Consider the following 113,987-nt stretch of genomic DNA (forward strand, 5'->3'; position numbering starts at 1 on the left):
TCCCCACCCCTATCTTATTTTTCTCTACCTAATCTTTAAAAACCTTCTTTTTTTGCATTTTAATTTTTTTGACCACACCATGCAGCATGCAGGAAGATCCTCAACCATGGATTGAACCCCAGACCCCTGCATCAGAAGTGCAGAGTCCTAACCACTGGACCGCCAGGGAAGTCCCTCCTACCCCAGCTTTTAAGTCTGTCTTAATCTATTAGCATCTCTCCTTCTTAACAGTTTATCTGCTAAATAACCTGTAGTTTCCCACCTTTGGGATTTGCTGATTGTATACTCAGAGTGCAGGTCAATATAGAAAAGTATTCAAGATTATACTTCAGAGATCCATAGTAAGACTGAATTTTATTGAATGTTTCCATATTTATGATACAAAAAATAAAGCTATAGCTTTATTTTATAAATATGAACATTCATATTTTTATGCAGTTGCTTAACAAGTAATAATGGAATACTCCAAGTCAGTTCCAAGTCAGGCCTCTCAGAAAATAACACATGTAAGGCTAGAAGTCAAACATGTCTGTGAAAGCACATGAGACCCATAAGCGATGATTAGTTCATGACTTGCAGACAGTAGAATGTAATGGTTTTGGACAGACTGAGATGTCATCTTAGTGTGTATGCTAAAAGAACAAACAACTTGAATGTAGGGTTTTACATCCCAGAAAATAGAATAATACAGTCATCCTCCTTTCTATCAGAAATTTGCAAATAGGTAGCTCTTTATAGATAAAACTCAAAGCAATGAATACACACCCTTCTTCATACCACCTGCTGGCCCCAAATTCTGCCCTAGCAGTTAATGAATCAATCCTTTTCCTAAGATTGTCTCCCAACCATTCTACTACAGATACTGCAGTTAAGGACTTGAAGACTGTGATTTACTGGTTTTAAATTAAAAATTTTTTAATTTGATTTAAATCACAAAAAATATACCAGTGTTGCAAAAAGAAAGGGGAGAAAAGAAAGACAACTTGAATTTGACTATTTTTACTTAGAGACTTTTCCCTTTCAAATGAAATCCATTTATTATACTCCTTAGATAGCATTTCCAAAGTTTTCTCACAGCATATAATCTTTAATATATTGCACAGGGTTCTTGTTATATATTGAAGCATGAGGAAAGGTTTTTGCTATTTAAAAATTTTTTTTAAATGTAAATGTACACATTTCATTCTCCAGTTTCATTTGTAATAGAAAAAGGAGTGTATAGGCACCTTAACAATGCAAATAAAAGTATTAATAAATTTAGGAAGCTCCTTTATAATTGATTGAGAGATTATCAAGAGAAATAATCTATTCAATTTAGTATTTATTATTTTTTTAAGCTCTGATTGTTACATTGAAGATTCAATAACTTTGAGGTTTTGATGCCCACTGCTAATCTCTTGGACAATAACACAGTAGATAATTTCTACATGGAATCTCTGTATAGGCTTTTTAAAAACAATAAATTAAGGCCCTATTATCCAAACAGACCACCTCCCTATCTATTATGTTTTTTCACCTTCTTGTTTATAGCTTAGACAGTTTGAAGAGATTTAACCGTGTTGCTAGGCAACTAGCTCCTGAAGCATAACGTATTTCCTTCAGCATCCCAGCCCATTCTTTTTTATCATCTTCATACCTGATGGAGAAAAAGAAAGTAATAAGTTGTTTTAAAGTAGACAATTCTATAGATCTCCTGGTGTTAAATATTTCTCTGAGAAAACCCTATTTGATCTTACCCAGAGGAGGATGCACCTGACTCATAGACTAACACTTGAATTCCTCCAAAAATGTGCATTCTTTGAGCATATACCCAAATTATTGCCATGGTATTTAATCTGGATGCTTGGGCAGTTAAACCTCTGGGAATGAAAGACTGTCCAGTGATGATGAGTAACAGGCAATTAATCCTTCACCTTTGGACTGCTAAAGATGGCTGGTCTGCATGAGTCCAGGCCAGCAAAGAATAAGAACTGGGAAGAGCAGAGACAATTAAGACACCTTGATTCTGATTTCAGCTGTTCCCATACATCAGCGTGATGCATGGCACTGGACACTAGGGGTCACTCTGTAAGAAACCATTGTTCTTCCCCTTTACTGTCCTGTGTGAGTACTGTTCTTAGACTTTGCACTTGACCTTAGGTAAGAACTGGTCACCCTCTGAATATTCAGGGTCATGAAGACACAGACAACTTGAGTCCCTTTGAGACCTGTGTGCTTCTCCTTTGCCTGGTGCCTGGTGCCTGAAACACCATCTCTGCATGAGAAATTCCTCAACACTGCCTTCTCTCTGAACCTTTCTTGCCTTCCTGAATCAGAGTTTGTTTTGTCTTCATTTCTCACGGTGTTCTTTGTATGGTATCCATTGATAACAATTAACCATTCTATTTTAATGTTTTTACATTTATGTCCTCAACAAACTCAAAGTTACATGTATTTTATTGACTTTAGTATCTTCCCTTCTCCAGAAGCTATCAATACTTGGCACATAGGAAATACCCCCAAATCATTCTATGATGAGTGAATGAGATTTAAAATAATTTAAAAATTAGCTGATGCCTATGTTAGGGTCAAGAATCACTGCCTCTTGTTTTCCAAACAAGAATTATTATCCCTGTTTTTCAAAAACCCTAACCTTTCCAGCCCTCCATTATTTCATCCCTTTTTTCTGCCGCTTCCAGTGTTTACCCATCTCGCCCTCTTGCTAAGTCTTTCCTCCCTAGGAATCTCCAGTTTCTTTATCTTTTCCCCTCTTTTTTTGAAGGGAAAATGATAATAGTTAACTTCCTTTTATAGCCACTTTCTCTTGCCCTCTACACAGCTAGTTACTGTTACAATAACATAGGGAAATGATGTCTGATGCACAAAATAATTGTTTTGTTAAGCTGCCAGCCTTTGAGCCTTCCAGTTCACCAGCTGGGACTAAGGCATGTACTGGTTCAGGTATAGAACAAATATCCGTTTTTCTCTCTTAGGCTCAGTGGTATGCTGCCATTGATCACTTCTCCAAAGCTGTACTTATAAATTTAAATCTGCAAGCAAATCTAAAGCATAAATTTGGCAGTTTCTGGATGAGTATAGCCAAAGCCATGGTTTTTCCAGTAGTCATGTATGTGAGAGTTGGGCCATAAAGAAGGCTCAGCACCGAAAACTTGATGCTTTTGAACTGTGGTATTGGAGAAGACTCTTGAGAGTCCCTTGGACTGCAAGGTGATCAAACCAGTCAACCCTAAAGGAAATCAAGCCTGAATATTCATTGGAAGGACTGATGGCTGAAGCTGAGGCTCCAATATTTTTACCACCTGATGACTCATTCAAAAAGACCCTGATGTTGGGAAATGGGAGGAGGAGAAAAGGATGGCAGAGGATGAGATGGTTAGTTAGCACAACCAACTCAATGGACATGAATTTGAGCAAACTCTAGAAGATAGTGATGGACAGGGAAGCCTGGAGTGTTGCAGTCAATGGAGTCACAAAGAGTTGGACGTGACTTAGAGACTAAACAACCACAAAGATATTGTGAACTCATGCTCACCTCAGGCACCTGAGATCTACCTCCTATAAACTCAGATCAGCAACCATGATGCCTAGGCTGAAGACCACACATGTGGGGACCTGATATTGACCAGACATCTACATACTGTATGCCCTGCCTCAACTATGTTACCATGTGACTCTCTTTTATGATACAAGTTACACTTCTGCTCCCAAGACTTCTGGATACACTGATTTCTATATGCTATTCACTGCATTAGAAACTATGGTAAAATACACACACACACACCTTCTTTATAAATACATTCATTTTAAGTTTAACTGTAAAACAGTTCAACTGAGTAACAACTGTAAGTGTCATACTTGGGAGACCTGCCCAGCACCTATCTTAGAGGTCAAGTGGATTGCTACTTTTCACTTCTCTTTTAAAAAGCTTTTATAACTGAACACTCTGAAAATTGGAAACATATTTAAATTAGATTCAAGATAGAATTAATGAATCATGGAAAACTCAAGAGGCTATATGTTTCTTCAGAGCCCTGTTCTCTTAGAAAATAAAGTACCCTGTGGGAGGAAGGTAAGTGGTTTAGAAGCCTTTACTCTACGGGATGCCTAGAGCATTCATTACACTTTTAAAACTGGAAGGGAGCTTAAAGGATAAGTTGTCCAACTCTTAATTACTGATTAAGATATAGGCACCAGTAAGTTCTTTTCCAGGCTCACAGCTAATTAGAAGCAGTAGTTGATTAAGTAAGTGGCAATGTGAAAAAGTTCAATAGGTTCAAAGAGTGTTTACCACCAAAAAGTAGTGTACATTTTGGGAAAGTCTGGCTTCCTATGTACTTCAAAACTGTTTTGTCTTACTTAATATTTAGTTCAGAAAATTGGAGTGAACAAAACTTACTTCCATATGTCATTAACTTCAGTAGGTGCAAATTCTTTAGATTCCAGCTGAATCATGGCAAAACCACCGATGGCATACAGGGATCCAGCCAAGCTGACCAAACTGATGGAACTTCTTTCTTGGGGAAATTCAGTCATTACTTCCCACCTGGGAATCATTGAAGATATAGTTAATGTAAAACTTGAAACAAATGCCAAATGTATTTACTGAATAACTATAAAAAATTAATAATGAAAAAATTTGAGTAGCACAGGCACCCAAAATTAGAAGATTAAATTTGCTACTGGAAAACATCTAAATATTCCTTTATTTGAAAGATCTAACCAGATGAGATTTTAAGGCCCTCAATGTATCAATCCAAAAATACTTCACCTTCAGCAGTGGTTATCAAACTGTGTGCCATAAACAGTGGAGTGGCACAGTGGGGGGCAATTTTGGGTTCCTAGGCCCTACTGTGTTGGGTTTCATTTGAATGCTAATACAAATTTTAAAAATCTTTGAGCTCCACAGTGTCTCAAGAAATCTCCAAACCCTTTTTAATAAAGCATGTGATAAGGATAGTTTCAGGCTCCCCAAGTTACACTAGTGGTAAAGAATCTGCCTGCCAATGCAGGAGACACAAGAGACACGAGTTCTATCCCTGGGTCAGGAAGAGTCCCTGGAGGAGGAGATGGCAACCCATCGCAGTCTTCCCTGGAAAATTCGATGGACAGAGGAGCTGGGTCACAAAGAGTTGGACACAACTGAGCACATATGAGGACAGTTAACAAACTAGGGTTGGAAATTTTCTTTTTAATAATTTATCCTTCATCCTTTTAAATAAAGGATTTATGGGAACTTTTTAATGTTAATGGCTGTATGAAATAGGACCACTAAAGAAAAAATCAATCAAGTTAGTTGGAAGTATCAAGAGTCTAGAATGAGTTAGTCATTTTGGTAGCTCTCTTCCAGTACTCTGGCATTAAAAGTGGACCTCATAGTTTTTCTCGAAATACATCATCTGTTTAACTATAAAAAATATATATGTACATTGTAGAAAATCTGGAAAAACAAGTTATAGAAGAAAACAACTATCACCCATGATCCTATCCTTCAAATATAATCATAAGCAAAACTTTGCTATATTTGTCATTTAAAAATGCATATAAATTTAAATATCCATCTATACATATGTACAAAACTAATAATATATAGAATATTTACAGTTTTGTGTGCTGCTGCTTTAACTTCTTATGAGTTACCCATATTATATAGTCTTACCCATATTATAGTTTGGGTATACTGCCCAAACTGCCACTCCATATAATAGTTTACCCATATTATATAGTCTTCAAAAACATGATTTTTAATGATCATAAAAGTCCAATTCGATAAAACTTCCTTGTAATTTTCAGATTAACTAGTCTATTTTGAACTGTGGTGTAGGAGAAGACTCTTGAGAGTCCCTTGGACCACAAGGAGATCCAACCAGTCCATCCTAAAGGAGATCAGTCCTGAATGTTCACAGGAAGGACTGATGTTGAAGCTGAAACTCCAATACTTTGGCCACTTGATGCGAAGAGCTGACTCATTGGAAAAGACCCTGATGCTGGCAAAGATTGAAGGTGTGGGGAGAAGGAGATGACAGAAGATGAGATGGTTGGATGGCATCACCAACTCAATGGACATAGCTTAAGTAGACTTCGGGAGTTGGTGATGGACAGGGAGGCCTGGAATGCTGCAGTCCATATGGTCACAAAGAGCCGGATGTGACTGAGCGACTGAACTGAACTGAACGTCTATTTTGTAATCAGGCATACTTGGTTCCTTAAAAAAAGTAATAATAGTGTTGTAATTTTTTCTTTATTGCTAAACTAGGAGCATAAAAACTATATACTCATCTAGATATATGAGCTCAAAAACTTGTAAAGGACTAGTTCTATATAAAGAATATCTGTCATGTATCTTCACATGAACTTTAAGCCAATACAATCTTAAAAGTGAAAAAAAGAGAAAATTATAAAGAACACAAAAGAATCAAACATCTGAAGCATTCGTCCTTCACAAATATCACAAACTAAGTGGAGGTCTTTTAATCCTTAAAGAAACTACACATTTCAAATCAAATAACCTTATAGAGAGATGTATATCCACTATTGTGTATATAATTATTCAGAAGTATTACCTTTGCAAGGCTAAATTCACAAAATTAATAAGTGAGGGCAAATTGATTACTCCAACATTAACTTGAGGGTCATGTATTCCAAATTACAAACACACATAATGCATCAAAATGTTAGGTGTTTCATACCCGTAACACCAAAAGAAACACAGACGAAGATCTTCCTCTTCAGTCCTTGCCTCCCTGCCCTCCTCTCCCCTTGTCCAGATTAGAAACTGATAACAGCTTACTTATTGGTGTTGAGGTCAAAAGCTTCAACCGAAGCTGAAAGACCATCTTCAGTGACACCTCCAGCAATCACAATTTTGCCTTTATGGACTGCCACTCCAAACATGGAACGAGGAATTTTCATTGGAGCCAGATCTTTCCAATCTCCTTTTTTGGGGTTGTAGAGAAACACTCTGTTTGTACACTTTCTGTAAACAAAACACAACAAAAGGGTCCTTTAAGAATTTTCCTTTTTTGAAAGAAACAACTTCACTAATCACTTAGCTTTGGTTCTCATTTGAAATATGTAATATAGTGAGGATCAGAAAAATTCTTAATCTGAACATATATCACCAAGCAAAGGACAATAATAAATATGAGAACCAAAACTATTTTATAACAATTATACTACGGGAAGGTAGCATCCTTTACTTTTGGCAAATGCGTAGAGGCCCAGGGAGCATAGATTTTAATCCTACCTGCTACTAAGTTAAGTGGAAAACATGAATAGAGTTACCAAAATTCATAAATTCTTTATTGTGCCTCTGTTACAAAAATGTTTATTCATTATCTGAATATCCTAAGAATGAATCAGTTAACTTAAAAACTACTTAGGTGTGAATGTACCTATTTTCAATGTAACTGTAATTTGATGATTCATTACATTTTAGTCTATCACTAATATACCAATGCATTTTAATCAATCTGGGACTAAAGATTGGACAACTAGTCACCTGAGCTGATGAGTAACGAGAACAATTTTCCATGCTAAATGCTACCAGAAAAACCTGGACCCATCTGAATTATCTTTCTTAGGTTCTTATGATTCCATAATTTACTGATGGGAGTTTGAATTTCAAGTAACAATTAACTGGATATATCTGGTAAAGCCAAACAAAACAAAACTTCAACTTTTTGTGAGGACATTTTTTTCACTAGTTTTATAAAAGACCAGATTTTTGGAGTAGAAGCATTTCCTGTAATATATGACTATGAGTATTATCTTAAAACTCCATAAGAACACAATCCAAATCATGTTCTTCAAATTCAGTGGCAAAAACTAGTATAATTCAGTGCTTGCTTTTAGATAATGACTCATTTCAAAGTTCTTGACTCTGGCATTTGTCAAGCAATGTTGTCTTGGTTAATCATATTCTCAAGATGAATATATTCTTACTGACAAGACCATATGCTTCTTACTGACATATCAATTTCCTAGTTACTAATACTACTTGAAGGAAACAATTTAAATTATTTGGCAGGGTCACTATGTTTCCAAAGTCAAAACACTGCTTAACACAGATTTTCCATTCCATTTACTGAGGAAAAATGCCCCAAATAAGATTTAGCACTGAGTGTGTTTATAATATGGCCTTCCTTTAAATGTTTATTTAATGGGAATATCTGGCGTTAAGGAGGATATCAAGATTTCAGAATATGTTATCATTGAATATAGATTATATAAAAACTCATTGCTTTTTAAAATCACATATTCTATAATATGTCATTTTAACTGAGTAATAACCATTAATTATTAACTCCAGAATATAGAGTTCTTTAATTCTAGCACATTTCCATATTTTACTCTCCTTTCCTGCTTTGTCCTTAAACTCTTTCTTTTTTGCCACCTTGTTTATTTTTTAATTAAAGACTAACTACTTTACACAATTTTGTTGTTTTCTGCCAAATACCAACAAAAATCAGCCATAGGTACACCCAGGTCCCCTTCCTCCCGGACCTCCTTCCCATCTCCCTCCCCATCTCACCCTTCTAGATTGTCACAGAACCCCTGTTTGAGTTCCCTGAGTCATACAGCAAATTCTCGTTGACTATCTATTTTACATACGGTATTGTAAGTTTCCACGTTACTCTCTCCATACATCTCACTCTCTTCCTCCTCCCCTCCCCACCGTGTCCATAGGTCTGTTCTCTATGTCTGTTTCTCCATTGCTGCCCTACAAAACTTAGAGCCTATTATACAGAGTGAAGTAAGTCAGAAAGAAAAACATAAATATCGTATTCTGACGCATGTATACGGAATCTAGAAAGATGGTACTGATGAATTTATTTGCAGGGCAGCAATGGAAAAACAGACGTAGAGAATAGTCCTTAAATTCTTAATTCTGGCTTCCTTTCCAGGACTGGACAACTCTTAACCTGGGCAAGTGATACAAACCAAATTAGGCAGAGTTTTCAGAGGCAGGAAATTTGTTATCATTATTGAAATCGAAAATCATCATTTTACCAAACAGGCTACTGGCTTAACCGACTTCTGGAGCACTCTGATCTCACCTCTTCCATAAGATCTCTTTCCTAATTACCTATCCCTTGAGAAGTACCTAAAAATCAAGTTATATGAATCTTCATCCTTTTTTTCTCCTAAGAGACTGGGTGCTACTGAGTATTCCAGGTAGATTTCTTCTGTTTGATCAGTGCCTGTTTGTGACCAGTTGTTAAATATTTTGAATATCATGTGTCTAGGAATAAATATGTGCAATATTGCTGAAGAAAGAGCTGCCTGCTTTTCAGTCACCATGTTTTTCAGTTTCAAACTCAACTATCTAAATTCTCTCTTATGAATGTAAAGTACAAAATCCATTTTTTTTATACACTATTGTTTTAGTAGTTATATTTTAAATGCTACATTAAAGAGATATGCTTAATTTTTATCTATCAATACTATAAAAAGTCCACTGGTTTTAATGTAGTAAAATATAATTATAAATTAGCCAAATAAAAGACTTGATCATGCTCCTAAATGCTGCTTTTCCATTGTAAGAATGCTTATGATGGAGCTATTATGCTCATTCCTAGCAATATATTGGGCATATACAAACTGACTTCAGCAGTTTAGTAATTTTGTACAGTTTTCCTTCATAAGTCATTATTGATATCCTCCAATAACATTTCAAAAATTTATTTTTAAATTTTACTTCCAAAATGTTATGGGTGAGAACCAAGTATCATTCCAGTATAAACAGAAAGGAACTCTTGTAATAAAAATCACCTGGATATAAACCATAAGATTTTAGGGTACTTACTTATCATCCGTCTTTCCTCCAAGACAATATATCATCCCCTTATGTGAAATCACACTATGGCCATAGACTTTGATAGGAAGCTTTTTAACTTCATTCCATTTGGCTGCCCTAAAATCAGAAGATGATAGAATTTATATGCTTTCAGTCAATTTCAGGTTCTAAAATTATGATTTTGTTATAGACACTCATACACCTGAATGCTTAGGAAATGAAAATGTCATGCCAACTTACACAGGATCATAGCATAATACTGTATCCAGAGAAGCCTCTGTTTGAAGGTCTTTGCCTGCAACTACATAGATTTTGTCATCTATCTCTCCCAGACCGAAGAGACACCTAGCTGAAGGCAGAGGTGGGAGTCCAACCCACTCAGATGCTACATTATCAAGCTGAAAGAAAAAAAATATGTGAGGAATTGTGAAGCTTGTTATAGGTGTACCAAAAAATATGCTATACTTTGTTGTTTAAAATTGATTGAGATAGTAGAAGATCTCGTAAGTTTAAAACTATAATTCAGAAAGGATCATATTTTACCTTTGAATTACCAGGAAAAATGAGAAAATCTACACGGCCTACCAAAATAGCTAAAAATACTCAAACCTGGAGAACTTGGGAAAAGGAAAGCGAGAATAAAATAGAGTCACCAGAGGTTAGTTAGAACTGTGAGATTTCTTGTCAAGCTTTCTTCACACATTACCTTGTTCAGGTTTGAACAAGGAGTCAATACTTCGAGGACATTGGGGAAAGAGACTGTCACTCTGGGGAGGGTCACAGTATGTGAGTGACCCCCCGCAAGCTATATTTAACATGCTCCAAGCTGGCGCCCAGGACAGCTGGACCTGTCGGTCAGTTCACAGACAACTGGGACGTGAGATATTATCTTTTTTCTTTTTTTTCTTTTTTTATCTTCTTTTCTTTTTTTCTTTCCTTAAACATTTTTAAGTTCTCCATGCTTCACTTTATTACTTCAGATACAGGCAGTTGTTACAGCCTATAACCTCCCAGGTTTTGGTGGGAGTCATTTAAAATGCTCTTTTCCTTCCCTCTCACTCTCTCTCTCTTTATGATTTAAATTAGAAAGGAATTCTGCTTGTTTTTGCTATTGCCAATTCTGCGAGCCTAAGACAGCCTCCAAGAGCCCGTGCTCTGGGATACATGATTGATTCTGATATGGCTGGCATCAGCTTTAGCACTTACTATTGGTAATTTTAAGATTTTCCACTTTGCATTTTAGGACACCAAGGCATAAGAAAGCTGCTTTCTAAGGGAGTGCAGTCAGAGATTTGTTGTTCTCTCTAGTGCTATTTCTGCGTAGCAGAAGAAAAAGGAAAAAACCCCAGAATAACTGGATACCAAGAATAGATGCAGATATTCAAGTCTATGGTATATCCAGATGGTGATCACTAATGTATTCATTTTTGGGAAAAAAAAATCCTTTGTCAAGAAACCAGTAGGTAGTATAGAAGCAATAATAATGACAATTATCGACTTTTTAGGATTCCCTGGTGGCTCACTGGCAAAGAATCCATCTGCCAATGTAGGAGACACGGGTTCAATTCCTAGTCGGGAAGATCCCTTGGAGAAGGAAATGGCAACCCATTCCAATATTCTTGCCTGAGAAATCCCATGGACAGAGGAGCCTGGTGGGATACAGTTCATGGGGTCACAAAAGAGTCGGACATGACTGAGTGCCTAAACAACAACAAAGGAATTTTTACTTTGTGATAGGCTTCATACTAGGTGCTTTATACAGGTAATTAATTTAGTCCTCTCATTTGTTATCTCTGATTTAGAGACGAGAAAACAGGCACAGTAAGGTTAAACAATTTGCCCAAGCTCACAGAGCTTTTAAGTGATACTCGATGCAAATTATATAAATTCATAGGTTTTTTTCTTCTTTTTTTTAAATGGGAGCAGCAGCCATCATAATCCCAAATCAGAGGGTTTACTGCCCACACTACCCAATACTGTCTACCTTCCCATACTACCCCCAATAGGGCACTTCCTACAGTAGACTGCCTGCCAGGTGTTTTTACAGATGAGCTGTCAAGCTATTTAACCTCTCTGGCTTCAGTTTCCTCATCCCTAAAATTAGAGTTTGGACTCAGAATACTTAAGATGTGGCGCTGTTCAAAGATTTGATGAAACTGTTAATTCTATGGGAAAAAACCCTATCTAGGTAAAAAAAATTACCGTAATCTAATTCTAGTGTACAATCAAAGGTCATATGAATCCTGACTTAATACATTTTAAACAGAGGTGACAAAGCAGAAAATACAAAACCTGACATTCTCACACATTTTCTTGTGCGTCATAATCCTCTCTCACAGTCAGGTGTTTTTATCCTGGCTCACTATTTTATCCTTGTTTCACTATTTGTGCCTTTTAAAGGAGCAAGGCATAGGAAATGATAGGGAGTTGACCTTTTTAACTTTGAATAACTGTTTTTGTAGCTATAAGGAACATCAATCATGCTTCCTGAACCAGAAACGTGAGGCTTTGTCAATAAAAGCAAGGGTAGCAATAGGATAAAAGGGACTAAAGATAAAGCTAGAAGTGTTCTTTGGATCTATGATTTCCAGGTTATTTGTTTGTATTTTGATGTCATTTTTACTTCCTAGATATATTATTGTCTTTTCAATTGAATTTATCCTTTCTGAAATTTATCTGAATTTAAAACAAGCCCTTAGGAAGTTTTCTGGCCCATATTCAAATACTTATGATTACAGCTTCTATTGTTATTTTTATATTTCATAGTTAACATCCTTTAATGGAATCTGGAAAATTAAGAAGCATGATTGACATGTATTATTCCATTTTTTTGAGATTAGTAGAAGCTGATTAAAGAGTGTGTTTTATAAACGCACAGTATGTCACACAATTTGAAAGCGCTCTGTGATTGCGGTGTGACATTCTATACTTACTTATCTTTGGCCTTTCAAACTACAGGCCATGAGTAGCCATGATCTAAACAAACCCTTTTGAACTATCTGTAAGCTACAAAGTACTGGTATTGGTATTAAAGATAAAGTCACTGATTCCTTCATAAACTGGTAAAGTATAATGTGTTGGTAACATGAAACTAATTCCTTTCAAACAAACTACAGAGAGTTTGTTTAGGAGGATCTCTCTTCTTGGAAACTTTTATGGTTTCATAAAACAGATTAAGGTGCAATAATGTCTAAGTACAACTCTGATCCAAATAAATTTGATCATTTATCATAAATAAAAATTTCTAAACACAATTAATCGATTCAAACTAGTGACGTTTGTATAGAGAGTATTTCCTCAAAGGTAATCCAAAGCATGTAAAATACTTATACAAGTTCTTTTCACTTTCAATAAAATTGTATTTTAGGCAGTAACCATAAATAAGAGATGAAATGCTACCTCTATGAATTTCAAATCAAGCAAACTTGGAAAAAGGTAGAAAATCTGATCAATTATAACTTTTTGTAATGTGTAGAGTACTTTGATTTTGGAAAATACCTATTTTTCAGAAAGAGGATACAAGATTAAATTTGGTTTTTACTAAAATACTGGACTTTAAAGGATTACAGTCACAATCAACTATAAACATGACATTTTAGGTAAGAGCATAAAGAAAATCATGAGCCATCACTTATACATGAATTAGAACCTTTCTTCATGAAAATGTTTATTAAATATTAACAAGCAGTTAACTGATCTAAGTATTTGTCAGTACTCTAATGAAAATGCAAGGGACTGGAATAGGATGTCAAGTATTGATAGTATACAATACAAGCAGCCTAAGTAATTTACAAGTCATCTAACTAGATGGTGACTAACATCCTTTCCTTTATGTCTCTACATATGTGAGAATAGCCTTTCTTACCTGGAAGAAGTAGGACTGTAGAGGTTGATCTTTATTTTCTTCATCCACATACAATCCTCCTACCACATACACCTGATTTTGTTGGGTAACGATGCTGGAATGATTTCTGGGGATCTGCTCAGCCAGCGCAGTAAGGTAGCATTCATTTTCCGTGGGATCATAAGCCACAGCAGCTGTGTCATTAACCAAGAGGATGAGGTCCTTGACAAACATTCCATGCCTGGGAATATCATTCAGGTAACCAGGAAGTAAATCTTCATCACCAACATCACCATTCACCTCACCAGCCCCGGCCTTCTCTGTGTTTTTGCTAGGTTCTGGGAGTTTGCCTGCAAAGGCGTCTTTGAGAACTTTGATTTTTTTCTGGAGTTCTGGGTTGCTTTTAATTATATCATCTTTTTCAACATGATCTTTAAAATATTTTTCTGTCATAAGGCGAAAACGAATACAATCAAACACTTCGCTAAGGTTTTTAACCCTATTTTCTTTGTCTGTTCGCACCCATTTCATCACTGCCTCAAATACTGCTTCTTCCTTTTCTACATTTAGGCTGTCATTAGAAATGACTGAGATCAGCTCCTGCGGAGACAGTTGCATGAAGTCCTCTTCCTTACAAATCTGTACAAAGCGATCAGACACAAATTCACGGGCAGAGATGGCAAGTCTCGGGCAGTCAAGAAGAAGTCCTAATCTTAGAATAGCTAGACAGTTACCAGGAGCAAGTCTTTTCTGAAGATAAGAAACGCAGACAGTGAACACGGAGGGGATCTGAAAGCGGCTGGCCAATGCAAAAATATCTTGCACGTTTCCATCGTTGAGATCAATACTGGCAGAGTATAGGTACTTAATGATTAAATCCAGTACAGCAGGATCCACATTTTCTAGTACTACCTCCTTTTTTTTCGCCTCATCAATTTCAGATAAAAAATACTCACGGAAGTAAGGACTACAAGCTGACAAAATCAATCTGTGGCAAGGAAGACTTTTGTCACCTGCTTTTAGGGTGCAATCGATGAATTTTTTCTCATCCAGGAGATCTTTTAGACCATCCTGAAGAAGGGTGGATTGGTAAAGCCGCAGTTCCTCTGCGAGTTCCCGCTGGGAATCCATTTTGTGAGTAACCTGGGTAAGGAAGGGGACACTAAGGCCTTAGCTCCTCACAGCACACAGGTCTAGCAGTAAAAAGGCAGATCAGTGTGCTCTGCCCAGCTTGAAGCCTTTGCAATTTAATCCCACCAGCTAAATATAGATACCAATGCTAACAACGGGAATGTAGGAGAGCTAGTTTGGAAGAAGAGTTGCTCTTGCAGCTGTCAGAGATTGAAAGGAACAACTGGAACTTTTAATCACTAAGGAAACAGCTAAGAAACGAGATTTAAATGAACTGGAAAGCTTTTAAATACATAAAGCATTAGAAGATAGGCTAATAAAGGATACCAAAGAAAATGTTCATTTAACTAACAGAAAACTGAATCATAAAAATGAGTCAGTCCGCTAAAACTGATCTAGTGGCAAGCTACTTGGCTATCTGAATTAATGATGCAAAGGTCAAGAATATGAGGTGAGTTCATTTGAATACTCATAAGCAAGATCCTCTTTCCAATAACTGTTATAAATGTTTATTTTCTACTTAAAACAGCAGGATATATAATATTCTTTGAGGAGTAGGAAACTTAAAGACCACTACTTAGGTAGATATTTTTTGGAAAAAACCTTTAAAATAATAATACCCTCTCCCCATCATGACTAAATTAAATGGAAAGAAACTGTTAACTTTCTAAGACATCCTAAATTATCGTTATTCTTAAGTGGAAAAACTACAATCAGTATTGAATTAAATTATGAAATTACTCATTCACACTCTGCCTTGCTCTAAAAGGATTTGATGTGGCAAACAAAAGTAATAAAACCAGGAAAAAAAGTTAAAAGTTGACACTAGGGAAAGAAAAATCCCACAACATATACAGTATGATTAATAAAGATATTCTGTGGTTTTAAGTGTTGATCTTTCATTAAATAAAAATTTAAAAAATAGAACAGATGTAACCCTATTAGAACAATGTAGTCAACAGAATGTAGCAAAATCAGGACAAAGTGCTACATCCCTGGTATTATTTGAAAAACAGGCTTTATACATGAAAAAAAAAAAGAATATACAATTAGAATATAATTTAAGCTGTTGACTATAATAGAACACACCATATTAAATTTGGGATGCAGAAAGCATGACTTGAAAAAAACTGATCCTTTGTTTATATACAAATAGCATAATATACTTCTTCATGAAATATTTTATTATAAAACTATGTTATCACATTATAAAAAACTCAGTGGGGCTGTAAATATACTGTACTTTCAAAGATTGGTATTCTTAAACATGCTCAAAAGAACATAAGCTCCATAAACACAGGGATTTGGGCAGGTTTGTTTTATTCAATGCTATAGCTACACGACCTCATGAGTGCTCCATAAATATTTGTCGAAGGAATGAATGAATGTCCTTAGATCAGGGAAATATGTATTTTTAAATTTCAAGGTCTTCTCCATCCACGAGTAAAGGTTTTTTCCTCTTATTTTACATCACGGTGAAGTCAATGGTACTGTCAGCTGCTAAAACAACAGCTGAGAGAAGAGTTCGTTGACTCTTTTTCCATTTATAGATGCCACTAAAGGTTTTAACACACTAGAAAAAATAACAGCTGCTCTCTTGTTTAAACAATAAATGACTCATTTCTCTCTACACATAACACCTAACATTTGAAAAGATTAATGAGTCAGATACAAGCACCATGATATGACATTTGAGATTATTACTTACTAATCAGCAACTTTATAGTCTGTTTTGCTTGAAAAACTATTGAAATAATATTCTGAGCTGCATTTTGTGACCTGTATACATTTTTCAAGCACACTTTCCCCGTAATATATGTTATTATAACTCCATCCCTTATAATTCCTTTCCTATTTAAATACAGAACCAATTAATAGCTTTTGTTCATTGATTTTTATTAAACTCAGGCTAGCACTTGATTATTACATGTCTATGGTTGTGCATTGGAGAAGGCAATGGCACCCCACTCCAGTTATCTTGCCTGGAAAATCCCATGAACGGAGGAGCCTGGCGGGCTGCAGTCCATGGGGTCACTGAGTCGGACACGACTGAGCGACTCCACTTTCACTTTTCACTTTCATGCCCTGGAGAAGGAAATGGCACCCCACTCCAGTACTCTTGCCTGGAGAATCCCAGGGATGGGGGAGCCTGGTGGGCTGCCGTCTATGGGGTCGCACAGAGTCGGACATGACTGACGCGACTTAGCAGCAGCAGCATGGTTGTGCATACAGCTGCATTATCTTAAATGATTTTACACACTCACTTTTTTCACTCTAGAGAAACAGGGCTCCTTTGTTTAATTTTAATGTTTTGACAAAAGTTCCTTACAACGTTTCTTTATACTGAAGCAATAGCAAAAAAAAAAAAAAGTGATGCCAGAGAAGTCACCAAATCTTACCTGACCAAGAAATCAGAAAATATTGAATTTTTGAACACTTCAAAGAAGTTTCAATGAATACAAAGAGAAAGTTGATAAATGAACTATTTATTTACAAACTATTTAAAGTTATTTCCTTGTAAATGTATTCTTGCCAAAATGATATTGAAATTATTTACAAAACAGTGCCCAAAACTTCACAGAGGGAATTGATTTCCTTCAAAGTTAGCTATAATTTCTGGTTTCTACATAAATGATTACCTAAAAATGGTAAGCTTAAGGTTTGTAATTTATATTAGAGTTGGCTTACATTTAGAGCTATGTGATAAATATATTTAAACCAGAATTTTATAATTAAGAAAGCAGTATTTGATTATTCCATAAGAAGAGTCTCATACTTTAAAATAATGTTTTCAGAACATTTAATGGTGCTGCATAAACTCTTTATTAAGCTCAATATAATATAGTCTTTTAATATCCACAGACTAATAATTTATAAGTACTAGGTACAAAATAAACATATTTACAACAAACCAGATACATTTTGATTACAATTTCAAATATAGTTTTTTAGAAGACTGGCAGTAAAATCTTAGATATATGAGTTTTTCCTTAATCATTAAAAAACTCTCTTAAAAACTTTTTCTGTAAATGTAAAAACTATTCCATGCCTTATAGTAGGCGACTAGTATCTTTAATCTTGAGATATCTTTAAATAGAAAATTCAGCTCAACTCAAGATCAACTCATTACTTCCCATAGTCCCTGTAGGGTGAATCCATCCTTCAATTTCTCTATTGCAAGCCCCAGTTCTTCTGAAAACACAGGTTCACGATCTTGTTGCTTTTTGGGAGATAAGAGGATGAGATGGGAATAGAGAAGGTGAGCAAGGAAGAGGAAAAAAACAAAAAATAGGTTTCACATAAGTGTGTGAATACTGAACTCTGGAATAAAGAAAGTTTTTTCATACACTACAGGTAAAATATCCTTACCTTGTTGCCATCAGCAAAATAAGCCTATAAGACAAAGAAAATTATATTTCACATACTTGACACATAATAGGTTAAGAGGTTAAGGAACAGGTAGTTAACTTACAGAAAAATTCTGAAATTAACTGTATTTTATATTGTTACTATGTTTCTAATGGTTTTCTCACCTATCTTTACAAAGCTGGTAGCAGAATTCACTTTTGTCAATATTAATGTCTTCAAGAGTTATGCTAAATTTAAGTGCTAAAACTGTGCTTTGTAATTGGTGTATAGTTAGCATTGTTAACTTGAAAGTAGATAAAAGAATGACTTAGCAGATATAAAATTTTACCCCTACTCTTGGTTTAAAAGAAGATGCTGGCAAAACAAAACAAAGCAATAAATGCCTCAATGTGTCAGCAAATGCACACACTGAGGTTGTAATAGTTTATAATTAACTATCTTATACTTAGCTTAACATTTTTCATTCCCAGAGTGGTATTCTAGTCAGATTCATAGACCACAGTATATAGAAAGCATTATTATTATTTTGGCTATTAATTAAGTAATACAGATTTGCAAACAAGAAATTTTACTGTTCAAACAAATCCATTTTAAGATAATACACCTATAAAATTAAAAGGAGGGAGGTCTTTCTGATCAAGATTACTTATGGTAAGTGTAGATTTTAAATTAAATAACTATATTTAACATATTCTGTTATCTTAAAGTATGAAAAAACTTTTCACATATCTGAAATCCTCTGAATAAGTATGTCCTCAAATTATTTCCCAGTTTGGTAATTTAAAAGTATTTTCTCACACAAAAAATTCCCTACCTTGGAAAAAAAAATTATTCTCCAACTCATGTTTAAAACACTCTAGAAAGTCTCAAGCTTTATGATATTTTACACACTTAAACCATTATTTGATGGAACATGACTCAGATTAAAAAAAAAAAAACACAAGAAATTTAGTGATGCTCCTTCATAATGCTCACCACAAAAGCATCCGTGTGATCATCAGAGTCTATCTCTACATCGTCTTGAATTTGTTTGACTGTCAGAGCTTCAAGGGGCTGTGGCTGAAAATCAGTAGATGTTAAAAAGAATCAGTAGATGTTAAACTGTATCAATAAGACCATATTAAACAAATAAATAATTTTAGTAGAATGTGCTATAAGAATTGTAAATACAAAAGGATATCACAATTACCAACTACTCAAGTCTTACAAAACTCACTGCATAATTTATCTTCTATTAAAACTTACATGAATAATAAAATGAGTCAGTTAAATCTAAGCTTTTAAATCTGAAGTTAATATCATCAAGAGTTAAAATGAAAAATTTACACGAACTTGATATGATACTTAGAAATATTCATAAAGAAAAAAACTCTCATTGGGTTTTATCTGATTTTCTGATAGTTAAAAACTCTCTGGTAGTTTAAAAACCTAACTTGTATAATAGCCTATTTTAAAATTTCCTCGAAATAGTCATTGAATAGAATTTGTGAAAAAAGAAATTCATGAAAAAAAAAGAACTAAGATTTGTATGGAATATTCTAAAGGTAAAGCAAAATACATATAGTGCTGATATCTATTAATTCATTTTTCAAATGAGGTACTATGCTGGCTACCTCCTCTGTCCATGAGATTCTCCACGCAAGAATATTGGAGTGGGTTGCCATGCCCTCCTCCAGGGGATCTTCCCGACCCAGGGATTGAACCCACATCTTTTACATCTCCTGCATTGGCAGGCGCGTTCTTTACCACTAGCACCATCTGGGAACCCCCATGCTGGTACCACCAAAGGTATAAAGTTTTCACCCTTACCACAGAAGGTGTATAATATAGTTTGAGTGGAGTGAAGGATAAAATAAAATTATAAATAACTAAATATCAGGTTGAACCATAAGAAATTTCCATTTTAATTTTAAAAAATGGTCAAATATTAATAATATCATATGGTTCAACCTACAGAAAATAGCTGTAACAAATGCAGTATCTATTGTAATAGAAGAGTTTGGTGACAGCACAACTTCTGGTTTGTGCATGCCAGAAACTTTCATGAAGAAAAGGCTGGCATGCGACTGAGGGCTTTTAGGACAAGGATGATTTTCACAGATAGGATTAGGGGAAAGGGTATTCCTGGCAGAGGGGATCAGCGTCAGCAAAGGTGAGAAACCACAGGATCTGGCTGAAGATGAATAATACAATATGGTCAGATCATGAGAGTCCCACAAGGCAGAGGAGCTAAGCAGGAATATTGTACTGAACAATGGCAAGGAGTATCACTCACACTGTGGTTGTGCAGATAAGGTGGGGAAGGTAGACTGAAGTCTACTGAAATTTTTAAATACCAGCTCAGACAATGTGGACTATTTATGAGTAATTTGTGGGGGAGAGTTGATGTAGGAGTGTACTGCTGACAAGAGATTGACCTGATTCCCTAGTCCGAGAACAGCTGGTATTTCAACCATGTTTAGAACTGTGTGACTGTGTACAAGTAATTTAACCTATCTAAGCCTCGGTGTCCTTAACTGTGAGACAGAGATTATAATAATGATGATGATACGTTCATAGTGTTTTTGGCAGGATTAAATGAGATGAGGCATATAAAATTCTTAGAGCAGTGAACAACAAAGAGTAGGCATTCAACACAGTCATTCAACAATTATGACAATTCACTTAGAGTCTATTATGTGCTACTTTTGATTGCTGGAGACAGAGTGGTTAAAGAAAATAGACAAAAATCCCTGACTTCATGAACATTATTTATAATGGAGGAGATTGAGGAGTGTTACCAAAAATAAAGCAAGCAAGCGAGAGAGCAAATAAACAAGCAAAATAAGGGATAAAAAAGTGACAGGGGTTGTTGTTGTAGACGGATAGTCAGGGAAGACCTCCCTAAACAGGTGTCTTTGGAGTAAGGACTTACATGTAGTGACAAAGCGAGTTACTATGGCTAACTATTATTACACACTGAAGGCCAAAAAAGGGGAAAAAGGAGAAATGAAAGGTAGCAAGAGAATGGGTAGCAGTGTCTCCCAGGTGCTGGCCCCTTTATGGACACAATCAATAACTTTGTGAAAGAGATTATATTTATTTTATAATGTGAAAACTGAAACTCATATCTGCCTAGAATCACAAATAAATGGTGAAATTAGGATTGAAGTCAGAATTGTCAGGTTCCAAGGACCATGCTTGTTCTACAACCTTATTCTACAATCAAAAGTAGCAAAGGAAACTGCAGTTTGAATGGAAAGAAAGGGATAGGAACAGGAGAGAGGATGGTGTAATTGGCTGAATGTTTAAAATGAGATAATGGGAAAAATAAACAACGGTAAATCCCAGGGTTTTGAGCACATCTGACTTTGACAATAAGGTAGTAAATAAATTAAACAGATAAATTGGTAGGATTTTGATTTTGAGAAAAAATGACAAGATTTTAGGCATGCCAAGTTTGAGATACTCAACCATGTCCTACTGTATCTTACTGATTTGGAAAGTTATTGATTAAATTACTAAGATAAAATTTTAAAGGAGAAATTCAATTCATGCTATTTGGAATGCTCATCTATGTGAAAATATTCAATAATACTTGGAACCATGATAAGCTGAGAGAGTATGCCAAGGTCAGAAAGATCTGGGAGTCAACTACATAAGTACCAGCTGAAGAAACTGGAGGAGCAAGTGATACTGCCGAGGAATATACAGAGGCAGCAGAGCGAAAGGGAGAATGCTGAAAGCCATGCAGGTTGGGAAGAAAGCAGAAAGGATGGTTAAGGAGATAGAATACCTAAGAGTGTACAGTATTGTGTCAACAACCCAAAGACAAATTTCATTTGGAAGGGGAAGGGGATATATATGGAATTTGACAGGGAGAGAAAAAAGAAGCACAACGAAGTTGAAGTCAGAGGGTATGAGTTAGAACTTAGCTGCCCAATCCGACTTTTTGATCTTCCCTGGCCACCTGCTGTGGTCCAAGAGCAGGAGAAGAGACAGATAATATATGTGATATATGATATAGCTCGATATGCACAGTAGTGTTTGGGACACTGATGAAAGAGTGGGTGGACACCAGCAATAGACCAGACAGTGAGGGCCTCAGCAAAAGAACAGACAGCAAGGGAGCCTGTGACAGAGCGTCCCTGGCAAGGGTACTGCTGTCAGAGCAGATGGTGAGGAGTCTCTAATGGAGTGGCTAGGAGGACACCAGCAAACCACCAGATGACGAGGGGCCCACGTGCAGAGGCTGAAGAGTAAAGCCAAAAGACAGCTGATGGACCTGGAGAGCAGTGACTGGGGCAGAAACTAGAAGTCGTGAGGAAGACAAAGAGCAGACAGGCAAGCGTGATATTCAGAGTATTTCATAACTGACTTGGAAGAGGCTCTGATAAACATCAACTGACACAGGCCATACTGATGGAGCAGTCTCCTGCAGTTACTATATTGTGGGTCACTAGAGGAAGAAAATAATGTCTGTGAGGCCTGTAAGGTTTGACCAAATGCTAATGGGTGGCTGAAGTAGAATAAAAATCAAGTTGTCAGAGTGAGAGATTTAAGTCTCTCTACATCAGAAGAGCCTTGCATATGGGGACATCTTTGGATAGACTGCTACACAGATGGGCAGGAATGAATGGTAAAGCAACCAGGGAGAAGACAGGTGGTAGGCACAAATAAGAGTCAGCCATACTGACTAAGCAGAGTCTGTATATTCATCATTTTAAACATGGTTTAAAATTAAATTGTGGATAAAGCTAATTGAAGTTTATAGATTATGTAAAGACAATTCAGAAAATTCTATACATCACACATGAACAAAATACCTTTTCTTCCATCTCATAATCTACTCCAAATATAGGATCGGCAGAATAGACTTTGTGAAGTGAGTTGATCTCCTTAACTGATTCTTGTAGTTTTTCCACAGGATCTATTTTAAAGCCAAGAACATATCCTCCACTCTACAGGAAAAAATAATGAAAAAAACAGAAAACAAGCCTGAGGAATCATATTTACAACATACGATAAACTACAGTTCTAATTGTTCTTATTTCAGAACACAATATGTAAGCTGATTTTTTAAATTAAATTTTTTATTATAAAAACTTGCAGCATACACAAAAATAGAAGAGTATGATAACTGTCCATGTAGCTATCATCCAGCTTCAACAAGTAACAACATATGGCCAACTCTGTTCCATCTTTAACTTCCCCATCCCCCAAATCTCCTCCCCTTACCCACTCAAAATTATTTTGAAGTATCCAGATATCACATAAATTCATCTGTAAATATCAAAGGTAATATTTCAAGATTAAAAAAATACACTACTGTAGATTATGAAAGTCAATGGAATTAAGGTTTTCCTGAGCTCAACCTTGGAAATGAATAGACTACATATAAAAAGAAAAAAGGGAATGGCATACCTGTTGTTGGAGAAAAAGTGTTAAAAAAATTAAGTACCCATATGGTTGAGAGCAATTTGCTCTGGGGTGAGAGTATATGTTTTTGGGCTCAAATCCTGGTTTCACAACAAACTTACTAGCTGTGTGATGTTGGGAGATTTACTTTCCTTATCTTTCTAAGCTTTTTTTTTTTTTGGCCATGCCATGAGGCTTGCAGGATCTTAGTTCCCTGATTGAACCCAGGTCGTGGCAGTATAAGAGTGCTGACTCTTAACCACTGAACTGCTAGGGAATTCCCATTTAAGCTTTAATTTTCTAACCATCAAATGGTTATCATGTTGTTGTGAACATAGTAAACACTCAATAAATGGCAGCTACCAATCTATAGGCCAGGGGAAAGGAGTAGACATTCCTGTTTAAATTTAGAATTTGGAAGAGAAACACCTCTTTCAAAAAATTTATAAGAATAAATTACGCCTGGCATAATGGGGCACAGCAGTTTCTAACTAGATACAGTATAACCTGTGTTTGATAGTATAAAATCTCAAATAGGATGTGTGTATCTGCGTATACCTGTGCTGCTCAGTGTTGTGAATCAGTCAGACCTAGAAGCAAAAGCTAGCTCTACCACTTACTACTTATGAGACCATGGACAAGGTTCCTAACTTCTCCGAGCCTCAGTTTCCTTGACTGTAAAATGGGGAAAAATAGGTAACTGTATCATAGGGTTGTATAAAGACTGAGATAATGTCATGAGCATAATCATAATTAATATGTCTGCCCAAAAGAGAAACATAAGCAGGATTCTTTCCATGGGAACAATTAGTATATGACTTCAAATTCTTCATATAACCTCCTGTTACAGCTAATATTCTTCTTGGATATAAATTGGTTACTATATAAATAAAACTAAAAATATAGACTGTCATACAGTTTTTTAAATCTATTAAAGATTAATAAAAATATAAAATATCTTACCTGCTGAGAGCTTTCTATGACAAGAGCTAAACCAAATTTTGAATCTCTAATCTTTATTGATCGCTAGATGTAAAATGAAAAAGAAAAAAAACATGTTTGTTTTTATCTGTCAGTAGTGATGTTTTAACAGAAGTTTTCCAACTTTTACACAGTAACTACTTTTCATAGTTTGAAAAACAGAATTCTTCCCTTTTCTTTTTCCTCACACTCCCATGGAGATCAAGTAAATAAAAATTCTCATACTGGAAACAGGCAACAAATTTGTAAGGTAATACAAAGACAATGCCTCTGAAATATACACAAAATTCTGACTTAAATGTTCCCTGCTTCAGGGAGTCCACAACTTCTCTGAATATTTTAAACCAAAGACCAACAATCTTTTAGTTATGGAGAGCCAGTGTCTTTGGTGGCTCCTAAGGCTAGGTTAGTTTTTAAAAGCCACATGTGCCTTCTGTTTCTTACATCATAGATTGCTAAATTCTGAAAGAACCCCCATTCCATTTACTGAAGAAAAAAAAAAAAGAAAGCATGGGTATTCATCACTGGGCATCAAGGAAGCCTGGGATAGGTCAAATGGAATGAACTCAACTGGTAAGTGTGACAAGAGGATGAAACTTGGCTAGCAGATAAGCAGTGACATCAGTGACCTGGAAGAAGGGTAGAGGGATAGAAGCATAATGACATGCAGGACCTGTAGAATGTGACACAAAATGTACTCACTGGTAGGGTTAGAGAGAACCATGGAGAATCTAACATTATGAGCAGCAGACCAAAGGCCCTAGAAGGACAGTATTTGTGGTAGGTGATGGTGTATCATACACCCAGCAAGATGGGTATTGTAAGGTGAGAAAGAAAAAAAGAGAGAGACAGACAGACTAAATGGTAATTGTAATGAAAACCTGGCCTTCCATTTAGATTACTTCATACCCTGCTAGGAGTATACAGTCCTGGTTAAGAACCGTAGAACACTGGCATCCTGGTTGTGAATAGCTAATCTAACCAGGTGACTGAGGTTGACAGAGGCTGTCAAGAAAGAAACTGGCAACAAGATATGTATATATACATACTAGGAGTGGGAAAACCACAGCTTTGACTAGATGGACCTTTGTTGGCAAAGTAACATCTCTGCTTTTTAATATGCTATCTAGGTTGGTCATAGCATAAAGAAAGCTCAGCACTGAAGAATTGACACTTTTGAACTGTGGTGCTGGAGAATACTCTTGAGAGTCTCTCGGACTGCAAGGAGATCCAACCAGTTAATCCTAAAAGAAATCAGTCCTGAATATTTATTGGAAGGACTGATGCTGAAGCTGAAACTCCAATACTTTAGCCACTTGATGCGAAGAACTGACTCAATAGAAAAGACCCTGATGCTGGGAAAGACTGAAGGCGGGAGGAGAAGGGGATGACAGAGGATGAGATGGTTGGATGGCATCACCAACTCGATGCACATGAGTTTGAGTAAGCTCCGGGAGTTGGTGATGGACAGGAAAGCCTGGCGTGCTGGGGTCCATGGGGTTGCAAAAGAGTCGGACACAACTGAGCAACTGAACTAATAGGCATGGAGTCAGGACAATGGCTGAGGCACAGAGCTGAAGTTAGAAAATGATTGCTCCAGTGACAGACTGGCAGTATCAGATTGCAAGTTGTTTAGGCCAGGCTGAATTCATTCCAGAGTCCATGTTTGGCAACTGTATTCTTAAAAAACAAAAAGTACACTACTTGAAGAACAGAAAGCACAAGGTTGTTTACTACTCAGTAATTAATTTTTCAGCATAATAGAAGCTGAGCAAGCTATAGCATATGTAAATACAATATAAAACAGCAATGAACTATACTAACATCAATTATATCAAATGCCTGTGTAGACTCTCACATTTTCCTAGCTATGATATAAATTCTTATATTTCTTTAGATGACCAGAAATAATTTTCTTCCTATCAGATTCTATGATTTTTTTGTTTAATGTATTGCTTTTCTCCACCAGACTGAAAGCTCCTTAAAGGCAGAAACTGCGTACTGGTTCATGACTTTCATTACCGAGCACAGGGTAGGTGCTCACTATTTGGCAAATCAATGATCAGATATTTTAAAGTAATTCAGATATCAAACAATTTAGCAAAAGATAGGCTTGGGAATATTTTGCAAATAATTATCTTTCTCACAGGTCAAGAAATCTTTTTTAAAAATAAAATTTTCCAGGTATCACATACATTGCGTCTAATACTCAATAAATATTTATTAATGAAACTGTTTAGTCTTAAGACTACTTATATTCTACAATAAGGGTGATCATCATAGGATAACCTCACAGGATTTTTATTAACTATTTTTATGTTTCATCTAATTTGCACTAGGATCTGATGAGCAGTTTTTTAAATACATAAAATGAAATTCTTCAGCTTATTGGAGTTTACGATTTGTTTCACTGAATTACACACTTACCATTAAAGCAGTGCAGGGTAAAAAGAATCACTTTTATCTACTCCCAAAACAAACTGGTCTCAGATGTAGTTAGTTCTTATTCTAAATTCTAACAGCTTTAATTTAAGCTAAGATCATTATCAATAAAAGCCATCTTGATTCCTTTCACCAAACCTGTGGTATGAATCCAGCTTATACTACAGGCTGTATCTGAATACAATAAAAACACTTCATTCACAGAATCAATGAATCCATTCTGGCTTTAAAAGGGTTTGAACAGAAAGTAGCAAGCTATAAAGTGTGTGAATCAGTGAGCCATGCCAAAGAACCACTATATATTGGGTTGGCCAAAAAGGTTGTTCAAGTTTTTCCATAAGCTGCCCTGGAAAGTGCTTTGAATAAAATCTAAGAAAAATCACCTTAATCTGTGTGACAATTATTTAAAATTAAAAATTTATTGAGGTATGCTTAATTTACAAGGTTGTGCCAATTTCAGGTACACAGCAAAGTGAATCTGCCATACAAATACATACATCCACTCTTCTCCAGATTGCCTTCCCAAATAGACCATTACAGAGTACTGAGTAGAGTTCTCTGTACTATACAGAAGATCCTTATTTATTTTATATACATTGGGGGATTCCCTGATAGCTCAGTTGGTAAAAGAATCCCCCAATGTATATAAAATAAATAAGGATCTTCTGCAATGCAAGAGACCCCAGTTCAATTCCTGGGTTGGGAAGATCTGCTGGAGAAGGAATAGGCTACTCACTCCAATATTCTTGGGGTTCCTTTGTGGCTCAGCTGGTAAAGAATCCACCTGCAATGTGGGGGACCTGGGTTCGATCCCTGGGTTGGGAAGATCACCTGGAGAAGGGCAAAGCTACCCACTCCAGTATTCTGGCCTGGAGAATTTCATGGACTATATAGTCAATGGGGTCACAGAGTTGGACACGACTGAGCGACTTTCATTTCACTTCATTTCATATACATTAGTGTGTATCTGTCAATCCCAATTTTCCAATTTATCCTTCCCCCTTTACCTTCCAATAACCATAAGTTTATCTTCTGCATCTGTGCTATTTAAATTTTTAGAATCCAGTATGTGTGCATGCATGCTCAGTTGCTAAGTCATGTCCAACTCTTTTACAACCCTGTGGACTATAGTCCACTAGGCTCCTCTGTCTATGGGATTTTCCAGGCAAGAATACTGGAGTGGGTAGCCATTTCCTTCTCCAGGGGATCTTCCCGACCTAGGGGTTGAACCTGCGCCTCCTGCATTGGCGGGTGGATTCTTTACCACTGAGCCACCTGGGAAGCCCAAAATCATACTGGATTTTTCTCTTAATGAAAAGAGAAATGTAAGCTGATAATGGTGCTGTTTCCCTTGACTGTAAATACAATTGAGTCTTTTCTGATTATCAACATTTAAAAAGTATGCTCTCAGCTAAACTGCTGTCACTTAAAAAGGAGAAGAAAGAACTCATCTAATCCCCAAAGTCCTATTAACTGTTGAATAGAAATTATTTATTCTATATTAAAATAAGGTTATCAAAATGCATGCACTTACAATTTGCAGATATGGTATGCTGACGTTAAAACTGTCATTCATATTTGCATGCCACACAATTCTCACATTGGTAATAAAAAAGGTTCCTAAATTTCCCTGTAAAGGAGAGTGATCAGAGGGACATCAGTGATCATGTCTGAATACTCACTCTTTATTTTCTAAACATGAGAATAATTCTGATTATCACAGCAGCATAAAATACCAGAATTGAGCATTATGAGGAGTTACTCATATGTGGAGCTGTTTATATACTATAGCATATTTATTATAGTCCACAACTAGAACTTTTCAAGTAAGCAAAGTTTATTCACAATTTAAGCTTATGATTCCATGTTTAGCAAGAGCTCTTCAATCACAATATTTTACCACAGTGGTTATCAGTCGAAACTAGGCTGTAACATCCATGAAGGCTGGAAACTATTCTTAGTAACAATTTTTTTCTAGAAATTGATTTGTTTCTTATTACAACTGTTAGTTGCTTATATGTTTCATCTGGTTAGAATTTCAAGAGGAAATGAAAAGTTACAATAATGGATGTAGGAGTCACCAAGTGAGTTAACATGTTTAATTCCATAAAGACTGGATTAAAAGGCTTCCATGACAGTCCACCCTATGACTCTCCTCAATTAGCCTAAGTTATCATGCTGTGGAGGGTAGTGCAGTAAGAGAGGAAGAGCGAGACTGTGGGATAAACTAGATGTGGAAGTCACCTAAGTCTTTAGGGCCCGAGTTTTTCATCTGTAAGTGAATAATAAGAGACTGGACTAGATGATCCTCTAAGGTCCATTTAAGCTCTAAAGTTTACATAAAACCAGTGTTACTAAAAAGAGTATAAGAATATGAAAATCAGAGTATTATTTATATCAAGAGCTATAATGCTAATATTAAGAGTTAAATAAATATACAAACCCAATCATAAATAGAAAAATGATTACCAAAGACAGCACTGCCCCAAAAGGTTTGTTAGTTCTTTGCATGATACCTGATCACTGGATAAATTCCATACTCCACTGATTTTATTATATACATTTTCTTGTGGTAATAATCTTAGTTGCTTATTTTGAATTAGAGCACTTCTCAATTTAAAATCACGATACATTTTAGAAGTTTCATATGCTCTATAAAAAAAGAATAAAAGATTAATTCAAACTGAAAATGTGTTTTTTTTAGATTATGTCTACTTATCTACAAAAACACACAGTTGTACATCACTCAAACAGCTATTAAGGTAAGTTAAAACATTTTTTTTTGTTAATAAGTTTTGGTGATTATAGTCTTTTGTACTATATTTGTTTGTCATTTCAGTGTAGTATTTACAAATTTTATCTCAGTAACCTAAATTTGAGATGTCTAATTTTAATATATACAGTATGGCACAAATGAGAAGAAGCAAATTTTTTCTTTAAGTTGAAAAACAATGCTTGTAAAAATAGACATGAATATTAATTTTTCTATCAAAAAGCTTCCCTTCATTTCTCTGTTTTAGGTAAAAGCACAATTATTCTCTTAACATAAATAGAAGTACAATTACTTTTCCACTGAAACCTGAAAACTTATGCTCACATCTACCTATATACAGAAAATTAGAATGAATCTGTACCAACTCCAAAAGGAACTCTAAGACAGAGTATGTATCTGTGTGTGTTTGCATAATAAATTCCTAGACTTTTTCTTTCTGTGTTTCTCTACTGATAAATAATAAAAACAGAAGACAATTCTGATTAACTTTTGGTTAATTCTAATTTTAACTCCACAAAAATACAGGCTAATTTACCCTTTTATTAAAGCTAAAGTGTTTTCTTGGCCTGAACAACTTTAGAAGTCATTTATATAAATTATAATATGTATTGTTAAACTAGTGATTTTTACTTTAATCTTCTAATATATGAATTATGAAAGAGCAGAATTTTAGCATTTACCCATAAATCTTAATTTCCTTTAGGACTGTAATCATCAATATTTAACCAGTGGAAAAAATGGAAATTATTTATCTATAAATTGTTTTGGGGGAACACCCAACATTTTTATACTATTAAGAAAAAGGAGCTTCCTGGTTTCCTTCATACTCCATTTCATATTACTTCTCTAAGTGAAATAAAGAGATATGAATCAAGTATGTGCTTAAGAGAACTAAAAAAAACATGCTTTTGCACAAAAACTTATATATGCATGTTCATAGAAGCATTATTCCTAATAGCTAAGAAGTGGAAACAACCCAAATGTCTATCAGCTAATGAGTGGATAAACAAAATATGTGTCCATATCATGGAATCTTATTCAGCTATAAAAAGGAAAGATGTACTGATATATGACACAACAGGTAGCATGTCTGAAAACATAAGTGAAAGAAGTCAGACATAAAATGTCACTATATTATGTGATTCCATTTATATGAAATGCTCAGAATAGGCAAATCCATAGAGAGAGAAAATAAACCAGTGGTTACCAAGAGCCATAGGGAGGAGGGAATGGGGAGTGACTATTATGAGGGTTTCTTTTTGGGGTATTGAAAATATTCTGGAATTGAGTAGTAGTGAATATACTAACACTACCAAATTGTAAACTTTAAAATGGTAAATTTTATGTTATGTGAATTATATCTCCAAGAAAATCAAACTATTATATAGATTAAAAAATCATCAACAAAATTTTAAGACATAACTAGGAAACTAATAAATTTGCAATACACATAACAGTAAAATTAAGAAATTTACAACAGAAAACATAGCTAAAGAGTATGAAAAATTTCAGCATCACTAGTAATAAAAGGAATTCAAATTAAAACAACAGTATATATATATCATATATATATATATACACATACATACTATATATCTGCATGTAAAAAAGATCTTGTGTGTGTGTACTTTTTTTCTCCTGGCCTGGCATCTTAGCCAAACTTTTAAGAAAACCACACTAATTAGGGCTGGTTTAAAAAAAAAAAAAAAAGAGCTGAGGTAGTAAAGAAGAGAATAAGCTAAACAAAATTCTTTAGAGAAATCAGCCAATCATGCCTTCTACTGTTAGAAAAAAAATCTTAATTCTTTAATTGAATTATTCAACTTGGTTATCTACCAAGTTGAATGAATTCTCTGTTTCATTTTTTAACTATCTTGGTAGCTAATTTAACAGACTCTTCAGCAGTTTTATGTGTTTTATAAATAACTTCAAAGTGAAAGTGAAAGTTGCTCAGTAGTGTCTGACTCTTTGCGACCCCATAGACTTTACAGTCCATGGAATTCTCCTGGCCAGAATACTGGAGTGGGTAACCTGTTCCTTTCTCCAGGGGAACTTCCCAACCCAGGGATCAAACCCAGGTCTCCCACATTGCAGGCAGATTCTTTACCAGCTGAGCCACCAGGAAATACCTTCAAAGTGTTTATTAAACAGTAATGCAACATGTTCTATGTATCTTCGGGAAGTCTTCAACAGACCTTGGAGGAAGGCAGCACCACATGTCAAAATTTTATCTTCTAAACATTTATATCATAAAATTACCTTAACAATATTCAATAATCTATCAAGTATTACCATACCTGTGTACTGCAATCACAGAAGTATAAAGTCTAGGACTTCCAGGAACCAAATTCGTAAATATAAACTCAAAACGAGTACTGTTACATTTTGTTAGTACATAAAGAGCTTCAGTTTGGCCTCGTAATTTCTGTAAGGACAAATTTTAAGAGCAATTTCTCATTTACGGTGAAAACAAACATCAACCTCAGATATCTACTCTTTCCTCACTATATATATTTCAATAAGATTTTTCCAACTTACAGAATTAGCAGTCCTTGTTGTAATATTCAATATGCAGTTGTATCCAATAGCTAAAATTCAAAAGTAAAGAATTTAAAGAACATGATATAATGAACTAAGGGAAAAAAACATATATATACAGAACTCTGAGCTTAAAAACTCAAATATATATAAAAATACAACTTTAAAAAATTTTAAGAAATATCTACAAATTTAAGTTAAATAATTAAAAGAAATATAAAGTTAATTCTGCCTCTTTTGAACAAACAAAAATAAAGTATAGCTGGATAATCTATAATAGTTTAAAAAACAAGTGAAACAACATTTAGCACAATGAAAGGTTGTACTTTTTATTAGAATTTAGATCTCCCTTGAAACAGGTTATAGAAAATTTCAAAGTAAAGGAAAAAACAAAACCAAAAATCAATATAAAAGCATTAATCTTATAAACATCCAAGAGACAAAACGGACGGATTGAAAAAACATTTCTTTTGCATCATCATGCAGTCCATGGTTAGTCTAGGATTTCTTAAGTTTTTATCAATCAAAACTTTTCACATATTTCATGGTATAGCTTTTTTTTTTTAGTTTCAAGAGCCACTGTGCAAGCTGATGTGACAAATTACTTTTTCTTGCATGCTTTCTAACAAAGATACTTACAAAGATTGACTCTGGGTAATGCCAAAGAGTGCCAGACAATTCTTAAATTTGTTACTAAGAGTCTACCTAAAAGCAAACAAACAGAACATCAGATTACCTTACCTAAGGACCCACTTTTGCAGTACCAAATGAGATGGACATGAAACTTCTGGCCCAGCATTAACAGCAACACTTGTAGATGTTTTTCACACATTTATTAATTGAAAATATTGATTGAGCATATAGATTCTAGGTAAGGTATACAATGTGTGATTTAGAATCCCAGAGAAACAAAATCTGACAGTTAACAGTAAAAATACAGGTGTTCACTGCCAACAGCTTGGTTTGACTCAACTGATAAAGGAGAAAACTTTGTACTTTTTGGTTTTTTCTCAATAGAAGCTGTTCCGGGAGTCCTAGCAGGTCATATGCGTCTAACTGAGTACATGTGAGAGACAGTATAATTACTAAGCCATTCAGTGAAATTACATTTCTCAAAGAACTCTCATATACACATGAATCCCTGCCATATGAGTGCTCTCTTAGCGGTTCTCATTTAAATAAGCCGTATTTTTTTTTTTTTGGCTATGAGCAAATTTTTTCCTCATATGAAGTTATAGCTAGGCTAAAGTCTGTTAAAGGCTTATGCTTTTCACCCTTGGCCTCAAACTGATGTTCTTACACTGAAATATGTACAAAGTTAGACAAGCTTCATTTCTCAAAGTATATCCTATAGAACAGTAGTCCCTATAGATGCCCCAAGGCAAAAAAAAAAAATCAAGTAAATTTATGCAAGGTAAACTATATGTCTTAGAAATATATAATACTATTATTTGTGTGTATGCTATGCTGCTTCCATCATGTCCGACTCTTTGCAACCCTATGGACTATAGCCCACCAGGCTCCTCTGTCCATTGGATTCTCTAGGCAAGAATACTGGAGTGGGTTGCCATGCCCTCCTCCAGGGGATCTTCCCAACTGACGGATTGAACCCACACCTCTTAGGTCTCCTGCACTGGCAGGCAGGTTCATCACAACAGAGGATGCAATGTTTGGATGTCATCACCAACTCAATAGACATGAGTCTGAGCAAACTCCGGGAGATAGTGAAGGACAGGTAAGTCTGCCATGCTGCAGTCCATGGGGTCGAAAAGAGTCTGATATGACTTAGTGCCTGAACAACAACTTTGTTTACCACAGCATTTCTTTTTTTTTCTTTTTTTTTTTTTTTACCACAGCATTTCTTCACCAAATTATAACCATGGAATTCTTTTGATGAGTAATCTATAGCCATGACATACTCCTTCCTCCATGAAAAAACCCCTAGAATATCTAAAATCAGAGGAACTAAGCCTGTGTGAATACCAGAGTGAGACTCAATAGGAGATTCTAAAAACAAAGGAAGGCATTTCAAGGGAAACTGTGGAGCATTACATGATATGTTTGACAAATAAGTCACCCAGCATGGCTAGAGTGTAAAGTTCCCACAAGACCACAGAAGACTGGTCTTCTGGACTGCATCCATCAGCTGGGGTCAAACAGAAATGAGATGGATCACTTAAATTAGGTTAACTGAGGTTTGTTTACAGAAGGACTTATTACAATAGTATCAGGAATCATAAGTGACATATAATGCTGTTTCATATCTTATTCTCCAGCTAACATAACATTTTTAATTTAAACCAGAAACATAAAATACATTAGAAATATACTCACCTCTATCCCCATTATTTCCTTTGGTATCTTCAACTGAATCTAAACAATCAATAAGGACTTCTCCAGGTCTTGTTTTCATTTGTCTAAAATAAATATAAAAGCTTTAATATTTTAGCTACAACACCCGCTTACAATCATGGGAGAGAAAAGACATCTGTATATAAAAGAGACAAAAGTATAAGTGATACAGTACCAAATGTTCAGCCATTTGAAAATAAGGTTTGCAAGAACTTGAAGAACCTGGCGATCAAGTGGGGCCTGGAGTGACCAGGGACATGCAGAGAAGCCAGAACTAAAGAGAAAGGATTTAGAGAAATAAGAGAGAGAGAAGAGAATCCATGCTTAAAGACCTTAGAAGTAAGAAATGATAAGAGAATGTGGGGAGACTGGCCTGGCTGGGGAAGAAGGTACATGTTGAGAGAGAATGAAAAATATAATAGGATAAGTGAGAACAAACCAGATTATGGAGAACTAGAATGCCAGTCAGACAGATATGGGTTTTATCTGGTGTACAGTGGAGAAGCCCCAGAGGTTTCTGTATAGAGCAAAGAAGTCATGCAGTTATAGAAGGAATAGATTAAAGCAAAGCAACATTAGGACTTGGTAAAAAAAAATCAGATAAAGGAGACGAAAGAAAATAAAGAATGAAGAATAGGTTGCTGACTGACAGAACGCAATCTAGAGTGTCCATAAAAAAGAAAAAGAAAAAAAGAAAAACCCAGCAGAATATGTGGTGGAGCTTTCTAACACATTCTCAATAAAGCTAACTCAATTATCTATTGGAAATACAGACATGATCATATCACTTTCCTGCTTCAAAGCCAAGTTATCCCAATGCCTAGAAGAAGGAAGTCCAAAATCCTCAACTGAATATTTCATAATCTGGCTAATTTACCTTTCTATTTGCATCTCTTCCCTCTACTTGCCAGATCCTGCCTTCTAGCCAATGAGATTTATACCTGTAAGACTCTGTATCTAATTTTTTTTTCCTTCCTTTTTTCTGGAATACTCTCCTCCTGTCTCCTCTAGCAAGGCCCTGCTCATTCATCAGGGCTCAATTCAGATATTACTTTTTTTTTTGAGGCCTTCCCTAGGAAGAATGGACTTTTTTGTTTCTATGGTCTTCCAGCTTTTTGTTCATTTTTTTCAATGATGGTATTTACCACATTTTTAATAGTTGTCTGTATGTATCCCTGCACTAGAATGGTGGGGTGGGGTGGTGTCATTTCCTACTACTTTGTTATCTTTATTTATTTTTTAAATTTTTTGCATCTCTGACCATGGGATTCTCCAGGCAAGAATACTGGAGTGGGTTGCCATTTCTGCCTCCAGGGGTTCTTCCCCACCCAGGGATCCAACCTGCTTCTCTTACATCTGCATTGGCAGGCGAGTTCTTTACCACTAGCGCCACCAGGGAAGCCCCAGTTATCAGCACAGTAACCAGCACATAACCAAGGATTTGATAAATGCTTAATAAACTGACATTGTTCATGAAATGGACCTTTGCTTGATTAAGAACTTTCCAGGGATAATAGAAAAAGTCAAAGAATGTGTGCAACATATTACTGTCACGTAACTATAAATTCCCTTCTCTCACAACTGTCTTAAATGATCCAAGACTATCTTAGTAATAGATATCTAGCCACAACTAAGTCTGGGAAATTAATATTTCATTTTTTCCACCGAAGAAAATTCTGTTCATAATAAAGAATCACGAGAAGTGGCTAAAAAGCAGCAAACCATTCCTAAGAACCTTAGCTTTACTATTTTTCAACACTTAATACTCAATGTTGGATGGCATCACCGACGCAATGGACATGAGTTCGAGTAGGCTGCGGGAGTTGGTGATGGACAGGGAAGCCTGGCGTGCTGCAGTCCATGGGGTCGCAGAGTCAGACACGACTGAGCGACTAATCTGAATATCCAATGGGCATTTTTTTTTTTCCTGGACTGCTGGCAGGAAGTTTCTAACTATTCTTTAAAAGGTAAAATTTCCTAAAACAGGATTTCTGTTTGAGAGACTTCAAAAGGAGGTTCCTTCTTACTGTTGGTGATTTAGATGAACAACCTTACCACGGGAATAAAGTTTGCATGCTTGGGTATTCTAGAAAATGCTTACTCCCACTTCCTTCGGAGACTCAAGCTTTAGAATGAAGTCATTTTTCTAAGGGCCCACAATGTATGTCCTTATTCTAGACCTAGTTTCAGAATCCTCGTTTCCTGAGTCGCTGCCCCAGGTTCCTTCCACCATACGAAACTGGCACGGCAAGTTCACTGGGGTGTACTAGATGCCCAGGCCCTCGGCGGTCCCGGCTGTGTTTGGGCTCAGCTTCCTGACAGATTCCCCAGGCCAAGACAGGGCCTGGGACCTTAAGGGACCGAAACGGCGTACAACCTAGACGAGCCCCTGCTGTGGCGCCTCGAGAAGGCCGCAGGGCCCCGGCCAGTCTGGGGTTTCTTGAGGCGAGCGCAGCAGCGCCAACCTCCTCCCACCCTCGCGAGGCCCGAGAGCCGCGGGGTCGTAGACTCCGCCCGCGGGTCGGGAAATCGCGCTGCGACGCCTCCTACAGGCTCCAGGGCCCTGGGGAATCTTGGCGACTCACTGTGAGGACACGTCGAAGCGGACATCCCGGTCCTCCCAAAGCGCGTCCAGCACCGACATGGTGACCTCAGCGGAGGAGGCCGGGCGGCGTCCCGCCGGCTCCAAGGCAACCAGTCTCCTCTGTCACGACGTCTACGGAGGGTGCCGAGGCCCAAACCTCATCGAGGTAACGTCGCTCTTTCCCGGCCCTGTCGGATTTAAGGATTTGAGGCACCAGGCAGGATTCAGCGGCTCAAAGAAGCCGAGCTGGCCCCTGCCCAGGAGCGGGTGCTTGACTTCTGAGTGACCTTCCTCGCCTCCTTAAAGCTCTTCGCAACCGCTCTTTCCATTTCTCTACCCTGTCAAAAAATTCAGACTTAAGAAATTTCCCTGGCCGTCTGCTGGTTAAGACTTTGCTCTTCCAGTACTGAGGGCCCCGAGTTTGATCCCTGATCAGAGAACTATTAATAAGACGTTGGAAGCTACAGCCTGTGGCCAAAAAAACAAAAACATTTTTTTTTTTTTACTCACCTGTAAACACGTGGTACATTTAATGAAAAAGCAAGGATAATGTAGAAAGTCTGAGAGCCCTGGAAGATTATTCCCAGATCTTAAAACTTAGCAATAAAACCCCAACATTTGCACAGATAGATGTCAGAATTGTTATATGCCAGTCCTTCATTTATACCTTCCCTCTACCCCCCTGTTGAAGTGGAATGTCTCTGTTCTCCTCTGACTGTCCCACCATTGTATGATGGGAGTCTTGGGAGCACTAGTGTCTTTAGTTTCACAGGTCACCAAGGGGAATTGTGCTTCAAGGAAATGTACTTAATGGCCTATAGCCAGGAGCTTCATTTGTTGTTGTTGTCGTTCAGTCGCTAAGTCGTGTCTGTTTCTTTGTGACCCCATGGACTGCAGCACTCCAGGCTTCACTGTCCTTCATTATCTCCCTTAGTTTGCTCAAACTTATGTCCATTGAGTCAGTGATGCCATCCAACCATCTCATCCTCTGTCGTCCCCTTCTTCTCCTGCCTTCAATCTTTCCCAGCATCAGGGTCTTTTCCAATGAGTTAGTTCTTCACGTCAGGTGGCCAAAGTATTGGAGCTTCAGCTTCAGCATCAGTCCTTCCTGTGTATATTCAGGAGCTTCATTTGCTCAGATGTAAATGATTTAGATGACGAGATCCTGGATTTTGAACTGATACTGTAATGTGATGAGAGAGAAACCTTGGGAAGGAGAGAACATTTTTTTGTTGTTGTTGTCTTTTGTTTTCCTTTGGGAGAGGCATGAATTGTTGAGGGCCATAGGCATAATCCCAGGTGGCCTCTAAGATTCCACTCCTGGTGTGCATACCTTATGTAATCCCTCCCCATTGAGTGTGGAAGAACCTATGAATATGAAAGGATATCAGTTCTATGGTTAGACTATGTGGTGTAGCAAAGGTGAAAGAGTTTGCAGATGCAATTAATGCCCTTTGAATTAGGAAAAAGGGAGACTATCCTTGGTGGGCCTGAACTTATCAGGTGAGCCCTGAAACTAGATTTTCTTGCTGGCTTTAATGAAATAGTCTCCAAGTTGTGAGAAATCTACATAGCTAGAAACTGAGGACAACCTTTAAGAGCTAAGAGCCAGCAAGAAAACGGTAACTCCTGTCATCCACCCACAAGGAACTGATTCTGCCAAGGAACCCGAATAAGCCCAGAAGAGGTCCCCAAACCTCAGATGAGATCACATCCCTGCTGACATCTTGATTTCAGGTAAGGCCCTGAGAAAGAACTCTGCCAAGACTCTTGACCCACAGAAAACACTGTGAAACATTAAGTTTGTATTGTTTTAAACATCTAAGGTGGTGACAGTCTATTACAGCACAATTAAATTAATACTGACATCTCAGTAGGACCTTTGAAATGAAAGTTGAAATGACTATTTTTTGGTCCTTTTAACTGGACCTTCAGATGCTTACTCCTTCGAAGGAAAGTTATGACTAAACTAGACAGCATATTAAAAAGCAGAGACATTACTTTGCCAACAAAGGTCCGTCTAGTCAAGGCTGTGGTTTTTCCAGTGGTCATGTATGGATGTGAGAGTTGGACTATAAAGAAAGCTGAGCACTGAAGAATTGATGCTTTTGAACTTTGGTGTTGGAGAAGACTCTTGAGAGGTCCTTGGACTGCAAGGAGATCCAACCAGTCTCTCCTAAAGGAGATCAGTCCTGGGTGTTCATTGGAAGGACTGATGTTGAAGCTGAAACTCCAATACTTTGGCCACCTGATGTGAAGAGCTGACTCATTGGAAAAGACCCTGATGCTGGGAAAGATTGAGGGCAGGAGGAGAAGGGGACGACAGAGGATGAGATGGTTGGATGGCATCATGGACTTGATGGACATGGGTTTGGGTGGACTCCAGGAGTTGATGATGGACAGGGAGGCCTAGTGTGCTGTGGTTCATGAGGTTGCAAAGAGTTGGACACGACTGAGCGACTGAACTGAACTGAACTGGACCTTCATATTGTTTCCCAGACTCTTTTTTTCTCCTGCCTTCATAAATAAAGTTTTTTTGTATGTGTTTTTACTTTTTAAATCAATTTTATTGAGATATGATTTACATATAATAAAATGTACCCATTTTAAGTGTACTCTTTGATGAATTTTGACAAGTGTATGCATCCATGTAACCACTTCCATTATGAAACTACAGACCATTTCTATCACCCTGAAAAGTTTTTTCATGCCCCTTTGAAGTCAACTTCAAGTCCTGGAAACAAGTTGTTTGTTTTCTATCACAGCAGAATTTTTTTTTCATTATTTTTGTTTTGGTTTAAAAATAGATATAGATATAGGTAGATATAGATATTAACTTCTTATTGGTTATATCTCTGAAAATATTTTCTCCCATTTCATAGGTTGTTTTTTGTTTTTTTTGATGGTTTCCTTTACTGTGCATGAGCTTTTAAGTCTAATTAGGTCCCATTTGTTTATTTTTGGTTTAGGAGACAGATTCACAAAAATATTACTATGATTTATGTCAATCAGTGTACTGTCTTTTTCTCTAGAAGTTTTTATTGTTTCTGGTCTTATATTTAGGTCTTTAATCCATTTTGAGTTTATTTTTGTATATGGTGTTAGAGAACATTTTAATTTCATTCTTTTACATGCAGCTGTCCAGTTTTCCCAGTACTACTTATTAAAGAGACTTCTGTTTCTCCATTGTATAGTCTTGCCTTCTTTGTTGTAGATTAATTGGCCATAGTGTGAGTTTACTTCTGGCCTCTCTATTCTGTTCCATTGATCTATGTGTCTGTTTTTATGATAGTACCATACTCTTTTGATAACTGTAGCTTTGTAGTATAGTCTGAGGTCAGGGAGTGTGATTTTTCCAGCTCTGTTGTTCTTTCTCAAGATTGTTTTGGCTATTCAGTGTCTTTCATGTTTCCATACAAATTTTAAAATTATTTGTCTAGTTCTGTATAAAATGTCATTGTTATTTTGATATGGATTGCATCGAATCTGTAGATTGCCTTGGGTAGTATCTAGCACCATTTGTTGGACTACTCTTGCCTCCCTGCTCCTTTTAAAAATACCTATTAATTCTTAACCTAGAAGCAAAATTAAGGCCTTAGGGTGGAAATGTGTAACATTAGAGCCTTGTGAAACAATGAATAGTCTGGATAGCAAAGGAGAACAGAAGAGTCAGAACAAGAATAAAAAACTAGTTGTTACCCTTATGTCGTTGAGTCATCTCTTTTCCCTACTCCACCCGTCTCCTTTTAAAAATGATTGCCTTTATTAATGTTTAAAGTTCATAGGTAATAAAACGAAATTTTCCTCTAAGGCAGGGATACCCAGCCTTCAAGATCTAATGTCTGATGATCTGAGGTAGAACTGAAGTAACAGTGATAGAGATAAAGTACACAATAAATGCAATGTGGTTGAATCATCCTAAAACCTTCCCCCACTCCTGATCCATGGAAAAATTATCTTCCACAAAACTGGTCCCTGGTGCCAAAAAGGTTGGGGACCACTGCTCTAAGGTGTCAGCTTTCATCTTCATTGAGTGTCTACAGTATTTTGGATGCCCCAAGATGTTGTCTTTTCTTTTGTAAAGAAAAGACACAACTTATTAGGAAGATATTCACTAAGCCAAAATATATTTGATAATCTTAAGATTGAAAAAATCTTAAAATCTAGATTTTACATAGCATAAAAATATGCTTCAGTGCAAACATTTTACTCTTTGTTCAGTTAGATAGAAATCGATGTTATTGAAATATATTCCTATCTTGAAACAAAATTATTGCACTTAGCAACAACTTTCCAAGTACAACTACTAGAAAATTGATCTTAAGCAAAAAGCCTTTAAGGAGAGGAATAATTATATTTGTCCTATTCCAAGTGTTTGATCTATTCCTTAACTCTGACTTATTCCTTAACTTCTTTGTGAAGACAGTTATTAGATACATGTCACAAGTTCCTGAGCAGTATTTATTATAATTTACTTTAAAATATAGAGGAGCTATGAGAGTTTTAATGTTACTATATAACATTTTATTTTAAAATATTTAATCTGTATACTGAAATGTTGAATTTATGGACTCTTTTGTTCTTTTGTTGAGCAAGGATTTTCTTACTATAAAGAAGTTATGGAGTCCAATTCAGATTTCAAGCTTATGCAAAATAAAGTGAAACATTATGGCTTATATACAAGATGTTCTGTAGGATGTTTTCCTAGGCATAATAAAGAATGCATTATTAAATGATGTTTTCTTCTGTCACTGAAAAGGTTAACACTGCTCATGTAACTGAATGAAACACAAAAATTCTCAATTTGTGACTAGACTCATGAGCAATTAATCTATGCCATTAGGAATAGTATGCTATCCTCAAAAAAGTTCATTTTCTTAATGTATCACATCCAAAATATATGCATTCTTGCTCGATTGGATTGAGTTGATGTTTTGTATATGAGTTTGGCAGCAGATTATGCAAAGTAGGTGAATCCCAGTTTTGATGGGGACAGCAAAGGGTGGTGGGGCGTGAGAGGAAGGCTATGTACCCATCACCTCATGTCTTCCTACTAAGATGCCTAGATGTCTTTGTAATAGCTTTGGCCCCTGTGTTTTGATGGTAGTCATGGGAGGAATCAGGTCACTTTTCTTCTCAAGGACAACAGCTCCGCTGGTCTCCAGTCTGGTCAAATTAGAAACAAACCGACGACTCCTAAGTGAATCACTCTGGTTGCATTTACCTTACTTCAGTGTCTCTTCCCTAATCTTTAAAAGACTTCAGTATCATTATTGCTATAAAGCCAGATTACCCCAGAACTCTAATGTTATATTGCGTTATTTGCCAATGGTCAGGAATTCTGAACTATTGAATTCTTGATTCCAAATATGTGTTCACGCTTTTTTTTTTTCTTTCATGCTTTTCTTTATGCTGTTCTCTGCCTGGATAGACCCACCTCCCTAATCTAAAATTCATGTATATATTACTTCAAACCTCCACTAAAAAATGTGCAAGCTTTTGCGTATTGACTATCATTGACAAAATGATTGACAGGTCTGTGACAATAACCGTACCAACAATAAGTCAGTCATTTATATGCATATTATATTATCATAATATCCATTACACTCATCACATTGTATGGCCTTGATCTAAGTTGATCTACATCATGGCTCCTGTGTATCTTCTGTATAAAAAAGGACAAAGAAAATGTAATTATTTATATTTCATTATTAGTCATTTTTATAAAACATTTTACAAACAATTTAAACTCATACCTGCAAAGTAAATCTACTATGGTGCCCAAAATTATTTTAATAGTGTGCCATTAATAGTACATAGTAACACATTTAGAAGATTATTATTTTGTTTTACAGTATGATTTATATACTCAAATTGAGGTTTAGTGCTCAATGGGCTGACAAAATTGCAACTCCTCACAGCATTAAACATAAACATTATGAATGGAATGGATTTAATCATTATTGTTCTTTCATGCAAATCCAAAATACAAAAACAATCTGATGATGTTGAACTATTTACAGAACATTAACCACTGGGTTAAATTTTAAAGATTAAAGAGGTAATAGAAAGAAGAAAAAAGTTATTGTCTATCTCTTAGAATTTCTATTATCTACTGATTGTAACATAACTAGTAAAGCTTAGAAAATCCATTTTAAAAGCTATAATATTATCTGTACTAATAAAAAAGCAAATAGTACTAAAAATATTTTCCAGAGGCTGTCAGGTTATACACTTTTAGAATGCTCATAATGTGAGGGCAGGAGGAAAATGAGGGAGAGAAGAGGTTAGGCCTGGAGGTAGGCTAAAGTGGAAATGGCAATTTTAGTATAGGCTAAAGTGGAAATGGCAATTTTAGTATAATGGCAGAAGGTCATTTGAATGGCGTGGACATCTAACTCTGGATTTTAAGTTATCTGTAGAATTATGAAGTGAACACCATTCATCTCCAAAAACTTTAAGGAAAAGCTATTAAAACACAAAGCCTTTGTGGGAATGTTTTCTCCTCTGTAGAAATCAGAAAGCGGTGCTAAATTTCATGGTTCAGAACAGGGACAGGGAGTTGTGCAGATACAACAATGCATAATCTGAACCCCAGTTCAGGGAAAGCCAAAACTTGGAGCTGTTGGTAACTGTGAGAAGATATCTCTCTGGGATATCAGACATCTTGGGTACATGGTTGGATATTGCAGAAAATCTGGAATAATGTTTTAGCCAGTCTTATCTCAATGTTATAGGCAAGGTGATACAGCTGACATCTGAGATTCACATAGATTAATACCTATTTTCATATAAGAGTATAATGATATCTTGGAGATTCAGTGAAGAGGTAGAATGTTCTTTCCCCTTATAGTTATTCTCATAGGTTTCATATTCTAGCTACAGTGATTCTCTGGTCTGTAAGACGTTTGCTTGTTTTTTTACCTTACTTGGCTGCCCCACATGGCTTGTAGGGTCTCAGTTCCATGACCAGGGATTGAATCTGGGCCATGGCAGTAAAAGTGCCACGTCCTAACCACTAGACCACCAGGGAACTCCCCTGGTCTGTAAGGCATGTATTCTCTTATTCACATACTTGCTGCTTGCATCAGCTGGGGATGGGCAAAGATTAGGACTTGGACTCCTTGCGTGTGCCCTGGGAGTTCCTATTTATCTTTTCCAATAGCATTTGCCATATAACACTATCTTGCATTCAGTGCAGTATTATTCTTCAGTTAATTAACATATTTATTCAGCTTTGTGAAAAAAGATAGCCAAAAATTCTATCTATATGACATTAGAGGGAAACATAAATTCACACTTGACCATCTTGACATCGAGAGACTTTGGTGTTATATAATCACATGTAACAGTGTGTCATTTATAGTTGACTTTTCTTTCATTTGACATTATTTAGATCTTAGATACTTCAACATCTGATGTATATCAATGCCTCATCCTGGATTTGCCAAAAGAGGCCTGTGGAGTAGTTTAGACATAGGCACTTGCCACCTAACTAAGCTTTAATATCCCTGGTAGAAAAGACATTAAAATTTATACTTGTGAAATGAACATTCAGATATAAAAGTACCATTAAAGTGTGTTGGTGAGAGTCAGGGGTTTTGAAAATAAGTGAAAGTAAAGAATGACTAATCATGAAAGCTTTTCAAAAAAATCCTTTATGAGAGAATTTCTTCATACTTAGGGGGGAACAGGAGACAATAGAGTAAAAAGTTGCAAACTCCTCCCCAGAACTCACACTCTCTCTTTGCGAACACTTCTATTTTTTTTAATTAGTAAAAATGGCAAAAATGATTGCTGCAAAATCATAAAACAATACAGAAAGGTATAGAGTAGAGTAAAAGTACTCCTTCATCTGCCCCCTTTCTTCCAATAGCACTTTTTGTCCCCAAAGTAACCATTGTTAATAGTTTGGTCTATTTCCTCCCAAAACTCTTTCTATATATTCCTGAATATTCTTACACACATACATATCCCTAAACTGAGGCAAGTATATAGATAAAGAGAAGGGGTCATACTGCATCTATTGTTCTGTGTGTAGGTATCAAATCAGAGGGAATATAGATATCAACCTGACTTATTACTGATAATATCAACCTTGATCACTAGTTAAGGTGGTGTCTGCCCCAGATTTCTCCACAGCAAAGTTACGATTTTTCCATGCTCTCTTCTTTGGAAGTGAGTTGCTAAGTCCAGCCCACACTTAAGGGAAAGAGAAGTAAGGTGCATATCCTGGAAGAAAGTGTTGTTAGTTGCTCAGTCGTGTCTGACTCTTTGTGATCCCATGGACTGTAGCCTGCCAAGCTTCTCTGTCCATGGAATTCTCCAGGCAAGAATACTCAAGTGGGTTGCCATTTCATTCTTCAGAGGATCTTCCCAACCCAGGGATTGAACCTTGGTCTCCCACATTGCAGGCAGATTCTTTACTGACTGAGCCACCCAGGAAGCTCCTATCCTGGAAGAGGAAGTATCTAAATATATTATTTGGAATTCTGTAAGAAAGATTTCCCTTCTCTGCCATTTATTTGTTTAGTCAATAATTTATATGTGTCAATATGGACACATGGACATTTAATTTATTCTTTGGAGTATAACTCAATCCTGTAGAGATTTATTTTCTTGCTCAAATTCACATGCATTTAAATTCATTCACTGTCTCACTCACTCTCTCTCACTCTCTCCAAAGATATATTTAAAAGAGGAGAAGTCATAATAGGATTCTATTTATGGTTTTAGCTCCTTACTCATTCCTTTCTCAGTGAGTCACTGGTTTTTAATGTCTGCCTTCTAATGGAGTGAGAGTCAGGTGGATGATGAGCTGTGTATGAGGCTACAATCTAAGCTGAGTGGAGATAGCTTAGTGAGGGAGGGATTGGAGCTCTGTGTTCCTTACGAGCTCACACCAAACACTTACCATGGACGATATTAGTGACTTTTGGACCCTTCAGCACTGTCCATTCCTAATCAAAAGTCAGAAATAACCAGGTTCCCAGAATAAACTGGGATTAGTTTATAAAAACTTCCTCTCTCAAGGACTGGACTCAAATAACCAGCGAGTTATATGTTATTACTGGTTTGGATGAAATTGAAAAATTGACTAAAAAGGAATCTACAAGTTTTGGCAAAAATTACCATAGCTTTCTTTAATTAGATTAATTATAATGTTTATTTTAAAAGCATTTTTAAAAAAGGCAAATTCAACTCAGGGCATGTTTGATTTTTAGATGACCATGGGATTGTAAATTTTTTTTGAGCTATAAATGTACATCTTTATCTCAGGTAAGAAAAGACCTTATTGGGCCTTGCTTGGTGGTCTAGTGGTTAAAAACTCAAGACTTGGGAGCTAAGATCCTTCATGCCATGCATAGTGCAGCCAAAAAAAGAAGAAAAGAAAAAGCCTTATCAGTGTCTCATGTTTTCAAGTGAAACATTTTCACTGCATTTCAAAACTATGTGTGTGTGCATGCTCAGCCATGTCTGACTCTTTGCAGCTCTGTGGACTGTAGCCTGTCAGGCTCCTCTGTCCATGGGATTTCCCAGGCAAGAAGACTGGAATGGGTTGCCATTTCTTCCTCCAGGGGATCTTCCCAACTCAGGGGTCAAACCTGCATCTCCTGCCTCATCTCCTATATTGGCAGTATATATACATACTTGTGTGTATATATATATATAAAAGTATAGTTGATTTACAGTGTTGTGTTAGTTGGGCTTCCCTTGTGGCTCAGCTGGTAAAGAATCCACCTGCAATGCAGGAGACCTGGGTTCGATCCGTGCCTTGGGAAGTTCCCCTGGAGAATGGAAAGGCTACCCACTCCAATATTCTGGCCTGGAGAATTCCATGGACTGTAAAGTCCATGGGGTCACAAAGAGTCAGACACGACTGAGCAACTTTCACTTTCATAGTTGATTTACAGTGTTGTGTTAGTTTTAGGTATACAGCTCATTGATTCAATTTTTGAGATTCTTTTCCATTATAGGTTATTGTAAGATATTTAGTATAGTTTCTTGTGCTACACAGTACATCCTTGTTGATTATCTTTTCAAAACTGTATTTTAATTGAATCCATTTTGGGAAATGCATTTCAGACAACTATTAAATTCATAATAGGCAGCTTTAAATGTAGTAACCACAGCAGCTGTTATTTCATCATGCCGTTGAGCAATGTTTATTTATTTATTTATTTTTGGCTGTGCTGAATCTTCACCACTGCGTGTGGGCTTTCTCCAGTTGTGGTGATGGGGGGCTACTCATTGTTACCGTAAGGGGGCTTCTCATTGTGGTGGCTTCTCTTGTTGTGGCTCTCGGGCGCTGGAGCACAGGCTCAGTAGTCGTGGCAGAGGGGCTTAGTTATTCCACAGCATGTGGGATCCTCCCTAGCCAGGGATTGAACCCAAGTCTCCTGCTGTGTTCTAAGTTTATCGTCAACCTCTTTCTTCAAATTATCTCTGGACTTGGATAACTATCAGGTTCCTTTCAGTTGAGATTATAAGAAAGTTAACAGTCACTATTTCATGCCCACTTAGGAGACCTGCCTTGAAGGTTTGAGTTGGGATCGTCTAGCGTAATACATGGATCATGGGGTGTGTAGAAAATGAAAATTCACTTGGTCATGGAGGGATCTCTGAGAAAATCTGAAAAATTGTTCCACAACAGCTGAAACTAAGGCAGGACTAGAGATTGTGTGACTGCCAACTGAGCATTGGCTCTCAAACTCGGCTATCTATAACTCTGGAGTCTTTAAAATTCCTAAGATCCAAGCTGCACCCTGGACAAATGGAGTGAGACTCTCTGGGGACACAGCTCAGGCATCAGTGGTTTTTAAAGCTCCTTATGTGATTCTGTTGTATAACCAAAGTTGGGAATTCCTGCAACAGAGGGATGCCCTAGGTAGTTACAGAATAGCTGGGTACTTGGATAATAATGAAACAGAGGGTTCAAATGCATAGTCACAGTGGCGGGCGTTCGAAATTGTAGTCCATTGGTAAAATGAGCTTCTATTTAAATGATCAATCCCGAACAGCAGCACTAATGTTAGAAACAGCAGGGATTTATTTACTTATCACTATTAATTCTCCAGAATGATCCCGTGGAGGCAAGCAGGCAATTATACAGATAAAGAGATAATACATTTTACTAAGAAAACTTAAAATTCAAGTTTCAGATGTTGTCTGGCATGTGAACAGGGTGGCACCGCCAATGTGTTCACTGTACCAGGCCAGGACCGACTGAGATTCCACATCCTGCAGCACTACCAGATCAGCTCAGGCTACAGGCCTCCTCAGCCACCTTTAAAACTTGCAAGAATAGAGGGTAAGCATGATCAAGGTCAAGGACTTTAAATCCAGGCAAATCTGGATTCTAATAACAGTTAATACTTATATAGGGTTTTCCATATGCCAGACACTGTACTAAGTGCTTTAGGTATTAACTTATTTGAATCTTACAATCTCTCTAGAAAGTAGGTATTAGCATCCTTTCCTTGCAGAGGTGACCTGAAGCACAGAGAGGTTGAGGAACTTGTCTGGAGTCTTACAGGTAGTGTGTTACAGAATTCAGGATTTGAACCCAGAAAGGATGGCTCTTGATTGTGTACTTTTATCTGTTACTCAACACTTCTGCATACCAGGGGGGCAACCAGCCTTGGGTATGTTATTGAGTCTCACTGTTTCCTTTTAATAATACTTATGTTACAGGATTGTTGGGAGGGAAACAGCTGGTACAATGCTTGGCACAGTTTTCTTTCTGTTGATGTTGTTCTCCACTGCCAGGCAGGTTATTGTCAGCTCCTTCTACCCTGTGGGCCTGGGTGGAGGACTTGTATGTTTAGTTAATGATTGGCAGGGCTTTGCAGTTAATTTTTCTTGTCTCTACTTCAGAATATAAGATAATAGATACTAGTATTGTACCCAAACAAATTCCACATTCTCGCAGACCACACTTACGGAGTAATGATTTCATTTTTGCGCCTTGTTTTATGTTCATGGATATGTTTCAGTGTCTCCTAGTTTAAAGTCTATGGGAACTTGAATCGAATTTGTATTCTACTGTTGTGTGAATCATGGTGCTTTTCAGGTCTACTTTTTTTTCAGGTCTCCTTTTACTTTTCTGTGTATTCATTCTATTGATTTTTGAGAGTTTGATATTAAAACTCCAACTAAAAATCTTAATTTCTCTGCTTAAAAAATCATTGTAATATATAGTGAAACTATATGTAACTTTGTTCTGTATTTTCCAAGTCTCTTGTAAATGTGTTATCATACTTTCATAATTAAAAAAATAAAAAATAAAGGGAAAAAAAAAGAACTAATGATTTCAGAAGATGATTAATTTCAGCCACTTTTGTCCTGAGTAAAATCAGCTTTACTACAACTTGGCTGTACTGTTTAGCTAAGTTAAGAAATCCACCATCCTCCCCGCCCCTGCCAAGGGAGTCATTATGTATTGGGCACTACTTTTTAAACACTTTTCTGGAAGCAGAAATCCAAAAATCCAGTCTTGATAGTTGAAGTGGAAACGAAAGAATTGCTTTCCTTTGCCATTTAAAAAGTTTGCATGTTATGGCTCAATTTACATGAAATTTCCAGAGTAAGGGAATCCACAGAGACAGAAAGTAGAGTGAGGATGGGGAGTGACTGCTAGTGGGCGTGGGTTTCTTTTTGATATGACAACAATGTTCTGAAATTAGATAGTGATAATGATGGCACAATTCTCTGAACATACAGAAAAAAAAACTGACTTGTACAATTTAAATGAGTGAATTTCACAGCATGTAAGTATCTTAAAAATGCTGTTATAAAACAGAATCGTTCATGTGAATGTTGTTGGCTTTGTCTCATATGCCTTCAGTGGTGCTGAGAAGGAGGAAGGCACCAGCTAGATGGATGTTTTACAGATGACTGCTGCTCACCTTAGCAGTGCTTCAGAATGTAGGATTTTGATGACAGTTTTCAGGTTAAGTAACTGAGAGGCTATTTGGGGTGACCAAGTTCTCCGCAGGGATTCTAAGCCAAATTCCTAATCTGTTGCTATCCTAAGCGAGGCCTAATTATCCAGAGCTATGATGAGAGTGATCAGGTATGTCCAAAGCTCTTGGCATATTGTGATTTGCGTGGTACCTATCACATGGTCATTAAATCTGTGATAAATGAGTAAATGAGTGATGGAGGTTCCCTAAAAGCTGGCTTAAAACTCAACATTCAAAAAACGAAGATCATGGCATCCGGGGAAACAATGGAAACAGTGACAGAGTTTATTTTCTTGGGCTCCAAAATCACTGCAGATGGTGACTGCAGCCATGAAATTAAAAGACGCTTGCTCCTTGGAAGAAAAGCTATGACCAACTTAGACAGCATATTAAAAAGCAGAGACATTACTTTGCCGACAAAGGTCCGTCTAGTCAAAGCTATGGTTTTTCCAGTAGTTATTTGTGGATGTGAGAATTGGACTATAAAGAAAGGTGAGTGCCAAAGAATTGATGCTTTTGAACTGTGGTGTTGGAGATGGCTCTTGAGTCCCTCGGACTGCAAGGAGATCAAACCTGTCAATACTAAATGATATCAGTCCTGAATATTCACTGGAAGGACTGATGCTGAAGCTGAAGCTCCAGTACTTTGGCCATCTGATGTGAAGAACTGAGTCATTGGAAAAGACCCTGATGCTGGGAAAGATTGAAGGCGGGAGGAGAAGGGGATGACAGAGGATGAGATGGTTGGATGGCATCACCGACTCGATAGACATGAATTGGAGTAAACTCTGAGAGTCGATGATGGATGGGGAAGCCTGGCGTGCTTCAGTCCATGAGGTTGAAAAGAGTTGGACACGACCGAGCGACTAAACTGAACTGATGGATCCTCTGGGCTGCAGTAAAGTCTCTGAATACAAATATTCTTTTGTTTTTTTAACACCTGGGACAACTGCAGTGTGCTCTGAAATACATTGATACAGTATTTAGAACATTCATACACAATGAATTATATTAATATACTTACTTTTTGAAAGACTTCAGGATACAAAAATAATGCCCTCTCCCTCTCTCTCCTCAATACTTAGGTATTACTTAGTCTTAAAATTTTTTTTTAATTGAAGTATGGTTGATTTAAAATGTTGTGTTACAATGGTTGTGTTTCAGGTGTACAGCAAAGTGATTCAGCTATACATATACATACAGATATATATGTATGTATATATAAACACACAGATATATATGTATGTATATGTATATATACACACACACACACATATACAGTCTTTTTCAGATTCTTTTCCATTATAGGTTATAATAAGGTATAGAATATAGTTCCATGTGCTATACAATAGGACCTTGTTGTTTATTTATTTTTATATATAGTTGTGTATATCTGTTAATCCCAAGCCCTTAATTTATCCCTTCCCTCCTTTCCCTTTGGTACTCATATGTTTTTTGAGTCTGTGGGTCTTTTTATGCTTTGTAACTAAGTTCATCTGTATTTTTTAGATTCCACATATAAATAATATTGTATGATTAAGAGGAGGTGAGGGTGTGGGTGGATGGGTTGTGGGGGAATGAGTCTATTTAAGCTATTCCTTAGAATAATAGTGACACCCAGTGGTGAATTCTTGTAATAGGCTATAGTAAACAGTGGATGGGTGTGGATTCCCTACTTGCCTACTTGAAGGCAGAAAGTACTATCAACCAAATTAATCAGACTTCAAATTAAATGAGAATGTACTGAGTGCCTCCTATGTACAGGAACTATGCCAGTGCCTTCATAGATATTGTTTCTTTCTAGTATTCATCCAGATGACCAGATGCTAAACTAATTTTATATATATCTATGTCTCACTGTGGGGTTTCCTAGCTGGCTCAGTGGTAAAGAATCTGCCTGCCAATACTAGAGATGTGAGTTTGATCCCTGGGTTGAGAAGATCCCCTGGTGAAGGAAATGGCAACCCACTCCAGTATTCTTGCCTGGGAAATACCATGGACAGAGGAGCCTGGTGAGCTATTGCCCATGGGGTGGCAAAAGAGTTGGATACAATTTAGCAATCCAGAACTCCTAAAATTGTATGGAAAATATGTGTATATGTGTTTCTAGGGAAATGGACTCTTAGCTTTAGTAATATACTCCCGTGGGTTCCTTGCTCCCATAACACTTGACATTGCTACCTTACAGGATGTCTCTAACAATGTCATTATGATATATTTGAACTAGCTCCATCAATCTCTTTTTCTTGCTAAGCTGCCATTTCTTCCAGCAAACCATGCTCACCCTAGGCTTAAAAGCAAACTTAAAAAAAACTTCAAAGAAAAAGGGAAAGAGAGGCAGAAAGAAAAAAGGCAAGAAGAATAAGGCTAGATAGCAGCACAACAGTGTAGAGTGAAAAGAGCATTGGAATCTGTCAGTTTCAAATCCATCACTTCTGCCCATTTGAGCTTAGTCAAGTTAGTTATTCTTTGAGTCTTAATTTCTTCATCCGCGAAATGGAGATAATAATGTCAGAGAATTATTCTAAGAATCAATAGATGGTGACAAGTTTTTAGATACAATTAAATGTATAATCCATGAGAGAAAAAGTGATAAAATGAACTTTATTAAAATTTAAAACTTCTGTTGTGCAAAAGAGACTAAGATAATGGAAAGACTCTGGTGGTCCAGAGGTTAGGACTCAGCACTTTCACGGCCATGGCCCTAAGTTTTTATCCCCATTTGGGGAACTAAGATCCTGCAAGCTGCATGGAGTGGTCAAAAAACAAAGAGCCACAGACTGAGAGAAAATATTTGCCAAACAGATATCTAATAAAGGATTTGTATTCAAAATATATAGAGAATCCACTGAGAAAACTTAAGCTTTTGAATTTGAAAGTGATAATCTATTATACATACATTTTTATTTATAACACATATTTTTCTGATTATAAAATAGTGCAATCAGCATAGAAAACATAAAAATGAGTGAAAAGGATAAAGAAAAAAAGTTAGTGTATCCCATACCTAGCAATAACAATTGTTAACATTTTGATGTTTTTCTTTCTTTTTTTGCTAAGCATTCATGAATATATTCATATGGTATCATTAGTTAACTGATGTTTAAAGTTATCCTGTTTGTTCCACCTGTGGGCAGGCGGGGGGTCTGGATTTCTACTGAGAGAAGGAGGAGTGCTTTTCCAATACAGAGGTATAGAGTGTCCAGTCCTGGTCTATTGGGTTACATCAGCTGAGCCCTGGAGCTGCATCCGGGTCAGGGTTGAGAAGGAGAAGGCAGATGTTCTCCTCAGGTATGTGCTTGCTGCCTCTTCTGTCTCTGAACAGATCCAGTCTGTGTTTGAGTGTGCATGTGTGAACATGCACACACAGGGAAAGAAAGAAGGCAGAGAGGCCAGGGCTGACCCTGAGTGCTTGCACTGCTGGCTACACACGGGCCAGGATGGTTTTAGGAAGCCCCTGCTCAAGGACATTTCCCTTGAGAATATTTTTGTTGAGGGATAACATAAATACAGAAATGTGCAAGTCATAAGTATACAACTAGAATTTTAAAAAATGTAGATGCACCTAAATCTAGAAATATAACCAGCACCCCAGAACTCTTCCCTAGTATGCTCCCTTCCAGGGATTATCTGCCACATAATTGACCCGACTTCTAATACCATAGGTCATTTTTGTCTGCCAAACAGATTTTTTTGATTCTCTAATGGATTCATAAAGGGAACTATTGTATCTTCATAAACACTCTGAAAAGAGTAAAGTTGCACTGATGTAAATAATTCAGAACCAGAGTTTCACTAAGGCAAGGAAGCCAATCAGATAGGCCGGTGGGCTCTGATGTAGGAAGATGTCATTACAGCCTTGTTTACTAGGCTATCACAGAACCTGTCTAACCTGTGCCTGATCTACTGCTTTAAATCTTTCTCTTCCAATTTCATATGGTACCAATACTATCCAGCTGCCCTGACTCATGCCCTGCCAGACAAAACTAACCCCCATAGCCTTTCCCTTGTCCTAATCCTTGGCAGCTTGATATCTGCTAAGCCTGCTATATTGCCCACTATGACTTTAACCAGGCATTCTTGCTCTTCATTTTAGGAGAATTTGGAAAGATCTAGGCCTAGATGATACAGAGAAAACTAAAGAGTAAAATATAAAGAGTAAGTTCAAAGAATTGAAAAGAACAGGAAAGAATAGAGGCATATTTTTTTTCTTTTGTTAAATTTTATGACATGAAACTTCCCAGTTTCTTTTCTAGTCTAGAGCAAAGGGAAGTCAAAAAAAGTCTCAAAGCTCACATTAGTCCATTTTTAGGAATACAGTAACACTTCAAACATACATACAGCAGTGTCAAACATTCCCTATATATTTTTGTTAGTTTTTTTTTGTTTGTTTGTTTGTTTTTAGATGTTCTGCACATCTTCCTTGTTTCTGGTTGGAGATCATTACAACATCCTTGAAGTCTGTTTTGGGACAGTTGCTGTGAGGAGGAGACCACAGAGATTTTGTGAGCACTCTGTATATAATGTACAATGTAATGAGTTGTAGGGAGTTGGAGATACAAACTGGGTGATGGTGAGTTACAATATCCTTTATAATTTAGAATAAAGGATGTGGGTTTGGAGAGACCTTAGAGATGAAAGAGATTAATCCTCTTCTCAGTGAAGTAGTCCCTTTGACAATAACCTTGATAGATGATTATTTAACATCTGCTTAAACATTTTCAATGATTTCCAGTGACAAGAAGCTCACTGTTTTTCTAGGCAAGTCATTTTATTTATTCCCATCTTGAACTATCATAAAGCTTTTCTGTATAATGATTTGAGGTCTGCTTTCTTGCAACTGCTTCCTAGGGAACCCAGTTCATTCCTCAGAAGTAATAAAGAATAACACTTAGTAATCCAGTGGGCAGTTTTCCTATGGTGAGAGAGATACCATGTCATTCCTTCCAGTCTTCAAGTTAAATATCTCAATTTTTTCCACCATCCCGTAGCTATCTTGGTTTCCTTCCTCAAGACGGTGTTAATTTTATCAATGTCCAACTAGAACAGAATACCACAGATGTGGTCAGATCAGTTTAGGGTCTAATGGGTCTATAAATTTCTCTGATTTGTATTTAATTCTCCCATTAATGTAGCCAAAGCTGGGTTTTTTGTTTGTTGGTTGTTTGGTTTGTTTTTGATCGTCAAGTCACACTTTTGGCATATATCGAGCTGTAACCAATAAAAATGGTCATATCTTATTTTTAAAATTTATATAGTTAAAAAATTAACATACAGTGAAACTAACGTTTTCTGTGAACAGTTCTGTGACTCTTACACATGTATAGATTTGTGTAAGCACCACCACACTCAAGATACAGAAAAATTCCACTCCCACCCCACCCCTAATTTCCTCCTATTATATTTTGTTTGCATTCAATTGAAAATATTTTCTATTTTCATTTTCTTTGAATATATACCCAAAGAGTGAAATTGCTAGATCATAGGGTAGTTTTATTTTCAATCTTTTGAGGAACCTCCATACTGTTCTCCATAGTGGCTACACCAATTTACATTCCTACTAACAGGGTATAGGGTTCCCTTTTCTCCACATCTTTGCCAACACTTGTTATTTGTGGTCTTTTTGATGAGAGCTGCCATATCTTTTTGCAAAGTAAATTACTTCATTTTGGGAAATAATAGTAACCTCCTCTCCTTTTGTGCATTGTTTGAATTCACTGGTGGCTCAGCTGATAAAGAATCCACCTGCAATGTGGGAGACCTGGGGTCGATCTCTGCCTTGGGAAGATCCCCTGGAGAAGAGAAAGGCTACCCATTCCAGTATTCTGACCTGGAGAATTCCATGGACTGTATAGTCCTTGGGGTCCCAAAGAGTCAGACATGACTGAGCGACTTTCACTTTCACTTTCAAACTTTGTCATGTAGGTGTTGACCCACGTCCTTTTTGTCTATTGTATTTCATGGATTTGTTGTTTTGTGCTCCGTTGCTTTAGTTGTGTCCGATTCTTTGTGACCCCATGGACTGTAGCTGCCAGGCTCCTCTGTCCATGGAATTTTTCAGGCTAGAATACTGAAATGGGTTGTCATTTCCTTCTCCAGAGGATCTTCCCTACCCAAGGATCGAACTGGTGTCTCCTGAGTCTCCAGCACTGCAGGTGGATTATTTACCACCTGAGCCACTGGGGAAGCCTCTTTGTTGTTTTAATGTGTACGGTTGTAATTAATCCCTTATTTTGTTGTATCTTCAACCAATTTATTGTTTAAAACATTGACTAGGTTAAGACTAAGAAAAGAACTTTGTAAGAATATTATAAAAGACCTATAGGTTTATTCATTTATCTATTGCATTTTATTAAATGCCTACTATACCATATGCCAGGTGCTTTCTAATGCCCTGCGTACATGAAGAAAAATAAAATCTGTTGACAGAGATTCAGAAACCAATGTGCTCTGATACATTAGTGGATAAACTTAACTAAATCAACGGAGATTTTTTTGAACCTGGGTCAGGCTTTTGGTGCATAGAGAAGACATAGCAGTAAACAAATGACAATCCCTTCCATCTTAAAGTTGTTAATCTTATCTATACTATCACATTGCTTTGACTCCTCCATTTTGCCTACCAGACTATCATGAAAACCCTTTGACACATGACTTTCTGAAATCCTTAACTTATATCAGTTATCTATCTCTGATCTACCAATATAGACATCTTATCAGAAAAAAAAAAAAAAGGTAAATTTGTGAACCTTGCTCCAGTTTCTTTTCTAAGTGCTAATCAACTCCTTTAATCCAGTTTACATTTTCTGGAGCTTGACATCAGCTAGTGAACAGACTTTCAAAAAGCAAGCTGAAGACTTCCCTGGTGGTCCAGTCAATGCAGAGGGCCTGGGTTTGATCCCTTGTCAGAGAACTAGATCCTATATGCTGCAACTAAGAGTTTGCAACCCACAACCGAAGATCCCGTGTGCCACAGCTAAGACCTGGTAAAGCCAAATAAATAAATAAATAAAATTAAAAAAAAAAACAACAAGCTGTTTGTTTATATTAATTCCCCTCTACCAACCTAAATGTCATCCAACGTCGTCCTCTGTTTTCTATGATCAGACTCTAACTCCTCCTTTTCCTGTGGTTATATTTTCACTTACCTCTCTTAGAAGCTTTCTGGAGGGAGGAGGTGGGTAATCACCATCAGAGCAATTGATCTTTAGAGAGAGTGGAGGAAAGAGAACCAGAAGATGATGAATCCTGCTGCTGTTGTCTGTGCTTAGGCCTTAATTTGGAAGGCACATTTGCTCATTACTATATCACCAATGCTAGGCCTTATTTTGAATGTAGATATTTGGAATTAGAGTGATATTCACTGGTGGTATATTCATTACTATAAATTAATGATATTCATTAATGGTTAGTGATATTCATTCACACTCTTGATTTGACAGTATTTCGAGGGTAGGAAAAGTGGATGCATATGGAACTATTAGCAGAAAGGATTTGTTTCAGGACACAGAATGATTTAACAGACATTATTTACATTTTCAAAATATGATTGTGCCTGTTCCTATTATGGGCACTTTCTCAGCACCCCTGAAATCCCGGTAAAACTCTAATTTTGGAAAAGTAGTTACTGTTAAAGCCAAAAGCTCTTCTTTTCTTCTCTCATAATGATAGCATGATAATTTGTATATAGGAGACCTGATTAATACCTTCTCCTGTTGGATGCCAGTAAATCTTGTGATCCAGTCTCTGTTCCATGACAGATACAACTATTGCCTTACTACAAGATACTTCAAAACAACACAAACAACAGCAATAAGAGCAAAAGAAGCAGCAACAAAACTGCTCTTGCAAAATACTGATTCCACATCTGAGTTGCAGACTCAATACTTCCAAATAATTGCCTTACGCTGCCCCCCTCCCCTTGCTCTCTCATTTCCCAATACAAAACTTTCCCACTAAAATCAATCATTCTTTGTCTCAGCTCTTATTTTCCTGTGTACAGGAGTTAGAATGGATCTAGACAGTTAATTAGCCATAAATCCTTCTCTAAAACATAGAACACGTCAGCTGCTTTTGTAAACCTCCTATGTTCCATTTTCCTTCAGTGCTTTTTTAAAAAACAAACCTAATTGTATTAATGAACTGGCATGTTTATTACTCAACTTTTCACTCTTTATGCTGATCCCTGGCTGCCCATGGGGTCCTTTGAATTGATCAAAACCACAATCCCCTTTGTAAGAAACCACAATCCCACATTTACTCTAACAATGGGAACCCACAGCCATGTGTTGCTTCAACGTGGGTCACCAGGAGCACATCAAAGCAAAAGCTGTGACTTACTTGGGTCCCTCGAGTTTTTACTTTCCCAGCTTCAGAGGCACAGGAGTGATTTAAAAAAAAAATGACTGCCCCCTCATTCTCATTATGTGTTTTAAGAGGGAAAATGGAAAATCTTATTAAAAAGAAATATCTCTTTCCTCCACTCAGACCAGAATTTTTCTGAACATGTCCCAGGACAAGAAAAGAATAGAGAAGGAGAATGACTAGATATGAGAATTGAGCTGTCAAGCTCCCTGGAAAGCAGGAGTTATGTGAAAGATGTGAATTTTGCCACATGCTAGGTTAAAGTGAAAGTCTCTCAGTTATGTCCAACTCTTTGTGACACCATGGAATTCTCCAGGCCAGAATACTAGAACTGGTAGCCGTTCCCTTCTCCAGGGGATCTTCCCAACACAGGGATCAAACCCAGGTCTCCCGCATTGCAGGCAGATTCTTTACCAGCAGAGATACCAGTGAAGCCCAAGAATACTGGAGTGGGTAGCCTATCCCTTTTCCAGCGGATCTTCCCAACCCAGGAATTGAACTGGGGTCTCCTGCATGGAAGGCAGATTCTTTTTAGGTAGTTTGTTCATTTATCCTTCCATCCATCCCTCCATCCATCCATTCGTCATCCACCCACCCATTCATGCATCTATCCATCCATCTGTCCCTTACTCTGTAGAGATGTTAGAATCAGAGACCACAATCTCAAACGCCTTCAGAGTATGAACAAGTTTTAAAGACTGAAAGATGGGAATGTGGGTGAACTGGAGAACACAGGTCTCATCTTAAAGAAGGACTTAAAGCCTTAGCATTTAGGAGGAATACACCTGCATTGTGAGTTGAATTCAGTCCAGTGTGAATTGAATTTTCAAGAGAAGCAGGAAACCCAAGTTTTTATAAAAAAAATCTTCCAACTTCTTTCCTTGATTTGTACATCTTTTTAAAATAACTCTTTTGAACTTTTTATTTTATGCTGGAATATAGTTGATTAACAATGTTGTGATAATTCCAGGTAAACAGCAAAGGGACTTGGCCATACATATACATGTAGCCACTAAAAATCTTCCAACTTTTAAATGTTGAAATCAGCTATCTGAAAATTTTAAAATCACTGTGCAAAATGTATCTGTATTCTGAATTTAACTAGCACTTTGAGACACACAAAGCTCCACTGTGCTTTTGATGTTTAGAGATGAAAGAGGTCAGAAGTGATTATGCTACAAAGCATATATATTAAATATTTTGTAATAACCTATAATAGAAAAGAATCTGAAAAATAATATATATCTATATCTGTCTCTGAATCACTTTGCTGTATACCTGAAACTAACACAGAATTATAAGTCAGTTATTTAAAAAAGAACAGAAAGTTAATATCATAGCTATAATAAAGAAAAATATTCTGAATTAATAAAAAGTTTTTATTCTGTCCTTCATTCTAATTTCCCAGTTGTTCGCTCATCACAAGCAATTTCTATTACCAGTTTTTTTTAATACTTATTTGTTTATTATTTGGGCTTCCTAGGTGGTTCAGTGGTAAAGAATCCACCTGCCAATGCAGGAAACGCAGGTTCGATCCCTGGATGGGGAAGATCCCCTGGAGAAGGAAATGTTAACCCACTCCAGTATTCTTGCTTGGGAATCCCATGGACAGAGAAACCTGGTGGGCTGCAGTTCATGGGATTGCAAAAGAATTGGACATGACTCAGCAACTAAACAACAACATTTGTTATTTATTTGACTTTGCCAGATCATAGTTGCAGCAGGTGGGATCTACTTCCCCTATCAGGAGTGGAACTCAGGCCTCTTGCATTGGGAGTGTGAAGTCTTAGGCCCTGGACCACCAGGGAAGTCTCACCAGTTTCCTATGTATGTTCCAAGATATATCCTATATGCATATATATATTCTTTAAAAACAACCACAACAATAAAGGCACAAACATTGTTTTGCATTTTATTTTCCCACTTATGACTTTTGGATATTACTTTTAATCAGTATGTATTGGTTAAATATATATATTAATATTTTATAGATATGATTAAATGTTTTCTATGTATCATATATAAAAACTCATTATTTCATTGCTATATAGTACTTTATCATATAGTAGTACCATAATTTATTTAATTCTCCTGCGTGATTTTAGTATTTTTTTCTATTCAAGCAAAATCATGAATGTCCTTGTATATGAGTCTTTGAATATAAATAAAAGTATAACAGTAGAATAAAAGCTTAGATGTGAAATCGCCAAGTGAAAGAGTATATGCATGTAAGTTTTGATATATTTTGCTTACTTTATTTCAAAGAGATTGCCGACCTACAGCACTCCCCACGTGGACTACCTGTCACAGTGTACTCTTGCTGATAACACAGTGTATTATCAGATTTTTTAACTTTTCTTTTGATAATTCCGTTGATGTTTTCATTTTTATTTCTTTACCTATGAGCAAGGGTGAACATCTTTTGAAAATCATTTGCTTTCCTTTTTTCAGTTATTCATTAAACATTTATTGACCATGTACAATATGCTATGCATTGTGCAAGGTACTGAAAATCCAAACCAAATACACACAATTTGTGATTCATGGAATGTATTGTCTACTAGGGGTGACAATGAAACAATTAATTACAGAAATAATTATTTGAGTACTGTTGTGATAAGGGTATGGTGATCATAGAGTGTGTAACAGGGCGCCTATCCTAGTCTAGGAGGATAAGGGGAACTTCAGTTCAGTTCAGTTCAGTCACTCAGTCATGTCTGACTCTTTGCGACCCCATGAACCACAGCATGCCAGGCCTCCCTGTCCATCACCAACTCCTGGAGCCCACCCAAACCCATGTCCATCAAGTCCATGATACCATCCAGCCATCTCATCCTCTGTCGTCCCCTTCTCCTCCCGCCCTCAATCTTTCCCAGCTTCGGGGTCTTTTCCAATGAGTCAGCTCTTCGCATCAGATGGCCAAAGTATTGGAGTTTCAGCTTCAACATCAGTCCTTCCAATGAACACTCAGGACTGATCTCCTTTAGGATGGACTGGTTGGATCTCCTTGCAGTCCAAGGGACTCTCAAGAGTCTTCTCCAACACCACAGTTCAAAAGCATCAATTCTTTGGCGCTCAGCTTTCTTTATAGTCCAACTCTCACATCCATACATGACCACTGGAAAAACCATAGCCTTGACTATATGGACCTTTGTTGGCAAAGTAATGTCTCTGCTCTTTAATATGCTGTCTAGGGTGGTCATAACTTTCCTTCCAAAGAGTAAGTGTCTTTTAATTTCATTGCTGCAATCGCCATCTGCAGTGATTTTGGAGCCCAGAAAAATAAAGTCAGCCACTGTTTCCACTGTTTCCCCATCTATTTGCCATAAAGGGAACTTCTGGGAGAATTAAATTGAGACCGGAAGAAGGACAAGAGTTAACAGGATGCTAATAGTAACATCACAATGCCTTGGTCTCCCTCTCCTGACCCTCCCAGGCACTGGGGAGTGACTATGCTTCTTTTTTACTTCAGACTCAGGCCCACCTGACTAAGAGGTAATCAGAGAACAGAATAGGAAAACAAATCTGAATCAGTTTATTTTCATTATTCTGGTGAAAAGTGTGGTGGCTAAAATCACTGACCAAATTTTATTATTTTGAAATAAATGTTAATTTTTTTTTTTTTTCTGCTGTGTCATTTGGGATCTTAGTTCTCCAACCAGAGATCAAACCTGTGCTCCCTGCATTGGGAGTGCAGAGTCTTAACCACTGAACAGCGAGGGAAGTCCCTGAAAGACACGTTAATTTTAATATCCTATTTGTTAGTTAAAAATCAAGAGATAAAATAATTGAGATTATTTGGGATATTTGACAGAATGACAAGTTTTGCACCCCCTCCAAAACATTTTTATTTTCTTTGACTACCAAAAATTGGATTCCTTTACCTAAACTTAATGCTGTATAACAATTGTTAAATCATGAAAATTTGCTGAAAAGATCTTTTCTCAATTACAGCCCTTTATAATATTGAGACCTTGATAATAAAATTTCATATTAAAAAAAATTAGCAGTCAGCAAATAACTTGGGGAAAGACTACTGGGAATTCATGTGACCTCAGCCTAGACCTCATTGTGTCACCCTGTTATCATAATATCGCCTTGTTTTAATCCTGTCTGAAACTATCTGAGGTTGGTATTATTGGGAATTCCCTTATGGTTTGGTAGTTAGGACTCTGTGCTTCCACTGCTGGGGACACAGTTCTGATCCTTGGTTGGGGAACTAAAATCCCGTATCCCACATATTGTGTGGCATGGACAAAAAAAAGATGAGAATGGCATTATGCTGTTAAAATTCAGGTTGCTTTCTATATTTGAGCCATTGGTACCCTCCTACTGTAAACTCTGCGTGGTTGTGATAATTACACAGGCATAATTAAAAGATATTGTAGGTTTGGCTCCAGACCACCACAGTAATGCAAATATCACAATAAAATGAGTCATACAAAGTTTTTGGTTTCTCAGTGCATGTAAAAATCATGTTTACTTTTACATAAAATCTAGTCTACTAGTGTGCAATAGTATTATGCCTAAAAAAAAAAAACCAATGTGTATACCTTAATTAAAAGATAACATTGTTAAAAAATGCCAACCATCATTTAGGCTTCCAGCAAGTCACAATCTGCTGGTGGAGGGCCTTATCTCAGTGTTGATGGCTACTGACTGGTCAGGGTGGTGACTGAAGATTGGGGCGGCTGTGGTAATTTCTTAAAACAGTAATGACATTTGCCACATTGATTGACTCTTCCTTTCAGGAACGATTTCTCTGTAGCATGCAATGCTATTTGATAGCATTTTACCACATTAGAACTTTAAAAATTGGGAGTCAATCTTCTCAAACTCTGCTTCTGTTTATCAACCAAGTTTATGTATGTTCTAGATCCTTTGTTGTCATTTCAATAGTCCTTACAGCCTCTTTACCAGGGGTAGATTCCATCTTCAGAAACCACTTTGCTCATCCATAAGAAGCAATTCCCCATCCTTTAAACTTTTATCATGAGGTTGCAGCAATACAGCCACATCTTCAGGCTTCATTTCTAATTCTAGTTTTCTTCCTTTCCCTACCATATCTGCAATTACTTCCTTCACTGTAGTCTTGAACCCCTCAAAGTCATCTATGAAGGTTGGAATTAACTTCTCCCAAATTCCTGTGTATGTTGATATTTTGACCTCTTCGTACGAATTATGAATGTTTTTAATGGCGCCTTGAATGGAGAATACCTTCTAGAAGGTTTTCAGTTTACTTTGCCCAGGTCAGTCAGAAAAATCTCTTATTGATCACAGCTTATAGCCTTATGAAATATATTTCTTAAATAATAAGACTTGAAAGTCAAAACTACTTCTTGATTCAAGGGCTCCAGGATGGGGTTTGTTTTTTTTTTTCTGTGCAGTAGGACCCAACTTGTGGGCTTAAAATATTCAGTAAACCCACAGTAAAGCTGTCATCCACGCTTTGTTGTTGCATTTATAGAGCACAGGCAGAGAAGATTTAGCATAGCTCTTTTTTAAACAATTTTTATTTATTTATTTATATTGATTTTTTGTTGTACCACGCTGCATGTGGGATCTTAGCTTCCTGGCCAGGGACTGAACCCATGCCTTCTGCACTAGAACTTGAGGTCTTAACCACTGGACCACTTGGGAAGTCTCTAGCATAGTTCTTAAGGGCCCTAGAATTTTCTGAGAAGTAAATGAATGTTGACTTCAACTTAAAGTCACCAGCTGCATTAGCCCCTAACTAGGGAGCCTGTCCTTGAGGCTTTGAAGCTAGACATTGTCTTTTCTCTGGCTGTGGAAGTCCTAGATGGCCTCTTCTTCCAATATGAGGCTGTTTCTTCCACGTAGAAAATTCCTGATTAAGAGTAGCCACCATCAATAATTATCTCAGCTAGATCTTCTGGATAACTTGCTGTATAACTTGGTAACTTCTATATCAGCACTTGCTGCTTCACATTGTACTCTTATGTCAAGAAGATGGCATCTTTCCTTAAACCTCATGAACCAACTCTGCTAGCTTCAAACTTTTCTTCTGCAGCTTCTTCTTCTCTCTGTCTTCACTGAATTGAAGTAAGTTAGGGCCTTGATCTGGATTAGGCTTTGCCTTAAAGGAATGTTGTGTTTGGTTTGATCTTCGGTCCAAACCGCTAAAACTTTCTCCATATCAGCAATAAGGCTGTTTCACTCTCTCATCATTCATGTGTCTACTGAAGTAGCCCTTATAAGTAAGTACCTTCAAGAACTTTTCCTTTGCAGTCACAACCTAGTTAACTGGTACAAGAGAGCTAGATTTTGGCCTTTTTTTTTTTCTTTTGACATGCCTTCCTCTCTTAAGTGTAATCATTTCTAGCTTTTGATTAAAGTGAAAGACTCTCCCTTTCACTTGAATACTTAGAAACCATTGTAGGGTTATTACTTGGCCTAAATTTTAATATTGTGTCTCAGGGAATAGAGAGGCCTGAGGGACAGAGAGAGAACGGCCAGTTGGTGGAGCAGTCAGCACACACACAACATGTTGATTAAGTTTGCTGTCTTACATGGGCGTGGCTTGTAGCACACCCCCCCAAACAAGTGTAATAGTAACGTCACAGATCACTGTAACAAATATAATAATAATTAAAAATTTTGAAATATTGTGAAAATTACCAAAATTTGTCACAAAGACATGAAGTGAGCAAATGCTGATGGAGAAATGGCACTGTTTGACTTGCTGGAGGCAGAATTGCCACAAACCTTCAATTTGTAAAAAATAAAATCTTTGAAGCACAATAAAATGAGGTAAGCCTGTTAGTAGCTTCTGGAAGAGTAGTTGGTTAGTTTTTTAGGGTCATAAAGTCAATAGCTTTATGATAACCACATGGGGGAGCTCAACCTTTCTTAATAGTTACCTTAGAAAATCACATTCTTTTTTTTTGTTTGCATATTTATTTATTGCAATTATTTTTTGTTTTTATCAATCACCCACAAAATTAAAAATATTCAGTTGGTGTTACCTTCCCCCTCTGCAACTCTTAGTCTTATTCCCTAGAACCACTCACTATTTTTTTAGCTGTTTTCGCAAGTATTTGGCTCTCTGTTTCTAAATGTGGGACTTAGACTGCCTTATCTTGATTTAACAACTTTAGATAGTATATTACATATGTTCTGTTATGGTAGATGTGGATTTAAAGTCAACCACTTTGACCACCAGGCTACACCAAGCCCCACCCGCCACCCTCACCCCGTTCCCACCCCCACTCCCCACCCCCACCCAGCCATCTTCCATCCCATCCCCCTCCCACCCCTGCCCTTGCCACACAGACACACACCAGTTGTGTAATTAGAATGCTTTCAAGTGAGAATTACAGAAAGCCTTGATTCCACTGGCTTAATAAGGGAATTTGTTATCTCCATTTAAGTCTGAAAATCGTGTTTTTCAAGGTTGCACAATTCAGTGAAGCATTGAAACCTGAGTGCTTTTGTTCTTTGCTCTGCTGTCCTTGAGGTGTTGACTTTATCTTCAGGTTGACTGCCCTCATGATTGCTAGAAGGTAGAAGCATATTTATTTGTCTTTTCCACATGTCCAGAGGAACATGGACAGTGCAATGTCTTTGCACTTCTGTTTAAGAAGCCTCTCAACAGAATTGGATCTATGTTTCTTCCTAAAACTATCACAGTTAAAGGGATTGGGACTAACTAGATTTACCCTTTAGGACTTGTGTTGGGATCAGCCTCCCCTTAAGCAGATTGCCAAACAGAAAATGGTAGATACTAGAACAAAATCTAGGTGGAGGAAGGTGGGAGATGGAGGGAAGGGATGCTGGATAGGCAGGAATACTCTGCCATAATAATAGAATTATGTCATAATTTTTGGTTCAATTGATAGTCATGCATAGCATCATATCATATATTGTTCACTTCTGGACCAAATAATTTTTTATGGTTTAATTTATTTGCTTTTGTGTTCACATACTTGCTTTTCCTGAAGTTGACAATTATAATATTGATTTTACTCATATCCTTTTCAGTACTCCTCATTTTTTTCCTATGAGATTTGTCAAACTCCTCTCAATACTTTCCCAAATGCTGAGCAAGTCAGATAGTTTATTAACTTCATATCTTTTTCGGAGAGCTTATCTCCAAGGAGCTCCCTGGGGATCACTCTGTTCTCTAGGTCAGTTGTCAAACTGTGGTTATTCTGTAACTCATTACTAAATTCGACACTCCGTTTTGGAGATCCACAAATTTTCTTTTCCTTGATTCATTTGGTTATTTTTCTGGACTCTTATTAGCTTTCTATGGAAGGAAGTTTGTATAACTTTTATGTGTCTGCAGATGCTTTTAGTTTACTCTAAAGCTAGACCAGGTATAAAATTCTAACTTGAATTTCTTGCCTGGGGCACAGATCATGAACTCCTTATTGCAAAATCCAGACTTAAATTGAAGAAAGTGGGGAAAACTACTAGCCCATTCAGGTATGACCTAAATCAAATCTCTTAGCATTATACAGTGGCAGTGACAAATAGACTCAAGAGACTAGATCTGATAGACAGAGTGCCTGAAGAACTATGGACAGAGGTTCATAACATTGTGCACCAGGAGGTGATCAAAACCATCCCCAAGAAAAAGAAACGCAAAAAGGCAAAATGGTTGTCTGAGGAGGCCTTATAAATAGCTGAAAAGAGAAGCAAAAGGCATAGGAGAAAAGAAAAGATATACCCATGTGAATGCAGAGTTCTAAAGAATAGCAAGGAGAGATAAGAAAGCCTTCCTAAGTGAACAATGCAAAGAAATAGAGGAAAACAATAGAATGGAAAAGACTAGAAATCTCTTCAAGAAAATTAGAGATATCAAGGGAATATTTCATGCAAAGATGAGCATAATAAAGGACAGAAATGGTATGGACCTAACAGAAGCAGAAGATATGAAGAAGAGGTGGTAAGAATACACAGAAGAACTATATAAAAAAGATCTTAATGACCCAGATAACCACAATGGTATGATCACTCACCTATAGCCAGACATCTTGGAGTGCGAAATCAAGTGGGCCTTAGGAAGCAACACTACGAATAAAACTATTGGAGGTGATGGAATTCCAGCTGAGCTATTTCAAATCCTAAAAGATGATACTGTTAAAGTGCTGCACTCAGTATGCCGGCAAATTTGGAAAATTCAACAGTGGCCACAGGACTAGAAAAGGTCAACATTTATTCCAATCTCAAAGAAGGGCAATGCCAAAGAATGTTCAAACTACTGCACAATTGCATTCATTTCACATGCTAGCAAAGTAATGCTCAAAATCCTCCAAGCTAGTCTTCAACAGTATGTGAATGGAGAACTTCCAGATGTTCCAGCTGGATTTAGAAAAGGCAAGGGAACCAGATATCAAATTGCCAACATCCATTGGATCATAGAAAAAGCAAGAGAATTCCAGAAAAAAATCTACTTCTGCTTCATTGACTATGCCAAAGCCTTTGACTGTGTGGATCACAACAAACTGTGGAAAATTCTTAAAGAGATGGGAATACCAGGCCATGTTACCTGCCTCCTGAGCAATCTGTATGCAGGTCAAGAAGCAAGAGTTTAACTGGACATGGAACAACAGACTGGTTCAATATTGAGAAAGGAGTACATCAAGGCTGTATATTGTCACCCTGCTTATTTAACTTATACACAGAGTATATCATGTGAAATGCTGGGATGGATGCAACACAAGCTGGAATCAAGATTTCCAGGAGAAATATCAATAACCTCAGATATGCAGATGACACCACCCTTACGGCAGAAAGTGAAGAGGAACTAGAGAGCCTCTTGATGAAGGTGAAAGAAGAGAGTGAAAAAGCTGGCTTAAAACAACATTCAAAAAATGATGACCATGACATCCAGTCCCATCACTTCATGGCAAATAGATGGGGAAATAATGGAAACAGTGACAGACTTTATTTTCTTGGGCTCCAAAATCACTGTGGGCAGTGACCGCAGCCTTGAATTTAAAATGATTGCTCTTAAAATTAACTTGCTCCTTGGAGGAGAAGCTATGACCAACCTAGAGAGCATATTAAAAAGAAGAGACATCACTTTGCTGACAAAGGTCCATCTAGTCAAAGCTATGGTTTTTCCAGTAGTCATGTATGGATGTGAGAGTTGAACCATAAAGAAAGCTGAGTGTCGAAGTATTGACGCCTTTGAACTGTGGGGTTAGAGAAGACTCTTGAGAGTCCCTTGGATTGCAAGGAGATGAAACCAGTCCATCCTAAAGGAAATCAGCCATGAATATTCACTGGAAGGACTGATGCTGAAGCTGAAGTTCCAATACTTTGGCCACCTGATGGGAAGAGCTGACTCATTAGAAAAGACCCTGATGCTGGGAAAGATTGAAGGCGGGAGGAGAAGGGGATGACAGAGGATGAAATGGTTGGATGGTATCACCGACTCAATGGACATGAGTTTGAGCAAGCTCCGGGAGATGGTGGAGGAATGGGAAGCTTGGCTTGCTGCAGTCCATGGGGTTGCAAAGAGTCGGACAGGACTGAATGACTGAACAACAGCGACAACAATAACAACTACAAAAACAACAACAAGGTCATTACTGAGAAGTTCAAACCATTCTCATTCCTATTCACTTATGAGTGGTCTTTTATTCTCTCTTCTGAAGACTTAAAGGATTTTCATGTTATTCCCAATGATCAGTAACTGTAGGATGCTGTCCTTGGAGTGAGACATCTGAAATTAATAGTGCTAATCATTTGGTGAGTCTTTTAAAGCTTTAGATTTGGGTCTTTCAGCTCCACTGAAGTGAAGTGAAGTGAAGTAAAGTGAAGTGAAAGTCACTCAGTCATGTCCGATTCTTTGTGACCCCATGGACTGTGACCCACCAGGCTCCTCTGTCCATGGAATTCTCCAGGCCAGAATACTGGAGTGGGTAGCCTTTCCCTTCTTCGGGGCATCTTCCTAATCCAAGGGATCGAAATCAGATCTCCTGCACTGCAGGCAGATTCTTTACCAGCTAGCCACCAGGGAAGCCCTGAGCTCCACTAGTTATCTTGAATTATTTCTTAGATTATCACTCTTTAATTTTTTTCTTTTCTTCTCTTTCTGACACTTAGAATGATCAGATATTCCACAATCTGGACTAATATTCTGATTTTCTTATCTTTTGTATTTTTCATCTTTCCCTTGTTCCCCTGATCTCTTTTGTTCATATTTTCTGGGAAGACTATTTTCCAACCCTTCTATTTAATTAAACTTTTTCAATGTATAGATTTCAAGAGCTGTTTCTTGTTCCTGGATTATCTGTTTTTGTAGCACTGTTTTTAAGGATACACCTTCTAGCTAAGATTATTCTATTTATAAGTTTTTATCTCTTCCCTGTATTGTTTATCCCCTTTTCCCTTTCCACTCCTTGAATCTTTCTTTTCATGTTTGCTTTTTGTGAATTCTCTCTTCTGTGTTGTTGTCTTCCAGAAATAGCTGTTAAAAATCTGATAAAGCATTCATTTATATTTAAGGGTGGAATCCCAAGCAGTTGGTTGGAAGTTTGTTTGTAGCCACTTCTCCTGTGAAATCTTTCATGATTCCTCTAACCTCTGTGCTTTTAGTCTTTTAATCCCCAAAGCACTCTGAATCTCTCTTATGGCATTCACATTCTGCTTTATATCAGTTACCTCTAACCTAGTCTTATACATGTAAACTCTTCTATGAGATATGGATTCATTCTCCTGGAATAAGTTGCATTAAACCAGCCTGGATAACTTTGGAACATTTTGTTTCTTCTATTTCACTGTCAATGCTGTTTATCATTGTCAATTCTTATTAATCAGGAACATGGTTGAAATTCCTGAATTAACTTTGCACAATCTGGTAAAAACAGCCATAGAATTGTTTGACAAATTTACTAAATAAATTTATCTATCAGTATTTTATTTTTGTATTTTCATTGATTTGTGGGCAGCATAGTTATCCTCCAAGGTGTTAGGTCTGTCAGTCATCAGGGAGATGATACCCCAAGAACTTACAAAAAACAGCTTGTTAAAAACTGGAGTGATTTGTAAACATCTACTGAATCAAAGAGTGATGTGTAATAAATGGCTCTCAACTCAAACTAAAGTATGATTAGAAAAGGAATATTTCTTTTAAAGATGGTGAAAGGCTTCTAAGAAGTGTAGTGCTTCAAAGTGAAAACACATTTTTGTCAACTTCCTTAGCAATAGTCATTGTTTAATTAACTATCAAGAATATATATTTTTTAAGAAGTTAATTATTTTAGTGCTAATAGATTATGTATTTTATTTCTCTGTTATGAACTAGAAAGAACATTTTCCTTGAAACATTGCCATATAATTATATATCATGAAACAATTGCTAGTGTGCAAAATGATGATTTAAAAAAAAAATCAAGTCAACTGATGTAAAAGACTTACTAAGACTTGCAAAGCTTACTAAGATTTTCTGAAAGGTATAAAAATTGAAAGCTTAATCTATGTTGATGGTGTACAAGTCACAGTTTGTTTCCCTTTGCAACTAAACAAAGAAATGTTGACTCTTGACAATTTTCCTGAATCTTAAGCATAACAGGGATTTGTTTGCTTAGTTAATTCCCTGAAGGGCTTCCCAGGTGGCACTTGCTTAGTTACTCAGTCATGTCTAACTCTTTGTGACCCCATGAACTATAGCCTCCCAGGCTACTCTGTTCATGGGGTTTTCCAGGCAAGAATACTGGAGTGGGTTGCCATTCTCTTCTCTGGGGGATCTTCCTGAACCAGGGGTTGAACCCCAGTCTCCTGCACTGAAGGCAGATTCTTTACTATCTGAGCCACCAAGAACCTGCCTGCCAACACATGAGACATAATAGACTCAAGTTCAATCCCTGAGTTGGGAAGATCCACTGGAGGAGGGCATGGCAACCCACTCCAGTATTCTTGAGAAGATGAATTCTCCTTATTCTGGAGAATCCCACAGATAGAGGAGCCTACAGATAGAGGATGTGGCAGGCTACATCCATAGGTCACATGAGTTGGACACAACTGAAATGACTTAGCATGCAAGCATGGAAAATTCCCTGAAATCTGTGGTGTGTGAGTGTGTATGTTTCTGTGCTTGTATGTGTACTTGGCTTGGTGAAGTGGTAGAAGGGGAAGAAAGCAGGTTGCTTGATCTCAGAGAAGACTTACCTTTGCCTGATAACCCAAAATGGGAAAATAACAGCAAAAAGTAGAGGCGTACTTAGGACATTATTGTGGGTGCTAAAAGAATGGTGAAAATTGGCTGCTGTTTCTTTGACATGCCTCCCATCAAGGAGTATATACCCTCTCCCTTTGAATCTCGGCTGGCTTCTGACCCCCTCAATAACCAGTAGATGGAGCAGAAGTGATGTTGTGTGCCCCCTGAGGCTAGGCGAGAAAGGTGATACAGAATCAGTTTTTGGAATCCTGAGCCACCATGTAAGTTCCCATACTGCCACATTGAGAGAAAAATCCATATCACCCAGGAGGCCATGTGTAGTTGCTCAGAACCAGTCAGGGTCTCAGCTGATAGACAGCGTCACCTATTAGACATTTGAGTTAATATACCTCCAGATGATTCCAGCACATCTTTTCCTCCCATGCCATAGTCAATGCCAGCTGTTGAATCTTCCTGACTGAAGCCTCAAGTGTCACGGAGCAGAGGCAAGCCATATTTGCTGTGCCCTGTTAAAATTTCTGATCCACAAAATTCACAAGCATAATGAAATGGTTGTTTTAAGCCTCTTAAGTTTTAGGGTAATTTGTGACGTGGCAATAGTGATAAAATAGAAGAGACAAAAGGGAGTAGATTAGTCAGGTTCTAGGGAAAGAAAGCTGGGTTGTGAGATGACTATGCTGAACAGAAGCAAATTTTCTAAACACACAAGTAGATCATGAGTGAGCCTCAGGTGACAGCCCTTAACTGTTCCGATATCACCCTAGGAATTCTTCAGATATATTACTTTAACAAACACAAGAATGTAAAAGAATTAAAATACTAATGTTCTCTTATAATTTTTTTTTCTAATAGGTAAGAAATGGATTTATTCAGATACAGAGAGACGCACACTCCACAGACAGAGTGTGGGCCATCATAGAGGGTGAATGCGGCTGTTCTCTTATTCTGTACAGTCTTTCATGAGTTCCTCCAGGTTCCATGGAATATTGCTGGGTGGCACAGTTCCCTTTCCTAGCACTCTTGGTTACACCTGAAGTATATTAATAATACTAACATGAAGGTATGTTAAGAAGATTAGTAAAAGTAACTACATCAAACATTAGAAGTTAACTTCACATAGAACGTGCGTGACTACAAACTCTACAACATTGATCTAATTTGCAAATATTTAATAATACCATTTAACTCCTCTTGTAGGGGGTATATAAGCCCCTGAGCACATTTAGTCTGTGCTCAGTCACCTTGCATTTCCTAAGATGTGGAGCAAGCAGCAAATCTTCAAGTTCAAACCCAGGTGAACTATTGTCTCTCTTCACCATTGCCTCTGACTCCACTGTCTGTTTTTTGGCTGTGAACATTTTTACCTCTTGCTTCCGATCATCTTCAGTGATACAGACCAAGCAGTAGCCATCAACTGTTGAAATTATTCTTTGTATAACTTTCTGAGGCTGCAGAGCTGTGGGTACACAAGCTTTTTAAAATATATTTCTTTGGCTGCGCTGGGTCTTAGTTGCGGCACACAAGATCTTTGATCTTCTTTCAGCATGCACATCTTTTAGCTGCAGCATGTGAACTCCAAGCTGCAGCATATGGAAACTAGTTCCCTGGCTAGGGTTCTAACCTGGGCCCCCTGTATTGGGAGCTCAGAGTCTTAGTCACTGGACGACCAGGAAATTCCCTACACAAACGTTTTTTGATATTGATGGGGGAGAGGAAACTTGAAGTTTTTGCAGATGATTGCCAACTTGTTTAGCCCTTCACTGTATTGCTTTCCATTCTTGGCCAGAGAGTTGCTCTTGTTTCCGTTGGGTTCTTTGGGGAAAGAAAAACAGGAGTCCTGTTTTTCAGGACTCTCTTATGACATGCATGTATTGTACTGAGGGTAAATAAGAATCAAGCTGGACCAACATTTAATGATAAATGAGTTAAAATTGAACTTTCTTTTATTCTCTGTGACTGAACCTATGTTGTTGATGAGTCCTTATTCCCTCTGATAGTAGAAAACACTTGTAACAGGATCTATAATGAAAATTTAAGCTAAGATCCTAAGATGACAAATGCCAGATGTCAGAGTGGATTGTGAGGATTTGTAAAATTTCAAGGGAAATTTCTAAATCTTTTTCATATCCAAGTTCTAAAGGATAGGGTTGGAAATGGGAAGAGAGGATTGGATAGAGGATATCTTTGAAGAGAGCTCTGTTGTGAGCCCTCCCTGCCTCCTTTCTGTTCAACTAAATCTGGTGGGAAGAGTTCCTCAGGAATCTTGCCATGAGATTCATGTAGTTGAGGGTGGGATGGGGCGGGATGTAGCCCTGTGAACTGATGTCTGACTTTTGAGGGAAAAATGTAAAAGACAGGAATGTGGACTATCCAGATGATCCAAGGTGGGAGCAAAGGATGTGTTTGTGTGTTTTCTCAATCAGATGTGATCATTGGGAGAAAAGACAGGCCTGAGGCTCTCTGAGATCTGAGGCCAAGGAGGCCTGGTGTGCTGCAGTCCATGGGGTCGAAAAGAGTCGTGACTGAGTGACTGAACTGAACTGAGGCTCTTTGAAATCCCATGCCTGGACTGAATGATGGGAACCCAAGGGAAAGAATGGACTGTGGAATGTCAAAGGGGAGCAACTAGCAGGGTGAGGGGTGGGAGAGATGCATCCACTAGGACTAGAAACAAAATTGAATGTTCCCAGTGAGGATTTCTAGAGGGAGTCCTAAAAGGGACCATACATTTAAAGCCAGTTTTAAACATCTATCGGATCAGAGGGCAAGGACCATTTAATGACAGTTTCAATTAGCTAATAACTTTCCTGTTCTCCCTCCCTGCTCCCCTTTTCCTTCTTTCCTCCTGCTTTGACCCTTGAGAAGTTGAATAACACATAGGAAAATAAGACATAGGTGAGAAGGAGTAGAAGCTTAGGGTGGGGAAATGAAATCATATTCCAGTCTTTGGTTGACTTACCTACAAAGACCTCAGTTGGAAGAGGGGAGAAGTTAAATTCAATGTTTTGGTAGTTACTTGAGATTGCATACTTTCGTATTCCTTCTGAGACTTTGTTTGCAACTCAATGTGACCATTTGGGTTTTTATCATTTAAGAATGACCAGAAAAGTCTAGGACTACCTGAATTTCATTCTGGGTGAAAGGAGGAGGGAACCAAGGAGCAGACTCTTCACTTGCAATTTTAACTTCCCATCTTGTCCCAACCTAGAAAGATCTTTTATCCTTTTAGGGGTAAAAAGATGCCCTTTCTTTCAATATGGAACCGTTGCTATAGGTATCACAAAATTGTCTGATTAGTGTTTTAGGTTTTAGCTGAAATCTTGCAAGTCAAATCCTGTTGCATTTCAAAACAAATTAATCACTGTATTTTCTCAAGGACTTGTAACTCAGGCCCTTTGCTTTTGTTTTCAGACTGTGTCTTCTGTGAGCTGAGGGAGCAACTTAATTGGTTTCCTTATTCTAGGCTAGGTAGGTAGGTAGCCTCAGGGAAACTAGGAATTACTACCAGTTAGGAGACCAAAATTGCATTTGTTTTCTATTTAAAAAAATGTTATCCTGCCTCACACCAATATTAGTCATGCCCATGGCATGTAGTGCCACTGGTCTCCATTTGGCTTATAACGTACTAAGGTAGGGGCTTCCCAGGTGGGCTCAGCAGTAGAGAATCTGCCTGCCAAAGAGGAGAGGCAAGGCAAGTTTGATCCCTGGGTCAGGAAGATTCTCTGGAGTAGGAAATGGCAACCCATTTCAGTATTGTTGCCTGGAAAAATTCCATGAATAGAGGAGCCTTGTGAGCTACAGTCCATGGGGTCACAAAGAGTCAGACTATACGAACCTTTGTTGGCGAAGTGATGTTTTTGCTTTTTAATACGCTGTCTAGGTTTGTCATAGCTTTTCTTCCAAGGAGCAAGCATCTTAATTTCATGGCTGCAGTCACCATCCGCAGCAATTTTGGAGCCCAAGAAAATAAAGTCTGTCACTGTTTCCACTTTTTCCCCATCTATTTGCCACGAAGTGATGGGACCGGAAGGTCGGCGGTACCATTTGTGATGTTTCTGAGTTATATGAGCAGGTGTAGAAATATCACTTGAAATATCAGATATAGAAATACCATTTCAGCAGTTGTGGTGACTCAGTTCAGTTCAGTTCAGTCTCTCAGTCATGTCTGACTCTTCGTGACCCCATGAACCGCAGCACGCCAGGCCTCCCTGTCCATCACCAACTCTCAGAGTTTACCCAAACTCATGTCCGTTGAGTCAGTGATGCCATCCAACCATCTCATCCTTTGTCATCCCCTTCTCCTCCTGCCCTCAATCTTTCCCAGTATCAGGATCTTTTCAAATCAGACAGCTCTTCGCATCAGGTGGCCAAAGTATTGGCATTTCAGCTTCAACATCAGTCCTTCCAATGAACAACCAGGACTGATCTCCTTTAGGATGGACTGGTTGGATTTCCTAGCAGTCCAAGGGACTCTCAAGAGTCTTCTCCAACACCACAGTTCAAAAGCATCAATTCTTCGGCACTCAGCTTTCTTCACCGTCCAACTCTCACATCCATACATGACTAATGGGAAAACAATAGCCTTGACTAGACGGACCTTTGTAGACAAAGTAACGTCTCTGCTTTTTAATATGCTGTCTAGGTGGGTCATAACTTTCCTTCCAAGGAGTAAGCGTCTTTTAATTTCATGGCTGTAGTCACCATCTGCAGTGATTTTGGAGCCCCCCAAAATAAAGTCAACCACTGTTTCCACTGTTTCCCCATCTATTTGCCATGAAGTGATGGGACGAGATGCCATGATCTTAGTTTTCTGAATGTTGAGCTTTAAGACAACTTTTTCACTCTCTTCTTTCACTTTCAGGAATTATTGCTTCCTTCAATTTGTGGGTTTATGAGACCTCAACTAGTAAAGCAAAATAAAGTAAAGACCTTTACTTCATAACCAGAAAACATGGAAGGATATCCTCTAGAGAGTGTATAGTTTTTCACTGAAGCACCAAGTTGTCCCTACAGTATCTGTATTTATAACAAACTGAGTTTAAGAAATCAACCAATAAGTATCCATAAATGAATAGCCTGGAAGAATGGTACAAGGTAAAGGTCTAGGGAAAGACCTTTATTATTGGTCAATATGATATGGCAATTTTAAATCTCACCTCAACTTGGAACATTGTGTGTTAGAGTCATCATAATCTGAGTTATGGGGCCAGAAGCTCTTTCTATTCAGTTCCACAAATTTTACCCTTGTGGTTAAAAAAAGAAAAAGAGTGAAGTTTAGGTACAAATGGAATAATATCTCAAATAAAGTTTTGAACTGTAGTTCCTCAAGGAACATGCAATAACATGGTTCAATCAGTATTCTGGAATCAACTATATGCTCCACATAGTATAGTATTTGCTTTTATTCTTGAAGATGGGGTAACATTTTAATGATTAGAAACTGGGAAAATCTTATTGGCCACACTCCTTGAAAGATCTTTGATAATTTGTACCATTCTTCCAGGCTATTCATTTATGGTTACTTATTGGTTGATTCCTTAAACTCAGTTTGTTATAAATACAGATACTGTAGGGACAACTTGGTGCTTCAGTGAAAAACTATACACTCTCTAGGGGATATCCTTCCATGTTTTCTGGTTCTGACTTTTTATGAGCTTTTCACAATTCTATAAATTATTAAAAATTGATTGTAGTGTGAAACAGTTCTTTTCTATAGACGTGCAAATTCTATCCTGTCTAGTAGAGGTGCAGTTGCCTACTCTTCCCCACTACAGAAAAAGCTAGTTTTGCCTCTGCATGTTCATTTCACCATTTCTTTACTCCATGGGAATTTGTGCTTTTTTGACTTCTCCTTTGAATTTGTTGTAACACCTCCTCACTTTCTTCATTGAGTTAAATATAATCTTTAACATATTCATTTTCATAACTGTATGAGATGATTTTACCTTAAAAATTATCTTTTGACAATGTATTGTCAAAAATATCAGTGTCTGGCAATCCATGTATTGCTCACCAATGTCGTGAAGTGGAGATTATTGCAGCAGAGATTTGATATGGAACAGTGAGTTTTAAATCAGAGTTTCTTGCTCATTTATCTTGGAAAATCTGTGGCTTTGGTGATTATGCTGTATAGCCTGTTATTTATGGGCAACAGATAAAAAGGCAAGGAATGTGCATGTCTGGGGCTAGAGAATCCTGATGACTGCGAAACTATTATGGAATCCCTTAGAAACTCCCTCTGGTCACATTTCCATTACTGAACCAGAATGAACGCACCAAAAAATCAACATCAAATTACGGCAGGCAAGGCCACCCACACTTCCCTCTACTTCAGGGCATCCAGAAGGACTTCTTTTCTGATAATATCAGCAGAGATCATCTCCTAGAAGCTTAGAAAAATGTAAAGGCTGATTTCTGTATTTAGCTAGGAGATTTCTGAAAAATTCTGATGGCAAATTAAAAAAAATCAGAGTGGTTCCTTGGCATGAAAATCTTCTCCAAACACAGAATATTATTATAGCAGCAAGTCATGAAAAAGGTCTGACATAGGTTGACATCCATGACCTTGTCAACATTGATGGGAACTTGTGTGGAAACCAACTGTTGTCCTCTTTGAAGTCTGAAGGTTTGAGTAGACTCTAGCTGCTTTGCCAGGGCGCTGACACTGATTTGTTCTGATTTCTCCCCTTTAAGATTCTCTTAACAATTTGGCTGCTGCACAAGTGCTTCCAGGGGCATGTGCTACCATTCCTCACAAATACGGTCTCATACTTGGCTTTATAGTTTTTGACACAGAAGAAAACAATGCCCACTGAAGTGTAGCATAGTCACTTGTTGAAGTATAAACACATTCTAAGGAGGTGTGTTTTCCCCATCTATTGGCCTCATCTATCAACTCCACTTTTGATACTACTTGGTCAGTCTTCTGACAGGAAGGGAGAAAGTATCATGTGTGGTCACCTTAAAGTCTAATTAGAGCAGAGATGTCATATAAGCCTGGTACATTTCTCTGAACACTTTCTTGGTGATGAGAACAGAGTTACCCCCATCTAACCTTGATAATAATTATTTAAATAATTGTTGCACAGTTGCTTCATATGAAACACATTCATGTTTCATTTTTTAATCTAGAAGTTGAAGCCACTTTGTAAGAGCCTTGTGCCTGTCTTTTGCTACGGCTCCAAATTTTGATAAAATGATTCCTAAATTTACATGATTGGGATCATCACTAAAGTTCCTACGTTGGAGGTAGCTTTGTTAACCACCTCAGTTACCATAACTGTAAAGTGGAGTAGTAATCACCACTTCATAGATTGTTTTATGTATTTAAAATACTGTATGTAAACTACCCAGCACAGTAGTAGGCCCATAATATGGCATCTACTCTAAATTGGTGAAGACATAAGTCCCAGTAAAGGACAAGAGCTCCAACCATGTGAGCCAAGACAGATGCTGTCTTAAGAACTCCCATGACTTGGGTCAGGGAGAGGTCAGGTAGATCCTGGCTACTTGAAATTCCAGGGCTCATGCCTAGCAGAGTACACCTGGTCTACAGGCTGAAGGCCTGGGGCTGCTGATAAGGACTGGCTCAGAACAGGCCTAGGACTGAGGCTACCTCCTATAGAAGTCAGAGGACAAAAAGGGCATTCGGAGAAGGCAGGAAATGTCGGTACTCTTTGTTGGTAAGATTCACCTGTGATCTAGTGGAGTGGTCTTTGATCTTTTCTCTAAGGAGACAGGATCTTTTGGGAGGATACTGAATTCTCAAATGTGTGTGTGGGGTTGTATGTCTTGCAATTTTACTGTTGCAGGAGGAGAGACATTAGCAATCATGACATTTATTCATAGAATCTTTCCACTAACCTGTATTATTACATGCGATTCTTGCCACAAATGTGAATATTATCATTTTTGCTTAGTACATGAGGAAAAGAATGTAGAGAGTAATCAGATGACTGGGCCATGTTACATTTGGGACTAGAATCTAGGTAGCCTTTCTCCTAGGCCAGAGCATTTCCCATTTTGTACAGGTTTAAAAATAAAATGTATTGAAGAGATTTTTGGTACTGATAGTAAGGCTTATTTTCCTCTGTGACTTGTGGGATATTTTTAAAATTTGTTTTTAATTGGAGGATAATTGCTTTACAATGTTGTATTGGTTTCTGCCATATATAAACATGAAACAGCCATAAGTATGCATATATCCCCCGCCTCTTGAACCTCCTTCCCAACCCCCACCCCACCCCACCCCACCCCACCCCATCCCTCTAGGTTGTCACAAAGCACCCGGTTGAGCATCTTGTGCTATACACCAATTTCCCACTAGATTCCCTAATAGCTTAGTTGGTAAAGAATCTGCCTGCAATGTAGGAGACCCTGATTCAATTCCTGGGTCGGGAAGATCTCCTGGAGAAGGGATAGGCTACCCACTCCAGTATTCTTGGGCTTCCCTTGTGGCTCAGCTGGTAAAGAATCCATCTGCAAATGTGGGAAGCCTGGGTTTGATCCCTGGGTTGGGAAGATCCCCTGAAAAAGAGAAAGCCTACCACTCCAGTATTCTAGCCTGGAGAATTTCATGGACTGTAAAGTCCATGGGGTCGCAAAGAGTCAGAGACGACCGAGCAACTTTCACTTCCATCTGTCTTACATATGGTAATGTATATGTTTCAGTGCTACTCTCTCAATTCCTTCCACCCTTTTCTCGCCCCGCTGTGCCCCAAGTCTGTTCTCTGTGTCTAAGTCTCTATTCCTGCCCTGTAAAAAGACTTGTGGGATTTTTAAAGCTGTAAAACAGCATATGGGTAACTTTTAATTGTACCTCTATGTAAATTACACACGGAATAAAATTTTAGGGCAGAATTTGCATTCCCAGTCCCAGGGAAACCTTGCCCAACTGTGCACTTTTTGACATAGCAAACAGTTCAATAAATGGGATGGTTCTGGATTTGTCTGAAGCTAGCTGTGTGGTTTTAGGCAAGTTTCCTAGTCTTAGAAAAGACTGTCATTCTGTGGGCTTCCCTGGTGGCTCAGATGGATTCATTGCAAAGAATCCATTTGCAATGTAGGAGGTCTGAGTTTGATCCCTGGGTCAGGAAGATCCTTTGGAAGAGGAAATGGCAATCCACTCCAGTATTTTTGCCTGGGAAATTCCATGGACAGAAGAGCCTGGTGGGCTACAGTCCACGGGGTCTCAAAGAATCGGACACAACTGAGCAACTAACACATGCACACAGTCATTTTAGCCTTAGTGTCTTAAGTGACCTGTGAAGACTTCCTTCAGCTCTAAGTAATAAGGATACTGTGCTCCAAACACTATAATTTACAGACAGTATCATTTGTGGGTATCACCCTCCTATGATAGCAGAGGACCCTGAAGCTCAAAGAGATGAACAGATTTGCCAAGGTCACAAATGGAAGACCAGTTTTCAGTGCAGGACAGGAACCTCAAAGTCCTTGCTGCTCTCCTGTGCCAGGTCACCCGTCAGTTTGTCTCTCTTTACTGGTGAGAAGTCAAAGAATTGTTAGGGTAGCAGCGTCTAGTATGGAGGTTCCCCCTCAGGCATGTGCAGGATACCTATTGAGGAACACGCAAGAATGTCTTCACTTTGATTTACATTTTTCTCATACTTGAAGCTTTTCTATTTGGGGGGCATATTTTTTAAATGTATATGATGTATAAATACATTAATGTACACACATCATACATGGAGGTTTGTGGGGTAGTCAGTAAACTTGTTTTTTTCTGGAAGAAAAAAGTTTTAGAGACCCCTGATTGTCAATCTAATTTTAATTTTTCATTAAAAAGTTATTGTGAAAATAAATAGGCCATAAAAATATTGTATAATAGAAAACACAGTTGCAGATAGTTCTATTTGGATTATTTGACCTTTTAGATTATTTATACTTTTAGATTATCTGGGGCCACTGTTTTACATCAGAGCAGATGCCAGAAGGCTGATTGAAGAAGAGATGTCTGTTCTGTGTGCTTTGTGTGGGTATTATTTGACTTTCTATTTTTTTTTTCCTTTTGGCCTCACTGCTCAGCATGTGGAATCTTAGCTCTCCAACTATGGACTGAACCTGTGACCCTTGCAGTGGAGTCTTACCCACTGGATCACTGGGGAAGTCCCTACTTGACTTTCATAATCTTGCTTTTATTGATATTCTGGTAGTGATAATAGCTGCTGTTTATATATCTTTGCCAGGTATAGTCATAAGCATTTTAAGTTGTATCTCATTTAATCCTCACCATGGCTCTATAAGTCAGGAATAATAGCTCCATTTTATAGAAAAGGCAGTTGTAATTTAGTAAAGTGCTGAGACTTGCTCAAGATTACCCATTTAGAAATTGGACTTTGATTTTTCTGACTCCATAATTCACTTCTTTCTTGCTTGGTAATCTCTATTAAACATGTTATATATATTTGCTAAAATATGAATTTTATAAAAATCAATATTTTTTTTGTTTCTCCTTTAGAGTCATTAAAATGGATCCTACAAAAAAAAATAAAATAAAATAAAATAAAATGGACCCTACAATACACATCTCATCTAAACCTTAACACAAAATTTCCAAAGTACTATATAAGAGATCGTTCTAAAAAATTATATATTTTATTTCTTTTTCTCCTCCTTAAATAGAGATAGAACTAAACTCTGAAAGGGTTACCTAATTAGCATATTTTATGAACAACTATATCACTCTCAAGACTCTAAAAGTATTAAATATTGAATTATTAGAAATAACTTAAAATAGGCAATTTTTCTATTTGATATAGGAAGAGTTAAGGCTGTAAATTATTTTATTGTCTATTTAGGTTTGCTACATAATTTCAATTTGTCCCATTAGCTTCTATCAGAAGTTGAATACATTGTTTTGTCAATAGAAGGCAAATTACTTACTAATGTTAGGTTAACAAAAAGCAAACAAAGATACAGAAAAAAATCTATTAATTATGTGTGAAGTAATATTTACTAATTTAATCTGGCTTTGTAAGATATAATTCACTTTCAGTGAACAAGTCATAGACTTAAGTAATACTCAATGGAGATTTTGGAAAATGGCAAATCACATATAAAAGAATTTCAGGGATAAAAAAATTAAATTTGACCACTGGGTGTCCATCTTGATCTGTATTCACTAGTAGTTAAGGCAAGAGAAATAAATCTTTTAAGTGACTTCAGCTTTTCTTTGTAGTTCTCTTTCCAGAGAGTTAAGGGAATGCTTTTATTTAATAACTAACACAGTAACACATTTTCTCTTTCAAAGTCTTTGTGATTTCTTTCACCACCATGAAGAATCTTCAGAAAATCTGAAGAAAAAAAAAGACTTAAAAAAAGCAGCAAAAGAAACCCTTTAACAAAAATGGAATCTTTTGGGGCTAAGCTGTGTCTTGACTGACTGTGTAAGACAGCCCTGGGTCACTTTATTTCTGCACAGTACTCTCACTATATAAAATTTCAAAGTCTTATAGGTCATATATTGGTCTGGAAAATACAGCTTTCTTAGTGAAATGGTGCATTTTTTTTTTCATTATTACTTTTTCAAACTTGGAAAAAAGTTGAACTACAAAAGGTATATAGTGTGAGGGAGACATATCACCCCCATGATCGCCTTACATTTATCTCTCTCTGATTTATCCTAGGAGTACATCAAGGCTGTCTATTGTCACCCTGCTTATTTAACTTCTATGCAGAGTACATCAGGAGAAACGCTGGGCTGGATGAAGCACAAGCTGGAATCAAGATTGCCTGGAAAAATATTAATAACTTCAGATATGCAGATGACACCACCCTCATGCCAGAAAACAAAGAGGAACTAAAGAGCCTCTTGATGACAGTGAAAGAGGAGAGTGAAAAAAACTGACTTAAAACTCAACATTCAGAAAACTAAGATCATGGCATGCGGTCCCTTCGCTTCATGGGAAATAAATGGGGAAACAATGAAAACACTGACAGACTTTATTTTCTTGTACTCCAAAATCACTGCAGACGGTGACTGCAGCCATGAAATTAAAAGATGCTTGCTCCTTGGAAGAAAAGCTATGACCAACTTAGACAGCATATTAAAAAACAAAGACATTACTTTGCTGACCAAAGTCCATCTAGTCAAAGCTATGGTTTTTCCAGTAGTCATGTATGGATGTGAGAGTTGGACCATAAAGAAGGCTGAACACCGAAGAATTGATGCTTTGAACTGTGGTTTTAGAGAAGACTCTTGAGAGTCCCTTGGACTGCAAGGAGATGGATATAAATCAGTCCTGAATATTCATTGGAAGGACTAACGCTGATGCTGAAGCTCCACTACTCTGGCCACCTGATGAGAAGAACTGACTCATTGAAAAAGACCAAAATTCTGGAAAGATTGAAGGCAGGAGGAGAAGGGGATGACAGAGGATGAGATGGTTGGATGGCATCACCGACTTGATAGATATGAATTTAAGCAAGGTCTGGGAGTTGGACAGGTAGGCCTGGCATGCTTCAGTCCATGGGGTTGCAAAGAGTCAGACAAGACTGAATGACTGAACTCTACTGACTTGAATGTATCCTAGAATCTGGATATACTCTATGCATACATAAACACTTACTGTACATATCTCCTTCCATTTGCGGGTACACAAGTGGCCCAATAAATGCCATTCTGAAACTTAAAAAAAATATTAGTGTATCTTGGAAGTTGCTTCATGTTAGTTAATATAGATCTGCCTCATTCTGAATTGAGACCATCCTTTTTAAGGATGGGGCTTCCCTAGTGGCTCAGATGGTAGAAAATTCACCTGCAATGCAGGATACCAGAGTTTGATCTTTGGGTTAGGAAGATTCCCTGGAAAAGGGAAACAGCTACCCACTCCAGTATTCTTATCTGGGGAATTATGGGCAGAGGAGCCTGGCGGGTTACAGTCCATGGGGTTGCAAAGAGTCAGACATGACTGAGCGATTAACACTTTCACTTTTTAAAAAAAATAGTAACTAGTGCTCTGATGTTCTCATCTCTTAGGATTTTAAAAGTGGCACTGAAGGCAAGAATCTGGTTGGACGTGCCAATCCAGATTAGAGGAAATGGAACGCAGAAAAGTTCGAAACCCTTACCTCGGATGGTCTGCAAGTCTTTGATGCCCCTTTTCCTCCTCCTCCTTTCAAACCCCTCCAACAATCCTGAACAGAACTCTGACTTCTGTTATCTTACACTCCCTGATAAGTCTTTTTAGAAGCTGATGGTCTACTTATGCCAAGCCACAGCCATATGATGGTCCCCAAGACACACCATAGCAGAAGAAAAGATACCATAAAATTAGATAAAGCTAGATATTTGCAAATAACATTTTTAAAAAGCCCTCTTATTTGCATTAAAACAATGGAGCTTGATTTCATTCATTTCTGAACTGCTGAACTGGATTGAGCATTTTTTCGTTTTCTAAAACTTAGTAATTTGACTTGAGTCTGTTATCCTATAAACAGGGTTACCCAAAATGAGTCTCTATAATTATGGTGGGTTGCTGTGGCCCCAGATTTACCCTTTCATTATGTTTGACTGACATTGAAACCATTCTGGACAAAGTGTCAGTAATATTTCCAAAACCAGTGGAATCATGATGTGTTGAGATATAGTCTTAACAGGTAGCCAATGATTCCTGACTTTCTGGCCTTGCTCTTCTCAGTTCTTGGGTTTCAGTATCCCCTCCCATCCCAAGCCCCTTGGGAGACTATATCTAGGTTTTGAATTCATTTGGTTTTGAGCACTTTCAGTCTTGCTCTATATCCCTTGGGATCATTAGAGCACCCTGGGAGTTAACTACTGGGGCATACTTTTTTACCAAGCTGTGTTCTCTTTCTCAGAAAAGGTCCCTTGTTAGTAAAACGACCTTTGAAAAGACTCAGGGCTTCCATAAATGGTATAAAACTGGACTACTTGGAGCAACTCTGTTGGTTTGCCCTCTAAGAATTAGGAGACATGGTTGGCACTTGTGTCCAGAGGGGAATGTTGGATGTTTAGGCCCTGTTAGGATGTTCAGAGGCTACCCTTGATTTGCAGCTAAAGTCTCTAGTGGCCTCCGAAGCATCCATTACACCTTGACTGGGAATAACTTGAAGTCAAGGCAGCCCAGGAGGTTGATAGGCAGGCTTCCGGAGCAGTGTTTCAATGCATCTTTAAATTTTGCTGCTGTTTAACTTACCAGGCCTTGAAAGCTTTAATACAGCTTCTGAAAGAGTCCAGCATAAATGAGGAGGGCCAGAGGTGCCAGGAGCACAAAGGTGGCTCTCAGGTCCCCACCACCAATGTTGCAGAAGAATGAGTTCCCTTTCTGGATTGCTCAGGGGAACTTTGGCCTCTAGTTTCTACTTCTGCCTTCACCTAGTAACTGCTGCCAAAACCAGGGTCAGATTAGCTTTTTGGAAAGACAAGTATGAGAATTAGTGTCATTTCTTACATGCCTTTGGGCTAGGTAGTAACAGTTTGTTCATCTGTGAAATAAAAAATGATAATAATGGCACTGTCTGTGGAAGCAGTGAGATGTTTGTAAAGAATTTGCAACAACTCTCAATAAACAGAGGTCACTGGCATTAAGAAAGTTGCTTTAGTAGTTACCTGAACAGGAATTTTAGTTGTTCCTTGTCTAAAAGAGGACCTGCCCTCCTGATGTGATGCATGATGTTTTATAACTAAAAGTTCACTTTTGGGGCTTCCCTGGTGGCTCAGGATCCCTGGTGGTGAGCAGGGTCCTAGGCAAACGGGTCCTAGGCAAACCAACCCTTTTCGGAGGGAGTAAGGGAGGGAAGAGAGGCCCGAAGAGGGCCTTGTTGTGAGGGGAAGAGGTCCTCACAGCCTGTGGGAGGATCCCTGGGGACAGATGCTTCCCCCACCTTTGAATGGCCTTGTCCTTTCAGCTTTTAGTGGAAAGATCTCTGGCCTGGAGACCATCTCTAGTCCTCGTTTGCTGTGTGATCTTGGGTGAGTCACTGCTTCTCTCTGGGCCCCAGTTATCCCTAAAACTTCCTCCAATGCTAAAACTCTTTTATTTTGCAGAAAATCTTGTGCAGTTACAAGACTGGTCGATCTACTCAGGCCACTTAGCCGAAGTGACCCAGGCTTGAGTGAACTTTTCTTCAGTCATGGGTGGAATGAAGCGACCTATTTATTGAGTCACTTTTATTCCTTTATCATCAGCTGCAAATTGCGTGACTCAAGGCTCATCAATGTTTTTCTAAAATTATCATGGGATTCCTGTCCTAATTCCTGGCTGTGTTTAAAAATTAGAGATGGGGTGAATGTTGAGCTTGTAGGATCATCTTCAGTCTCGTTACTACTGAGGCTCTCTTTCCTTTGATCCAGATGGTGTGGTGGCTCGATTCTCCCGGTGCCTGGCTGAGCTTTGGACGTGGGTGAGAACCAACTGGTTGAGGTTCAATGCAGACAAGATGGATGTGGTGCTGGTAGGCAGGGGAATACTTGGAGATTAAGGGAGGGAAAGTCCAAACTCAGTTAAGTATATAAATGTTATATTATTCTTCCAGTGTTTGAGAACTGTTGATGGGCCAATAATTTCCAGAGTTTGGATGAGATTAAAAAATCATGTCAACAATATAAAAACTATCAAATAGCAATTTGTGATAATTTGATAAAATGGAGCCACTGGATAAAACTGTATGTAAAAATCACTAAAAGGAAAACCAGAACTGTTCTTTGCAGAACCAAAAGGCTATATACATGTTTTGGGGTGGTGTTAATAAAAATCAAACCGAGAGAAAGATGACACTAATTGTCACATAGATGTGGGACTTCCACATGTAATGCATTACTGCTTTGTAATTTATATGCTGCTTGCTACAGTAAAGGTAAAACCCAATTTATCTAAAATGTCATTTTTAAAAATAGGTGAAGTTTTTTGACATTTAGGTATTCTCAATCGAATTAGTAGTTACCCATAAATTTTTACCTGCACATCATGTGCAGACTGTCACTTTTAAATAAAAATTTAAGGAAATAGTCTCAAAAGGGACTCTGGAAATTGTTAGATACAGAATTTGGTTTTAGGGTTTTGAATGTACTGTATTAATCTATTTCATTCAAACAGTCCCAGAGTCTAAATTGTTGCAAATATTTTCTTGATGCATTTTGAGAGGTACTTTTTTGAATTGCATAACATGTGTATATATCTGAATCAGGTATTGGTCCTGAATAAAAGGTTATATTTCTCAGGTACATGTAAATTGCCAGGTTTATTTATTGGTTAGTTTGAGGTACTGGTTGAAGAAAAATTGAGACCTTAAAATGCTTTTGTTAAAAGCAAAATAGTAACTTTGAGGGGTTTGTGTGTGTGTATGTGTGTATTGTAGCCTCTATAAAATTGTTAAATAACTTTTTTAATGGAATATGCAGTAAATTGCTTAAAAATAGTTTTCCAATATAATAACAGTTTTGAATAACTTAATGTGGTAAAAGTTAATGTAAGTTTGCCTGAAAATAAGGAAGCCTTTAGGTGGGGTATGGGAGCTAAAGAGGCATTTATTCAGGCTTTGTAGTGATTTTCTGGTTTGTTTTGGGACATTAGCCACAAATCTCACATATAGTTAGAATTAACCACACCTTTTTGCTTAACTGTAAACATTTTACTACACAATTCTAACAGAACTACCATTTTGGATATCACAATAATAAGGACTATAAACTATAATAATTTTAAACAGCTCATATGTAATGGTGAATTTTCTCATGCCTTCAACTCTGTAATGTCCCCTTTTCTGCTCCTCTAGTATCAGCAGTCTTTAAAGATTTATTTTTTGGTAACCCAAATTATAAATAGTAACCCAATTATAAATAGTGAGTGTTTGTATTTGGATACAAAGAAGACATCTGTTGAGTTAATCCAAAGTGCTGAAGAACTCAGGGTAAGGGGTGACAATAACAAGGAGGTAGATTCTGGTTTGATAAAAAGAAGAATGTTCCAAACATTAGAGGTTTTTTGGAGAAGAACAGCCTTCTTACGAGACGTTGAGTACATTTGGGGTGTTTAAGCATAGGCAGGAAAGCCTGGTAGTGGGGAAACAGAATGAAGGATTTCTACCTAGACAGTTTAGAAACTGACTAAAGACCTCTAAGGTCCCATCCAACATTAAAATTCTGTGACTAATGAATAGTTAATTTACACATATTTGATACTGAAGAGGTATACAAGAGTTTTGAGAAAGACTTTGCATTCTTTAAGACCCAGGTTTGATCCCTGGGTTGGGAAGATCCCCTAGAGAAGGAAATGTCAACCCACTCCAGTACTCTTGTCTGGAGAATCCCATGGACAGAGGAGACTGGCGGGCTACAGTCCACGGGTTGCAAAGAGTTGGACACGACAGAGCGACTAACACATGACGTGTGACTGGTGGCTCAGTGGTAGAGAATCCACCTGCCAGTGCAGGAGACATGGGTTTGATCCCTGATCCAGGAAGATCTCACATGCTACAGAGAAATTAAGCCTGTTCACCACAACTGTTGAACCTGTGCTCTAGAGCCTGGCAGCCGCAACTGCTGAGCCCACATGCAGCTACTGAAGCCCGTGCACCCTAGAGTCCAAGTGTTCAGCAACAAGAGAAGCCACTGCAATGAGAAACCTGTACATTACAACTAGAGAGTGGCTTCCACTCACTGCAACTAGTGAGGAGCCTGTGCAGCAACAAAGACCCAGTACAGCCAAAAAATTACTTTTAAAAATCAAAATGTCTTGGTAAGTGGAAACACTTCCATGAGAGAGAACACTGAGAACTGGCAGTCATCTACACGTTAGTCAGAGTAAACCAATCTTATTTTGATAGGGAGTGATAGGGGCGCTGGGTCCTTTGGAGAAGAGAAAAGATTTCCTACTGAGTAGAGGAAAAGCAAAGATTATTAAGGCTCTGGTCCCTACAGATAAACTTCTTCGACTTTAGAGTTATATACAGAGTTCCTCTATTTCCTTGATGTCTATGCCCCTTTGGGAAGAAATGTCATCTAGCAATCTATGCGTATTTAGTCTCATGGTTCCCTCGTTCCATTATTAATCACTCATTGACTTATTTGCTTAACTTAGAGCAAGACTGGAAACAGTGTGGGAGCAGGGATCCCAGATCTGCTCTTATTAGCACGTGTATAATGCCATAATCAATATTTGTCTTTGAAGGAATATAATAGGCACAAACTCTCTCCCTCTCTCTCTCTATGTATATATGTGTTAGTCACTCAGCTTTGTCTGACTCTGCAACCCTATAGACTGTAGCCCAACCAGGCTTCTCTGTCCATGGAATTCTCCAAGCAAGAATACTGGAGTGGGTTTTCTTGCCCTTCCCAATCCAGGAATCAAACCCGGGTCTCCTACATTGCAGGCAGATTCTTTACTGCCTGAGCCACCAGGAAGGCCTCCTTTTGTTCCAATATGGTGCTTATTGAATAATATTCAACATAGCTGACTTGTCAAACAATAAATGCCTGGGATAGCAGCTAGGTAAGACCAATACATAACTGCAAATTTTATCTGGAGCTAATTACTCAAAAAAGACACAGTTCAGTTGCATGAATATTTATACTTCCTAAAATGAACCGATCTGATTAGAAGTCAGAATAGGTGGTTACCCTTGGGGGAAGTGACGAAAAGGGTCAAGGGGGAGATTTCTATGATGTTGATAATGTTATATTTCTTGGTCTGGTGCTGACTACATGAATTAACTTATGAAAAATTCATCTAACTGTATACTTAATGATTTGTGTGTGTTTTTTATTCTTTAATTTTAAAAGTTTACTTAGAAGAATATAGATTGTCTGGTTACCATATATATGAAAGACCTTTAGGTGCTATATTTTATACTTTCATTAAAGTAAAAATTGAAGCAACTAGTGGGAAGGCAGAGGTGCAGTGATTGTATTTAATCCTCCACTGTTGTTCTTTTATTGTCTCCTGGAAGTCCATGTGTGCGTGCTCAGTTTCATGTCTGACTCTTTGCAATCCCATGGACTGCAGCCCACCAGGTTCCTCTGTCCATGGGATTTTCCAGGCAAGAATACTGGAATGGGTTGCCATCTCCTCCTCCAGAGGATCTTCCCAACCCAGGGATCAAACCCAAGCCTCCTGAGTCTCCTACATGGGCAGGTGAATTCTTTCACCGCTGAGCTACCTAGGAAGCCAAAAGAGCTAAATTTATTTAAGAAATGTAACAGATAAAAATCTACCTCTTGGGCATCTTTTGACTAAATTGTATTGGAAGATACACGGGTTTGTAGGTTTATGATTATTACCATGAGCCACAGGTTAGAAATGTTTGTCACCTGTTTGGCCGTCTTTTTAAGTGCACTTATCTGATTGTCTTTCCACTCCCTCAGTAAAGGAGATAATTCCTCATCTGATCCTTGCAAGGACATGGTTTGTGGATAGAAGAGGGGCAGAGGTGCCAGATGTAAAGCCATGAGTTGAGCAGAGCTCTTTCGGATGTTCAGCATGTTTCTCTGCTTCTGCTCCTCACAGTGTGAAGGCTTGTACAGGGCAAGTCCAAGCATATTTTTCTTGAAATGAATGTTAGCATAGAAGGGAGTGGGAATTAATGGGTTTTTATCAAGAAATAGGAGGAGGAGGCGGCTGAATGCTATTGATGTGGAGCTGACTACGGCCTGCCACCTATTTCTCATTCTTTGATCTTTTGCCATGATTTCCACCTTTAAAAGTTTTAATTAAGGCTTTGCCATGGAAAATATGGCAACCTTATGGGCCCACCAGAGTATATTCAGTCCCTGAGGTTTTATAGATTTTACCATCTAAATTAATTGTAGGCATCCTGGACCATTTCGTATTTAAAAATAACTATCAGTTTTCTGGAAATGTAGTGACAGTTATCTCCAGGTTCTGTATTCTCGTGTGTTAGCTACTTTTTTGTTAATATGACAGCTCACTGTATGATGCTTTTTTTTTTTCATCCAGAGTTGCTAAAACATTCTTTTGAAATGTAGTGGGAATTCCCTCAATTTCACTTTCCCTTTTCTGGTTGAAATAAAAAACATTAATTTAAAAAATATACATGTCAGCTTTAGCAACGAAAACTGTTCTTACATCGCTTGAAACATTCAAAACCGGCAAGAACCTTGTCAACATTTTAATTTGGTTCATATAATCATTTGCCCCCTTTGGCTCCCTATATTTTTTCAGTTTTTTTCGAGGTATGACTGACAAACAAAATTATAAGATATTTAAACTGTACAATGTAATGATTTGATACATGTATACATTGTGAAAAAAATGCATACACCGCATTAATTAACACATCCATCCTCTCTCTCTCTCTTTTTTTTTTTTGTGAGAACATCTAAGTTTTACTCTCTTAGCAGATTTCAATTACACACTAAAGTGATCATGTTACACATTGGATCATTTGATCCTCTGACCTCATTCATCTTATAACTGAAAGTTTTAATTTTTTTACCAATCTTTCCTTATTTCACTTTTCTATTCTTTGTTTCTCTGAATTTGACTTTTTTTTTTTTTTTTTAGATTCCACGTGTAAATGATGCCATGCAGTATACTCGTCCTCTATCTGGCTCATTTCACTTGGCATACTATTTAGTTCTCTATTTAAAGTGTGCTGAAACTCCTTGGTCTCAGCTCTGTGCATCTCAAAGTCAGTCCAAAGACATTTATGAGTAAATAAAAACAGATTAAATTTCAAAGAGCAAACATCTTGACTTAGTGCTATTTAAAGTTCAGATTTTACAAAATGTAGTTTGCCATATAGCTCAGCACTCCCACTTATGGTCTGCTCATTTTGTATCAAGCTCCATGTCAGGCATTACACAATACAATGACATTCAAAGTTGCATTTGGATAGAAGCAGTGTGATTCTTCCTCAGTTTGAGAATAAAACAGTTTTATCAGACATAAACTCAAACAAAAAATGGTCTCTGAGGTTTGTTTTGTTCTGCATATTCACTCTTTTGATCTTTCCATCTTTCAATATGTTATTTGAAAGCCATGTCTTTAGAAATGCAGTGATGCATTCAAAATAAATTAAATGACAAAGCTTCAAATACAGCCACTATTTTAAAAAATTATATGTAGCCGAGAGGAGAAAACAAAAACACACAAGTGAAAACACTGTAGTTGCTATTGTGAAAGACTGATGTAAGTGAAATGGAGACACAGTCATTGACTCAGTGCTTATTTTGAGACCCAGATATTAAATGAGTAATTTTTTTCCATTGAGTGATATCGGGAAACTTCTTTTAAAAAAATGCCGCTCTTAGGAGGACTTCCATTGAAAAGATTCCGACACTACTATTCCTGCCTGCAGCCACATTCCAATCCTATCTCTAGTTCAGAGATCTGAGAGCCCGAGTTAAAGAGATTTTACAAAATTGTAATTTTTTTTTCTTTTCGCTGTAACTCAACCTGAGGGCTTTTCATCTAAGTTGTCATTCCTGGGGGAAAACAAAGACCTACCTTCAAACCTGGTAATGCTTCCTTGGCTGACTGCAGATAACAGCATTTTTGCCATAAAGGAATGAGTTGACTTTGATTAGTTTAAAATTATTCCAGTGAATTTGTTGTCAAAGGAGATATAATATCTATGCATAAATTTCATATACTATCTTTATTTTCAATAATTGGTATATAGCATTTTTACATGTTTACCCTTGTTGTCAAGGAATAAAGTCTGATTTAAGATCACCAAAGGTTGTTTTCATGGTATATATGTAAGCGAGATTCTGATTAATTAATGAACTGGCTGTTCTTTTTCCCTACCATGGACTTATGGGCATACTCTTTTCTCTTATTTTGTTGTCTAGAGAGTCATTTACTTGTACCTAAATTAGCTAACATCTATAGGAAATCAGAAGATAAGAATATCATATGAGTCTCTCTTTTCTCCCCTAATAGTGGCTCATATAGTTTAGCCTGCTTAATGTAGTCCCATGTAGCCGTGCCATGCTAAGTCACTTCAGTCATGTCCGAATCTGTGAGACCCTATGGACTGTACCCTGTCATGTTCCTCTGTCCATGGAATTCTCCAGGCAAGAATACTGGAGGGGGTTGCTATGCCCTCCTCCAGGGGATCTTCTCGACCCAGGGATCAAACTCGCATCTCTTAGGTCACTTGCATTGGCAGATGGGTTCTTTACCACTAGTGCCACTGGGAATCTCCTCTGTCCATGGAATTCTCCAGGCAAGAATACTGTAGCAGGTAGCCCTTCCCTTTTCCAGGGGATCTTCCCGACCCAGAGATAGAACCCATGTCTCCTGCATTGCAGTCAAATTCTTTACTGTCTGAGCCACCAGGGAAGCCTGGTCCCATCTAGTGTTCTTTCAAAAACAGATATGTTTATGGGGACTTCCTTGGCGATCCAGTGGTTAGGACTTGGCCCTTTCCCTGCAGAGGCCTGGGTTTGATTCCTGATTGGGGAACTAAGATAAGACCCCACAAACTGCACAGCATGGCCAAAAAACAAAAACCAGGTACATTTAAACATATAGTTATAAGTAAGTAGTCATTACTTGGAATGTAATGTACCACATGAGAAATACAATTAACACTGCTGTTATGTATGAAAGTTGTTGTGAATTCTCTTCACAAGGAAAAATATTTTTTCTATTTCTTTAATTTTATTTTTATATGAAATGAGTGTTCACTAAACTTTCTGTTTAATCATTTACTCATCTCATGATGTAAGTCAAATCATTGCACTGTACACCTTAAATGTATACAGTGCTGTATGTCAATTATATCTCAATAAAACTGGAAGAAAAAAACATTTGATGACATTTGATGACATTCAGAGGGCAGAGAGACTGAAACCACAATCACAGACAACTAGCCAATCTGATCACACGGACCACAGCCTTGTCTAACTCAGTGAAACTAACCCATGCTGTGTGGGGCCACCCAAGACGGACGGTTCATGGTGAAGAGGTCTGACAAATGTGGTCCACTGGAGAAGGGAATGGCAAACCACTTTAGTATTCTTGCCTTGAGAACCCCATGAACAGTATGAAAAGGCAAAAAGATAGGACACTGAAAGATGAACTCCCCAGGTCAGTAGGTGCCCAATATACTAATGGAGATCAGGGGAGAAATAACTCCAGAAAGAATGATGGGATGGAGCCAAAGCAAAAACAACACCCAGTTGTGGATGTGACTGGTGATAGAAGCAAGGTCCGATGCTGTAAAGAGCAATATTGCATAGGAACCTGGAATGTTAGGTCCATGAATCAAGGCAAATAGGAAGTGGTCAAACAGGAAGTGACAAGAGTGAACGTTGACATTCTAGGAATCAGTGAACTAAGATGGACTGGAATGGGTGAACTTAACTCAGACTACTTAACTCAGACTATCTACTACTGTGGGCAGGAATCCCTCAGAAGAAATAGAGTAGCCATCATAGTCAACAAGAGTCTGAAATGCAGTACTCAGATGCAATCTCAGAAACAACAGAATGATCTCTGTTCGTTTCCAAGGCAAACCATTCAATATCGCTGTAATCCAAGTCTATGCCCTGAGCAGTAACGCTGAAGAAGCTGAAGTTGAATGGTTCTATGAAGACTTACAAGATGTTTTAGAACTAACACTTTAAAAAGATGTCCTTTTCATTATAGGGGACTGGAATGCAAAAGTAGGAAGTCAAGAAACACCTGGCATAACAGACAAAATTGGCCTTGGAGTACAGAATGATATAGGGCAAAGGCTAATAGAGTTCTGCCAAGAGAACGCACTGGTCATAGCAAACACCCTCTTCCAACAACACAAGAGAAGACTCTACACATGGACTTCACCAGATGGTCGACACCGAAATCAGATTGATTATATTCTTTGCAGCCAAAGATGGAGAAGCTCTATACAGTCAGCAAAAACAAGACCGAGAGCTGACTGAGGCTCAGATCATGAACTCCTTATTGCCAAATTCAGACTGAAATTGAAGAAAGTAGGGAAAACCACGAGATCATTCAGGTATGACCTAAATCAAATCCCTTATGATTATACAGTGGAAGTGACAAATAGATTTAAGGGACTAGATCCGATAGACAGAGTGCCTGATGAACTATGGATGGAGGTTCGTGACATTGTACAGGAGACAGGGATCAAGACCATCCCCAAGAAAAAGAAATGCAAAAAAGCAAAATGGCTGTCTGAGGAGGCCTTACAAATAGCTGTGAAAAGAAGAGAAGTGAAAAGCAAAGGAGAAAAGGAAAGATATACCCATTTGAATGCGGAGTTCCAAAGAATAGCAAGGAGAGATAAGAAAGCCTTCCTCAGCAATCAGTGCAAAGAAATAGAGGAAAACAATAGAAAGGGAAAGAGTAGAGATCTCTTCAAGAAAATTAAAGATACCAAGGGAACATTTAATGCAAAGATGGGTTCAATAAAGGACAGCAATGGTATGGACCTAACAGAAGCAGAAGATATTAAGAAGAGGTGCCAAGAATACACAAAACGGGACAAAAAAGATCTTCACGACCCAGATAATCACCATGGTGTGATCACTCACCTAGAGCCAGACATCCCGGAATGTGAAGTCAAGTGGGCCTTAGAAAGCATCACTACGAACAAAGCTAGTGGAGGTGATGGAATTACAGTTGAGCTGTTTCAAATCCTGAAAGATGATGCTGTGAAAGTGCCGCACTCAATACGCCAGCAAATTTGGAAAACTCAGCAGTGGCCACAGGACTGGAAAAGGTCGGTTTTCATTCCAATCCCAAAGAAAGGCAATGCCAAAGCATGCTCAAACCACCACACAATTGCACTCATCTCACACACTAGTAAAGTAATGCTCAAAATTCTCCAAGCCAGGCTTTAGCAATATGTGAACTGTGAACTTTCAGATGTTCAAGCTGATTTTAGAAAAGGCAGAGGAACCATAAATCAAGTTGCCAACAGTTTTATGCCAAAGCCTTTGACTGTGTGGATCACAATAAACTGTGGAAAATTCTGAAAGAGATGGGAATACCAGGCCACCTGACCTGCCTCTTGAGAAACCTGTATGCAGGTCAGGAAGCAACAGTTAGAACTGGACATGGAACAACAGACTGATTCCAAATAGGAAAAGGAGTACGTCAAGGCTGTATATTGTCACCCTGCTTATTTAACTTATATGCAGAGTACATCATGAGAAACGCTGGGCTGGAAAAAGCACAAGCTGGGATCAAGATTGCCGAGAGAAATATTAATAACCTCAGATATGCAGATGACACCACCCTAATGGCAGAAAGTGAAGAAGAACTAAAGAGCCTCATTAATGAAAGTGAAAGAGGAGAGTGAAAAAGTTGGCTTAAAGCTCAACATTCGGAAAAGTAAGACCATGGCATCCGGTCCCATCACTTCATGGCAAATAGATGGGGAAACAGTGGGAACAGTGGCTGACTTTATTTTTCTGGGCTCCAAAATCACTGCAGATGGTGATTGCAGCCATGAAATTAAAAGATGTTTACTCCTTGGAAGGAAAGTTATGACCAACCTAGACAGCATATTAAAAAGCAGAGACATTACTTTGCCAACAAAGGTCCATCTAGTCAAGGCTATGGTTTTTCCAGTAGTCATGTATGGATGTGAGAACTGGACTATAAAGAAAGCTGAGCACCGAAGAATTGATGCTTTTGAACTGTGGTGTTGGAGAAGACTCTTGAGAGTCCCTTGGACTGAAAGGAAATCCAACCAGTCCATCCTAAAGGAGATCAGTCCTGGGTGTTCATTGGAAGGACTGATGTTGAAGCTTAAACTCCAATACTTTGGCCACCTGATGCGAAGAGCTTACTCATTTGAAAAGACCCCGATACTGGGAAGGATTGAGGGCAGGAGGAGAAGGGGACTACAAAGGATAAGATGGTTGGATGGCATGACTGACTCAATGGACATGAGTTTGGGCAATCTCCGGGCATTGGTGATGGACAGGGAGACTTGGTGCGCTGCGGTTCATGGGGTCTCAAAGAGTCGGACACGACTGAGCAACTGAACTAAACTGAACAGAACTGATGACATTCAAATGCCAACATTTGAAAATTGTTTCTAATGAAAATCCAGATTTCTGGTTTCTGTTATAAAATTAGGCACTAAGAATAACAGGACTAACTTGCAGAACAATAATCGGCTGTATAACATTTTTAGGGTTATGTATAACAATATGAGAAACATTTGAAGTACACTTTGTACTTTACACAGTATGTCTCATTGGATCATATCAGTAGCCTCTGAAATGGATGTTATTAATATTCCCACTTTATGGGAGAATGAAGCAATCTATAAGAGGTATGAATTTTTCCATAACACCTTGCCACATTGTTTTTATTAAAAAAATGTATTTATTTATTGGCTGTGCCAGGTCTTAACTGTGGCATGTGGGATCTAGTTCCCCGACCAGGGCTCGAACCTGGGTCCCCTGCATTGGGAGCTTGGAGTCTTAGCGTCTGGACCACCAGGGAAGTCTCTATTTTAATTTTTGAAATAAAATTGAATCTGTTTCAGAATTCTTATTTGCCAAGGTCAGTAAACAACTCAAAATAAATCACTCCCTTGGCTTGTAAGTACTCTGGTTTCGTAGACAGGATGGGAGGGCTGGGTCTTTCAACTATGGTGGTCACTATTATCAATCTACTCCTCCTGCTACATGATGCCCTGTAGCACCCAGCCCATTCACTGTTTCGCTCCAAGTAGATGACAGAGAAATCGTTTCCCAAGGTCCTCTCTAACTTTTGCAGGCTTGGCCATGGACAGCCCCATTCCTATTCCCGATTCGACATTCAGGTTCACCGTGGGGAAGCTAGCGGAGGCTTCCCTTCCTCAGAGCCCCACCCCTATCCTCTCCCAGTCTTTCAGGGATCCAGCGATGCTTGGGGGTCCAGGCAAACCCTCTCCTTTCCTTGCATGGGCTCAGCCTTCCTGAAAGGAAGCTTAGGAAACATATAAAACATTGTTATCTTTCCTGAGGCAAACAAACCCAAAACTTAGGCCATAAGGGCCTGGCTGTATTTTTTTTAATGGGAAATAGGAAAGGAACATTTGTTTTCTTTTTTGCTGATGAATTCACAGCAGCCCCCAAAACACTAATTATTTATAGTCCATGCAGGAGCGGTACTAGAAAGCTTTCAAAGCAAGTGAGACCTGCTTTCTGGGAGCTTCTATTTTCATCAGAATTAACCCATTGACATTTCATAGGTCCAAAAAATATTAAAAATGATAGCTTCACTGAACACATCTGAAATTGGACACTCTAGCAAGTCTTTGATAGTAGTAGTAGCAGTGTTAATTGCTCAGTCGTGTCCGACTCTTTGTGACTCCACAGACTGTAGCCTGCCAGGCTCCTCTGTCCATGAGATTCTCCAGGCAAGAATACTGGAGTAGATTGCCATTCCCTGCTCCAGGGGATCTTCCCAACCCAGGGATCAAACCCAGGTCTCCTGCATTACAAGCAGATTCTTTACCGTCTGAGCTACAGGGAAGATCAGGTCTTTGATAAGTGAAGACAAAACTTCAGTCTTTAATGAAGGTCCTTTGAAACAGCTGACTTCTCACGGACAATTTTCAACAGCACCCCATTCCCCATCTTTTTGCCTTTGTTTCTATGAGACGTTTTAAGTACTAAGAGTTAGTGCTTTTTCCACTGATTCTTGTTCTAATAGTCACATACCTAGTTCTTGAGCCAGAAGAATATCTTTAGTCAAAAAGTGCTTATAGATCTGAGGAGAACCCTGGACAATCTAAGGGCTTCTTATGGCCTTACTCTCAGCTGTGGAGACCTTAGCTATAAATATAGTACAGTTCAGATGGTCTCTAGTTCTATTATCCGGTAACAGATACTTCTAACAATAGAGTTCTACCTGTTTATCTTTCTTGCAAATTAAAAAGATAGGTCTTTCTGAGGCTGAAGTTATTACATCTCATAAAGAACCACAGTGGAATCTGATGAATGATGGTAAGAAATGAATGTACACAGCAGTGAGGTTTATACTACATGGTGAAAAATGTGGGGTCATTAATTGAATGGACTCTGAGAAAGACTGAAGAAGAGAAGAGTGGTATCTTGATTTTCTGGAGGAACTTCTACCTTGTAGTTGTCAGTAAAAATAACTGATACTTACTGAACATTAATTCTCACAAAAACTGTATGTGGTAAGCACCATTATTAGTCCCACTTTGCAGAGGAAGAGACTGAGTCCCAGGGAAGTTACAAGATGAAGTTGTGTTGCCAAGGTTACATAGCGATGGTGAGGGAAGTAGTGTTGGAATATGAACTCAGGTTATGTAGCTGTTAATTATGATGGTTGCCTGTGGGCTCATTGGCTTTATTACTGGAAGAATCTGAGGGGAAGTTGCTAAAAATAACATCTTTATGTAATACCAGCAATGCTCCCCTGGTAAGTGCTGCCAGCCCTAAAGTTGGTTGGCAGTGTTGCACAGCCAAGGTTGCCCATGAAACCTCTTATGCATTGAATGTGTACAAAGACAGCAGTAAGAGCTAAATATTTCCTTTTCCAACCTCCCCCAGGGTTTATCAGGTAAAACAGTTACCTTAATCATCTCAAGGTCCAAGGGTTGGAACTTTGCTTTATCCTAAAAGATGATTTGTGGGAAGTTTCCTAACTAAGAAAACACCTTGGCAAAAGGGTAAAAAATTGACTACCCTTCCAGGAGGGTAGCTCCAGGAGGTTCAGGACCTTTGGATTACTGACAAAGTTCATCTACTTTGACAGTCATATAGGAGTTTGAGGGACTGGCACATTTTTATTAACTGTCTGTTAAGCCACCAGACATGCAAATGTAGACTTGACATATTGAAATACAGTCATAAAATGCTGGTGTATTTTGGGTGTAGAGGGGCACATCTGAAGAATAAAATCATACAAGTTTATGTCTGTTTTATTCAAAACACCAATAGTATGGCTATGACCAATCCAATCCAAGTGTCTTCTACTTTTCAGGCTATATAATTTTTTAACACACTTTGCTCAGTAGTTTGTGCAATGTACTGAATTTCAGATGAGAGTGTGGAGTAAGATTTAAAGTATTACTATATTTAAAATTTGATGTTTGTGATTATTGAAGACTTTTAGCATAAAATTAAGAAGAAGCAACCACTAGGTTATTCATATTCTTTGCTCCCGATAATTCTTTTTGACTGTGGCATTGAAGTGTCTTATGCCCTAAGCCATTTCTTTCAAATACCCTTTCTCTTCTAACTGAGACAATTATCTAATTATTGATTGAAATAACCATACAAACAAGAAAGGATAATAGAGAGAAGTTTTCCTATGATCGGTGAGTGAAGACGGGAGACCAAGTGAAAATCAGCCAACTCTGAGGACACAGAGGCAAAGGCACTCAGGTATGGAAGATATACTTGTCTTCATTCATCCTCTGGAGTGGGCTATGCTGGAAGAAAAAAAAAAATTGCAGATTTCTCTTCTAAAGCTTGTGTTATAAAGCACCTCCAATTTTTCCAGTTTGAGAAATAGTAAGGGTTTTATTAGAAGGAGTCACATAAGTAGTAAATTGGTTTTTAAAGAATGATTTTTGAAGCTACTTAGTCAACAGGTTTCTGTCATTTTGCCCACAGTTATCACAATCAGTAATTAGATGGCAGCTGGATCAATGTCCTTCGGCTACTCACCAAACATTGTTGATGGTAGGTTGTATTTTTATTTTTACTGTAATTTTAAAACCTTTTCTATTTAGCATAATTTGCCTTTCAGATTGTGGTATTTCTAGGTTTAAATATTATTTTATGAGATTGTCACCTTTATGTTGATAGAACATACAAGTTCTGAAGAATATAGGTACATTTTTATTTCTACTGTTGATGATATATCATCCAAATGTTGTCTTGCAATGTATTCAAATATAACAAGTTATTCTTCTTGTGACATATTTGTTACTAAAGAGGTTCCTGTAACAATAGGGTGCCCTGCAATCATTAGGTAGAACATACTATGCTTTCAGTTAAAAAAATTAGAATTTTGGATAACTTGTATCTGTCACTAGAGCTTGATAACAGTACTTTATTTTTGCTTGAGTTTTGTGGTGATTCTAACCAATCTGATTAAAAAATTCTGTAATGAAATATATCAACTTTTAGAAGAACTGAATAAGTTGGTATTTTTCAAATGACTAGTGCATAGTTTTACAAAATCAATTCAAAGTGTAAGGTAGGGCAATATAACCAAAGATGAAAATTTCATCAATATGGTTTCAGATTCATTATTTGTAATTGACCTTTAAGAAACTACAACTTGTTGAGTTTTGGTGTAGCGTCAGAGAATAGTCACAACTATATAAAAATATATTTAAAACTTTTAATTATAAGAGAGCCATTTAAAGGCATTGGAGAGCACTAAGACGTTTAACAACTCGAGAGACTGAGATACAAAAAGGAAAGAAAACATTGAGGTAAGCCCCCAAATCTACTACTTTTCTTCTCAAGGCATTTCCACTTTGTAAGTTGCACTGAGCTAAAAGGTTGAATGTAAAGTGGATGCTAAGACGTTAAAAGATTACCCAGAGCTTTGGTAATATGATGGTGCTGATGAGGTAAATACTGGCGTTCGTATCTCATATTTTCATTGAGATACCTGAGGGGCTACACCCAGCAGTAGGACAGAGCAGCACCAGTTCAGCTCTCAGGAAGACTTAAATCTAGTCTTGAGACACTTCAGTCTAACTGGATCAAGGATTCACCCCTATTCTAACTGCCTACTTGAAGGAAATAAATCCCCTTTGGAGAAGATGTCATCATCGACAGCCTGCACAACTTTTCATAGTCAATATAAAGTATTCAATTAAAATTTGCCAGCCATACCAGGAGCTAGAATGGAAAGACTGAAGACAAAAATATAATTAATTAAAAACAAATCCAAAGTTGGTTCTTTGAAAAGACCAACAAAATTGATAACTGATAGAGAAAAAAGTGTTGGTCACTCGTCATGTCCGACTTTTTGTGACCCCATGGACTGTAGCCCTCCAGGCTCCTCTGTCCATGGAATTCTCCAGGCAAGAGTACTGCAGTGGGTTGCCATGCCCTTCTCCAGGGGATCTTCCCAACCCAAGGATCGAACCCAGGTATCCTGCATTGCAGGCAGATTCTTTACAGTCTGAACCACCAGGGAAGCCCCATGCAGTAATGAAGAGAGAGATCATATAACAAATCATGCAGATTCCAAAAAGATGATAAGAGGATGTAATGAATGAATTTATGCCAATATGTTTAAAATTTTGAATTAAATGGAAAGATTCCTAGAAAAGCACAAATTGCTAACACCAACATGAGGAAAAAACAGAAAAATCAACCTCTTGGTGGCATGCTGATTACAATGGAGCTTTCCATGTGGAGGGAGAAATGATTTGTCCTTCCTAGAATCAACAGATCCTCTAAATGTGAGTTTCTTTTCCCTTCCCAAAGTGCCCCACCAACACTATAATTATGATGATCTATTAAAATCTCATTTAAATGACCAGCTCAATAACAAAATTATGGGATTGGGGTACTGTCATCTAAGATGTAGTATGTGCAGATAGATGATACTCTGTCCCCAAGGAGTAGAAGAAAAACTGGTGTCTCTCACCATCATCTCAAGAATTTGCTAAATGACAGAAATGTAATTAAGCTCTGCTGGTTTAGAGGGTCTTGTTCCTAGACGTAATGATTCCACTAAGGGACACAATAAAAGTACCACAAAACATTTAGGTATGACAACTGCCTGGGCACTTGGCTCCTCATCCAGGCTTCACCTCACCTCACACCGGAAAAATTTTGCTCCAGGATCCTTCTGCAGCATGCCTTTTACTTTTTGCCCTGGAGCTTCTCCACTGCTGCAGACATTGGCTGGCTCAGCAAGCATACATGCAGATTCCAGGTTAAAGGGAAAGTAATGTCCATGAAGATAACTTTTTACCAACAACAAATGGAAGCTGATAGAGAAATACTTCTGCTTGATAGTCAAGTGGATAATTCTGAAAAGCCTTTACTACTCTGTTTAGAAGGCTCTGGGAGAGCTAAATGCCAGACATCACAGTGGTCACATTGATACAGCACCTGTTTATAGCTTTCCTCCTCGGAGTTATTTCTCAAATAAATGACTTGCACTCAAGTGTTTGTTTCAAGACTCTTCTTTCAGGGAAAGTACAAGCTTAGGTACTCTGAAGCTGATCATACTGGATTCAAATTATAGGTCTAATAACTGTGTGACATTTGAAAAATCACTTAACTTCTCAGGGCTTAGCTTCCTTTTCTGGATAGCAGGAGTGATTACAGTAACTACTTTATTGAGTTGCTGTGATTAAATAACCTGATGTTCCTAAAGCACTTTGAACTGTGTTTAGCATGTAGTAAGCACTACATAAATGTTAGCTATTACTTGCTCAAGGACCATTTTTTCCAGTGAGGTACTCAACTTTTTATTAATTTCTTGGAACCTTTATATATTATTAAATATTAACTTTTTTGGTCATGGGTGTGGATTTTCCAATTTGTCTTTAAATTGTTTATTGTATTTTTGTATTTTTCACTAACAAAATCATTTGATTTTTTATAGGTAAAACTATCAATTCTTCCCATTCTAGCTTCATGTTTTGTAATATTAGGCTCCCCTATCCTATTATTATAAAAATAAAATGTAATAAAAATAATTTCTCCAGGCAATTCATTCAAAACAAGGTATATCAGTATTTGCATACTAGTTAGCTAGAACTTTGCTTGATGTCAGCAAGTTTTCATATGCATGTAAGATTCTTCCATGCTCAGTCAGTGGTGTCCCATTCTGTGTGACCCCATGGACTGCAGCACACTAGGCTCCTCTGTCCATGGGATTTTCCAGACAAGAATAGCAGAGTGGATTGCCATTTCCTCCTCCGGGGGATCTTCCCGACCCAGGGATTGAACCCTTGTCTCCTGCATCTCCTGCATTGACAGGCGGATTCTTTACCACTCTTAGATCATTTCTGACACATATTGAATATTCAGCAAATTTTAGTTACTAGTTTTATTCTTTTCATTTTATTTTTTTAGTTTTATTCTTTTAAAAAAAATTTGTTCATAAAACAAAATAAAGAGGAGTTCTTGACTGATTATAGGACTGGGTCAGAGGTTTTAGAAGCTGAACCTGGAGCATCTTGTAGGGCTGAAAAGTAAAGAAGTGCTCAAAACAAACAAAAAACCCCAAACTCCACAATGATGAGAGTATGTTAAAGGGAAAAAGGAATGAAATTAAAGAGTTTCTAGAGACCAAACAACCTAGAACAATTTGAGCAATAAAATAATACAGTATTGGATTATGATCCAAACTATAAAATAAATATCCATAATTCCATAGCGATATAAATAAATAATTGAATAAAGAAATAATTAGGTTGGCTCTACCCTAATACAAAATGGTTTTGGTGTTAAAAAAATTTTAAAAACAAAAAAATAAATAATTAGGGACAAACAGATAAATGGATTTATGCAGAAGAATTCCCTTACTTTGCCATTAAAGAAGTGGAGTGTGGGATGTGCATAAATACTTCCTTCTAAAGAGGACAGGATGAAAATCGGGGAAAGGAGCGATTGCTATGTAGCAACATGACAAACATGACTTCAGCCAGGTGGTCAAAATTAACATCAGCATGGTAAGTCATGTTGACAGTATGTACTGTTGATATGATGTGAGGATTATGGCTGTTTACCTCTGTCATCTTGCCCCTGCAAAACCCTAGCCAAATAATGGAAAAAAAAATTAGACAAATCTTAATTGAGGGGTATTGTACAAAGTATCTGACTAGTATTCTTCAGAGCTGTCAAAGTCACCCAAACCAAAAATAATGTCTGTAAAACTGTCCCAGCCAATGGGTGTTTAAGGAGACATGATGACTAAGTATAATGTAACCCTGAATGGGATCCTGGAACAGAAAGAGGGCATTAGGCAAAAGAAAATCCGAAAAAGTATGGACTTTAGTTCCTAAATCAATATCAATAATGGCTCATTGATTGTTACAAATGTACCATATTAATCTAAGTTGTTAATAATACGCTCAAATGGTTGTAGGATATATGGGAGCTCTCTGTACTATCTTTGCAATTTTTATGTAAATCTATTCTACAATTAGAAAGTTTATTTTAAAAAGACTTTGAGGAATGCAAAGTTTATTGGAGGAGTTATGACCATAATCAAAGATCTATGACCACGAAGTGAAAATCTTAATGAAAGTGAGTGTTTGATGGAATAGGATTACAGGAAAGAAAGAGACTCTCTGGGAGAGAAAGAGGCGATTTTATCACAAAGGAGAAAATATTTGAGCTGAGGCTTGAGGAGAAAATAGCAGTTGGTCAACCGGAGAGAAGAGAGAAATTAAGTACTTTTCTCATTTAGTTTGCATCTATTTAAACATTGCTGAAGCATAAGAACTGAGATGCACCTTCTGAATTTTGAAATACTTCTTAGCATGCCCCATTTTAATGTCTGTTTCTCTTGACTGAACTCTTTTAGTCCTTTGCCTACGGCATTGTCCAGTTACTAAGAAGATGATATTAGCAGAAGTAGTTTTTAGATGAATTTTTGATTCTGTTCTTGATCTAAAGGTCTGAATTCCATCTTCAAGGTTTAATTGCTACAGACCTTTTGATTGCACTTTCAGAGTTTCTCATCCTTGAACTAGTGAAATTTGAGAGCAGATGATTCTTTGTTATGAGATGGGAGAGAGGATAAGGTGGAAGGAAAGGTTTGTCCTGTTCCTTGTAGGATGTTTAGAAACATCCCTCGTTTCTACCCACTAAATGATAGTACAACTTCCAGTTACAGCAACCAAGTGAAAGAAAGTGAAATTATCAGTCACTCAATCATGTCCAACTCTTTGTGACCCCATGGACTGTAGCCCACCAGGCTCCTCTGTCCGTGGAATTCTCCAGACAAGAATACTGGAGTGGGTTGCCATTCCCTTCTCCAGGGGATCTTCCTGACCCAGGGATCGAACCTGGGTCTCCCGCATTGCCAGGTGGATTCTTTACCATCTGAGTCAGCAGAGAAGCCACAGCAACTAAAAAGGCCTGCAAATATTGCCAGCTTCCCAGGTGGTGCTAGTGGTAAAGAATCCACCTGCCAATTCAGGAGATGCCATAGATGCAGTTTCGATCCATGGGTCAGGAAGATCCTTTGGAGTGGGAAATGACAACCCACTGCAGTATTCTTGCCTGGAAAATTCCATGGACAGAGGAGTCTGGCAGATTACAGTCTATGGGGCTGCAGAGAGCTGGACACAACTGAGTAACTAAGCACACATCCCCATGGGACATTAGAGGAATAATGCTCATTTTATAACTCAGATTGCAACTTTAATTGTAGGCCTTCAAGACAAAGATAGCTAGAGAGGTTAAAACTCTGATATACCTTGAGGATGCTTCTAATAGCATGCAAGATCTCAAGATCTCTTCAGAGTAAGTTGCATCTTATACTGTTTTATTTCATTTGTTCATTTATTTAATATGCAAACATTTATTGATTGGCTTGCCATGTATCAGATCCTATGTCAAGTTCTGAGAATTTGGTGTTGACTAAGACAAAGCTCCAATACTTTGGACACCTGATGTGAAGAACTGACTCATTGGAAAAGACCCTGATGCTAGGAAAGACTGAAGGCAGGAGGAAAAGGGAACGACACAGGATGAGATGGTTGAATGGCATTTCTGACTTGATGGACATGAGTTTGAGCAAGCTCCAGCAGATAGTGAAGGACACGGAAGTCTGGCATGCTGCAGTCCATGGGGTTGCAAAGAGTTGGACATGACTGAGCAACTGAACAACAACAGCCTATAAAGGAGTTGGATTTGTTTTCAGTTCAGTTCAGTCGCTCAGTGGTGTCCAACTCTTTGCGACCCTATGGGCTGCTGCATGCCAGGCTTCCTTGACCTTCACTATCTCCTGGAGCTTGCTCAAACTCATGTCCATCAAGTCGGTGATACCATCCACCATCTCTTTTCCAATGAGTTGGCTCTTTGCATCAGGTGAACAAATTATTGGAGCTTCAGCTTCAGTATCAGACATTCCAATAGATATTCAGAGTTGATTTCCTTTAGGTTCGACTGATTTGATCTCCTTGTAATCCAAGGGACTCTCAAGAGTCCCTTAATAGGGAACCTAGCTGAATTCTGAAGCAGGTCTCCAAGCAAAGTTGTTCATAGAAGACTGGAATTATGTCTAATGGTGATACTGAGATAGTTGTCCTACTTGATTTCACCTGAAGCATGATGTATGGATTCTGACTTTACATAGGCTCTTTCTTCATGCATGTAGTACTCCTTATCACAGACCTCTCTGTGGACCTCCAGCCCTTTCATAACCCCTGAGATTAGACATGCTCCCTGGAAATTGTATTGGTCTTGGGCTCTCAAGAGTCATTATCCAGGCAGATGTTTTCACTAACCTTTGTCTATGGAAATTGCGCCTAAGAGAGGAATTTGAAAGTGGGAGGCTAACCAAGTTGACCCTGCTACTGTATTTCTAGCCTTCCTCACGATGCACTATCAAGTACCTCTGCACACACTCTTGACTGGCGCTTGTGGTGCCATCACCATCTGAACATGTATGCCCGCCTTAGGCCCACCTGATTCTCAGGGCTTCCAGCCATCCTGTCTTTAAATCCTAAGTTTTTCAGCCAAGTCCTAACTCTATTGAATTTTTTTTTTTCCAATCAGTGAGACTCATTAGATTCTCAACCGTTTCTTTAAACCTCTGCCAAGATGTTCCCTATGACTGTATTTGCAAAGAAGGAGGATTGCCTTGTCATATTACACCTGGTATCTCTGTCTTTGGTTTAGAAGACATGGCTGCTGCCTTAGTTGTCCTTTTAGGTCTTGCTGTGGCTTTTCCAGGCCTGGTTACCCACTGGGAAAACTGGTGGCTCAGGACTGCTTATGGCACATGCCTCAGGATACTGTTCTGAGACTGGCAAATCAAAAGTTGGAAAAAACAAACAAATGATGTCCTTTCTTTGTGAGTGGCAGTTATTATTACACCAGAAGCATACTGGAACTGCTTGATAGGTGAGATATCTTGTGATGTCTTTTTGGCACTTTTGTATGGTTTTGGTCTGGCTCTGTTTTACAGAGGGCAGAAATCCATTCAAGCTCCCTCAGGGAAAAGGAGGATGATTTTAAGGGTAATCTAGGTTAGGAAATAGACCTGGAGCACTGTCAGGAATTTAAATAGCCCCATGAAACTCTGCCTTTATCTCCCTTAGGCACATTAATCTCACCCTCGAGGGTGGGAAAGCAGACAGTATGTTTTCGAAACCACGTGGAAGCCAATGTGGCCGTGGCCAGATTATCACATGCGGGTCATGAGATGGCCAGTGGCCAGATCATTCAAGAGCTTGTAGCAATGCAAAAATCTTTGAATTTTATTCCAGGGATAATGAGGAAACTATTAAAGTATCAAGACCAAGTGATTGATACAGTCTTGTGGAAGTTGCTCAGTCGTGTCCAACTCTTTGTGACGCCATGGACTATACAGTCCATGGAATTCTCCAGGCCAGAATACTGCAGTGGGTAGCCTTTGCCTTCTCCAGGGGATCTTCCAAACCCAGGGATCGAATCCAGGTCTCCCGCATTGCAGGCAGATTCTTTACCAGTTGAGCCACAAGGGAAGCTGATATGGTCTGGATGGCTGCAAAAAATTACTCTGGCATCAGAGTGAAAAAATTTGAGGGGGCCAAGGGAATACAACAAGTGTTGTGTTAAAGAGCTGGGCTGGGGGAAATCAAGAGAGCTATGAGGGGGTATTGAAGAGTCTCCTAAGGCAGTAGGGGTGGTTAGGGAAGGCTTCCTGGGAGAAGAGATGTTTCAGATGAGACTGGAAATTTGAGAAGGTTGAATAAGACCTAACCAGATGAAGGGAAGGATTGGTAGGAGAATAATACTTTAGACAGAGGGAATAATAGGAGCAAATCCTGGGAGACAAGAGAGGAATTGTCCTTGTGGAATTTCTGACTTGATGCAAAGTTTTCCAAGCTTAAAAAAAATCATTTTAATATAATTTTAAGCTCACAGAAATGTTGCAGCAGTGCAAGAAACATTGCCCTTTGCCCATGTGCTCTCTTTGTCTCTTCCTAATTTATAAATTTTGAAATTATGTTTCTGAGCCTCTACTTTATGTATGTATTTATATTTTGTCTGTGTCTCTCAGGTGGGATCTTAGTTACCAGACCAGGGACTGAACCCCAGCCCCAGCAGGGAAGGCACAGAGTCCTAAACATTAGACCACAAGGAATTCCCATTACTGAACCTTTAAATATTTTAGGATATGTTCCCTAAAAACAAGGACATTATCTTTTACAACCAATATGAGACATTTTAGGATATTATTATTCAATCTATAGTCCATGTTAAAATGCCTCTGATTTTCCCAATAATGCCCTTTGGAGCTATTTCCCCCACTAGTCCAAGTCCAACCCAAGCCTGTGCATTGCACTTAATTGTCTTATCTCTAAAAAGTCCCCCAGCTTACAGTATGTCCCTGTTTGGATTCTTCTGATGCTTTCTCATGACTATGTTGTACATTTGTGTAGGTATACCCTGTGGTATCTGCTTTGTTTACCCTATGTCTAGCTTTGGTAATCTTGATGCATCTGCCCTTGCCTGCATTTGCTGGATACACCTTGTCCTGATAATATACCTGAGTCACCTTGCCTTGATCTCCTGCCTCCTCCAGAGTTGGGGTGGGGCAGGGTGCTATGCTCAAATACAAGGACATTATCTTCAAATACGAACTATCCTATCCTAAACCTGCTTACCTGGCCTGTCTATTCCCTGTTCCTTCCTGTGGAAACAGAGTAAAGGTGCTTGCCCACAATCCCTTCCTTTTGCTCTCTGAGTGATGACTTTGGCGGTTGCCTGTATGGGTTCCAATGTCTTGACTTGTATTCCCTCTTCTGGGATCTGTCTTTTCAATGGCTGTCTCCTGATCTGTTGACCTTAACATACCTAAGTAATGGTGGCTCAGATGGTAAAGAATCTGCCTACAATGTAGGTGACTGGGTTTCAATTCCTGGGTCAGGAAGATCCGCTGGAGAAAGGAATGGCAATCCACTCCAGTATTCTGCCTGGAGAATCCCATGAACAGAGGAGCCTGGTGGGCTATAGCCCATGGGGTCACAAAGAGTCGGACACGACTGAGCGACTAACACGCAACACACACACATTAAAACACCTGCCAGGTTCTAAACTTGTCACTATTACTTTAATTAATATGTAGTTTATGGAGAGATACTTCAAACTTTTTTGACTGAGATGCACAACAAGAAATATATTTTATGTAGTAGAATGTCTGTTTCATAAGAGTTTTGTGAAACAACACATATCCTCTCCGTAAAGTTATTTTAGTTTCTATTCTGCTCTGTTTTATTTGAAAATAATTCTTGTCTGACCTACTACATTGATTTCATAACCCTCTAATAGTTAATTACCTTTGTCTGAAAGTACTAGTCTGGTGGAAGTATCACTTTGATCATCTGCTTGTGGAATGGAAAATAGATATGAGAAGGCAGACTGACAGCAAGGACTCCGTTATAAGGATCTAGCCATAATTCAGGTGAGAGACTTGTGCTACTGGCAACGAGATTGAGAAAAATGGGTGCGTTTGATTTGAGAAGAAGTGATTGGATTGAGGAACTTGTATATGGTGTACAGAAGAGAAAGGGATCAAAAAGAACAATTTCACAGACTTCCCTGGTGGTCCAGTGGCTAGCACCCCAAGCTCCCAATGCAGGGGGCCCAGGTTTGATCCCTGGTGGGGGAACTAGATCTCATAAGCCACAACTAAAAAGATCCCACGTGGTGCAATTAAGACCCATCACAGCAAAATAAAAATAAATATTTAAAAAATGACAATTTTAGCCTTGGCCTGTGGGGTGGATGGTGGTGCCCCTTACTGAGATAAGAAACACTAAAGGTTTATAGTTCAGGCTCCATCATGCTCAGTTTGAATTCTTATGGACATTGGATTGGAACTGTCCAGTGAACAGTTAGCTCTGTGGCAGCAAGAGGCAAATCTGGGTTAGATTACTAGCAAGGTGGAGTTGGACTGTATTCAAGGAGTTTTTCCACTTCATGTCCACTACAGGAAGCAGAAGTTAAGCCAGAATAGTAACAAACGCTTTGAAAATATTTCCAGTAGTTTGGCATTGAGATGCATAATAAAATAAAGTCAAAAATATATTTAGGAAATCAATGAATACAAATTTAGTAGAATAAATTTCACTTTTCAGCACTTTCCTCTCTTTTGGTTAATGGCACTGTAAAGTCCTCTATGTATAGATGTAGAGAGAAATGTGGAACATAAAGAAATTTTTCATTATATAGAAACTTGCATTACATAGAAACAGGGCTGCCATAAATCAAAACTGAGCTAGCCTGCGCTTTCCCGGATGCTAGTCCTTAGTTTTAATCCCCCAAATCTAGCAACAGGCATTCTCAGGTATAGATACCGAGATAAAAACTGGCGCACGGTGCAGGCTGTAAAAAGATATCTGGTTTTAAGTGGCAAGAGTTTGGTAGTGCACTGAAAAATTGGGGTTTTCTAGTGGAAAAGAGTGTGGATGTGCGAGTTTACATACAGTGTTGGAAATGACATGCAGTGTTTCATTATCGGTCCCTCATCTTCCATCCCCACCCTTTCATCTGCTCCCCTCCCTCCAGCCCTCTCTCCATTCTTCCCCCAGTCTCTGGCGTTTTTCTGGGATTAACGGCGGGGTCGGCCCCATACACAAACGCAGCTGGTTCGTACGGTCAGCCTGAGCCCTGCTGTGCAACCACGTCAGGAATTCCAGTAAGTTGGCAACACTGCAGCACAAAGACAACAACAATGAGGGAAACCCTTCAGTGCAGAAAGGAATGTTTGGAGCCCGCGCTGCTACACAGAGAAAGGACACAAACACCGCCCCCACGCCCGCCCCCTCTCCCCCTCGCCCCCGATCGCGCCTGCGCTCCCTCTCCCGCACCTCCAGCACCCCACGCGCGCCCAGGGCTGGACGCAGCCCCTCCGGCGCCCGCGTTGCCCCTGCCCGCGCACCGCCTGGGGCACGCGCCTCCCCAGCGCCCGCGCCTCCCCAGCGCCCGCAGCGGCTCTTTGTAATTGTGGTGCGGGGACGCTCATTGACTATGCAGGGCGGGCCCCGCGGGCGTCGGAGTGCTCTGACCCCGGCGCGGTCTCGTACCATCGCCCCGGCCGCCCGGAACCGGCATAAATCACCCACCGAGACTAAAGTGCAGCTTCTCGCCCCCTCGCCGCTTCCCTCCTCCCATTCGCCTCGTCCCCCTGACTTCCCAGCCCCCCATGCCCTTCGGGTCCCCAATCCTACCTCCTCCGCGGCGCCGCCCAGCGCCAGACGCTGCGCTGGGAGGCAAATAGCGTCCCAGTGACTTCGGTCGGAGCCGAGAACTCTGGATTGCCAGTTCTTGGAAGAAAGCCGCTAAATCTCTCCGGCCCCTGCTCGCACCTTACTCTTTTTTAAGGCAAAGTTTTCTCTATCTGGGTCTGTTTCTCTCGTCTTGTCTTTCAAAAATAATACCTATTTCCCCTTCCCCTCCCCTCAAAGCTTCACCAGCCACTAAAGCCTGGACTGTTTGGGGTCAGTAGAGTTCCACAGAGTCTCTCAGGATCCAGGCTCGGGGAGAAGGGGTGGCAGTATCTGGGTCGGGGACTACGTGGGTGCTGGGCTGTCGTCTTGACGGCCACGGCTCCTTTGGCTGAGAGAAAGGGCTCCTGACTCCCTGGACCAGGGCCTGGCTCCGAGGTGAGGAAATTCTGGGGTGACCCCTGGCCTAGAAACGGTTCCTTCTCACACAGGGCTCCACGTGGCCAGGAAAGAGGTTGCACGGACCCTCCTTTCTGTGGGCACTGGAGCCATGTATCGGCTGAGGACGATGCTCTTTAAGTTTTTCTCACAGTGCTCTTTGGGGCTCCCTCCTCCTGCCCCCGCCAGCCTGGCTAACGCTGCCCCAAAGAAAGGAGCGGCGGGGTTCTCTGAACCCCTTTAGTTTCTTCCTCACATAAAGGGGCACCTGCACCGTCGAGAAGACGTTCATTCTTTCAGCTTTGCTTCAAAGTGATCAGATTTGTAAGAAGCACGATCTGGCCGTGACACCTGTAGGTGTGGTGCTTAAGAAAATCTGAACAAGGATCCGACGCGCCCCTATCGCTCCAACATTGATCTAACTCCCCCCGTAACTCGTGAAAACATAGAGCACGCCATCTCAGTGCCCAACTCTACAGGGGAAACCCTGGTGTCCGAAGGAGCCTGAGGGTTGTAGACTAGAGAATAAAATAGTCACAAATCTCGAGCAAGCTCT

General features: G+C 38.3%; 2 protein-coding genes, 2 long non-coding RNA genes and 1 other non-coding gene across 5 annotated transcripts; 2 read left to right on the forward strand and 3 right to left on the reverse strand.

The window, feature by feature from the left end:
- Positions 1-335: 335 nt before the first annotated feature.
- KLHL41 (kelch like family member 41) lies at positions 336-37,329 on the reverse strand. The gene is made up of 16 exons (XM_081577913.1): positions 37,209-37,329; positions 34,606-34,688; positions 32,911-32,976; positions 32,272-32,321; positions 32,031-32,158; positions 29,477-29,612; positions 28,495-28,590; positions 24,501-24,563; positions 22,946-23,080; positions 19,099-19,199; positions 13,662-14,783; positions 10,037-10,194; positions 9,806-9,913; positions 6,788-6,973; positions 4,397-4,543; positions 336-1,636 (listed from the first exon to the last, which is right to left on the reverse strand). The coding sequence occupies exons 11-16, from the start codon at positions 14,769-14,771 to the stop codon at positions 1,525-1,527; spliced, it is 1,821 nt and encodes a 606-aa protein (XP_081434039.1). The 5' UTR covers positions 14,772-14,783; positions 19,099-19,199; positions 22,946-23,080; positions 24,501-24,563; positions 28,495-28,590; positions 29,477-29,612; positions 32,031-32,158; positions 32,272-32,321; positions 32,911-32,976; positions 34,606-34,688; positions 37,209-37,329; the 3' UTR covers positions 336-1,524.
- On the reverse strand, positions 17,827-37,329 carry BBS5 (Bardet-Biedl syndrome 5). The gene is made up of 12 exons (XM_081577931.1): positions 37,209-37,329; positions 34,606-34,688; positions 32,911-32,976; positions 32,272-32,321; positions 32,031-32,158; positions 29,477-29,612; positions 28,495-28,590; positions 24,501-24,563; positions 22,946-23,080; positions 19,116-19,199; positions 18,141-18,164; positions 17,827-17,991 (listed from the first exon to the last, which is right to left on the reverse strand). The coding sequence occupies exons 1-12, from the start codon at positions 37,265-37,267 to the stop codon at positions 17,890-17,892; spliced, it is 1,026 nt and encodes a 341-aa protein (XP_081434057.1). The 5' UTR covers positions 37,268-37,329; the 3' UTR covers positions 17,827-17,889.
- Positions 25,007-35,391, forward strand: LOC145541450 (uncharacterized). The gene is made up of 5 exons (XR_014079027.1): positions 25,007-25,091; positions 26,488-26,550; positions 29,665-29,722; positions 33,817-34,006; positions 34,128-35,391. It is a non-coding gene; the product is annotated as an uncharacterized LOC145541450 (long non-coding RNA).
- On the forward strand, positions 36,873-86,254 carry LOC145541451 (uncharacterized). Its single transcript, XR_014079028.1, has 3 exons — positions 36,873-37,373; positions 83,338-84,156; positions 84,690-86,254. It is a non-coding gene; the product is annotated as an uncharacterized LOC145541451 (long non-coding RNA).
- Positions 44,172-44,243, reverse strand: TRNAK-UUU (transfer RNA lysine (anticodon UUU)). The gene has a single exon. It is a non-coding gene; the product is annotated as a tRNA-Lys (tRNA).
- Positions 86,255-113,987: the final 27,733 nt, after the last annotated feature.

The sequence above is a fragment of the Giraffa tippelskirchi genome, chromosome 3 (assembly GCF_054371585.1).
Source record: "Giraffa tippelskirchi isolate mGirTip1 chromosome 3, T2T-mGirTip1v1.2.pri, whole genome shotgun sequence".
NCBI classification, from domain to species: Eukaryota; Metazoa; Chordata; class Mammalia; order Artiodactyla; family Giraffidae; genus Giraffa; species Giraffa tippelskirchi.

Coding starts and splice junctions, on each gene's coding strand:
- KLHL41 (XM_081577913.1), bottom strand. CDS start 14,771: ATGGATTCCCAGCGGGAACTCGCAGAGGAACTGCGGCTTTACCAATCC. Junction 10,195..13,661: donor TACAGTCCTACTTCTTCCAG/GTAAGAAAGGCT, acceptor TTTTTCTTTCAG/CTTGATAATGTAGCATCTGA. Junction 1,637..4,396: donor GAAGTTAATGACATATGGAA/GTAAGTTTTGTT, acceptor TTTCTCCATCAG/GTATGAAGATGATAAAAAAG.
- BBS5 (XM_081577931.1), bottom strand. CDS start 37,267: ATGTCGGTGCTGGACGCGCTTTGGGAGGACCGGGATGTCCGCTTCGAC. Junction 18,165..19,115: donor ATCACACGGATGCTTTTGTG/GTGAGCATTATG, acceptor TTTGTCTTATAG/GCTTATTTTGCTGATGGCAA. Junction 17,992..18,140: donor ATTTTGCTGATGGCAACAAG/GTAAGGATATTT, acceptor TCTCCCAAAAAG/CAACAAGATCGTGAACCTGT.